Source organism: Macrobrachium nipponense, chromosome 3 (assembly GCF_015104395.2).
Source record: "Macrobrachium nipponense isolate FS-2020 chromosome 3, ASM1510439v2, whole genome shotgun sequence".
Lineage (NCBI taxonomy): Eukaryota > Metazoa > Arthropoda > Malacostraca > Decapoda > Palaemonidae > Macrobrachium > Macrobrachium nipponense.
Genome location: NC_087202.1, coordinates 13,692,381 through 13,836,559, shown reverse-complemented (window position 1 = coordinate 13,836,559; position 144,179 = coordinate 13,692,381). Strand labels below are relative to the sequence as shown.

The 144,179-nt window shown below is 39.8% G+C and overlaps 5 protein-coding genes across 17 annotated transcripts in view; 3 read left to right on the top strand and 2 right to left on the bottom strand.

The window, feature by feature from the left end:
- LOC135221632 (cytoskeleton-associated protein 5-like) overlaps positions 1 to 7,103 on the top strand; it is a 173,012-nt gene extending 165,909 nt beyond the window's left edge. For all 8 annotated transcript variants that reach the window (XM_064259301.1, XM_064259304.1, XM_064259300.1 and 5 more), the window contains 8 exons: positions 723 to 828; positions 1,213 to 1,437; positions 1,641 to 1,828; positions 1,950 to 2,112; positions 2,228 to 2,401; positions 3,064 to 3,237; positions 3,394 to 3,577; positions 5,379 to 7,103. In XM_064259301.1, coding sequence (XP_064115371.1) covers positions 723 to 828; positions 1,213 to 1,437; positions 1,641 to 1,828; positions 1,950 to 2,112; positions 2,228 to 2,401; positions 3,064 to 3,237; positions 3,394 to 3,577; positions 5,379 to 5,596 — 1,432 coding nt within the window. In that variant the 3' untranslated portion in view covers positions 5,597 to 7,103. The remainder of the gene's footprint in view (positions 1 to 722; positions 829 to 1,212; positions 1,438 to 1,640; positions 1,829 to 1,949; positions 2,113 to 2,227; positions 2,402 to 3,063; positions 3,238 to 3,393; positions 3,578 to 5,378) is intronic.
- Positions 7,104 to 14,701: 7,598 nt separating this feature from the next.
- On the bottom strand, positions 14,702 to 42,073 carry LOC135221631 (phenoloxidase-activating factor 1-like). The gene is made up of 8 exons (XM_064259298.1): positions 41,800 to 42,073; positions 40,503 to 40,569; positions 19,144 to 19,277; positions 18,266 to 18,407; positions 17,373 to 17,484; positions 16,675 to 16,874; positions 15,630 to 15,844; positions 14,702 to 15,019 (listed from the first exon to the last, which is right to left on the bottom strand). The coding sequence occupies exons 1-8, from the start codon at positions 41,809 to 41,811 to the stop codon at positions 14,813 to 14,815; spliced, it is 1,089 nt and encodes a 362-aa protein (XP_064115368.1). The 5' UTR covers positions 41,812 to 42,073; the 3' UTR covers positions 14,702 to 14,812.
- A 12,569-nt stretch (positions 42,074 to 54,642) lies between these two features.
- On the bottom strand, positions 54,643 to 71,413 carry LOC135221629 (phenoloxidase-activating factor 1-like). The gene is made up of 8 exons (XM_064259297.1): positions 71,256 to 71,413; positions 66,202 to 66,277; positions 64,079 to 64,236; positions 62,622 to 62,787; positions 61,968 to 62,079; positions 60,955 to 61,154; positions 55,701 to 55,900; positions 54,643 to 55,581 (listed from the first exon to the last, which is right to left on the bottom strand). The coding sequence occupies exons 1-8, from the start codon at positions 71,265 to 71,267 to the stop codon at positions 55,372 to 55,374; spliced, it is 1,134 nt and encodes a 377-aa protein (XP_064115367.1). The 5' UTR covers positions 71,268 to 71,413; the 3' UTR covers positions 54,643 to 55,371.
- An 89-nt stretch (positions 71,414 to 71,502) lies between these two features.
- LOC135221628 (glycerate kinase-like) lies at positions 71,503 to 122,554 on the top strand. Of its 2 annotated transcripts, none has more exons than XM_064259296.1 (4): positions 71,503 to 71,628; positions 111,569 to 112,820; positions 116,678 to 116,802; positions 117,075 to 122,535. In XM_064259296.1, exons 2-4 carry the CDS (start codon positions 111,594 to 111,596, stop codon positions 117,247 to 117,249), a joined length of 1,527 nt encoding a protein of 508 aa, XP_064115366.1. In that variant the 5' UTR covers positions 71,503 to 71,628; positions 111,569 to 111,593; the 3' UTR covers positions 117,250 to 122,535. The 2 variants fall into 2 exon arrangements, with proteins under 2 accessions (XP_064115366.1, XP_064115365.1); XM_064259295.1 differs by lacking the exon at positions 71,503 to 71,628 and adding an exon at positions 82,090 to 82,198 and having other exon boundaries at positions 117,075 to 122,554.
- An 8,835-nt stretch (positions 122,555 to 131,389) lies between these two features.
- Positions 131,390 to 142,223, top strand: LOC135221626 (glycerate kinase-like). 5 transcript variants are annotated; one of them, XM_064259291.1, is made up of 4 exons: positions 131,390 to 131,568; positions 135,183 to 136,448; positions 140,633 to 140,757; positions 141,007 to 142,223. In XM_064259291.1, exons 2-4 carry the CDS (start codon positions 135,216 to 135,218, stop codon positions 141,179 to 141,181), a joined length of 1,533 nt encoding a protein of 510 aa, XP_064115361.1. In that variant the 5' UTR covers positions 131,390 to 131,568; positions 135,183 to 135,215; the 3' UTR covers positions 141,182 to 142,223. The 5 variants fall into 5 exon arrangements, with proteins under 5 accessions (XP_064115361.1, XP_064115362.1, XP_064115359.1 ...); XM_064259292.1 differs by having other exon boundaries at positions 131,390 to 131,572; XM_064259289.1 differs by lacking the exon at positions 131,390 to 131,568 and adding an exon at positions 131,897 to 131,998.
- Positions 142,224 to 144,179: the final 1,956 nt, after the last annotated feature.

Here is a 144,179-nt window from a genome sequence, read left to right as displayed (position 1 = left end):
AGCTATGTGACTAAGCTCCATTCTATCCCTTTCATTAGGGATAGAAGCAGGTATTCGTCCCTTCCCTAACAAGGGGGTAAGTGGACAGCAGTAAGAGACAATCCCAATGCTATATACGTATTTGGCCTCTTACTTACGACTATAGTTCTTGTTTGCTATTTATAATAGATACGCATGCCTTTCTCTTATGAATTGGTCCAAAGGTCTGCCCATTGCTCTTGCAGTGATATCACTCCGATCATTTGGACAGAGGCAAGGACACCCCCCCCTGCACTTACGACCAGGGAGAGAACCTTGGTTGGGCAGACACCAGTCTGTTCACAGGACTCAGATTCCTCCCACCAATTAGTAAGTCTTCTTTATGTAAAGGATCGATGGTTTGTATAACGTGTAGGAACAAATCACAATTTTTAAAAGTAAATTGTATTTTTCCTGACTATACAAACCTGAGGTCCATTACATATATGCCCACCTCATGCCACCCTTCAATCTGTTCCTGGGCCTAAAGCAAAGTGGAATGTTTACGTCCAGACAAGCAGGTACTGCCTAAGTACCTTGTTATAGAATCTTACGACCAAGTTCCAGCTTGCGCTGAAAGTAATTCCTTATGTAAAGGACCTCAGGTTTGTAGAGTTAGGAAAAATACAATTTTCTTTCAAAAATTGTGATTTTGTTACAGCAGAGAAATATTTTGCTTTATCATTGTGAACTTTGTATTACAGAATATCTAGGCCAGGGTTTGGCTTTGGAGCGAGACCGACAGTTCCTTCTGCTACACAGCCAGATACTGAGGGAGCTGCTCAGGCCATTAACATGGTTATATCTCAGGTTGGTGTATTGGATAGAGTAATTTGTAAATATAGAAACAACTGTAACTTTATAATATCATTGTCAAGAAAGTTTTAAAACATGTAAGTGAAATAATTGAGCACACTAAGACAGGAAAGTGCAACATAGCACATACAGAGTTCATTATAAAAGTTAAATGTTCATTGAGATGTCTTCTAATAAGTCGTGAATACCTGGGAACCTGGAAAAGGACAAGGTTGTGGTTAAGAAGCTTAACTTTAGCTTACATATTTTGTTTATTAAAGCCATGACACTCTCTCTCTCTCTCTCTCTCTCTCTCTCTCTCTCTCTCTCTCTCTCTCTCTCTCTCTCTCTCTCTGGTAAAATGCTACTACTAATGCTAATGCTATGGGGTCATTACAGGTAGGTACTCCAGATGCAAACACTGTCATAACTGCACTATCACAGTTAGACGAGGTTTTACAGTCTGAGGAACGATCTGGTCAATTAGCGCCACACATTGACCAGTTGTTAATAGTCGCCACTATACAGTATCGTCTAGTCTTAAATACCAAGATGGCCACTCCTACTGTCAACAAGGAAGAGTGCATCAAGATATATCGGTCGTTAACCAATTGTGTGATGATGGTAAGATATCAAATGTTTTAAGTGGTTTCTTGTGAAGTGATGAAAATGAAGTACAGCACATACATATGTTGGACTATTGTGGATATATAAGTTCAATTTGCTGTCAGTTTTAGTGTGAAACCTCTTGCGTGAAAACAGAATGGATTACATATATGTACTGTTATTTTAATGTATGTAACAACTTTTTATTTCATAAATTTTAGATATTCAACAACAAGTCTCTGGGTACTCGTGCCACAAGGGATGTTCTTAAGGATGTAGTCCATGTTTTAATCAACATTCTGCTGGACCCTCGCCTTGCTCAGTTAGAAGATGGACCACAAATAATGCGTGCAATAAACGTCCTTGTTGTCCGTATTGTTGAGAAAGCCCAATTCACTAATGTTTTCAGGTAAAACATGGTTTAGTATACCATCAGTAGTGTTGTTAAACTACTACTTGTTAATAATGTGAATTCCAAACATTTTTGTTAAATGGATGAGAATCTAGTATATTTTTTCTCCTGTACCCAGTGCTCTGCTCAAATTGCTGCATGAAAGTGTGGGTAGCGGTGGTAATTGCAAGTTCACAGAATTGGTGATGAAGTGCAACTGGAAAGTGATTCGTATCCTCCCTTCACGTACCAGTGATCTGGACCTTGATCAGATTCTACTTGATGTTCATAATTTCCTAATGGTATGTATGGTTTTTTTTTTTTCTTTTTTTTATCATATGTTTTCAATTAAGGAACATTTGCATTGATGAATTGTGTGTATTGCAACATATTTCATTGTATATCTATGACCTACAGGCATACCCACTGAGCAGCTGGGCTGATCGACCTTCCGACACCCCGTTGCGAACCATCAAGACAGTCATTCACACACTTTGTAAGACGTATGGCACAACTATTTTGAGTCACTTCTCAAAAATCGAAAATGCACACGGTTCAGAACTCCACAAGTACCTTTCTAAAACATTAAAGGTTGGTTTCTTAATTATGTCTTTCCACATTGTTTTTGTATTTTTTGGAGTGTTTTTTGGTTAGTTTTTGTATTTTTTGGAGTGGTTTTTGGTTACTTTCTCTAGTATTTTCTGATCTTAACAATATTGGTTTTAACCCCTTGAGAGTCCAATAATGTGTAAATGTTATCCTTCAAGATTCTCATGACTTGTGGCTGGTGAGGGTGAATGGTTTAATCTCATGTGCAGAGAATTATGAGAATTTTTTTTTATTTTCTCCCTTTTCTCTTTAAATTTTTCAAATTTAGTTTTAATTTTCTGGAAGCAAAAGAATTTATTGATCATAATTACATTTTGTAAAGTATTTATGAAAAGTAAATTAATTTCTGTTCTCAGCCAACCTAATGAATTTTTAATTCTAGTAATTTGTTTTTCATTTCTAAACATAACTGTAAGCAGACACAATTATTCACCATAAAAATGAGACTAAAACCAGAATTACAGGATGAGAAATTTAATTTACAGCAATCATCAAAAGAAAAGCAGTACACAAATCTGAACAAGTTTATTTCAATATCGATTAGTCCTAGATATCTCATAATTTTACTGTTTACCTTCAAAAATCTTTATTATTGGTACGTAATGTTAACTTGAAATTGATGTGGAATGTTTTTTCCATCCAAGAAACCAAAGACAGATGATGATGGTGGTGCTGGTGATAGCAATCGTCTAGCCGCTGCACAGGGCACAACTGATTCCCAGGACAGTGTAAAGTCTCCGAAGAGATTAAGTAAAACTGCGCACAATACGCTATCAGAAATATTCCGTAAAATTGGGTCTAAAGAGAATACAAAAGAGGTAAGGCTGCGTTGTTTTTAAGCTTTTATTTCTTCTGTTCTTGTGATTGGGTCTTAGCAAGTAACAGTCCAACAAGTTACCAACCAGTTTTGATGACTTGCCAGTGACTGCTGATGTAAGGATGCAAATTTATGTGGTCTTTCCTTTTCTTTTTAGGGCTTAATTCAGCTTTATGATTTCAAGCAAAAGCATCCAGAAGCTGATATTGAACCCTTCCTCAAAAAGTCCTCTCAGTTCTTCCAAAATTACATTGAACGAGGATTGAAGAGAGTGGAAATGGACCGCCAGGCAGAAGGAAAGCTGGTGTCAATGTCTGCAACAGAAAATGGGTCAAATGCTGGTATGTTATGTTTAAGTGAAATGAATATTGGCATTTTTGTTTTTCTCAATAATTGGATGGGTGAATGCTGTTTGTATTAAAAAAAAAAAAAAATGGGAAAAGGGAGTCAGGCAGATATGTACAGTATTCTTAAAAGCTACCACATGGTCTTGTACTTAAAAACAAGATGAATAGATGATCCTTGAGATTTAAGCAGTCATAGTAGTTTATTTTATAAATTTTCATTCCCTCCTGTGCCCCCTTGACTTTTGAGATATTTTGATATCATCCTTATAGGTGTAATGAGCAGTAGTAGTCTATTGGAAGAGGAGGAACTGTAGCTGTTAACCTCGAATTAATTGTGAGACACAGTTTTCTTAAAATTGATAGAACCCCTAGTGTAAAGTGACTTTCACACGTCCTGAAGCCCCTTTATTTGAGCAGTAGATCTCTTAATGAAATTGAGAACATTTTTTCTTTTTTGTAATGTTCGTAAGAATACTGTGCTGTTTCTATGTTGGCAGCTTGGAGTGGTTAGTATAGGTTTAGAATGAAGAGCATATAATTTTTCATATTTAATGAGGCCATATAGTAGTACTAATACGGTTTTATCACAGATTTTTGTCTTAAGATGTGAAGGATTATTTTTTATGATACAGTATATTGGAGATGTAGATAAAATCAAAGCAATTATTAGGAATTTGCATGGTACAAAATTTTTTAATCTTGATTTTTTATTGAAAAAAGGGACTGTCTGCTTCTAGGTTTGCAGAAATTGTAATGATTGCATGATGAGCCATCAGAAGTAGATGAAAATTTATTTCCCTTTTTCATTCTGGAAATTTCATGCTTTGAAAGTTTGGAATGGACAGCCAGTTTGCTTTTTCAGTTGTCTGTGCTATTCTCAGATGTAGATCATTGTAGTTAATCTGTTACTTTCCTCTTGACTGTAGTTCAGACTTCCCCTTTATTGTGATGCTATAAAATTGTATGTAATTTCTTCACCAAAGGAGAGGTCTATGTTTGTGGTATTTGCCTTGCATGACGGGTGCAATTTTGCCTACAGCACTTTATATTTTGTATCCAAAAACTAGCTTTTGACAGATCTTACGCTTATTCATAAATAAATTTGCTGGTATAATTTTTCAATGCTGAATTTGACAACTTATTCGTTAAATTTTCAAAAGTTCTTAATTGTTATATGATCTTAATATAACATTTTTACAAGCGTTAAGTGGTGTAGATTTATTTTGTTGGTGTGAATGTATAAATTAATTGGCTGGATGAATTTTAGATTTATACATGGGGGCAAACCTTACACAGCTGTTCATAGAATTGTCAGTTCATTTTATTTCATCAAACTAAGAACAGTTTTGATGTTTTGCATCCATACAAAATTTAATTACAATTGCTTGTAACAGCTCTAAAGGTTCTAGAAATAGGAGAGTGGTTAGTTTTGAACAAACTTGAATGTTTGCTATATTTTTTGTTTTAGGTTATAATTTTGAAAGGGAAGTAGTTACAATATTGAATTTTTTTAATCACCTCTAAATAGCAGATGTGCCTATGTTTCCAAATACATACCAGAAATCTTGTGATAGTTTTGCTTTAAGGTAAGCTTTACACACAACAGGAAGGAGTGAAGTCTATTTCTCAAATTATTGGTTTATCATTAATGTGAGTCTTGAGTCCATTGGTATTTTTACTTAGAAGGTAGTGGGTTAACATACTTGGGATCCTTTGTTGAAATACATTATAAATTAATGAAATCATTCATAATTTTAATAGTAACTGTGGGTCTGTATCTATTTTTTTTCCACAGGACCTTTAGCATCCATCCAAGTTCAAGATACTGCTAATTTCAACATGAATGACGTCATAGACCAGTTCAAGTCTATTGCTGCACGTGCCGGTTTTGACAACACATATATTGACAGTGCTGTCAAGGATATATGTAGCACGGAAAAGAATGGATCAGGCGATTTGTCAGAATATATTAAGACCATGTCTTCGGAGTTGGTGGAACAAAACAAAGAATAGTTTTCCTCAAATCAGTGAACTGGCTCGAATGAGTGATTGCACAACGGGAAGTGGACATTTGACTTTAGTGGAAATACTGTCAAGAATAAGAAACTAGAAAAGGCAGGATGATGTGCCATATGACGTGTTGTCTGATGTACTGCATTAAAGATGAATGAGTACAATACGTATTGTACTCTGCATGTAGGCAAGGAGACACATCATGGCTTTTTGCGATGTATCCATCTTCCTTGGCAGTGTAAGCTGATCAGTGTTCAACCTTGGCTACCTGTAAGGAATGGCTGTGTGTGAATCTAACTAGAAATGTGCCTCAGACTTTTGTCATATTTTGGTAACATAAACATTTAAGCCTTGTTAAATTGACTTGGCCTTTGTGTATATCAGTTGAGGATTATGCTACATTATGTTGCCACTTTTAAATTGTATGATTGATTTGCCAGGAATTAGTAGTTTATTATATTCAGTACTGAAGTTTCAACATTCTAAAGGCTCTCTTGACCGTGAAAATTTTAAGTGCCGTTAATCCAGTACCACAATAGGTAATGACATTTCTAGCTTGTATAATGAATAATTGTATGGATGTGTTCTATCCAGTTAAGCAAAGTGCTGTACCAAGTGTTGGAGTATATTTAAACCGATAGGTTTAACTTGTATGTATATTGGTATTTATATCAAGTTATTCACATCTAGGTCTTCAGAACTTGCACAGCCTTTTTCATGTTAGTATTTTCCGTCACTAACTGGTTCCACAAAGTGAACGTGTGCAAGGTGGCTTATGTCCAAGACTTCATTTCTCTTCACTTTCCCTCTCTCTAGATATATATACACACATATACTCTATGTAAAAGTTACTTTAACTCTATGTAAAAGTTACTTTAGCCACAACTCCTCAGAGATAAAAGAAAAGCTAATTCCATTGAAAATTGGAAGATGTTGTCAGACCTTTTGTGGCTGTGTATACAACCATTTTTTTTTCTTCCATCAGATTCAAGGTTTTTATCTGCTCATTATTCAAGCATTGAGACTGACTTTGGTGCACCTTGGAATGCTGTGCTTTGAACTGCCTTTCGAATAAAAAATTTTATGTTTACTGATCATTCCAGACCGAATATACTGTATGCTTATTTGTATGAAAAAGGAGCTTACACTAATCACCCAAAAGTTCCCCTTCCCCCCATTTTTTTTATAATGTATTTCTTGTAGCTGCAGTTTTTGCAGATTGACTGTCTGTTCAGATTTTCCTGAACACATTTAGCCTTAGAATTCTCTTCTGAACTGTCAATCATAAAATTTCTTTTCTTCATTGACTTTCAGCTTCATCTCATCAAGGCCTTCCTTGGAGGAACCTATCCTTTTTATTACGTAGCTATTTTATATTTTGTTTAATCACTCCGTTCATTGATCAATGAATGTAAATACTCAGTTTTAGTTTCATTACATGTTAAATTATATATACTAATAAACCCATTGTGGATAGATATAGGTAATAAAGTATTAGATAAGAAAATAGTTTTATTTATGGAATATCAAAATTTTGTTTTTTACTATACAGTACTTTATGGAAATTATCTGTTACAGTGTGTTATACGTATGTAAAAACTATTTAGTATTATATCATTAGTGGGAACAGTCCCTTACGGGGTTAGTGTCATCAGTGCATCTCATATGATGCACTGTAGGCATTACTAGGGTTCTTTGCAGAATCCCTTCGACCCCTAGCTGCAATCCTTTTAGTTTCTTATACCGTACAGTGCCTCCATTCATATTCCATGTTACTTTTCACCCTCCTAAAAATTGTTTCATATTGCAACTGTAAAGTTTTCCACCTGTTACACCTTTCAGACCTTTTTACTCAAAATTTTCCTTTGTGCTGAAGGACCTCATAGGTCACAGCATTTGGCCTAAATTCTATATTCTAATTGGTGGGAAAAGGCATCAGAAAAATGGAATTAGAAATGGATTGTGATAGTTTTTTTTATAACCTCTTACCGATATCCTAGATGTAAATCAAAACTCAGCTGGGAAAAGTAGGCAAAAATGTTTATGATGATTATGTGCACTTGGTACTTGAATTCATGTTCGGTACAAGTCTGGAGCTATGCTTTTTCTCCATGATTTTATGGGTTTTCTTACTGGAGTTCATGTTATTTACATTGTGTGCCACAAAAAAAAAAAAAAAAAAAAAAACTGACCTTATCCTGCACAACTGTCATTAGTTGAGAAATTCCTACTACACCTAAATGAAAATGAAAATGGATGTGATAATGAAGTCTTGCAAAAGAAACATTCTCTGGTTGGATGAATAGGAGGAAGAACAGTAGACTATCATTCATATTTGCTGTCATTTTTTTTCTTTTAAGGCTTTTGATGTTGACTAATTGATTGATTTTTGCTAAGCGGTACAACGATATACCATGAAGTCTATACTATAGAGATTTGTTTGAATCATTTATTGATAGTTTCCATCTGTACCTTTGGCCTCTCCACTGATGATGCATTACCAGATGGTTAAATAAAGTTTCTTCCCACTTTACTGTTTTAACTTCATTGTGTTCCAGTTTGCACATTTCATGCAAGAAATCCTCCAGGTTAAGTGGTATAAATGCAACCTAGTTACCAGGTTAAACTAGCTCATAGTAAGAAAGTCTGATGACATTGAAATAAATGGATAACTTATTCAGATTAAGGTCAGTTAGAAACTAAGTATCAAGACTGTACACACTTAAACGGACAAAGGGGAATAAAGCAGTACTTCCTTGTTTAGGTTACTATACTAGTAGATTCACATCAACCGTGCATCTGATGTCTTGGCCTTTCCCTTACGTTGCTCCTAATTGGCTGTTGATAAGCCAATCACAGAGCTGGAAACTCACTCATGAGAGTTCACATAGGCAGGATGTATGTTCCATCTTTCCTGTGGGATACTTGAGGTGGAACATACATCCTGCCTATGTGAACTCGAGTGAGAGAGTTTCCAGCCTTGTGATTGGCTTATCAACAGCCAATCTGGAGTGTCGTCTAAGGGACTGGCCTAGACATCAGATGCACAGGTGATGTGAATGTACCATAACCACTAAAATATGGAGAATGCATCCTCATTTTTATGAATTACTTTCATCCTCAGGATTGAATTGTCTGAATTAAGTTTCCTTGGAAAAAAACAGTAGATAGTTCACTATGCAGTTTAGCAACCTCATGCACAAGGAAGACTCACTAGCGTAGTTGGCTGAAAGGTGGTATATCTGCAGTTCATTTTAATCAATATGTGCCGTCTGCACCTCATGTGGTGCAATGCTGGTATTACTCACGGTTCTGTGCTGCAGCCCACTTTCATTCCTTTAACTGTAACTCCATTCATATTCTCTTCCACCCTTTAGTAACAATTGATTCATAGTGCAAATGCGAAGTTTCCTCCTGTTACACCTTTCAAACCTTTTTAGGTTAATTTCCGTTTCAGGGATGAATGGCCTTAGCTTAGTTGCCCCAGTGCTTGGCATGTATGCCAAATGTCTATTAGTAAGGAAATGCTCTGAGAAAATGGGGATTTATTCTTCCCATTAAGCGAAAGAAACCTGAGAACTACGACAACATAAGATTTCCAGAATGACAATCTCGCACAACTGGCAATTTATACTGGTTTCGTTACTGAGTAATCTGTTCAAGTTTTTCAGTTTGCTGAAATGTCGATTTCAGAGTAGATTATTAAAAATTCTATTCGGTGAACTTAAGATATAAACGAAATTAAAACTACAATAATGTCTGCTGTATCAGTCGAAGTCACGGCACTTCAATGCACTGAAGTGAATATTCATGGCTTGATAACCATGACAGGGCCACCATGATCGTACTACGTTGGATCCAAACAATGTTGCCAACTCGAGATATGTTTTTCTATTACCGTAAAAAAGAGAAAAAAATGACCACCTTGATAAGGTAGGTGAGTCTAGATTGTTTTTAGGTTTATTTTTTTTCCCAAAAATTTTTCTAGACCCAAAGTAGGGTCCGAATGTGACAGCATTTTCTCGGGAAGCTTATTTTACTGGAGAGAAATCATTTAGATCCTTGGAATGTGGGAAAACTTTTCATCAGAAAAATAATCTCGTCTGCTATGCGGATTGAAAAATCTACGGGGCAGCTATTCAAGTTTGTATGCCGATGTGGATTCCACATCTGCATTTTCAGCAGCAATTTCTTCATGGCGCATTCATGTAAATTTATCATATGCTAATTGCAATATTTTTTTTTACTTTTAAACAACTTTTCATTTAAATACAATATTATAAAAGATAAGACATCAGAATATGACGGTGATATGATTAATGTACTTAAATCTGTTAATATATTATAAAATTATTTCCTATATGATTTAATGATTTATATACTGATACATAAATGCTGTTATGCTTATTACAAACTTATCTGTAAATATATCTCGGACAAATAAGAAAGGAAAAAATAATACTTCTCATATGTATGTTATATTTAATATATATATATATATATATAATATATATATATATATATATTAATATATATATATAGATATATATATATATAATATATATATAATATATATATATAATATATATGAATATATATATAATATATATAAAATATATATATATATATTTATATATATATATATATCATATATAATATATATACATATACTAGGTATATGTCTATGTATGTATGTATATATATACAGTGCATGTATATAAATTATGTAAATATAATGTATATAAATATGTATATATAGATATATATATGTATGAATATATATATGTATGTATGAATATATATATATATATATATATATATATATATATATATATATATATATATATATATATATATATGTTAAACGCAGATATTAATCTTGTTTTTATTTGGTAAACGTGGAACCCCAAGCAGTAGGCAAACTGATACACACACAATCTCATCTCTCTCTCTCTCTCTCTCTCTCTCTAAGCAACCTCTTGACTCTTCTCGGCAACTCTCTCTCTCGACTCTCTCGGCTAATCTCTCTCTCTCTCTCTCTCTCCATTCTGACAGGTAATCAAAATGAGAGTCAACGTTATATAAAAAATAAAGTATATATATATTATGTATATAATATATATGTATATATAGATATATATATGTATGAATATATATATATTATATATGTATAATATATATATATATATATATCTATATATATATATATTTATATTTATATATATATATATATATGTGTGTGTTAAACGCAGATATTAATCTTGTTTTTATTTGGTAAATGTGGAACCCCAAGCAGTAGGCAAACTGATACACACACAATCTCATCTCTCTCTCTCTCTCTCTCTCTCTCTCTCTCTCTCTCTCTAAGCAACCTCTTGACACTCTCGGCAACCCCTCTCTCTCTCTCGACTCTCTCGGCAACCCCTCTCTCTCTCTCGACTCTCTCGGTAACCCCTCTCTCTCTCTCTCTCTCTCTCCATTCTGACAGGTAATCAAAATGAGAGTCAAAGTTATATAAAAAATAAATGTTTATTCAACAATGGAAAGATAATAATCCAAGTCTCACAGACTAACTTAACTCAGTTAACCCCCCAACGTTAAAATGTCTAAAACAGTAATTTGTCACACCAATTGTCTATTCTCCCATACGGTACCCTCTGTCCCCCCTTGCCAGAACACTCAGTTCCCTCGCCAGAATCGTCTGTTACAAAGACAGGAGAAACACACTCGTCAGCACACATAAGTTTAAAGACAAAGTTAAAGATTAAACATTCGTATAATATGTAACAAGCCATCCCCTTTGGCTAAAGTAAAGGTACACTTACCCATTGCCAACCAGGAATATCACTCACAGATAAAAAAAAACTCTTTGGTCTCTGCCTTCCTCCCTCGGATCTCTGTGCAAGTCTTCCCATAGATTTGGCTAAAGACGCCATTATCAAAGGAAGAGGCACACACGCACATATGAATGCACACTTAGTTAACGCCCCTTGTTACTGGTCACAGCCAGTTCCCCAAAGGCACTTTGAACAAGGGCCCATGAACTCGTGAACATTGACCCGCCTAACTATGCACTTTCCGAATCACGCCATCACAGAAATCATTTATGAGGTAGAGAGGGGAGGGGTGGTTGGGGTCAGTCGTCTCCCTACTTAGCCAGGTGGTGATTTTACGGGTGTTCTGGTTGCTTGTGACCGTCTTTCTTATTTTTTTTTATATAGCGAGTCTGTTTCCCAGGTGCAAGGACAGTTCCAGGTGTCGGTCCTGAAGGTTCTATCTTTGTCTAAATAACAGACAGTGGCCCTGCATTGTAAGCCTTGCAATGCCCAGAACTAAGCCTAGCCACCTGAAGGTAGCAGCAGCAGTTAAAGCCTTTCTCAAAGATGATGTTTTATGCTCGGTCCTAGAAGCTAGAATCAGAACTACCAACCACGCCCAACTTCTCTATTGAATGTAGGTGCATTCATGGTTGATTATGTTTGATGTCGCAGAGATTTTCCCTTTATATTCTATTGATACTTGCATGGTTTTATGCATCTTCGCTAAAATAATTGATAATACACTATGATATTAAATATTTGTTTTCACATTGCTCGAAATATACATTGGTAATGTTGGTAATCTTGTATTGAACGAGAATATCAAATTGTTTTGTTTCTATGGTTTGAAGTAATTACTATACTTTAAAATGATTACTATTACCATAATTTTTTCTTATGATTGTTATAAATATCGTAGATTTGATATTTGTGCATCATATGTTTGCTTTATTTTGCTTGATAGAGCCTTCACTGTAGAAAAAAAATAAGTTTTTCAGCTACGAGTTGTAGTTGCCAGTTAGTGAATTTCGAACGAAATCCTCTGAAATTTGTCGCTTCACTTCTGGAACTTACTGTACAAGGGGAATTGTAGCTCATAAACGAGATATATCAGCTCGTTATGTATATTAGCTCAAGCAATATTCGTGCTCCAGCTTATAATAATATTGTTTATCCTAGTAAAATGGATTTCCAGTTTCATGAGAGATTTGGCGCTGCGTTTTAAAGGAACTTCCAGTGATTACTTCGAGTCAGGCGTCGCAAAAAGTATATGGAATTAAAAAGAGATCCTTTTCTTGGTCTATTTTTTTTCATAATTTCCCGGTAGATTACTCGAAGTATAATTTAATTCAAATGTCAATTTACATACTTGAGCAATGTTTCTTTGCACATCGTATTTTTATAAGTAGGTACGTGTGGGATCTCGTCCATTACATTACATGTATTGAATTGAATTTAATAAAGAATTTAAACCAAAGGCCAAGCACTGGGACCTAGGAGGTCATTCAGTGCTGAAACGGAGATTGACAGTAAGAGGCTTGAAAGGTATAACAGGAGTAAAACCTCGTCATTGCACTATGAATCAAGTGCTAGGAGAGGCTAGAAAGTAAGTTGGAAGAAAGGGAATAATATAAAAGGAGTACAGTAAAAGGAACGAAAGTGGTTGCAGCTAGTGGCCGAGGGCACGCTGCAAAGAACCTTAAGTAATACCTACAGTGCACCACATGACGTGCATTGACGGAGCACATTACATGTATAACAGAAAATGTAGTTTTTTTTTTTTACTAATAATAGCAATAGTACCCGTATGTGTGTGTGTTATTTTGTAAAACAGTGCTTTGAATCTTGTTTTTATCAAGTTAAGAGAAGTCAGTGAGTCTGCAAATATTACTTATTTCCTTTCCGAATATGCAGTTGCCTCCTATCTATTCTAGTACCTCATGAATAACACAGAATTCGTCATTCAGAACAGATGTGGATATGCTTAATCTAACTCTAAAGTAAGCGTCCATTCATATAACCTCCCAGTTTCTATATGACGTTCTGATGTGTCAGCGTTAACAAAAGGGGTTTTATCATCAATTAATTTAGCAATTCTTACTGGTTCAGCACTATTGAACAGAGTAACACTCTGGACTGAGCCCCGAGGCGCTGACCTGATCACTTTTATCTGGTGCAAAAATATTTATTTTCAGCATTCACGAGGAATTTATATCCTTAAAAACTATCTTTTCAGATTACTAATCTTCAAGTAGCATGTATAAAACTACTACGTGCTTAATTAAGTATTTAAAGTAAGTAAATTTCCTTACAATATATAGTATTAGAAAAGCTCTACCAGCTGGTCTCTTATGATTCTTGTTTTCCTGAATCCAATCTGACTGTGCCCCATCACTCTTGTTTGTTTGTTTGTATGGTGTTTTTACGTTGCATGGAACCAGTGGCTATTCAGCAACGGGACCAAGGGCTTTACGTGACTTCCGAACCACGTCGAGAGTGAAGTTCTATCACCAGAAATAGACATCTCTCGCTCCTCAATGGAATGGCCAAGAATCGAACTCGCGAGCACCGAGGTGGGACGCCAGCACCATACCAACCATGCCACGTAGGCGCTACCCATCACTCTTGTGTCCTGTCTGTCTAGGACCTTGGTCTAGTCCAGTGATTCTTAAACTGGGGGGCGCTAGAAGCTTCCAAGGGGGCCGGAAGCAGGGTTGCCGAATATTTTTTCTAATTTGTGACGTTAATAGCAAAATTGCCAAAAACATTATGACTGCTTCCTTATGTGATTTTGTCTAATATTTTCTATCAATGTAATTTGTATAATGCTGAAACTGTTTGAATAAGGATTAAGACAGAATTGGATTCCATCAAATGTTTGTTTTGTCAGTTTTATGAACATTGTCTATTCCATTGAAATTATCAGTGCTGACTTTGCACACATCTTTCGATCTTTGTTAATTTTTCTCCTATCAGACCAACCAAAATATTTTAGTCATGCTGGTCTGGTATACCAGCGACAGGGTAACAAGAGAGAACAAAAGTAAAGCAGCTGGCGAAAGCGAATGTCAGGGACTGAATAACAAAAAAAACATACAATTCAAAGATATAATTTACTCAATAAATATAAAAACCTTTGGCAACACTGACGCGACTGTACTAGTACACAGTTCGTTTACTTAACTAAAATCAAAATACCAGGTTCGACCTGGAAGGAGGGAGACCTTCAGGATAACAATTATTTTCCTCCCATCTAGTCCCGAGGAGGAGGAGGAGGATTGAGAGCGATGGAGAGAGAGAGAGAGAGAGAGAGAGAGAGAGAGAGAGAGAGAGAGAGAGAGAGAGCACTCAAACTCAAGCTTCCCATTCTTGGAGATAATGATCAGAAGAGAGTCACTCAAGGCTGTAGCGTTGCTTCTATCCAGTCTCTGTAGAAAGTGACGTCGGTGTAAATTCCTGGTATTCTCTTCTGGCCACAGTCGGTGGGACCGTAAGAGACGACACCAATCTGCAGGTAAGGGGGCCCTCTGGGTCCTCCTAGAACCAGGGGCCCACCTGAGTCTCCAGCGCAGGAGTCTTTTCCGATCTCTCCTCCCATGCAGATCTGGAATGAGGAACACGAATATAGAATATGGACACATCAAACATTTAGTCTCATGATGGAGATTCACACTAGATGGCTGAGAGAGAGAGAGAGAGAGAGAGAGAGAGAGAGAAGATAACTTTTAGTTCCTCGTCCAAGTCACAGACACGCATTGGATGACAAATTTAATTACAAGAGAGAAAGAATGAGTGAGCGAAAGAAGGAAAGGAACTTAAATAAAGAGGTTTTACATTTTTAGATGGAAATACTGTGCAGTACAGTATACCTAGAGTCTCGGAGACATTACAAAATAAGAAACAGAAACGTCTCAGAAGTGTTTGAATTATTGATCCTCAGAGTCGTTAAAGGCAGATACTGGGAGATTGTTTTACTTTCATTTTGGAACTTCTCAAGACACTGGAGCTATCAAGGAACAAATATTCAAGTAATTTTGATTGTGGATTACCTGCTTTTATAGACAGGTTCTTTCGTCGATTGTAAATTGCTAACAGGACTTTGCAAGGGCCAAGAAGGATTATAGCAAGGTGCGAAGAAAGAAGAAAGGACCTTGGATTAATCTACTACAAGGAGCAGGAAATCATCCTCACTGCGTGACTGAGGGGGAACTCACCTGTTCGCCTAAAATGTTTCCTCTGTAAGTCGAATTGCAATCGCTCTTCTCGATGTAAGGAACAGTGACCCTCAGGAGACGGTCGCTGCCGATGCCAGTCTCTGTGATTCCCCATCCCGTCACGATGGCCTCTGGTCTGCGGAGGTCGGGCCTGGACATGGCACTGCGGGCCGAGAGGCCCTGGTGGGGCAGGCACACCGGGTGGATGTAGACACCTGTGGGAATGGAGTGGAATATAGGATTTAGGCTAATGGTCAATTGCTAGGACCTATGAGGTCATTCAGTGCTGAAACTGAAATTGAGAGTAGTAAGGTTTGAAAGGCCTAACAGGAGGAAAACCTCGCGGTTAAATTTGTAAACTAAAATATCCTCAGACTATAGCGAAGAATGTCGTTGAATACTTCTATGAACAATTTATGATTTTAAATAATATGTGTGTACAAATGAAAAAAAGCTAGATTATTGAGGGCTCTCGCCTAGTTTCCAAGTCAAATCTGGCAGCGTCTTCAAAATTCACATACAAGAAATTAGGCAGATCAAACTGTGCAGCAAATTACGAAGCCAAAAACGTTATTCTTTCCTACTGGAACATTTGATTAAAAGAGCAAATGAATCCAAATATCAAGAGACAACCTTCGTGAACTTGAGGTAACCCAACCATATGACAAAGTCCTTCCTTCTCTCCTTTGATTTTTGCTCATTATTATTATTATTATAAGTATTTCAGTAGACGAAACCTATTCACATGACTTGAAATTCAAACTTCCAAAGAATTTTGGTTACAACCTCCCACCGCTAAAGACCCTCCTAACACTGCAGAAGTAACTGATCATGATACAGATCCATTGCTATTTCATCGCCTGGGGTAGATACAGACCGGCGACTTCAATTTCTAAGTAAGAAAACAGCATTTGATATTGATAGCGAGCTTCTTAATGTGGAGTCCTTAAGAAATGCATCGAAATACTCTCCTTGCTGTACATACTTTTTCCCTGATTGAACCACTAACCACTATACCAGCTGAAATGGTGGCAAATGACCTCACCCGAGATGTCAATCTTCCTGGACAATCTGACGAGGGCGATGTCGTCTGACTGATAGCCTCTCTTGTTGTAATTGGGGTGCATTATGATTTTCTCGTAGGTGACGTTGACGGCTGGATCTGCGCAGCTCTCACCCGAGAAGGTCCCCTGGCAGTCTCTGCCAGGCTGCTTGAGGTCCCAGTCGCCCAGTTGAATCACTTCCCTGTTAAGTGGGGTAATAGTGAATTTGATGAATCTCGTCATTCCAAAAATCATATATGTTTAAGTGTACACTGATGTAGGGTTCTGCTTCCGCGGGGAATTCCCGACGTAAGAAATAATAATTATTAGGAAAATAATGGCCCCAAGAAGTTATCATACTAAGAAAAAAATTCCCGTGATACTGACGAGTGAAAATGTGATTTCAAAATAAAGGCTGTTACAGCATCTGCTGAATTACAAATTCTGTACAAAGTTGAAAGGATGAGTCAGAGTGATTTCAGATGGACGATAGGTTAGTGATGATGTGTATAATTCTGAAGGGTTAGAAGGAGGATGAGGAAAACCGATACAATTCTGGAGAAGTAACGTATGATTTTTGGAAGGCGAAGTCCCTGTTTGATGTTCAAGGGGGCACAAGTGTGTGTGTGTGTGTGTATGTGTGTGTGTGTGTATGTGTGTGTGTGTTTGTGCTAACACGCGCACGTGAAAGAATACTTACAATGATTTCACAGCCAAAAGCTCCGGAGTGACACAGTGAGCTGCGGTGAGGACGTATCGTTCGTTGATCACAGATCCGCCGCAGAGGTACTTGATGCCGTCGAAGCCGATCTCTGTTTCCAAGAAAAAGAGAGGTTGAAAAGACGAGAATTAGTTTGTGTGCATGCTGTAAGCTTTATACTTAAAAATATAGTCTGTTAATTGAGAAAATGACTTCTAATGGGCTTCAAATTCGATAGAAAGTGAAGGAGACAAGACAGTTATGATACAGATTGTTCAGAGCTATACATCTTCGTTTGAAAGCTGAATTGGACGCTGCTAGAGATTGTATATATATATATATATATATATATATATTATATATATATATATATATATATATATATATATATATTATATATATATACATATAAGTACACTGCTGCTGTCTCTCTCAGGTAAGTAATGAGTGAGAAAAGCTACAGAAAAGGCGGTATGTATACCATCCACAGGTCACAGAAAAGGCAGTATTTTTATTTTTTTACCAGAGATCCATCCACAGGTAAGCCGTTTTACTAAGTCACCCCCACTGATAATTTCTCTTTAATCTTCTTAAGCGTTGGTTGAAGAAGATTTGATCTATGATATCTGAATCCTAGGCGCCCTTTGAGATGCTCATCACCTGTCTTTGTTTATTCAAGGTTGACTCTATCATCTGGTATTATGTTGTAACATTTTACCAGTCATATATATATCTATATATCTATATATATATATATATATATAGATATATATATATATTATATATATATATATATATATATATATATATATATAAAACCTGGAGGTATTATTAAAGGACAGTTGAACCAACCAACCATTCGAAAAATGATTCCACGTCGAGGTCTCTCTCACCTTTATATCCGAAGACGGCCATCCACGGGTAGTCCCCAGGACTCGTACTTATGCCTCCTACGATCCTGCGAATGCTAGGGCCTTGCCCGCAGTTTCTGGGCAGCAAGGATGCCTTCAATGCCTTGGGTTGCGGGCAGCATACCTGATGACATTACAAAAAAGGGAGGTAGAATGTTGAATGATAAAATACTTTCCACAAGATGTCAGTGAATTCTTTAAGTATATATTTTGCTAAGTCTACCGGATGTACTCTGACAAGACACTACCTATATATATATATATATATATATATATATATATATATATATATATATATATATATATATATATATATATATATATATAATGTATTTGCGTGCTGTGTGTGTGCGTATATGCGCGGGTGTTTGTGTATTTCACTATACAATTTTTTTATCTGCTTCCCCTACTTCCCAGTGGATCGTCCAAATGCACACATTCGTCAATTTTCTACTTCGTATCTCTACATTTCTTTCTCCAAGTAGGCTACAATGCAAAAATCTAAACAGGTTCTAACTTTTTTTTTCTTCAGTTTTCTGTAAAAGAAAACTATTGAGACAGGTTATAACTTTCTTCAGTTTTCTGTAAAAGAAAACTATTGAGACAGGTTATAACTTTCTTCAGTTTTCTGTAAAAGAAAACTATCTTGATGACTGTGTGTGTCCGTCCGCGCTGTTTTCTGTCCGCCCTCGAATCTTAAAAACTACTGCGGCCAGAGGGCTGCAGATTGGTATGTTGATCATCCACCCTCCAATCATCAAACATACCAAATTGCAGCCGTCTATCCTCAGTAGTTTTTATTCTATTTAAGGTTAAACTTAGTCATGATCGTGCGTCTGGCAACTTAGTGTTCACTATACCTTGGGAACGGTACCGTCGATGAAGCAAGTCGCCTCCTGCAGCGTTTTGATGCTGGCTAACGTAGGGTCTCGCAGGAGCTTGGCCAGTTCCGGACAGTCCTGCAGGCTGACGCATTCCTGAGGGCAGGGATTCGCTGAAAGGATAACAAAAGGAGCCATTAATCTCTCCAAACGGTGGCGAGGTAGTTTATCTTTGCGATGCATCATCCATGAATATTTTACGAACGTAAGTATTAGTGTTAGGTTAGTTTTGATAACATGAAAAGAGAACATAGAACAGAATATATAGAGGTTAGGCCTAAGGCCAGCTGGGGACTATGAAAGAGTAATAAATAGATATGTATATAATTTCTCTTATACATATACACACAGATCCTATCTCGGCTTCCAAAGAAGGAAATCCCCCACAGTAGAGGAAAAGACCCCATATAGACTCCACTTTTCTAGCCCCGCCCCCCGCCCCCCACCCCCCCAACCCCCCCCGGGGCGTGGCTACCCCCCCCCCCCTCCTCCTATTGGCTCATGTACGTACGTGAGGCCTAAAAAGGGGCGACACCCCCCAAAACCCCCAAAAGGGGTGTGGCCACCCTGACCCCCATATAGACTCATTGTCTGGGGGGTGTGGCACCCTGACCCCATATAGACTCCACTATTCTGGGGGGCGTGGCCACCCCTAACCCGATTGACTCCATTTGTATTATAAGCTCATGTACGTACATGAGCTCATAATTGACTCCATATGTATGATAAGTTCATGTACGTACATGAGCTCATAATTGACTCCATTTGTCTTACAAGCTCATGTACGTACATGAGCTCATATTAGGGGGGCGTGGCCTCCCCTAACCCAAATCGACTCCACTTTTCTACCCCTGTGACGTCACATAACTAATGGGAATAAAACCATCTTTTCAACCCTCCACTATTCTGGGGGGGCGTGGCCACCCCTGACCCCAAATTGACTCCATTTGTATTATAAGTCATGTACGACATGAGTATAATTGACTCCATATGTATGATAAGTTCATGTACGTACATGAGCTCATAATTGACTCCATTGTCTTACAAGCTCATGTAACGTACATGAGCATATTAGGGGGGTGTGGCCTCCCTAACCCCAAATGACTCCACTTTTCTAACCCCTGTGAGTCACATAACTATAAGGGAATAAAACCATCTTTTCAACCCTCCACTATTCTGGGGGCGTGGCCACCCCTGACCCCAAATGACTCCATTTGTATTATAAGCTCATGTACGTACATGAGCTCATAATTGACTCCATATGTATGATAAGTTCATGTACGGTACATGAGCTCATAATTGACTCCATTTTGTCTTACAAGCTCATGTACGTACATGAGCTCATATTAGGGGGGGGGGGGCGTGGCCTCCCCTAACCCCAAATTGACTCCACTTTCTACCCCTGTGACGTCACATAAACTATAAGGGAATAAAAACCATCCTTTCAACCCTCCATATTCGGGGGGCGGCCACCCCTGACCATTGACTCCATTTGTCTTACAAGCTCAGTACGTACCCCATGACTCATATTAGGGGGGCGTGGCCTCCCCTACCCCAAATCGACTCCACTTTTCCTTACCCCTGTGACGTCACTAATAAGTGGGAATAAAAACCAACATTTTCAAGCCCTCACCCCAAATTGAACTCCACTATTCTACCCTGTGACGTCACGTAACTCTCTGGGAATAAAACCATTCTTTCAACCCCGACCCCAAATTGACTCCACCTTTCCTACCCCCTGTGACGTCACGTAACTCTCTGGGAATAAAACCATTCTTTTCAACCCCTGACCCCAAATTGACTCCAACCTTTCCTACCCCCTGTGACGTCACGTAACTCTCCGGTAATAAAAACCAACATTTCAACCCCTCACCCCAAATTGACTCCACTATTCTACCACTGTGACGTCACGTAACTCTCTGGGAATAAAACCATTCTTTCAACCCCCGACCCCAAATTGACTCCACCTTTCCTACCCCCTGTGACGTCACGTAACTCTCCGGTAATAAAAACCAACATTTCAACCCCTCACCCCAAACCCAAATTGACTCCACTATTCTACCCCTGTGACGTCACATAACTCTCTGGGAATAAAACCATTCTTTCAACCCCTGACCCCAAATTGACTCCACCTTTCCTACCCCCTGTGTCGGTCACATAACTCTCAGGGAATAAAAACCAACATTTAACAACCCCCACAAATTGACTCCACTTTTCTACCCCTGTGATGTCACGTAACTCTACGGGAATAAAACTTGACCCCACCCTGACCCCAAATAGACTCAGTTCACTGTTTTTTTGCGACTCATGTCCCCTTTAATTGTTTTCAAAGTAACCGGGACGTTTACCTCATCCTCCTCCTATAAAATCTCTAAATTTATATATGCATATTGCGAATATACTCTCTCTCCCTCCCTCCCTCCCATCCTTCCTCCCTCCCTCTCCCTCTCTCTCTCTCAGCCGTTACATTTTGTTTTATATATACACACAGCTGCTTAGATATTCAGAGTATCATGATAAAAGGATATTTGGCGACTGACTTCATCCACATGTGATATCTCCCCCAATAACCATATCAGAGTCAATGTTATTGATGATGAATCACCGAACACACACACACATATGAAGAAACGAGACCTTATCGCCATATGCCCAGCTGACTTCACGCCAACGTGAAATTTTATTTTTTGTTTCATAGAATTTGGAGTCATAATCTAGGTGGCGAACACAAGGACAAAGGTACACATTTCAATTTTGTTTATTTATTATGCAGAGTTTGAAAGAGGTTGAAAAATCAAATTACAGACGGAATTGTTATTTTATTTTATTTTAACCAATCCTAATACAGGGGAATGAACTTAATATTGCCAATACAAATACATACATTAGAAAAAAAAAACTGTACAAACACGAACGCGATAATATGCGCATTCGCTTTTCAAAAACAATACTTCAACGAAACATACTACGGCTACTATATATTTTCTAACCTGTTCCTTGACATCACACCCCTTAGTATATACCACAAACATCTTCTCCAGCACTTTCCCGACCGTGTATCGAAGACGACGACGTTTCATCTAACCCCTCAAAGCTTTTAAATTTAGCTAACAAGTTTTTCATATATAAATCTTCCACACACCTCTCCTCCAACAGGGATAAATTCTTTTTCATTATAGCCACGCAGCATATTTTACCAATTTTGCTCATTTCATCACTGAATGTAGCTAACACAGGTAAATATTGATTCAACCAAGTCGTATTAACCAGTCCGCTCTGACCGATGCCAGCGGGAAAGATAACATATTTGGCATAGTCATACGATGATTTAAATAATTCTTCCTTCAATTTCTTGACCGAAGAAAAAAAGTGATTGAACCTCATCTGTTTGGTATCTCTGCCCAAACGATCGGCGTGATCTTCATCTTTGGAATAAGCCACGCTCTTTTGCGCGTATTCATTATCTTCAATGGGGGCACCAATGCCGTATGTGTTAATAAGGTAGCTATGGTGGGTAGATCAACTTCTTCGTCGCAAAATTCCCAAAAGATGTGATATTTTCAGGTCTTTTCACAATGGCGGACCCTTCAAATACCCCTATCACGAAGACAGGCATATGATGCACCAGTGCGAGAATACGAAAAACCTGCCAATTCGCATATGGATAAGCTCGAATGACGTCCGCCACAACACCGTAATTCCTGCAGTCACACAGTTAGTGGCCACTACTAGACACATTATTCCTCTTCCTGAACTTATTTTCGGACAGTTCCCGAAAACTAACCTTACAAGAGGAGGCTGATGAAGCCCTGGCGAGAGTTTCACGTCTTGATGTGACAATCCTTCAAGAGATAATGAACTACGAAAGCCCCGCTACCCAAGACCCCTTTAATCACAATCACTGATTACAAACCTGTTGTGACGAAGCATCAAGCTCTCCCAGCAATGATTCAGACTAACATGAATAAACAAGTCCTATCATTCCCTCACCCCAAAGGTCATCCACACATGACTCATTTTATCAAAATCAGTATCACTCCAGACATGTTTCTCGCAGACACGAATAAACAAGCCTTATCATTTCCTCACAACAAAGGCCGTCCACACACACACACACACACACACACACACACACACACACACACACATATGACTCATATATAAAAACTTCCACACATCTTTCCTCCAATGGGGATAAATTCTATCGCTACAAGGCGTGAACTTCATCTTTGGAATACATACTCATCGAAACATCATATGTCACACCTGATTATTACTTCCCAACTGTACACCATAAATACAACCGACAAGGGAAAATTGATGTTATTCCTTACCCAAAGTGTATAGAGTAAGTGCAACACACCAACCCTCCGTCCCTACAAGTATTTCTCTTGACCGAAACGTCATTTCCCTCCGTCACTATTCAGTAAGTAGCATATAACCACTTCCATTTACTTGAACATAGAGTATAGTAAATATTAAAAACAGCAATAAGATTCATCTGTATATGGAATAGATATTCTTATAAAATAATGTACCCGTTGAAAGAAGCGGAATATATAACAGTCCATTATTCCTCCCTTTCAGATATGGGAAATAACTCTAGTAGTGAACTGTCAGCCGACGAAGTAGCCACTCAGTCAGACACCATTACTATTGGTGTTGGAGCCCAAACTCATTTATTAGGAAGGTGAAAACGGGTCATGACCATGAAGCAGGAGAAGAAGAAGAAGTAGCAGGAGATGCAAACATACCACTGGCAGCCCACAACAGTGCAACCCCGATCAACTTCGCCACCACCCACTACTGAAGGAAACGAGCAACCCGGTGAAGGTATGTAAAAACCGATGTGTTATATATTATTTAATAATAGTTCCTGATTCCATAGAAACACGCACTCTTTTTCTCCGTTTCCCTGTTTTTCCGTTCAAATGCATTATGGGCATAGTAAAAAAAAAACACCTATATAATTATTCATAAGGATTTATTGACCACATAAAGAGTTTACAAATTCAATACACTATCGCTGTCAGACCGTCTCAGCACGCATCCCAATATAACTTCCACGTGTATCCTTATTTTAACCTGAATATGCCGAAAAACGTTTAAGAGGAAACGACTAAGACGTCTTAGCAGATTAACACCGACGTTCATGGGCGAATGATCCTCACAGCTCATCCTGAAATAAGTAAAAAAAGTTATGTGATGAAGGTGTATGATACATATATAGAATATATCCTTAATAGAATGTAAATGGAGTAATATAAAAATCAAAGAAAAATATGCATTTACCTTAGTTGTTCAAGATGCGGAGACATTCCTTGTACGTAATAGCACGTTTGACCCCGACCTCCAATGTGAACTTTAAACTTTTTCAAATATTTAAAATAATATCCCGTTATCCATTTATCATTACCTCCCAAACGAGTGAATGAGAATACATTTTGTATTAAGGATAATACTGCTTTCACACCACGGTGACTCACGCAATGAACAAAAAAACTAACGTAAAGACCGCACTTGTACGATTTATCAGGTTGTATTTGTTTTATTAGGCGATAGAGGTTATATTCGGGATGCGCATATATAAATTTAGAGAAGTCATTCGAATAAACTTTTGGATTTATACCGTAACTATCAAAAAAGAAGATTATATTTCTAGGTGATTTTTCCACGTAAAAACATACCCAATGACCAACAATATTAATATCAGTAGACGAAGATAATGTATTAGATATAAAAACTAAAGGGTTTAATTCTACTTTCTGGCAATGTCAATAATCCTACTTCATCCGAAGCAAACACACCTAAATATTTAACCCGGTCACCGAGTGAACCTTTTAAAACTTATTTCAATTTCTTTTGTATCCATTCCATTTCCCCAACCCTTAACATCACACTGAATAAACCCTATCCGCATCCACCGTTAAAATACCCTTGGTATCCCCAAAAGTAAAATAATGCAAGGGCTAGGCGTAGCCGTACCCAGCCTGATCGATATTCGCAGGTTTGCCGAAATTTCCACTGGCATGGAATCTTCAACATCTTCCACCACAAAATTAAAGCAGTAAATAGCTCTACCATTTTTAAAACTATCATAAGTGATCAGATTATCACCGCCACCCTCTATACTTTTCTGCGTCTCGTGATATAAATTGCATGATGGTATTAGGGAAACTACATTGAATATTATATACCGTATTCCCATTAACGGTAATATGTATATTATTTAATCGAAAGATTGAAAATATAGACTATTGGTCGCGTAATTACTGAAAATGTTTCCATATCAATCATGGCCAATGTGATTTTTTTCAGGTATACAACTGTTAAAAGGCTGATCAATTAAAATCGAATTTTCATTTTGCCCCAATAAGTAGTCTTGTATAAAGTCTTATCAAATATATATGTATAGGATTAACTGCTATCGCCTCATTTAAAGCCGACATTGCGTTATAATGTTGGGGTAACTCTATCGATCCATAATTTAGCCTTTTCTACATTGAACACATTTAAAATGTCCGTCTGTGTGGGGGGCGCCCATAAACCAGCTATTATTCGCTAATTATTCGAGCCTAAGTCTCAAAATCAACTGAATCCAGTAAATACATGTCTATAGTCGCTATATCCAAAAAGAAGTGGAAAATATGTATGCACGCCCCTCGTTTTTAATGTCACCCATAAAAAAACTTTCGTCTCCCACCTGCCGGTTTGACCGAAGGTACCGGCTGTAAATTGCGAGTTACCCCGTGTGTTACATGATAGTCATCGTATAAAAATCCCGCCCGACCGGTGGTAGGTAATGTCGAGGGTTTTATCATTTTCAACATTTTTATATATGATTGATAGTTAAATACAGGACAGGATTCCACCAACTTTTCATTCAAGAAAACGGAAGTCGGATTTAAATAAGTGTATTACTAATACCATTAACGACGGCCACGTGAACATCATCCGCTAATTGCGCACCGTCCCCTATCAATTGAGATATATAATTCTAAAGCTATACTTGACAAATCTAAGAAAGAACCTGCACCCCCATTAATGCGAAATTCTATATATTTATCAGATAGAACTTGATTTTATGGAAATATTACAAGGTGTAAAATCCAGTCTTTCCTTTGAATTAATTGAAGTTTCAATAATTCTCCGTCTATTAACATTCGGGAACAATTCTGATATACCCGCAATATACGATGAAACAGGAACTTGATTACCAGTTCCGGGTATGTTAGGAACTACGCTAGCCATATTTTGTGTTTATATAATTTTAGATGAAGGTAGAACGAGTGCGTACCCGCCGAATGTCAATTGATGAATGAGTTACAAAAGATCGTACACGTCCCTTATTATATTTACTCCTAGATTTAACTCGTGTGCCCTTCCTCTTCCTCCGTTTTTCTTTCTCCACACATCGACCGTCTAACCTAAACGTTTCACTGTTTTCTTCCGTCTCGTTCTCCTTCTCCTTCCAGTACCGCTTAAAATTCGTTGTCCGGTAGTTTTGAGGGCCCTTATACCATTTCGTTTTATGGTTCTTTTAAAGGTAAACCACTGTTTACCATATCAGATAACACAGATCTACCGAATTCATTAACTGAAGGTTTCGCGGCGTTAAATAGAAAAGGAAGCACTTTCCGTGAATACCACTTATGGCCGAAAAAAACCGCTTCCCCTTCTGCGGCCGGGATAGAAAACGGAAATATCCTCAATCCCGCTCCTCTCCTTAATAAAGGGTCTGATAAAAATAGTTTTTTAAATTCCGCCTCTGAAGGAGGCGCGAATAACACTCTCATTTTACTGTTTATACTATTCCAAACAATTTAAGTTGAGCTTGATTCGCAAGTTCTAGTTGACTCGATGGTTTTACGATCACGAATAAGGAATGCAAGGGTGAACATCGAATTATATACTCACCTATTCATCTAATTTTTCCTCTAGGTTTTATACGGAGCAGGCAAGTAACACTCGAGTCTTTAGTGAAATGTAAAAGGTGACCATTTTGATCCGTGATAAGAATAGAATCTGATCCAAGATGTTCGTGTTCAACAATTTGTAGACTGTATTATGTATCCTTTTCCTCTACCACTTGCTAAAGTAAAACAGTCCAATATATTTTACTAGTCCTCCCGCCAAAATCGTCGGGTGGTTGAACTATATCCGTATACACATATATAATCTACCCCACATTATCAGGTAGAGAATCAAGGGAAACGTGTTCATTCAGTTCACGCCCGCCATATATTTCATAACCGGTATTAATATGAAAACCTAATAATTTCGCGGCTTTTCCGCTAAATTTGACGTATATACTTTAACGTCCCCCGTTCTCAATTTCTCTCTCTTGATACGTGGTATAGTAATTCTTCTTAAATCTTCATCCCAATGAAATATACCGTTACTATTGAAAATAATTTATGAAATTATCACCGTAATAAACTTTTTAAGTAATCATACACGTCCTTATTAAGAGCTCTCACGAGTCTCTTCATATCCCCCGCTAACATTGCTATTCTCGGTCTATACAAATATGTATGCCTATCACGTTTATGACGCTCTGTAATAAATTCGAGAGTGAATAAATCATCTTTGGATAATATAGCGTAATAACTCCCCTCCCGGGAACATGATCGAAGCTAAACCTACTTCATATTCAACCCCATTAGGTAATAATATAGGTGTAGGTAATCTATTGGCAAATTTCGAAGGTGTATTTTTGGTATACGTGTCTAAACAGCCGAGACTGCTCAAATATATAGTGTGTTCACCAGCCATGTCGGTTAAATACTACGACGGGTATATGTCACGTATGGTATTTATAAGAAAAGTTCGATAGCGTTTTATCTAGGTCTTATATGCAGACTGCACGATAGAACCCCATTTTCAGTAAACATTATTTCTTCACCGTTCTGATCTGAGACATCGATTAGTAATGTAATCCAATACGTCAATGGTATTTAAAGGTTTATAAATGGCATTATGCGGACCTTTACCACATGCACATCCTAACGTGAAGCAGTCTAAGAGATTAACCATTTTATCACCCAAGATGGTAGGTTGAACGATACCCGAATACAGGTAAAACGTATTCAAAACGCCCTGCTGGAATATATTTCTACTGTGATGAGGTCTCAACGCACCCGAACTGTATATTAAATACCTGACTTTTTCATTGAAACCAAACATATTAGCTGCTTTAGCACTGAGTTTAATCGTAATTGAATCAATCATATCAACTTTGGCTGCTCCTGCATCGATATGTGATGCTCATTCTCTTCGTGTCATCGTTCCATGAGAATAAACCGTCCCTGCTGGATAGCTCCGCGAATATGTTTCTCCGTAAAATTCAGATAATGTTTCAATAATTTCCGTATTAAAAACGCTCTAGTCATGACATTCATATCACCACCCAACAAACCCGAAATGGACTTATAATATACGTGTAAATGCGTTTCCCATCTGACTCATTATAGATCGCGTTGAAATTGAATAGTAAAATCACGTCTCCCTGTTTAATAGCGTATATATAATTTCGGGAGAATGACTCCCACTAGCCCCACTTCATATTCCACTCCTTTCGGTAATGATATAGGGACGGCTAACCTATTGGTAAATTTACACGCCCGATTTTCTGGAAATGTACCTATACAAGGTACTTGCTATTCACGTATATGATGTGATCGCCAACACATGTTGAATGTAGACTGTATGACTAACAATGGGCATCGGGTTTATAATATATGTACATAAAAACCTCCTCCACGTTCATGTTATGTCACACCTTATTCATGAATTTGTTATCACACAGATTGTCACGTCATCAAGAAAATGTCCAGCCTCTAACCGCCATGATGAATCATCCTCACCCCCACCCTCCGATCCAGGTAAAATATATTATTATTATTATTATTATTATTATTATTATTATTATTATTATTATTATTATTATTACTATTATTGCAGTTTTTGCAGTTATTATTATTATTATTATTATTATAATACACGTTCACAGGATCCGGTGCTTATTTAAATTATCTTTACAGATCCCTTCGCTAAAGACTTCCCATTAGATGAAGATTGATGGGGAGTAATAATATAATGAAGCATCGCGCGTTGGTGGAGGTGTAGGAACCAGGGGAATGGGGAATCTTCACTCACGAGAAAGAACGGAGGTATAGTAGTGAGTACCATTCATTATGCCGGCCGCAGTAGGGTCCACACATTGACGTGGCAATGAAGTTAAGTAGTAGCATAACCCGATTACGCGAAGATGTGCACAGTAACTTCCTCGAAAGAGGTATTCGATCGGCTATGCTATACTTGTGCGTTATTATCACCATCGTGAGGATGCTAGGCGACATGAATGAAAAAAGTGCTTCTATGTATGTACTCCACCCACCCTCACTACGATTGACTCGATCTATGACTCCCTGGAGGAGGCCATTGAGTTTATAGCTAATAACTTGGAAGAAAGACTCAACCGTACTGAGGGTTCGGGTTGGTGTATGACCTCGCTAGATAGGGTTGAACTTCATATCACGCGGCGGGTGAGTTAGTGAATATTAATAACTTCCAGGTGTATCCCAAGGGAGTCCGCGGTAGTGATCAGGTTATCAATATTCAGTCCGGGTATAACTGTGTCGTTACAGCGTTAGAAGCGTACGTTGTACTGCGAGATAACCTCCCACACGTATTAACAACCTCCCTCGTGTCTTAATGAGGAGGATGGGGAGGGACAATTTAATATCAAACACTCGCCAGATATGCCGTTGACCCATGACTCTTTCAAAACATTAGAAAAGGGGAATAACCTCAACATATATCTGTATAAATTATGTGAATTATTCATGGGGAACAGCGGAAAACATTGGACGGTACATCTAGCGAGGAAGGTGGGTAACCCCCAAAGTCCTCATTTGGTCACGTTGTTATTAATCACTGACGATCACGTCGCATTGATTAAAGATATGTTGGCATTCGTGAAGAAGTTCCGACACGGATTCAAGCAGGGGCGGGGGATTGAGCACGCGGGTGGTATGTGTTACAATTGTTTGACTTTGTTTAATAGTTCCACCATCCGTGAGGCGCACACACAGGCCTGTACTGCTCGAACCACTGTCGAATACCCAGAACCCGGCCATTTAAACAGTTTACTAAAGTTAAAGCTCTGCTGCCATCTCGCACATGGCTTTTCCTGGATTTTGAGGCGTATAATATTCAACCGAAGACCGGAGAAGACGATCCGAGAATAGTATCTCGACAGAAAGCTTTCGCTTACTGCTACGTGATCGTTGACGGTAGAACGGGGGAATATTGTACCCATAGACTAAGTCACGGAGAGAAATGCGTTGATGATTGTTTGCAGAACATGAACCGGGACTGGGCGTTATTGCGTGAACAAATGCGTGCGTATCCTTTACATACGAGTCCTGAATCCGCCCGTAAGTTTGAAGCGAGCACTCATTGCGGAGGATGTAACGTCGAATTCAAGGCTGGAGTCACGAAAATGCGACATCACGCTCATTTTGTGGCACGGGACAACTTTGTGTGTACACTGTGTCAACAGTGTAATTTGAATATGCAATTTAAGGAGCCAACTTTAACATGTTCGTACACAATTTGTCATATGACATCGCCCTGGTCTTGAAAGAGGCGGGGGCTCAGCATGATTTTGAAATTCTGAAACGCGAGATAGTAAATTTTACTCAGGCAGATCGGGCAATCTGAGATTCGTGGATAGCAACAACGTGATTAGGGGGTACCCTTTCTAGTCTCGCCTCGAGTCATATCAAACAGAAAGGTTCCTCGAAATCGCACGTCAGTTGTTGACCCAGTATTCTCGGGATTGTCTCGATTTAGTTTTGGGTACGGGTAAACAGTACTGCCCTTATGATTATGTGACGGGCTTCAATATCCTGCGAAAGCCCGGCATCCCTTCTCGAGAGTGTTTCGATTCGGAACTTACGGAGAAACCCTTTCCAGCGGGGGCTATGCACACGTGGTCAAGGTTTGGAACGCCGCTAATTGCACCAATCTTCTAGATTATACCGTTTGTATTTGTTATGGATGTGGGATTATTAGCGGACGTTTATTTAGCTTGGAGGAAGGCTGCCATGGTGCAATTCGGACTAGACCCTGCCCGTTACCTGACTTCTACTCTCTCTCTCACTCGATGCTTTCCTATATTCCTCTAAAATTCGTCTCCCCCTCATTTCGAATGGTGAACTCTATCAATTAATTTGTAAAAACATCCGCGGCGGTTTTTTGTAGTCTAGTTCGAAGGCAATGCGTAGCTAATAATCCAGAGTTAAATCCCAGTTTTAGGTGGGTGATCCTCAATCGTACATATTATACGTTGACTTCACCAGTTTTGTATCCCACAGTCATGAGTAAATACAAAATGCCCTTGGGTGAAATAACTGAACTTTCCCCCTGTCGAATTAGAAAGTTTTGTCGCCTAGCGATATTACCGCCATTGATTCACAGGGTGAATACGGTATTTTATACTGCTCGATACCAAACCAGTTAGACGGATGTTGCTCTACAGACGGACGATCTCCCTCTCGCCATTCATCACATGAATGTGACTCACCAGGATCTATCGCCCTATAGTAAAAAACCTAAAGAATAAGTTCAAGGTGAAGCTACCCAAGAAAAATGTTAAGTTGACGGGTACGCATTTACCCATGCGTAATCACTTGATCTGTCTTCCGTTATTACAAACGTTGATAAGGCTCGGTCTCGAAGTTGATGTAATAAGGAAAGTGTACAAATTCAAACAGGATTTTTATTTGAGGGAATATATTCTGGAGAATGCCGAAAGGCGTGCTAAAGAGACCGATCCGGACAAGAGGAACACCCATCAAAATCATAATGAAGTGGCTTTTCGGTGTCACTATTAAAAATTCATTGAATTATTCTACCCGAACTGTCGTCACCACCGGTGAAGCCTCTCTTCTCAGGAATGTGTCCAAACACACGTACAAGTCTTTGGAAAAAACTGGGTACGACAGGTACATTGTAAACCATTGCAAAGAGTCTGTTATGGCTGAATCCCCGATTTATATCGGTTTTCAGTATACTAGACATGGCGAAGGATATGATGTATCGGTTTCTATTACGACGTTCTTCGAGAGCAGTATGGACACCGAGTTCAGCTCCTTTATACCGACACTGACAGCTTGATCTTTTCCCTGGTGACTGATAACCTCAATCGGGAACTGAAGGGTGTGCTCAAACCCTACATGGATTTGAGTAATTTTCCCAAACTCACGAATTGTATGATGAGTCACGTAAGGGGTGGGAACTCGGGTTAGTGAAGGTTGAAACGGGGGCTGAACTCATGAGGGAATTTATCGGCGTTAAACCTAAAGTTTATTCGTATCTGACGGAAACTAGTCGTAGTAACACCTTGAAAGGTGTACAAAGATGCCGGCAAAAGACCATTCACATGACCAGTATCGAGCTGTAATCGAAAAGATGAGATTACTTATACTCGTGTGCACAATTTGCAAAGAGTAGGAGGCACGATGTGTCATACGAGCCAGCGAAAGGTATCTCTCTGTCCTTTAGAGGACAAGAGATATTATGTGACACCTTATAAATCGTTGGCGTATGGACATCCAGACATTGGGGTGGAAGAGGGTATAGCGGAGGAGGATGGGGGAGGGGGGAGGGGGGTGAGGGGGAGGAGGAGGAGGAGGATCTGAGAGGGTAGTGGTGGCGCCGGTAGTTGCGGCAATCTCTCCAATTTTAAATATTCCCGCTCCTAGCACCTCGAGAATTCCTACTCCTCCTATTCCTCCGACCCTACATCCATCACGTCATTTCCCACGGGTGAAAGGATGTTCAAAACGTCGAAGAGAGATAGTAAAATATACAATGTTAATTCTCTCTCTCTCGACGTCTTTGACTTCTCCTCGACGGGAAATGGTTTCACCCTCTCCTCCAGTTAAACGGGGGCGTATCACACCTTGACCGGGTGTCATAGTTTGTATATTTTACTATATATTTTATCTTATATTCATATATTTTAATATGTTATATTGTATATAATGTATTTTTATTATATAATCATATACACAGTTAGTTTTTTATATTTTGAATTATTATATTTAATTTTTTATTATAGTTTGCATTTTTACTTTACGTTCTATTTTTATATTGTAGGAAAAACCTGTATGTATTTCATTATGAAATTAAACAAATATTATTGCGTCAACTTCCATTCACCCTAATTATTATTAAGGCTTGTATATAGGAGGCGCGTAAAGTACACAACTATAGTCTTAAACGCGCTAACATCATGGCCGCGACAGGTCCCTTCCCTGGGGCAGTTGTTAGACCCGTTCGCTAATCCCGCTCGTATTATCATCGCGGGTTTAGTAACAGTGGCAAGTCAGTCCTATGTCAAAAAATCATTGAACTCTATGAAACGCATTTCCAATACAGTTTTATATTTGCGGGGTATCTGAAGCACCCCCTCGAAACGCATCCCTCAATAGGTTCCCAAATTTAAAGTATCCAAAGAAATTTTAAATCCCTTTGATTACACTGAAAAGGGCAGACGGGGTTAATAAAGGTCTATTATTCATACTCGATGATTGCTTCCTTGAGGCCAGTGATAATAAATTTGTCACCAACGCCTTCACAGCGGGACGTCATTCATCTATTTCAGTTATATTCATAACGCAGAATATGTTTCATTCGGGCAAGTTTAGTAGAAGTATAAGCTTGAATTGCTCACATTATATTCTAATGAAATCGTGATTTAGTCAAATTGAAACTTTAGGTCGGCAGTTATTCGGCCGTCAAACAAAAAGCTTCAGCCTTTTTCAGACATATATAAAAAGGCCCTATCACGTAACCGCTACGGTTATTTGTTAGTAGACTTCGCTCCGTCAACACCTGAACTGTTACAGCTCCGAACTAATATTCTGGGTGAAACGGAATATCAAATAGCTACCAATATGGATAAAGAACGGATAAAACTGCTAAAAACTTTGTACGGAGTATGCACGGGGTGTGGGTAGTTTCAGCGGGTGGACTCTTTATTCAGAGTAGCGAAAAATCTGAATAGCCAAATTACTCGTGAAAATGTTAAAGAATTCTTACGTGGGCAAAAGTCTTACACACTGCATAAAGTCACTCGAAAAAATTCCCCAGAAGAAAAAATCATATCACCCAAACCGAGAGTAATAGCGAGCACCGATTTAGCTGATATGTCCAAATTAGCTCGTATAATAATGGGTTTAAATATTTGCTAGTCTTTATTGACGTGTTTTCCAGATATTCTACAAATTGTTTCCCTTGAAAAAGAAGGATGGTGTTACTATGCGTCGCGCTTTGAAGAAGGTTATCGAATCTACCGAAGTTTTTGGGAATTTCACGTTTGAATAGCGATGAGGGTAGGGAATATTATAACAAACACGTCAGGGAATATCTAGATATAAAATATAAAATTATATAGCGTTTATTCGAGAGAAATAAAATCCTCTATAGCTGAAGAGTCATAAGGACTATTAAGGGTCGTATATATAGATATCTCACACATAAGATACCTTAAAATACATTAACGTCTTGCGCGACATTGTTCAGAGTTATAATCATACCCCCCATAGAAGTTTGTCGCACTCCCGCAAGAGGTTCACGCATTAACGGATAGAGATGACATTGAACGTCAATTCTCGAGCATGTATAAAAAGGCTGTTCTCGTTAATCCTCCCGCCATTTCGCTCTTGAATGTGGAGACGTTGTAGCGTATTGCCGATGAGCGTCGCAACGCAATTTAGGATGGGGATATACAATTCAAAATACTCTGGAAATTTTAAAATCCGAAAGTGGATACAAGGCAAAATCCGGTCGTATACTTCTTGGAAGATTTAGCGGGTGAAGAAATAAAGGGCGTATTTATCGTGAAGAATTAATTCGCACAAATCTACCAGAAACGTATGATATCACTATTCTGGGAAGAGGAGGAAAGATAATAAAACTCAATATTACGTTCATTGGAAAGTTATCGAGTCAATTCATTCCTGGGTTGATGAGTCTCAAATTGTACGGATATGAACCGTAAGCAACCTTTAATACGTAAAAATAAAAACTTATTTTATTCATCTCTGGTTTATCACCCAGTGAAAGAAGTAAAGTTATTCCCATCTTAAACGTGGTTTGGTGTCTACTCTCTTCTGGTGAAATTTTTAGAAATTTTCTTTGTGGTAATCTAACTCAAGATAAGAAGTTTATTAAACACTTAAGAAATTGTAGACGAGAAATTCATCTTGTGTCCTTGAAAACAACGTCCTATCTAAGAAGAAAATATACTGAAAAGTCGTAAAGGGGGGACTATTCTATCGGTTTTATTGCCCTATTGCTGCGAGTTTGGTAGGAGTCTTTTTAATTGAAAATGAAGGAGTTTTACGTTATCCCTGCCATTACCTATGAGAGGTTAATGAATAGAGGTTTGGTGAATGGTGATATTAATAACCTAGAGGTACTGGCAAGTTGGATACGGCAGCTGTTAGTAGTAGTGGACACGTCTCCCTTAATATCCAAAAACCACCTATGCCGGCTATATCGCTCACGGGACCGCGGTCCTCCTCCTCCTCCTCCTCCCCCTCCTATAGAAAATGTAGGTGCAGTGACTGGAGGGGAGGAGGTGGTAAACGCCCCCTCCATTACATTGAAAACAATTAAAGGGGACATGACTCGCAAAAGAGACAATCCCGATTTAACAGGTATTATTCCGATATTTTTTAAAGAACCCCAAAAGTCATACGTTATGGCTTTTGTTAAGCACTTACAAGATTCTAACACGGTTGAATGGAATGAAGAAGGAGATTTAACTCATCCGCTCGCAGGTTATAATATTTTTAGATATAGCTCGAGAATTTCAAGGGAATAAAAAACCCACGTTGATAATATTTCGAATTATCGCTACTTCATTGAAATGGCGGGGTTCGGGTTAAAGATTGGATGTTAATATAGCCATTAAAAAGCAATCGAAACGTGGCGAAATATGGGTAAAAAAGGGAGGAGGAGGGGTAAGAGAGGAGGAGGAGGAGGGGGTGGGAAGGTGAGGGCGGGACATGCGAAAAACAAGGATGGCGAGTGTGTGGGTGGCTTATTAACATTTTAGGAACAATATGATATCGGAGCTGTTTAGTCCCAGTGATACTGATTTTGATAAAATGAGTCATGCGTGATGACTTGAAGATTGTCACATCAAGACGTGAACTCTCGCCATGGCTTCATCAACCTCTTCGCACAAGTTAGTGAAAAACTTGTTAGCTAAATTTAAAAGCTTTGAGGTGTTGATGAAACGTCGTCGTCTTCGATACACGGTCGGGAAAGTGCTGGAGAAGATGTTTGTGGTATATACTAAGGGGTGTGATGTCAAGGAACAGGTTAGAAAATATATAGTAGCCGTAGTATGTTTTCGTTGAAGTATTGTTTTTGAAAAAGCGAATGCATATTATCGCGTTCGTGTTTGTACAGTTTTTTTCTAATGTATGTATTTGTATGGAATATTAATTCATTCCCCTGTATTTAGGATTGGTTATAAAATATAAAATAACAATTCCGTCTGTAATTTGATTTTTCAACCTCTTTCAAACTCTGTATAATAAATAAACAAAATTGAATGTGTACCTTTGTCTTGTGTTCGCCACCTAGATTATGACTCAAATTCTATGAAAATAAATTTCACGTTGGCGTGAAGTCAGCTGGGCAAATATGGCGATAAGGTCTCGTTTCTTCATATGTGTGTGTGTGTGCGTGATTCATCATCAGATAACATTGACTCTGATATGGTTATTGGGGAGATATCACATGTGGATGAAGTCAGTCGCCAATATCCTTTTATCATGATACTCTGAATATCTAAGCAGCTGTGTGTATATATATAAAACAAAATGTAACGGCTGAGAGAGAGAGAGGGAGAGGGTAGGGAGGGAGGGAGGGAGGGAGGGAGGGAGGGAGAGAGAGTATATTCGCAATATGCATATATAAATTTAGAGATTTTTATAGGAGGAGGATGAGGTAAACGTCCCGGTTACTTTGAAACAATTAAAGGGACATGAGTCGCAAAAACAGTGAACTGAGTCTATTGGGGTCAGGGTGGGGTCAAGTTTTATTCCCGTAGAGTTACGTGACATCACAGGGGTAGAAAAGTGGAGTCAATTTGGGGTGGGGGTTGAAATGTTGGTTTTTATTCCCTGAGTTTATGTGACGTCACAGTAGGAAAGGTGGAGTCAATTTGGGTCAGGGGTTGAAAAGAATGGTTTTATTCCCAGAGAGTTATGTGACGTCACAGGGGTGGAGGATGGGGATGGAGAATCATTGTGATCAATTGGGGTGAGGGTTGAAATGTTGGTTTTTATTACCTGGAGAGTACGTGACGTCACAGGGGGTAGGAAATTGGTGGAGTCAATTTGGGGTCGGGGGTTGAAAGAATGGTTTTATTCCCAGAGAGTTTACGTGACGTCACAGTGTAGAATAGTGGAGTCAATTTGGGGTGAGGGGTTGAAATGTTGGATTTTATTTTACCGGAGAGTTACGTGACGTCACAGGGGTAGGAAAGGTGGTTAGTCAATTTGGGGGTCAGGGGTTGAAAGAATGGTTTTTATTCCAGAGAGTTACGTGACGTCACAGGGGGTAGGAAAGGCGGAGTCATTTGGGGTCAGGGGTTTGGGGAAAGAAGGTTTTATTCCCAGAAGTTACGTGACGCACAGTAGAAATAGTGGAGTCAATTTTGGGGGAGGGCTTGAAATGAATTGTTTTTATTCCCTTATAGTATGTGACGTCACAGGGTAGAAAAGGGAGTCGATTTGGGGTAGGGAGGCCACGCCCCCCCCTAATATGGGGAGCTCAGTCGTACATGAGTTTGAAGACCAAATGGAGTCAATTTGGGGTCAGGGGTGGCCTTCGCCCCCCAGAATAGTTGGGAGGGTGAAAGGAGGTTTTATTCCCTTTAGTTATGTGACGTCACAGGGTAGAAAGTGGAGTCAATTTGGGGTTAGGGGAGGCCACGCCCCCCCCTAATCTGAGCTCATGTACGTACATGAGCTTGTAAGACAAATGGAGTCATTTGGGTCAGGGTGGCCACGCCCCCAGAATATTGGAGGGTTTTGAAAGGATGGTTTTTATTCCCTTATAGTTATGTGCGTCACAGGGGTAGAAAAAGTGAGTCAATTTGGGGTTAGGGGAGGCCACGCCCCCCTAATATGAGCTCATGTACGTACATGAGGCTTGTAAGAACAATGGAGTCAATTATGAGCTCATGTACGTACATGAACCTTATCATACATATGGAGTCAATTATGAGCTCATGTACGTACATAGCTTATAATACAAATAAGGGGTCAATTTGGGGTCAGGGGTGGCCACGCCCCCATAATGGGAGGGTTGAAAAGGGTGGTTTTATTCCCTTATGTTATGTGACGTCACAGGGGTAGAAAAGTGGAGTCGATTTGGGGTTGGGGTTGGGGAGGCCACACCCCCCTAATATGAGCTCATGTACGTACATGAGCTTGTAAGCAAATGGAGTCAATTATGAGCTCATGTACGACATGAACTTATCATACATTATGGAGTCAATTATGAGCTCATGTACGTCATTGAGCTTATAATACAAATGGAGTCAATTTGGGTCAGGGGTGGCCACGCCCCCCAGAATAGTGGAGGGTTGAAAAGATGGTTTTTATTCCCTTATAGTTATGTGACGTCACAGGGGTAGAAAAGTGGAGTCGATTTGGGGTTAGGGGAGGCCACGCCCCCCTAATATGAGCTCATGTACGTACATGAGCTTGTAAGACAAATGGAGTCAATTATGAGCTCATGTACGTACATGAACTTATCTACATATGGAGTCAATTATGAGCTCATGTACGTACATGAGCTTATAATACAAATGGAGTCAATTTGGGGTTAGGGGTGGCCACGCCCCCCAGAATAGTGGAGTCTATATGGGGTCAGGGTGGCCACACCCAGACAAGTGGAGTCTATATGGGGTCAGGGTGGCCACACCCCTTTTGGGGGTTTTGGGGGTTGTCCCGCCCTTTTTAGGCCTCACGTACGTACATGAGCAATCAGGAGGGGGGAGGGGGTAGCCACGCCCCTTGGGGGGGTGGGGGGTCGGGGGGCGGGGCTAGAAAAGTGGAGTCTATATGGGGTCTTTTCCTCTACTCCCCACTACTATAAAGGCGTACTCTCACGCCCACGAGTTGTTGAATATTCATGAGACTACCGCCCGTTTCCCTATGCAGGAAGTTGTGTGCCATTTCGATGGAATCTTTAACCAACGCGTAAATATCATACACACACGTTTTCTGGGATCTCTCTCTCTCTCTACCAACACACACACATATAAAAGTATAACAAATAAAATTCCACTTGATAAATCACCTGAGAGCGCTGACATTCCAATTTTGCAAAATATATTTGTACACTTCAACATCTGAATGAGAAAACGAACATGCATAAAAAATAGTTATTTGTAGGCGATCGGTCTAGCTTTTGTATGAAATTACACGGTGGTTTGTAGAAGCAGTGTAGGTACTACTGTTTTTTTTTTTATTTCATATACTAATTTATATCGTACGGGAAAGTTAAGTATAAAAAAAACTAAAGACTCGAGAACCACTTCGAATGCAACTCCGCTCGTTTTGATATTCTAGTAATCCACCTACAGACTCCCTGGCTCAAAAGAAAAAAAAAAATCGGTTGAAGAATTTCACTTATAACTTCAGTCAGCCATACTATATATATATATCTATGATATATATATATATATATATATATTATATATATATATATATATATATAATATCATACAACCATGGGCATTACTATGACAAACGGAAGTGACATACACAGTTAATTTTCAAGATTATTTTCTCGCTCAAGGATGATGTCAGAAGTGACTTAACTGTGTAGTACAGGACATGGCTCAAGAATGCTTTTTTAATAGTAATTTATTTCTCTTGATACACCAGAGGAGGCATTGCTTTCTGTTACACTGTTAACAATCAACGCCTTAATTTCATGGACGTTACAACAAGCAGGTAAATATTTATTTATATAATAGCAGCGCGCAAATAAACCAAATATGTACCAGCTTGGGTCTAACGCAAGGAGTCTATTGTAAAGAAACAATTATGCACCAGCATCGGTCTAATGTACGCATTCCATTGTCAAATCCTGATCCATAAGATCAAAACCTCTTTACCATCCTATACGTTATGTTTTTTATTACTCCTAATTCGTGAACTTATACTGGTTTTGTGCAAAAACTATGTGAACAAAGACGACATTCTCCTTGTGGTCTTTACGATACTTACATTGTGAAGTTACGCCCTCGATGAGCAACACTAGGCCTACAGCGCACAGGATCTTCCAGGAGACACACTGCGGAAAAGGACAGAATTATCGTGATTAACTTGGTCTTTATTATCCTCATAGCTGCAATTATTATTATTATTATTATTATTATTATTATTATTATTATAGAAAACACCATTGTCCTCTTAACTAGCACGTTTCGTAAAAGATAGAAAAATGAGAGAATAAATATAATTCATTGAACGTTAACGGAAATAAAACAATCAATTACTTCCACACTCAAGAGTGGAAGAAAACTCCGAATGGAGAGAGAGAGAGAGAGAGAGAGAGAGAGAGACTGTTTGTACATGATAATAAATCTACTGTAGTATAAGTCTTTAATCTATAATTTCGTTAATCTCAACCTTACCAGAGGGCAAACGCTCGTGTTGCCATAGAGCACTGAAATTCAGTTACTTAAAAAAAAGTTATTTACTGTATTAAATAGAGTAGCATATATATATATATATATATATATATATATATATATATATATATATATATATATCTTTTTCTATTATACAGGCAGGAGCAAGCCCCTAATCGAAAACACGAACGAACCGGTTCCTACAAACACAGTTAAAATTCGAAAACGCTAAACAGAAACTTTAAGAAATAGGTAAAGTAACAGATATAATTCTTCCCTAGGAGTCGAAGAACGTCTTTTGCTAAAGAAAACGGAAAGGAATTCGACTCCTTCGCCCGGTTCTATGTGGCCAAGAAAGTTGTCCGAAGTTATTTTGTGGCCTAGAGGACTAGGCCGATAGGTCAGCGTATATATAAGTGAAACCGTCGCACGGGGGGTGGCAGGCTCAATCAAGCCGCTGATTTATGATATTGTTCTTCGTTCTTGTTATTTTTCATGTTCATATGTCGAAAAAAAATGTTAAATTTGAAGGCGAGTAGCGCAGAAATATAACAGATAAGCAGAGATTCTTCAAGAAAATGTACGTTAAAAAAAAAAATCAGTATACCCGAGGACGCTTTGAATGGTGAAACAATCTCTCTTAAAGTAATTTATTTGACACAAATAAATTAATTAATACATTTAACATAATGCCATTTTAATGGTCTACAAATTGAAAAATTAAATTTATTTGGCGCAAATAAATTAATGAATAAATTAAATATAATGCCATCTTAAGGGTCTACAAATTGAAAAATTAAATTTATTTGGCAAAAAATAAATAAATGAATAAATTTAATATAATGCCATTTTAAGGGTCTACAAATAAAAAAAATCTAGATAATACTTACGGAATGTGTCATCTTCTTAACCTTGAATAGTATATACTCCAAGCACTACCAGTCGAAAAATGATCAAATATGTATATTAAAACTGTCAAAGTTCGAGTCTTGGTTGATGTTTATTCTGGAACTCTCAGATAACAACTGATAGTTCTATGCAGGTGAGAGCGGGTTTTTATTGACCATTGTGGCTCCGCCTCCTTTTCCTAGACGCCTTGCGATGACGTCATGGAATCGTCGAACGCACTGCAGGATGTGGTTGACGATGATGACACGAACGGACGGACAAGCGCAACCTTATCTTCCTAGGAAAGATATATATTTAGTACCACCTTTAGGAAGCCATTTTAGCGGAAGTTTTGGATTCAGTAAATACTGTGAATGAGGTTTTTGAGTTAATATACAAATCTAAAGGAGTTTCATTCATAGTAATGCGATAATGTTGGGTGACAATGAGATTATTGTATCAAATGTGTTGACTTTAACCACTGGAAGACCTATAGTAACAAGTCGCCTGTAGACGAGCCAGTCTCTCTCTCTGTATATATATATATATATATATATATATATATATATATATATATATATCTATATATATATATATATATATATATATATATATATATATATATATATATATATTATATAATGTGTGTGATAAACAGACATGGCCTCTATCACTTCACTCCTTAAATTCTGGATCCGTTGCGTTTAAAAGTAATACTAACTCGTAGCCCAGTATGACCTATCCTAGACTATCACGTACGACCTGACTAATAATAATAATAATTTCACCACCTTTTCCATCTTTAGCAATGGTAACGGAGTCTATGAATAAGTAGTTAAAGCCTGTTTAGCCGCCCACATCGGAACTTTTAATATGTTATGACTCAGACATCCGGCGGATGACATAGTCTACACGCAAGATGAGAGATTTAAGATTTAATCAATTTATTGCACCATTGGCGTCAGACATTTGAGTACATGGTAATACAGTAATATTGTTTACATCTACATTGTAATTAAGTTATGCCTAAAGAAAAAAGATAATAAAAAAATAAAGTATATACGACATTAAGTACATATCAAAACCAGTATTGTTTTTACATCTACAGCACATAATGAGGGTTACACAAAGGAATACAAAATAAAGTATAGACAGATATTTAGTACATATTAAAATAATATTGCTCATTCTATATATTAAAGGTTATACAAATGAATTCATATGGAATACAAATTAAATTTACTTTGATTTCGTAGGTAGGTTGTACCTATCTTTAATTAGTATTACGTAACAGGTGATTATTCAGTATCCACCAAAGTGAGGATGGCGCATGAGGATCTCATCGAGCAAATTATTATCTGTCAATAATTTTCTACATATATCAACTACTGTGAGTCTTTGGGGTAATATGTCACTAACAAGGGGACATTCCAGGCAATAGTGTTCCAGGGTGTTGGCGTTGGGTGCGTCACATAACCTAAAGAATAATTTACGATGATCAACATCATTATTTATATGGTTGTTATTCAAATTAGACAAACGATCTTGTTATTCAAAATAGACAAACGATCATACAAGACGATCCTAAAGGCCACAGAAGCGAAGATTGCCATTGCACGACTATACTCTGTTTTTTTCCATCTGTCCACCCGCCTGTGGTGTTTGCGTATGGTAACACTGCGTCCCGGGCTTTAGATAGTTACGCTATGTAAGTAGTTTTAGTAAATAAAAGGATATCTGGGTGTACATTTGCAACTTAAAAGTGTTTTAATAATTTACTGAATACGAATTATTAATATTCGAAACAGGATATTGTTATTATTGTTAAAATGTAAGCTAAATGTAACTATCTAAAGCCCGGGACGCAGTGTTACCATACGCAAACACCACAGGCAGGTGGACAGATGGAAAAACCAGAGTATAAGCAAGATACTTTAGCAAGATGTCAGAGGTTCTTATTTCATTGTTTTCTGTGACTCTAATTTGCACACTGTCTCTTCCATACAAAAATATAGTCCCTCTGAAGTGGCTACCCTTATGAGAAGAAGACTATGTTAAAGAAAGCTAGAGTTTACCCTTGGCCACTTGGAACTTCTTGTAAAAACATGGCCGAACTTGGCGTGTCCTTGCTCGTTTTATAAACATCATTGAAGCGTGTTTCTTAAAAAAACTGTTTTTTCCCTTAAATAGTCAAGATACCATAAAATTTAAAGCGAATTAAACATTACTCCGAAGGTCAAATTCTTAAAAAGACAAAATATTTACCGGTGTATTGATAAATAGCTCCTTGCGGAAATCAGAATGCACTACTAAACGCAGTTCCGTAGAAAATATATAATTTCCCAAGAAAGGCAAGATTGTAGTAAAAAGTTAAAGGCGTAATAACTCGACTGAAAAATGTCAATAACCCGTGATGCAAAATATTTCCGCATGAAAATGCAAATGTTTTATTGAGTGGGATTAAATTTAACATTTTATCGAATAAGAATTGCAGTTATTTCTAGGAAATGCAGTTCACCTAGATGCAAATATTTATTACAAAACTAAAAGAAAGAAGAAGAAGATTCTGTAACATTATTGATCTGAGTATATGTTTGTGTGCTATATGAATGTGTGTGTGTGTGTGAAAAAAAAAAACACGGCTTGAAGGCAGAATTAACAAAGCAATCACATGCACAACTGACGGAATTTCTTCAATGGCTGCAGTTTTTCAACTGCTTATTCCTCAGACAAATACAGAGACCTGGTTTTGATAAAAATAAATGTCATTCATGAGTAACCGTGTAGCTGAACTTTCAAATGCTAGCAGTCATGCAAGACGTAGGCATTTTGGCGGGGCTAGCTCCGGGCGTCGCAGGATGGGAGTGGTACTAAAAGTGCAGTAGTACTATACAAACTATAAAATTAGACATAAAGAAAATCAGAAATATCTTGTAGTTAGGTGAAACGCTGCATTGCATTAGTAATCTACATCTAAAATCTAGTTATCTTGCCTAAGCTATGCCCAAATAGGCTTTAAATGCCCGTGGCATAGTCCCATACGCGTGCCATGATTATCCCTCAGATAGTCATAGTTTAGATAACATTACACTCACTTCTTTATTTAATAATTTAGCCTTTTGGCGTCTGGAAAGTCGCTGTTCTTAACATTGGACAGTTCAAAACGAATTTATCTGATAAACAAAGACATTCTATGCCAGGAACACTGTAGCTACCTTAAATCAAGCAAACGAACAGAGAAATTTGGTGCTACAGTGCTACTTTGGCTTATTATCTAAGCGTCACGTACTCCGAGGTGCTAGCACTAAACAACGTATGATAAATGTACAGTAGACAACCTTACGAAGATATCTTTTATTAATATAATTTGTCAATCACATGATATAGAAATTTGTGTATATAATACTTTGAATCCGGAGGGGCTAGTGCTAAACACGGCGTCCCAAGGAGCTTCCGCTACTATATCTATGGCACTAGCACCACGGAGTAGGTGACGGGTAGATAGTCAAGATATAGTAACAGTGACTTTCAGTATATTAACAACAACAATAATAAAAACAAAAGACAAATAGGACATAGTCAACGGCCGAGAGTTAATTAATGTTTGTTTCGGTAGGGATCGTTTGGCTTCTCGTAGCGAAAAGGAAATGACGTCATCGTCAAGCAATTAAAATGATTTATAGACTGGTCGTCTACGGGATGTTTACATATATGAAAATACCCTCGTAATACCCAAAAGTAACCCTTTTGTCTGTAGGGGAATTTTCCCAAAATCAATAGCAGTGCGTAGGGAGTACGAAAGCAGATAATGAATGAGAGAATGGAGAAGAAACAAAGATAGAGTTTAACTGAGAGAGAGAGAGAGAGAGAGAGAGAGAGAGAGAGAGAGAGAGAGAGAGAGAGAGAGAATGAATTGGTTGTAGAATGTCTTCCGTACACGTAAAGAGATCATCAACAAAAACATAAAAAAAGACTACCTTGGTCTAGAAAGTATTGAAAGAGGGCGATAACTATATAGAAGGCATTAAGTGTGAATGAGTTTTCCTTCAGTATCCACTATATATATATATATATATATATATATATATATATATATATATATATATATATATATAAAGGTTTTTGCCACGAAGGAAAAAATGAAAAGCGAGATAGCCAAGAACTTTCGGTCTAGTGTGATCCTGTACTCAGTTGTGCCTGAGTAAAGGGTCGCACTGACCCGAAGGTGCTTGGTTATCTCGCCTTTCATTTTTCCTTCGTGGCAAAAAAAACCTTTTTTTATACATAGCATCACGTTTTATATACTTCGAGATCAAGTTATTCATATATATATATATATATATATATATATATATATATATATATATATATAATAGAATAAACTTGATTACGAAGTATATAAAACGTGATGCTATGTATAGATAAAGGTTTTTGCCACGAAGGAAAAAATGAAAAAGCGAGATAGTCGAGTACTTTATATATATATATATATATATATATATATATATATATATATTATACATATATATATATATATATATATATATTATATATATATACTATATATATATATATATACACACACACACACACACGTAACAGCGTAAAGGCCTAGATGTGAACCACATATATTTTACTCCCACTTCCCCTGAATTATTAGCATATATTTTTATTTTTATTTATTTATTTATTTATTTTTAACTTATTGACGATAAGGTTTATCGTAGCTAAACACCACTTGTACTTGCCTCCCAGTAGCTACTACAGAAGCTGAGTCACGTGATGGATTTGTTGTTATTTTCCATTCGTTAATAAGTATTGCGATTTGTACTACAGTTCTTACGAATTTCCTACAGTTGCGGACATCGTGGAGTTTTTATGTAAATACCTCAGCGTTACAGAATTTTACCCGCCATTTAGGGGATTCTTATTTGCTCTCTCTCTCTCTCTTTTATGCAGCCTACATTAAGAGGGTCTTACGTTTTAAACAATGTATTCACCGTCATTATTTTCGTTTTACGTAATACAAGTACAACCTCAAAGGGCTGGTACTAAAAACGGAGCCAATACTGCACGTAAACTTCTTCTTCTGTGTTCCGAGAATTAAATGAAGGCTTCGTGATGTAATACTTACGATTTCTCATGCAACTCTTAAAAGAGTCCCGATGCTGCTCAACGTTAGGCAATATCTATGACGCCATTGCTGAAGAATTGTCAAATGCCGAGGAAATGCACTTTTAATACTTGAGCGAATGTTGCTTTATAAGTAGCCATCATTTGGTAGCAGAATTAAAAATGGCATTAATAGTTTCAGTGTGATATCGGCCTAGCGATACCAATTTTTTAAGTGTTAGAGTACAGAGAGAGAGAGAGAGAGAGAGAGAGAGAGAGAGAGAGAGAGAGAGAGAGAGCAAAGAAAACATGAGATTATCCAGTTAAAGAATAGATGCTACGTTACTAACGGTACTATAGGCCTAGGAGTGAGATAGGGAGGAGAGGAAGGAAGGAGGATGAAAGATAAAGCAATAAAAATCCCAAAGTAGAATAATCGATATCAACGATAAAGTTATAGAGAGCGAGAGAGAGAGAAAATTATTTGTTAATGGGAGCTAAAACAGCTGCAGAGGTAGTAATAAAATAGGTGTAACAGTAGGAATGCTTAAACTTAGTGCGTTTGGCGAGTAGGCTCATAAGAAATGATTGTTACTTCTTACTTGATGTATCAACTGCGCTTCAGGACTTTGGTAGAGATATTGGCTGAGGTTAGGGCAAGGGAAGTCCTAGAGACCTATGAGAAGTCAGAATAATAAAGAGGAGAAGAAGAAATCTGACGTAGCATTAACAATGGTCAATTCATTCCTTAATAATAATAATAATATAATAATAATAATAATAATAATATAATAATAATACTAACAATAATAATAATAATAATAATAAATAGCGAACTCGTGAGGTTGGTAAACCTGCCATTTCTGTGCGACTGAGCTCACATTAACCTGTGAATGTAATATATATATATATATATATATATATATATATATATATATATATATATTATATATATATATATATCTGTGTGTGTGTATTATCAGACTACAGCTGTTTACGAATAGGTTATGCCAAACAGTACCTAGGCTGATTTTTCGTTTATTAAAGAAACATATCTTGAATAAATTATAAATTCGCATTCGTAATTCATATACATATATATTTAGACACAGGTATATACGTATATATATGCATATTATATATCTAAGTATATTTCTAGTATATATAAATATGTGTCGTAACCATGGAACTATAAACCGTAACTTACACACTCACGAGCAAGCGCACTAAGAATTGGAAATAAAGCTCATTGCATCAGAAACTACGTTCTTACGTTCAGGAATTCATGGCAAATTCTTTAGTAGTACAAGAAACTATCATTACGACAAGGAAGAACGACCCCCGGGTGCCTTTCCTAGACTCGCTGTGACGTCACAAACTAGTTTCGGATGACTCGAGCACAAAAGTGAAGCGCAGTAGTACTAGGTAGGATGTCTGGAAACCCTAGAACTTGAGTAGGCGAAATCTATATGAATAGGTTTCATCTTCTGAATATGATAATAATAATAACAATAATAATAATAATATCAGAACAGATAGCGTGATGCGTACCAATATACCAGACGTGACGATTGACAAAACCAAGAAGAAAGTATCACTCATCGATGTCCAGTACTGTGAAACACCAGCATAGATGAGAAATAAAGAGAAAAGTTTGATAAGTATCAAGACATGAAAATAGAAATAAGAAGTATATGGGATATTCCTGTGGAAATTGTGTACCCATAATCATAGGGGCATCTGGGAGGCACGATCCCAAGATCCCTGAAAAGGATTCTAGAAAAACTAGAGGCTGAAGTAGCTCCAGGACTCCTGCAAAAGATTGTGATCCTAGAAACGGCGCACGTCATAGTAAGAAAAGTGATGGACTCCTAAGGAGGCAGGGTGCAACCCGGAACCCCCCCCCCCCCACCCACCCACCCACACAATAAATACCACCCCAGTCGAATTGGAGGACTGTGATAGAGCAAAAAAAAAAAAAATAATAATAATACAATATTTATTAAAAATAGATTGATCGCTTTCATTATATTCAATTATGTTGTAGATCCATTCCAGATCACCGAAGTCAGAATATTTCCATCTTTCTAATAACTCAATTATCATTATTATTATTATTATTATTATTATTATTATTATTATTATTATTATTATTATTATTATTATTATTATTATTATTATTATTAAAATACAAGAAGAATAGCACTGGGGTAGTAATGCATTGCATCCAAGCTTGAACATCTGAATGTATTTACCAAAAGTGTTTCAGAAATCCTCAAGTTATATATGCATCCATTATATTTACACTAAGCACAAGCATGTCATCATACTTGTATATATATATATATATATATATATATATATATATATATATGTGCCTAAATTTATTGTACTCTAAAGAAGTAACATATGATCTCTTGTACTGATCTATTCGTTTTCCAAAAATATAAAATTTGTGGATGTCAGGTTAGCATAAATCGATGATTCTCTCTCTCTCTCTCTCTCTCTCTCTCTCTCTCTCTCTCTCTCTCTCTCGCGTGGCTTGTATTTCGCAACCATATCCGTTCCAGAAACAAAACGTTACTGGCGAGTTGGACATCTTTACGTAACCGGGTTGGAGGAAGTTCTGTATGCGTTAGATAATCAGAGAGAGAGAGAGAGAGAGAGAGAATATAAATCTATCGGTAAAGGTTCAGAAAAAGATAAACAGATAGGACGTAATCATATAGTAATTCAAAGAAGTATTTCCATTGCAATAACAACATTTTGTAAGCATTAGGCCTATCGCTTGGTGTGGAATTCGAACGCAAAGATGAAAGAGCCAAATCCGGGCCATCAAAGAAAGCCACATTCTTATGGAATAAGTAAAAATAAAACCTATTGGTATGCCCTGTAAACTTTACGAAATAGGCCAACAAAAGGACGTGATACTAAGTAAGATTATCAACAGATAAAAAGAAGGTAGCATTACATTCGAAACTGCGCCGGCCAGTGTCCGATTCACGGTCAGGAAGACCTTTCCGTCTTCCTCGCTTTTGGAGCCGAGGAAACGGAAGACATCCGGTAATAAAAGTGTGACGTCTCTGGGAAAATGGAAACGAACCCATAGACAATTGTATTAAAAAAAATAGATTTCATAGAAAACGGTCAAATATGAAATATCCCGTAGACGTTCAAGACCATGGTACTATAGGGATTGTTTGAGATAGGAAACCAACAATTTGTGTAACTTTTCCCGATAGGAAGCTGTCCCTGAATATTGTCCGTGTAGACGCACAAACACAAGAATTGAATAATGGATTGAAGAGATCTGATGCAGGTAATGTTATTACCTTCGTCATCTCAGTATTTCTATGAAGCGTTACTAGCCATAATTGGCCTAACACTCTGACGTCATCAAATACTGAGAATGATAAGAATAAGTCAAAAGTGTAGTACGACACCTAATCTTTGATCAAAATAATCAATTACTCTATATGTTCGTCAGGTTAGATAGTAGGATTGAATATACGTATAAGGGTTGTGCCTATGTATAGGAAGGCGACCCGTTGAATGTTATATCTTCCGACTGTTATACGCAAGCATAATGTTCCACTTCCCATTCTCGTCTGGGTGACATCAATGTAGAGATTTTAGTTTCCCATTTGGTTTCTTCTTCAGTATAGGGGAGATGACTCAAACTCCTTGAGTTAAACTTAACAGCTTTATTACAAACTCCATCACAGGAGTATAGGAAGAGTTAGTCAAATGACTGCTCTGTTTGAAGAGAAGTAGTGAACTGCTAATACGAAGTCTTTCACATCTATAGCTGACAATAGCTATCTCAGCATATATAATATACAGACACATGGACATATGACTCGGAAGTCACGTGTTTCCTCTGCAGGTGATAGGTCACCAGCATTTTCATAGGAAGGCGCTGTGACCTGTTTGTGAGATAGTGTCAACTGATTACACAGGCAAATGCAAACCAGGCCACTGAAAGCATAGCATGGCATGGTCTAGTTTACGTCCTGTTATTGAATACCTATCACGCTCCTATCTCGCCTGTGACCCCTTGGGTCATGGGCTTATTTACAGATATGGAAAATATCTGTTTAATAATGTATTCATTACATACGTACACTAACACGGGTTACATAGTTGATGTTTTATGTGGTAGATGATGCTGGTTTTTATAATCAAACAAAATCATTCTTGGCATACAAAGCTTGTTGGTCTTAACACTTCAGCACTACTTCTTGGAGCGGATAAATGACTTCTATATCTCGAGTTACAGCCAGAGATGGTCATTTCTATGATAATGGAGTAATCACACGATGTATTCGAAGCTTATACGTATGAACGTGAGGTATAGCACTGTAAAGTGTTTTTAGGGCGAAGCCTGTAACTAGGACACATTTCCTCTTAACACAGGGTGCACCTTCGAAGCTAATGGTTCTCTGTACCTCAATATTTCTGAGACAAGGCACAAGTAAATCAACAGGGATCTTAAATGTAAACAGAGAACGTAGAAAATACCTTAGCATGTTTTAAGCAAGGATGATATCAAACACCCTCTATTCAGGTCAAATATATATAGTATATATTTTCTTACAACCAAACTGTTCGTATATTTTTTGTTGCATTTCACGCTCACAAAAATGCAAACATAGTACAATACAGAATAGGTACATCTTATTTGGAATTTATTAGCAAGACATATCTATGCAATTGTTTCTCAGACATGTCATAATTTCAATAAACATTTTTTTTGTACTGACTGGCTTACGCTTCTACTGTGTTTAGTAGTGTTAGATGAAAGAGGGCTATAATTAATAATATATTTAATATGCCATTGTGATGTGCTGTGGCTTTTTTAGAATGCGCAGATTCATTGCTTTTAACTTCCCATAGAGACAGAGTCCGAAGCGATGACCGAGAAATAATAAATCATTTCTGGGATGGTGTGATACGATGATGCATATTTAAGCGGGTCAACGTTCGTTCTGTGGTTATGTGAGTTCACGAGGGCTTGTTCAAGGTGCCTTTGAAAACTGGCTATGACCAGTTTATTGAGGCGTTACCGAAGAGTGTGAGTTCGTGTGTATGTGTGCGCCTCTTCCGTTCATAATGGCCTCTTTAGCCAAATCTATGGGAGACTTACGGAGAGGTCTGTGCGAGAAAGGCAGAGCCACGATGGCGTGTGCCAAAGAGTTTCCTTGAACAGAGTGTGTGATTTTCCAGGCTGCAATGGGTGAGTTGTCATACTTTAGCCAAAGGAATGGCTTGTTGTCTGTTTGACATTTTGTAAAGATGTTCCATTTTATTTCTTGACTTTGTCTTTACAATTGTGTGTGTGCTCACTAGTGTGTTCTCCTGTCTTTTAAACAGGCGGTTCTAGTGAGGGGGGCCGAGTGTCCTAGGGACCGAGGGTCCCGTGTGGAGGGAACTGTAATGTTTTGGAGAAGAGATAATTGGTGTGACTAATTACTGATTGATACATTTAAATACTGGGGGGTTATCTGAGTGGTTTGTCTGTGAGACTTGAATTATTATCTTGCCATTATTGATCCTGTAAGAATTTGAATTATTCAACTAGTGCTTTACTTTGAATAAATATTATATTTTTTGTAACTCCGACTCTAATTTAGTGACCTGATGGAATGAGAGAGAAAGAGAGAGAGAGAGAGAGAGAGAGAGAGAGAGAGAGAGAGGAGAGAGAGGGCTTTTGCCAGTTATCACCGCTCAGGCTACATCATACTCATATTAAATATGGTACCGGTGGGGGGGGGGGGGGGGGGGGGGGGGGGTGGGGTGGGGGGGGGGGGGGGGGGGGGGGGGGGGGGGGGGGGGGGGGGGGGGGGGGGGGGGGGGGGCGATGTCCTTCGCAGGTAATAGTTGGTGTCATCGGATAGGTAACAGTTTTGGTGGCAGGCGGTTTAAGAGGCTTTTTATATATTTCATAAGCTGTAGGTACGCTAACGAAGAGACAGGTGACCAGTTAGACATAATATTTTTTTTTGGTAGGAAAAGGGGTTATGATCAAGTCACAGCACATCACAATGGCATACTAAATATATTATCAATTATAGCCCTCTTTCATCTAACAGTAGATTTAAAGTAATTTCTACAATAATTGCCTCAGTCAGACACTGTTTACATATTTTGTCAACAACAAAAAAAGTTGTCCCAGTCACACACACAAATATATATGATGTATTCACATATATTAAGGAACTAGTACCAATTAATATCGAATTCACTAAACACTGGGAATAACGTACACCCAATGGCCAATGGCGATTATAATCTGCCCTTGGTAGCCCATTTAAATGGTCAAGCCAACTATTTAGTACTACATCTGAACAAAAGGCCCAAGTTCGATTCCTGGCACGGGGCAGGTGCACTTATCAATAATAACAATTCTCTTTGGGTGTAAGTTATATTCAAGGTACAATAAATTCGATATTCAGATATTTGTGGCTGCATATATGGGAATATAAATGACAAGTCTTAAGAATGTAGGCCTATGGATATGTGAATAAAGCTAGATTAACTGAGACCTGTTGGTTTCAGATTTTTGCGGCCGAAACTCTTTCTTTTCGGCACAGTTTTCTGATCTGTTATGATCAAGATAATTTTCTAAGAACTTCTGTTTAAGATTCAATATATTTTTTACTCCAGGCCCAAGACGTTGTGATAGCTCCAGCGCTCTTGACTTACAAATGGTTTAGTAATGTTTACCACATTCTTGTCTTGCATAATGTATGCCAGATTTATTATTATTATTATTATTATTATTATTATTATTATTATTATTATTATTATTATTATTATTATTATTAGGGGATTAGAAGTCAGATTAAGGGAACACAGAAGGGCCTATGATCTTCATGCACAGGGCAGCGCTTTGGTGGCTCACAGTTTTAATTTAGACCACAGAATTAATTGGGATGGTGCACAAATTATTTTTAAAAGCGACGATTCTCACGTGAGAAGACTAGTTGAAGGCGCCGCTATAAACATGGGAATATCTTTTGAGGATAACAAGTCGTTTACCAATGAAGACCCTTTTATAAACAGTTTCATTGCCAGGCAATACTTAAAAGAATTTATTTTCAAAACCGACGTTGGCCATGTGAACCCTGATGCTCTGCTTCCTCTTCTCTCTCTCTCCGGATAGCCGACGTCCCAGCGGATGTTTCCGGCTATGGCACCAATGCAGTGCAAGCAGGAGCAACTTCGCAGGTTCGGAGATCGAGGAGGTTGGCGCAACTGCCTGTTGAGATGGGGATTACGTAAAACACGAACCAGCACTTCGACGATGGGCTGTTATTATTTTCTCGCCCGCCCACCTTTTTAGATGCTCTTCGGAGGGAAACTACCCTCTCATTACATTTTAACGTCACACTGATGAGGAACACCGTTCAAGTGTTCGAAAGTCTTTGTTTTATATTTTTACATAGAAATATATTTTTATATATAATTGTGGATAATTTTTAAACAATTTGTTTTCACGGAATTGTGAATTTCTTAACAAAATTATTATATTATTATTATTATTATTATTATTATTATTATTATTATTATTATTATTATTATTATTATTATTATTATTATTATTATTATTATTATTATTATATCTGGAATAATAAAAATCTTTAATACTTGATTCTGTGTACCATATTGCAAAATGTTTTGCAATACCTTTTAGTCTTTGTTTAGGAAATGCATTCAAAATCTCTCTCCTCTTATAACTTTTATTTTAACATCACATTATCTTATATTATTTCTGTCTTCTTAAGACTACATTAAATACTGATACATTAAATACAACCTGACTTTGAAATATAAATACTGCATTTTGGGATGAAGTTCTCAGCCCCGTAATCTCGCAGATGATTAGGGGTGCATGTGTCAAAGAGGTGTGTGTCAAAAAGGAGTGTGTCAAAGGGGCTTGTGTCAAAGGGGACTGTGTCGAAAGGGCGTGTGTCAAAGAGGCTTGTGTCAAGGGGCGTGTCTCAAAAGTGTATCAAAAGAGTATGTGTCAAAGGGGCGTAAGTCGAAGGGTCGTGTGTCAAAACGACATGTGTCAAAGGGGCGTATGTCAAGGGGTGTGAATCAAAAGGGGGTATGTGCAAAGGGGCAGGTCGAGGAGCCTGTGTCAAAAGGGGGTTGAGTCAAACGGGCCTGTGGCAAAGGGGCGTGTGTCAAGGGGCAAGAATCAAAAGGGTATGTGCCAAAGGGCATGAAACAAAGGTGAGTGAGTCAGAGGTGCCTGTGTCAAAGGGGCCTGTGTCAAAAGGGCCTGTGTCAATGGGGCATGTATCAAAAGGTTGCGTGTCATAGGAACGTATGTCAAATGAACATCTGTGTCAAAGGGGCGTGAGTCACAGGAGCCTTTGTCAAAGAGGTCTGTGTCAAAGGGACTTGCATCAAAAGGGTATGTGTCAAAAGGCCACGATTGTCAAAAACTCTTTTCAGGGTCGAACATTCTCGTCGATCCAGTCCCTGTAGTCGCTGACGGAGGTATAGACGCCGGGAACGGAGTCCAGCCCGCAGGTGGACGGTCCGTAGGACACGATTCCGATCTGGAGGAACGGGGGCTGGTCCCTTGGACCCCCTAGTACCAGCGGTCCGCCGGAGTCGCCGGCGCACGAGTCTTGGCCCACGTCCCCACCGAAGCACACCTGGAAAGAATGATTCCATTTAGTATTCTATATTCTAATATATGTGCAAAGTAATGAAGATATAAAACGAGTCAATTGACACGTACAACGTCCACAAAGAAACGGAGCAAAACACCCACCTGCCCCTTCACCATCTTCCCGCCGTAGGTGTTGTTGCAGAACCCGATGGTCTCCAGCGGGAGGAGCACGTGCAGAAGGCGTGAGCTGCCCTGCCCCGCCTCCGTCGTCCCCCATCCAGCAACAACGGCCTCCCTGTCACCCACCAGGCGCTGGACGTTCATCCCCTGCGGAGGGAGGCAGATCGGGTGCACCCACTTTGCTGAGAGAGAGAGGATAGCGAGAGAGGAAAGTCAGACGGAGATTTTTGGTTGGTTTGGATTAGGCCTACCTTGGGCCAACACATCATAATCCTTAGAGCCGACCCTTAGTTATGGTAATATTTTAAGCAAGGTCTATGATTTATTTCTTGCATATGAAATGAAAACAAACAGGCAAAACTAATAAAAAAAGTGCCATAGAATAATTCTTTTTAAGAACACAACACATTACAGAAGTGTTCATTTCTGTTGCTGTAATTACTTGAAGAACCAAATCAAACGCACGGAGATAAAACAGAGACAAAACTAATAGTACTACGTTTCATTTATTTATAAGAACTGCTTCCAGAATGAAAAAAAAAAAATCTATTATGAAGTTAAAGCAAAGATTCCTTAGCCTTACTTTCATTTGTGGAACTGAATTACATGTAAAGACAGGACTGGTTCTTTTCATAGATCATTGCTTAAAAAAATGATAATAATCAAACAGAACAAACTACAAAAATGATACTCAAATGTGTGAAGAACCATCCTATATGATGAAATTTAATTATACTAAAGCTGTTTGTAAAGCAATGGCAAATTCGACCAAACGCTTTTACTGAGAAACCCTCCACTACAAACCAGTAGGTTTGGTCTACTCTAGAGGTCCACATCGAGCTATTATTCCTCCTCACAACCAATGTCATTACTACCTATAGACCTATATATCTATATTTATGATCTATATCTATAATACTTGTTCTCTGTTGCGGGTCAAACGTGATTCTTAAAAAATATCCCTAAACTCAGTAAGTAACGTCAGCGTGGATAGAAAACACTTGCTAACATTTTACAAGTGTTTCTGCAGCTGATGTAGTAAGTAGTTAGGTATAGGCTTAATTAATGAGTGTAAATTTAGCATAAATGATGCAAATATGAATTAAAATTCTCTCATATTCCAATTAATCTTGTTGTTGTCAGCATGGCCGTTGGTTAATGCTTAACTGTAAGCACTGATTTTGGTCAGTTCGCATTGTATAGACCCCTTAAATGTATAAAGATCTTGGAATACGCAAATTCCATTCGACTTCACGTCTCCAAGATTAGTAAGGTAGATGTATTCCAGAAAACAGTCTTTCTTCTTCTTCTTCTTTTTTATACCCAACAGACCAACAGCTTACCCAAATCACTAGTACGAGTACTAAAACAATTCACAGAACATTTCTGTGGTTACTTTAAGAGTGTATATATAAAGGGTATCTTATTATGTAATATATATATATATATATATATATATATATATATATATATATATATATATATATATATATATGATATAAACCTAGCCACCTGGGGGGACAACCAAGTCCTTATGGGTGCCGGTCCAAGCCGGATAAATAGGGAGGGTTGGTGTCAGGAAGGGCATCCGGCTGTAAAAATCTGTGCCAAAACCAAAAATGGAATGAGCCGAAATATGGAAAGAGGTAATGCTAGGGCGTACTCCGTAAACGACGCACAGAGACATCGCCCTAACTCTGTGGTAAGGCGGGTGCAGCTAAAGAAGCGAGCTCACATTGGGTTCAGAGTATGTCAGCTAAATGTTGGGTCCATGACTGGGAGAGGTAGAGAATTGGCTGACTTGATGAGAGAAAAGAAAGTAGATGTTGTGTGTGTGCAAGAAACGCGGTGGAAAGGAAATAAAGCTAAAGAGTTGGGAGATGGATATAAGCTATATATAGTGGAGCAAATAAACAAGGTAGAAATGGAGTTGGCATAGTACTGTCTAGTGAACTAAAGAACTCGGTAATAGAAGTGCATAGAAAGAATGACCGTATCATCAGATTGAAGATATGTTATGGAGGAGAGATTCTGAATATTCTAAGCGCATATGCACCACAAGTTGGTTGCACAGAAGAAGAGAAGGGAAATTTCTGGAGAGACATGGATGGAATAATGCAAGAACTGGAAGAGCATGAGAGGGTGATAGTTGGGGCAGATTTGAATGGCCATGTCGGAAGTGAAAATGAGGCGATTGGGCGGGTGCATGGGGGCCATGGAATTGGGGAGAGAAACCAAGAAGGAGAGAGTGTAGTGGACTTTGCTGTGTCATTCGACATGGCAATAGTAAACACATTCTTTGAGAAGAAAAGGGAACACCTAATAACATATAGGAGTGGGGGAAGATTCTCCCAGATAGATTATTTCTTGTATAAAAAGGATAAATCTGGTGGAGGTCAAGAAACTGCAAAGTTATTCCAGGCGACCATGTAGCCCCCAACACAGGCTGCTATGTATGGACTTGAAGTTGAAAAGGGAAAGAAAAACCAAAGCTAAAGGGATAAGGAAAATTAAATAAGGTACGAATTACAGAAGGAAGGGGATAAGAAGAGAGAGTTTAAGAGGAGGGTTTTGGAGGGCGGGTTTTGAGGATATTGATATAGGGATTGAAGATGTTCAAGAATGGTGGGCACGAAATGCAGCAGTAATAAGAAGGCATGGAAAGGAGCTTCTAGGAGAGACATCTGGTATCATATGGGAAGAAAAGGAGAGTTGGTGGTGGGATGAAGACATTGAGAAAGTAGTAAAAGATAAGAAGGAGGCAAGAAAAGATGGGAAGAGTCACAGTCAGTGGAAGACAGAAATAGGTACAGAGAGAAAAACAAGGTGGTGAAAAAGGTGGTAGCCCAAGCTAAAGCAAAGTCTTATGATGATGTGTATAATGAGCTGGGGACAAAGGAAGGATTAAAGAAGATGATCAAGCTATCAAAGGCTAGAAATAAGAGCACAAAAGATATAACACATATCAAACAAATAAAGGATCAAGAGGGTGTAGTGCTTAGAAAGGAGGAAGACATTGTGAAGAGATGGAAAGAATATTTCGAACAGTTGTTAAATGAAGAAAATAATAGACTAATAAGAGAGGATGGGCAAGTGAACATTGGCATGGTAATGAGGTTTTCTAGGCAAGAGGTACTAAATGCACTGAAGAAGATGAAGATGGAAGGCAACCGGACCAGACATGATCCCGGTGGAGGCATGGAAAGCATTAGGAGATGAAGGAGTGGATATACTGTACGATCTTATGATAAAGATCCTTGAACAGGAAAAGATACCAAATGAGTGGCGTGGGAGTATATTGATCCCAATTTTTAAAGGGAAAGGCGATGTCCAAGAGTGTGGTAATTATAGGGGCATTAAATTGATGTCCCACACTTTGAAGATACTGGAAAGGATGATAGATGCTAGACTGAGAGAAATACAAATAGGTAAAGAGCAGATGGGATTTATGAAGGGAAGGGGAAACAACAGATGGTATATTTTGTCTGAGGGAAATAATGGAGAAATTCGGGGAAAAGGGAGACAAAGGGACCTACATATGGTATTCATTGGCCTTGAAAAGGCTTATGACCGAGTCCCGAGACAAGAGGTATGGAGGAGCCTGAGGGAGAAGATGGTGCCAGAGAAGTATGTGCGTGCGATTGATACAAGAGATGTACCGGAATGTATTTACCAGAGTGAGGAGCAGTGTTGGGGAGACAGAAGGTTTTGAGGTGAGAGTAGGATTACACCAGGGGTCGGCTCTGAACCCATTTATCGTTAACATAGTGATGGATGTTATAATAGAGGAAGTAAGGGAGACAGTACCATGGAACATATTGTATGCGGATGATATTGTTCTGTGTGCAGAGAGCAGGGAAGATCTGGAAGTGAAATTGGAAAGATGGAGACAAGTACTGGAGGACAGAGGAATGAGAATAAGTAGATCCAAGACAGAATATATGTGTACCGCCACTGAGGGGGATGATAGAGAAAGTATTGAGCTTGGTGGAGAGCAAATAAGGAGAGTTGATAAGTTTAAGTATTTGGGATCTTTTGTTAACGCTGGAGGAAGTATGGAAGAAGAAGTAAAACATCGGGTACAGGCAGGCTGGAACAACTGGAGAGCGGCCTCGGGAGTTCTTTGTGACAAAAGAGTGCCGCTTAGGTTAAAAGGAAAATTTCACAAGACGGTGGTAAGAACAGCAATGCTGTATGGTACGGAAACAGCAAGCATGAGAAAAGCAGAGCAGAAGAAGATGGATGTGGCAGAAATGAGAATGCTTAGGTGGATGTCTGGGGTAACAAGAGTGGATAGGATCAGAAATGACTACATAAGGGGGTCAACTAAGGTGGTGGAAGTATCAAAGAAAGTGCAGGAGGGGAGGCTGAGATGGTATGGACACCTGTTGAGGAGAGATGAGGACCACGCTGGGAGACATACTATGGGGGTGGAGGTGCATGGAAGAAGAAAAAGAGGGAGACCAAGAAAGAGATGGAAGGACTGTGTGAGAGGAGACTTACATGAGAAGGGAATTGATGAGGCAGAAGCACAAGATAGAAATAGATGGAAACGGCTCATCTGAAACGGCGACCCCATATAAAAATGGGAACAAGCTGGGAAGAAGAAGATATATATATGATATATATGTGTGTGTATGTTTGTGTTATATATGTATATATATATATATATATATATATATATTATGTGTGTGTGTGTGTGGGTGTGTGTGTGTGTGTGTTTTACAGGCAGATAGCGAAACCAGGCATCTCGCAAACTTCCTGAAATTTCAGGCATATAGCAAAATATGTTTAGGGACATTTGATTCTCCAGGGGCTAGTGCTAAACGCAGCGAAATACATTTAATCCCCCAGGGCTAGTACTAAACACAGCGAGATACATTTGACCAACCAGGGGTTAGTACAAGGCGAAATGCATTTGACCAATTAGGGGCTAGTACTAAACACGGCGAAATACATTTGATCCCCCCAGGGCTAGTACTAAACACGGCAAAATACTTTTGATCCCCCAGCGTCTAGTACTAAACAAGATGAAACAGTGTAGGTGAGTAACTGTTTAGCCTTTTCGAGTACTAGCCCCCCAAGTGCATTTCGCTATTTGAAGTTTCAGGCAATTCGCTACATGCCTGGTTTCGCTACATGCCTGTAATATATATATATATATATATATATATATATATATATATATATATATATATATATATATATATATATATATAGTATACAGTAAACTCACTTGAAAGATCAATACGCGAAGACAGCCTGATGAGAGCAATGTCATCAGAGTACGGCGCCCGGGTGTCGTACTTGGGATGTATGATAATTTGCTCGTAGGTGTAATTCAGGGCCGGAGGAGCGCAGAGTTCTAGCCCCGTGGAGGTCCTCTGGCAGTCCTGGCTGGTGGACAAGTCCCAATCTCCGATGGTTATGATTTCCCTGGAATATTCAGTAACGCAGATGCTGGTAATTTGTATCTTTACACTTTTATATACTTGTTCCAAGCCAAGATAAAACGACTAGGGACATTGAATGGTTTGTTAGATAAGTGCGTATAACATTTTAACTCTAATCTATGCAGTTATATATATATATAAGGAAATGAAATATTATTTACAATGTTCGCTTCATAAAAGATAGAATCAATTTAGAACTTTAATATAGAATTTGAATCTTAATCATATCGATTCGTTTTCCAAAGTATTGCTGTATACTAAGCAAAGTTATTTCTTTCAGACTGAACACTTATGTGAGGCCCTGGGATATAATATTTTTTAGCAAACAAAATCATTGCTGGCAAAAAATGTGAATCAAAACACTACACAGTACAATTAGATGATAGATATATATTTTATAAGTGAAACAAATCCTATAAAGGCAAAGAACCCATTTGATAACCCATCCTTGTAAAAGATTAGTTATATCAACTCATTGATAATGGCATTAAGCCAGGTAAGACTAAAGTGTAAAATAAGAGAGAGACATAAAGATTGATAAACTTTGCAGAATTTTTGCCAAATTAAGGTAGAGAATCATTGCGCTGTGCTAATCCAAGATACTGGTACCTATTTTTTTTAAGGTACCATCAGTGAACGTGTTAGAAATAATTTCCCCTAAGGTCAATCATGCTTACTGCTACCACTCTGTGGCACCTAGTACTACTATACTACCATTTCTTTGCATTCACACACTGACCGAGACTTACTTAAAACATAAAAGGACAATGGCAAATTTTTATATAGGCCTACTTACAATTTCTTCAGGTTCAGCACCGCGGGAGACACGCAGTGAGCCGCTGTCAATATATACCTTTCGTTGATAATGGATCCCGCGCAGTGATACTGGATGTATCCGAATCCAAGTTCTGTCAAATATTAATTATCATATTAATAACCGTTATCAACACAAAAACATTAATGGTAATGATATAAGCAAACATTTTACAGCTGTTTTTTTGTTCTTCCGGTGTAATTACTATATATATACATACACACATACATATATATATTAATATAAATATAATTTATATATATGTATATATATATATATATATATATATTTTTATATTTATATAATAAATTATATATTTTTTTTTTTGGGGGGGGGGGGGTCGCATATTATTATTTTATATATATATATTTTTTTTTTTTTTTGGGGGGGGGGCGACTGAGAAGGTGAAAGTGCTGAATGGGATCATACTATGAAAAGCCTAGACGATGCAGTGAATCATATATATACTGGGCTATGCTAAATCTTATATAATATATGAATCCCATTGTCAATGAGACGTGATTGTAGACTTGGCATTATGAACACCCATCCTTTCCCTTACAACAAAAGGATACAACGTAAAATATCCTATTCTAAGCATGTCTGTATAGCGCTCTCCCGTTTAAAGAAACCAACCTGAATATCCCATAGCTGCTATCCAAGGGTATCCGTCAATGGGGGCTTCTTGGCCTCCGAAAATCCTCAACAAACCATTGGTGGTTCCTTGGCCGCAGGTTCCGGGCTTACTGGGGAGGAGTTTGTTACCTGGGGGCTTCACTGCCCTCGTGGTATGACAGCATACCTGTTGGTACGAAAAGAACATTCAATTTTCTTATGCACACACACTTATATATTATGATAACAATATAAAAATAATGGATCAAATCCTGTACATTAAATCATTAAAAAAAATCAAGTAAAAAACACAAATATAATCAAATAAAACAGAGGAGACCTAACAGATTATTTAGGGAAATGGATAATGGAATGTTTGTTTGTATGGTGTTTTTACGTTGCATTGAACCAGTGGTTATTCAGCAACGGGGCCAACGGCTTTACGTGACTTCCGAACCACGTCGAGAGTGAACTTCTATAATAATATATATATATATATATATATATATATATATATATATATATATATAACATCTATCACTCCACAATGGAATGGCCGAGAATCGAACTCGCGACCACCGAGGTGGGACGCCAACACCATACCAACCACGCCACTGAGGCGCAATAATGGAATGAGAAATGAAATAGCAGACCTAGATTATCACAAGAATAAAAGAATATGCCTACATTCCAGATAAAGGAATGTAGAATATAGAAAACTGAATGTACGAAGTAAACGAAACATATTAGGAGAGAATAGATGGAAAAACACCTTATTCTGTGGGTGAATAATTCAGTTATTGTATATAGAATCTAGGCCTAAGGCCGAGCGCTGGGACCTGTGAGGTCATTTAGCGCTGAAATGGAAATTTAAAGTAAAAGATTTGAAAGGCGTAACGGGAGGAAAACCTCAAAGCAGTTGCACTATGAATCAGCTGTTAGGAGAGGGTTAAAGAAGTAAGGTGGAAGAAGGAAAATATGAAAGGAGGTAAGGTAAAAGGGGGTTGCGCCCAGGGGGACGAAGGGACGCTGCAAAGAACCTGAAGTAGTAATGCCTATGGTCACATCATGAGGTGCACTGACGTCGCTATATGTTCCTCCCGACAGTACGTCTATGGGAGCTAGACTCACAATCAGCTCATAGGCGTTTAGGCTCAAGTGCGTTTATAATGCTTCTACTTTTAATAATTATACTAATACTAATGATATGCTCTGTGCTTTTATAATTCTTTGTCTTTTAATAATAATAATAATAACTTACCATAGGTATCGAACGCTCGATGAAGCTACTCAGTCTATGGGAGCTATAGACTCACAAGCTCATAGGCGTTTAGGCTTAGTGCGTTTATAATGCTTTAACTTTTAATAATAATAATAATAATAATAATAATGATAATAATAATAATAATAATAATAATAATAATATGCGTAGTGCATTAATAATTCTTTTACTTTTGATAATAATAATAGCAACTGACCATTGGAATCGAACGCTCGATGAAACAGGTAGCCGCCTGGACCTTCCGAATGCTCTCGCTCGTGGGCGTCCTCAGGAGCTGCACCAGATGCGGGCACTTTTGCAGAGGGATGCATTCCTTTGCGTCACAGCCGTTGTTATTGTCGGGTGGAGGAAGATCTGAAATCGAATAATAATAAGAATAGAGAAATAAATCCACATGAAATCATGTATACGAAAATATATTTCAAGACGAATCTGTATACAGAGAGCTTTAGGGATTCCTTATTTATCTTCAAATGTATGTAACAAATATATAACTGTGGCTTCGTCTCTCTATTCCAAGACTCGTGCTAATATGAGTATTTTTAATATTTGATTCGCAACTAGCATACAAAACTCAAAGGACGCCAGGCAGACAGCCGTACGTCCTTAGAGGAGACGCTCCATCAGTGATTTGTAATCCTCTGTGGTTCGGTTCACGCTACTTTTGGGAACGTTTTCTGTATGATTAGCGTTGCTTTACTCGTAATGCACTCACAAACTTGCGTTGCTTAACTATACTCTGTTTTACATCTGTCCATCCGCCTGCGGTGTTTGCCATGGTAACACTGCGTCCCGGACTTTAAATAATATCCTATTTCAAATATTAACGGTGTAATTCGCATACAGTAAATTATTAGAACACTTTTCAGTTTCAAATGTACACCCAGATATCCTTTTATTTACCTAAAACTTACACATAGCGTAACTATTTAAAGCCCGGGACGCAGTGTTACCATACGAAAACACCACGGGCAGATGGACAGATGTAAAAAAAATAGAGTATAGTAAATGCACTCACAAATATATATTTCAGTTCTGTACCTTCTCAGTATTTAGACCAATGGCTCTTAGGGTGACGTCAGCAATTTTCAGGGCAAACGAGATCCCTACGGAAATATTAAAAATTCTCTCGTTATATTCGTTATTCTCTTAACAAGTGAGGAACTGATATTCAGAAGTTTATGAAAAAAAAAAAATGCAAAAGAATTCGCTCATCACGTTCCTTTCCTATAGTCTAGGCCTACTACTCTAGACTCGTAGGGCCTAGCATGTTTCGTAATTATATTTTTTTTTTTATGAAACCCCTTCTCTTATTCATTTTCCCTTAAATCTGGGAGCGAATTCTATTCATAGATGCATGGATTGAAGGACCAACTCCCAGAGGGGTCGTGGTAATAATAATAAAAAAAAAAAAAAGTTAAGAACCACTGATTTAGACAATGAAAGCCAACAGTCAATCTCCATAACGTTTAGACAGTGGGAGACATCTCTTCAAGCGACGCAAGGCCTGTTTACGAGACTTCTGGAATTGAGCTGTTGCGGAATCTACACTTCGACAAAGGCAATTATCATGAAGATGCTTTGGAGGTTCGGAAGGAAATGGCCCAATCGAGTGACGTCATTTCACATTTTTCTCAAGTTTAGTTTTTTTTTCTGCGAATATTAAACAATCGGTTCTCAAAGACAGGTGGGTGGGTAGTCGTCCAGTCTCTTTCTTTCTGGTCGTCTCCCGCTCTTTCAAAATGTCTTCTGCATTTCTTAGACTTAATAACATATTTTCTGTTAAACTTATATAGATACGTCTCCAGTATAAAAGGCCCATTAAAACACTCTGGTTTAAAGCCAACGACTATATATTTCGGTGGATTAATTTCCATTCTTATCAAGCAGGAATTCACTGCTTGATAAGGGTGGAAGTTAGTCCATCGAAATATATAATCCTTAGCTTTAAACCAGAGTGTTTTAATGGGCCTTTTATACTGGAGACGTATCCTGTTTTAACAGAATTGAGATATATATCTATATATATATATATATATATATATATAGAGAGAGAGGAGAGAGAGAGGCGAGAGAGAGAGAGGAGAGAGAGAGAGAGAGAGACTCTCGTGTGAGCATGTGTACGCATATATGCAATGGCATTTATGTGTGTTGGAGAGAGAGAGAGAGAGAGAGAGAGAGAGAGAGAGAGAGAGAACATGCGTACGCATATATGCAATGGCGTTTATGTGTGCTGGAGAGAGAGAGAGAGAGAAGACCGAACCAGGACCGCCCCCCCCCTCCCCCTTCCCCCCAAAAAAAGTCTCACTTAAAACTTACTCATACAAGACACCGGAGCCAGCGTTGACGCCACCAGAAACGAGCCCAAGATGTAGTACCACGCGATGTTCGTGACCTGAAAAAATTAGACGCACAATAGAGATTTCACGCGGATATAAATGGACGAAGGGAATCTTTACCATCACGAGGCCATTGCATCATGATTTAAGGTTCGTCCCAAACTCGGAAAACGCAGCATCAGCCTTAACGACAGCAAGAGAGTTTGCTATGCGAATGTATAGGCCTACTCATGGCGGTACCAAACCAGCCCATGAAACTCTCAGCCGGGCTGTGGTGGCCTGCGTTGTTGCATTGGTAGAAGCACCATTATGGCTAACGTTCATCTTAAATAAAAAAAGAAAGAAAAAAACTACTGAGGCTAGAGGGCTGCAGTTAGGTATGTTTGATGATTGGTGGGTGGATGATCAACATAGTACCACTTTGCAGCCCCCTAGACTCTGTAGCTTTTGAGATCTGAGGTGGACAGACAAACAGCCATTTCAATAGTATTCTTTAACAGGAAACTATAATGTCTGAAACATGTAGTATATATAAGGATATATAAAGAGCAGCAGTGAATTGTACTAATACCCGAAAGACTCCGGAGCGTCAGTGGGTAAACCTTCAGAAGGGATATTCATGTCTTTATCACCAATAAAGAGGAGACAGGATGTCTCAGAATTGTCTCTAGCGGATATCTAATCAAATTCTCAATGGTCAGTCGAGTTTCTCCTCCACTTCTCTCTCTCTCTCTCTCTCAACCATTTCTGCTTTAAAATGTTTGTCCAGAATGTTTATTCTCATTCTTACCTTTTTTGTGAGAATCGTCATTCTTAAAAAGCTGAAAAGAGAGAGGAGAGAGAGAGAGACGAGATGGAGCGAAGGGATGCGGTGGCGAAACTGGTGAGACTGAGGACTGAAGGGCGGAGCGGACAGGGCAGGGGGAGGGAGGATCGGGACGGGCGGGGGGAGGCTGGCATGCGAAGAGGAAAAGTAAAGAAGTAGAAAATAGAAATAAAATTCGGTAAAAGGAAAGTGGAATCAGCCAAGGGAATATGGCTGAAAGTAGCATTAAACGCTGGTAGCCATAGAGAGAGAGAGAGAGAGAGAGAGAGAGAGAGAGAGAATCGAATTATTTAGAGACAGCTTTAACTCGTCTATTGATACCTTTACAATAAGTCGGTTATATACTATTCGCGTTCATGTTGGTTCAGAATTGCTTCCCATAAACGAAAATTATTTCTGTCTTTAGATCTTACTGGGTTTAGACATATTTTGGGTCTATGGGTCCTAGAGCTGTTGGGTATCGTATAAACGAGAGCACAGTCTCGCATTCGACCACATTTATATGAATGCCCACTGAGTGCGCATTAAATGTTCCCTAATAAATAAAAAAAAAGGAGGGGGCTGAGGGAGGGGGGGGGGGGTTGTTGTGGCCACCAGTGGGGCGATGGATTAGGTGAAACCTTCAATTATAGGTTAGAGTTACACAAAATTACTCGCTAGTACCACTGCGTCCGAAAAAAATGGATGTAAAGGTATTTTCACTTTGTAAAATACTCCAGAAAAATTATTTTGAAAGAAAATTACAATATACTAAATAAAATACAATTACAATTACCATTTCTATATACAAGACCGGCCACAAAGTCAATCTTGTATTAAGAGAGTCAGTTATATATGTCATCTCTCACGCAAACAGCTCAGATATGTCAAATCCCGTCTTAAGAAGTATAAAGTTCATCTGACAAGACTGTGAGATATAAAACTATAGTTGTTCAAAGTTCTATTTCTCGATTATTTCTTGTGTTTTTCTCTTTTGAATACAATAATCTTCGGTAGACAGTCAATTTATGTAAGATGACAGCGACCAATGGGTTTATTTTCAACAATTATCCATATTAATGAACACGCCATGAAGTGTATATATATGTATATATATATGTGTGTGTGTACTAATACTTATATATATATATATGTATATATATATATATCATATATATATATAATATATATATATATTATAATATATATATATAAATATATATAGATATATATATATAACTATATATATATATATATATATATAAATATATATAAATATATATATTATAAATATATAATATAATATATATTATATACGTATATCCTTAAATCCACGGTAGAAAGTAAGCGAAACAGGGACTTAGAACAAGTAGTACTCTCGTAGTCTATTCTACACTTACAAGTTCACACTGAATATAAAAGAAGTTGGCAGGCCTTTATTTACAAAATTCAGTGTGAACTTGAAAATGTAGAATAGACTACGAAAGTACTACTTGTTCTAAGTCCCTGTTTCCGCTTACCTTTCTACTACCGTGGATTTAAGGATATTCTCAAGTATGTGTTCCTTCGTGCTATATATATATATATATATATATATATATATATATATATATATATATGTATATATACATATATATATATATATATCTATATATATATTTTCTGATATTATGTTCCTTTAGATACATACATCCATATTTATCAAAAACATTTAACACATGAAAGTACGTAATCTATATACAGCACATTAAACCTGATCATCTGTAATTCCTCACCAAAAAATTAAGCGTAGATATATATGTAGACACATCTATGTCTACTCACTAATATGCAAGAGTGTTATCTGACTTTATTAGGCTTCCCAAAGGAAGCCTTTTATCCTAACTGGGGCATCAGCTTCCTCCGACCGATAAGAGTGCCCTAGGGCACGCTTGCGGGAAACACCCGAGATGCAGATCTCTCTCTCTCTCTCTCTCTCTCTCTCTCTCTCTTCTCTCTCTATATATATATATATATATATATTATAAGGTATATATTATATATATTATATATATATATATATATATAGATATATATAAATATATAGTAATATATATATAGAGAGAAAGGAGAGAGAGGAGGATCGAGAGAGAGAGAGAGAGAGAGAGAGAGAGCCTTCTTGTATTATTTCAGCTATCTTATAGTTACACACGCACATGCATATATAAACATATATCTATACATATATACACACACACACACACACATATATATATATATATATATATATATATATATATGTATATATATGATTATTATATATATATATATATATATATATATATATTATAATGTATATATAACATATACATGTATATATATATATATATATATATATATATATATATATATATATATATATATATATATGGTAATCATACATTTAAATAAAAAGGAACCATTTTCATAATATAATCAAACTATCAGACAGTCCAAATAAACCAAAGCAATATATGGTTCGCACCAAAACCTTTCTGTCTCTGTTGTCAGTTCAATGCAAACAATAGCTTTTAAAAACAGCAATAGTAATAATTCATAGCAGAAGTAACAGCTATGTATATAGATGTCATGTCTTGCAAAGAAAGAAAGAAAAAAAAACGAAAGAAAACTTAAATCGACCATAATCAGCGCCACTTCCCGTCAAATGACTCCCCTGTCAACAGCATCTGATATTTCGCAATGTCTTATACTTCTGTAATATGAGAGGATAGATGTGCCCGCGCGCGCGCGAGATCTGGCGCTATTTCCCGCGTTAAACCTCCTCCTAATTCTGATTACGCAGCCATCGTCGGGAAATGACAAGGCTTTGGTCACCACTGAACTTTCATCGGTGGGAAATCCACACTTCGGTTTACCGATTGGGAGTGACTGGTATACCCGTCTCAGTTTTGGTCAGGATCCACAAAACTGTTCTCTGGATCTTGGTACTATTGGGCTTACCCAGTTTTGCTTATTCCGAACACCGAGAGACTGACTATGGCGAGGTAGCAAATCTGGTGCTGTTTGGTTGCCTTCGCTGGTCGCCTATATTCACGTAGTACTAGTACGACCATAAACCAAAGTTGCTTAGCTTGGCTGATCAGAAGACTTCTAAAATATCAAAGTAAATAATATATAATACATATATACATATAAGTATGTGTATTGTATGTATGTGTGTATGTATACACACACACACACACACACACACACATTGTTTTAGTTTACAAAGCTCACAACGTGCTCTAGATATTCTGATGGCAACGCAACCAATATATTGATGTTTTTGCTAAGATTTTTTTTTTGGGGGGAGGGGGTGAGCATATTCATTGTTTCTGCAATTAAATATAAAAGTTTTACGCCATAACTGTTTGTTTCTTATCCATCTGCAATGATCTGACGTTCTGAGATGGCCAGAACTGATTAAAAACCAATTAAACGTCTGGGGAAATATGTCTACAATTAAAGTCCTTAGCATAACGTATTATACAGGGTGTCCATAAAGTCCCAATACCATTACAAGCAATAAATATATGTAATGGTACTAGGACTTTATGGACACCCTATACATAAAGAGTACCGAAATTCGGCTGGAGAATCTAGTACAATGTATGATATACAAGGCCGCCAAATAAAAGTTACATAGAATTCATACTTTGCAAACGACAGACACAGGCATCAATGAAACAAAATGAAACGAGAAACGCATTACAGGAAACACAACCATTCAACCCAATGAATCACAAAGCCGTAGCCACACAGGAAACGGTCCCACCAAAACAGGGGGATTTTTAGTAGGCCACGGTGATGAAGGAGAATTATGTGAATCTGGGATGATGGGGACAGGTATCGAGGCCATGATTGTTATAAGCGAGGCATAATAACCTGATGCTGGACGGGGCTATAACACAATAGAAATTGTTGTAGTACTATAAGGGAATTGGTTTCCATAGAGCTACTATTATCAGCTATATGGAAGTTGCTCTGAGGGTCACGTCCAGGGGAGCCAATGCAAAAGGAAAAGTTACTCATTTCTGAAGTAATTATATCACCGAATCTATAATACAAAATAAAAAAAAATCAGGTAAATGGCTACTTGCGTAGCGTGGTCACTGTCAGCTCTCAGAAGCCTGCTTAGACCTAGTACACATAAGTAGCTCTAAAACAAAACTATTTAGAACAAAAATAACAAAACCTCTGTGGTAACTCACCCTGAAACCCATATCCGTTCGAACGCGAAGTATATTAATAAGGAGAACCAGGTATAAACAATTAAAATACTCGATGCGATCACACTTGGTCGCTAAAATCCGTGACACTAGACCGAGCGATCTGCTGGGAATGCCGGCGTCTGCTACCACTGTCGAACACCAAGTACCTAAGGATGCTCCCCAAACGGGGTCCTTTATGGGTCCTTAGCAGCTTCCTATGACGTAGAGAGAGTCCAGAGAAACGGGAGAGAGAGAGAGCGGATACGAGGAATCGCCCTCATATATGTGCGTGTTTATTTGTCTCGAGGTTCATTACCCCTTATCAAGTTTAAAAGCGTCAGCGAGGAAGACCGCTGGCGCCATCTTGCATAAGGTAACGGAAAGGTTTTTCCAACCTCGTCTTAATCAGTTTATACATAATTTTATTCTTTTTAATATTACGAGATCTTTGCGACGGCGTCAAAGGGATTATAATCGCATGAGTTCTCGTAGTATGGTGGTTTTGATGAAAAGTGTCTCAATATTGGGTAAACGGCATTGGTATTACACACACACACACACACACACACACACACACACACACACACACACTACCGAAGGGTGCAATGCAATAGTCACGCATTGCTAATTTGCACTCTGCAAGGTCTTGATTTAATTGTAATTTAGTGTAACTGACTTTTGTGGACTTGCCCACTCGTGATTTGCTGCTCGTATAATTAGTATAAGTGAAACCAGGAAATGGACAAGGTTGTATCATCAAAAGTTCACATATATATATTTATGAAATAATACTTGTGAATAAAATACTATTACGAGTAGTTATATTCACTGTAATAAAGATTAAATTACAGTCATAAACTACAGACAGCAATGTAAATATGAAAATTATTTTTAGTATATGATAATCTGATAATCCCAGAAGGATATTGCTAAGAAAAATAAAGTTAATTGTTCCGGTTACTTAACGATAGAGTCACGCCACCACAGATTATGCTAATTTCGGTTCTCCGAATTTGATATCAAGGTTTTGTCTGGTTTGTCAAGTTAACGTTTAAACTTACTTCATAAAGTCAGATCAAGAAACGAGTGGACATTAGGCCTACAAAGTAAATATCGATCCGGAACTATGGCGTTCAGTAGGCTAACTTTAACGTACTGCTAGAGCCAGAAAGAAAGTTCATAGAGCTTTCGTAGGGTACAGTACAAAACCCTGCACCATCAAAGGAAATGTATATTGAATCTACGGGAAAATATAGTATATTAAAAACACGAAAGCTTGGCACTAGTAACTCTCATTATTTTCTTTGTTTCTTGCAGTAGTGCTACATTTGGTCAAGTGATCCGTTGTACGGTATAGCATTACAGAAATATAAAGAAAAAAAAGTTGAAGCTCTTATTCATCAATGCGAAAAACGAAAGTCTGTTGGAATTATAATTAATATGACGGTCACTACCTATTGGTCTACTTTCCAACTATCTTCATTTTTATCGTTAGGCCATTGTTTACATGTTTATAGCTTTTTCAAACAAAGAGCATCGTATGTTGCGGAGGCTTTCGCACAATAATGTTACAACCCCGGGAATATTTGCAGTTAAAAGAAGACAAGACATATCAACAGAACCTCGAGCAGCTCTGCAGTTACATCAGAATCTTCTGAGAAGAGCCGGGAACGCGGGAAACCCGCCCGTCTCTCCAGCTGACATCACTGTCAGCCTTGGCCAAGACCTAGACCCACATATTTCATGAGCATTTTTGTATGAATAAATGAAGGAATCCTAAGGCAATTTCCTCCCTTTGGTAACAGTAGTACTTCCTCGATTGTTTGTGAATGTAACTGGGAAGTTGAATTTCTAATCGCCTGAAGATCTAATTGGTTTGTCGTAATTTGTTGCAACGCTTTCTTCTCGTTTTTTTTCTTCTCCAGTGCGGTGGCTATAACTCTACGATTACATCGCTCTTTTATTCGGGGTTGGAACCTCCTTGATAAGCGTATTAAGCGTAATGCGTATAGTATAGACTTCCTTGACAGTATAAATACAGTTAGAAGCTCAAATATATGTATGCATTCACAACTTACAAGAACATAATCAAATGCAAATTGCCACTAGTAAAGTATGAAAGAGATTGCTCCTGACTGATTTCGTCTCGCTAGAGTTTCAAAAGGCCTGGTATATAGCACAAGAATTTTAGATTACGTATGTTAGGGAGTGAGCATTAAAGTACAGAAGGCTGAAAAGGCCGTTTTTGATACCTGTAGGTAGATGCTTTCTGGCAGAAAATAAGTGCGCTATTCATAAATATAGTTTTTGCCGGACACTTGTCCTGGAGCATAAATCAGTGGATGAATTTAGACCGAACTTATTTGGATTCCGTACATCTTACACATTTTACAAGGTTAATTACACATAACTAAGCTCAGAGTCAAAATATACAGGATCTGCTCACGAGGTGGTACTAAAACCTATCCCCGCCCGTTGTGAAACGTCATCAGTTACAAAAGGACCATATCTTTATGAAACTATATTTACGATAACATTTTCATATAACTATTTTTGCGATGGCGTATTTTTATATAAATTTTCCTATTATTGCATGTTGCCGTATACTACGTTAAAGTACAAAGAATGCTCTTTCAAATGATATATAGCAAATTACAATTACGATTACTTTCAAACCCACAAGCGCGCACAGAAAAAAATATATACGCACACAAAAATGTGGAATTACTTCATCCGTCAACCTACATACATTCACGTTTCGTATCGTAACTGACTAAGGGATGATGATAGAAAGAATCTGAAAAGTGGATTAGAAAGCTGATAGAATTTACTATATAATGTATAAATAACATTGATAGGTGTTCGAAAAAATGTTCGAGGAATTCTAGGTCAAAGACGGAGCAAAATGTTTAAATTTTATGAAAAAATTTACCACATTTTTCTTACATAACTTTTCATCTTATTACATTTTGCCATATACCATGTAAACGTACAAAGGATGCCCTTTCAATTGGTATAGGACACATTACAATTACAATGATTTTCAAACCCATAATCGCGCACAGAAAATATTATCTCCGCACGCAAAATTATTATTTAGAGAGTGTGGGAGATCTGAAATCTAGCCCCGCCCCTTGTGAAACGTCATCAGATACATCCAGCCAGACTGACGAATAACTTTTTTCGAAAATATTATAATCGTTTGAGGCATGCATAATTAATACCTTTATGTATACAGTTTGTGTTATATGTATACTTATGTGTTCGGAAGTATATTTATGTGATATGAAGTGCTAATGAGAAATTTGCTGGAAATGTGTTCCCTGTATCATTTTCCTCATCATTTATTCCTTTGATACCTTATATCGTGTATGATGTAATTCTTATACTTTTGATATTGTTTTCTTTTTTGTGGCCAAGTCGTGCAAATGCAACTGCCATTTTTTACACTGCCTGTATCCACATTTTCTTTGTATTTATTGCATAACAATAAGTATTCACAATAAGAACACAGTGACAGAACTAAATACATTTCTTAAGAATTATTTAAAGTCTTGATGATATTACTACCTGAAAGAGAGAGAGAGAGAGAGAGAGAGAGAGGAGAGAGAGAGAGAGAGAGAGAGAGATGCGAGTGTTCAAAATTTAAAAGAAATGGACTTGAAGAGAATACAGCAAACCAGTATATAGGTAAGTAAATAAATAAGTAAAGAATAAACATATGAAGAAAGCTGGAGTAGCTATGTGTGTTCAAACTGGTATATTTTGTGCAATAAAACAGGGTTTGGTGACTAAATGAGAGAATTGGTATTAAAAAAATCAAACATGTGACCTCTACAGATTTTATCATCAAGATTTTATGAAAAACACCACGCGATATGGTTAAATGTATAAAAACTAAGGGTTCTTTAAGTAATTCAGTGGAGAAACACGGGAGTGTTACTCTTGTGACGTCACAGTATTAATTCCGCATCCACTGCCGAGTTGAGCAGACCCTATATACTTTGAATGGTTATTAAAAAACATCAAGCATGTGACCTCTTTACAGGTTTTATCAATATTTTATCAAAAAAACCATGCGATATGGATTAAATGTATAAAAACTAAAGCTTCTTTAAGTAATTCAAGGGAGACGCATGGGTAGTGTTACTCTTCTGACGTCACAGTATTAGCTCCGCCCCGACTGCCGAGTTGAGCAGACCATATTACTTTGACTCTGCCTAGGCTGAAAATCACATCTACGTCGAAGCATTATTATTATTATTATTATTATCTTTATTATTATTATTATTGAACTAAGGAACCTCCGTAACGAGGCTATAATATTGTACAATGGTAAAAAAAATATACAAGGAGAGACTTTCGGATACTGCTCCGTATCCCTCTTCAGTCCTACTGACGGTCAAACAATGGAGGGAGCGTTACAACAGTGAAAAAAAAAATATATATATATATAACAACTGGTTCAAGGCGGATGGATCTAACAGACATATGAGACCCCTGATGTTGCTCCCACCTCTCTTTTATCCCAGATGACTGAGGTTACTACAGCTTCAAGTCATGGCACCGATGGAGTGTCTGCTCAGCTGGAATCACCTGAACGACCACTTCGCCGTTCCAGCCGTCTCGCCAACAGAAACAACCGAACGGGGATTACCTGACCAACACTTAGATCCATCCGCCTTGAACCAGTTGTTATATATTTTTTTTTCACTGTTGTAACGCTCCCTCCTTTGTTTGACCGTCAGTAGGACTGAAGAGGGATACGGAGCAGTATCCGAAAGTCTCCTCCTTGTATATTTTTTTACCATTGACAATAGTATATTTTAACACTACTGTGGCTTTTGATTGTCATTATTATTATTATTATTATTATTATTATTATTATTATTATTATTATTATTATTATTATTATTATTATTATTATTATTATTATTATTATTATTATTATTATTATTATTATTTTAGTCTCCATGACATTTTTATTTCTAACATTATAACAGAACGTTCTTTAGCACGTATCCAATTAGCAGTATGACAATTACCTTTAACTTGAGCAAAGTTGTACACACTGCGTTCCGATATACCTCATACCGGATACAACTTTTCGCTAGATAATAAGAACTACGTATATTTGGACTGTATTAAAAGCAAAAACTTACTTTTGGACTTAGTAAAATGGAAAAATTACGTCCTTAGGCGCATAATGAGAGCCTCTGCAACACACTCAGTAAGTTCTTGATTCCAGCTTAATAGAAACTGCACCAAACTTTTTTCTGACTTCTAGTACTATTTCCTCACTCGTTCTGATTGCTCGTTTTCAATTAAAATTACTGCGTAGTATTAATGATCTTTCTTCTTCAAACTACTCAAGAATGTGTTTACGAATATGATGAAAATGAGCATGATTTATTCCAAAGTTGACAGGTTTCAAATACCTATCCAACATTTCCCGTTGGGGTGTTGGTCATTAGCTACAATCCCCAAACATGTCTTTTCTTTTTATAATAATTTTTCAGCTAAAAGCCCTTCGGACTGAGTCAACAGACTATATAGAACCAATACGTTCCCAGAGGGAAATCAGCTTGCAGAAAGTGGAAGGAATTTATAGGAAAAGGTAATAAATATATAAATATGAGGGCCGTGAAAATAAAACCGGTATTTCTCCTGAGATCAGGAGTAGCAAACAGGAATGAAGCATTGGGAAGTTATTTACAATCGACATTTAAGTTATAGCCAAGTTAAATCTCCTAGCAAACTGAGTAAACTGTTAGCTGTAGTCTACATAAATAAACAGATGTGTCAGGTAAGAATTGGCGAAATAAACATGACCGATGACAACTCGTGAGGAATTCCTCTCACGACGATTTTTTTTATTCTAATGTTTTCGTGTATTCTCTTGTTTCAGTGCTATCTATATATCTTACTTTAGTTATTAGTACTATCTGTCTCATAAGAAATGATTGATTGATTTTTCACAGACAGGAACTACTATATGTTACTGTATTTGCATTCGTGTGAAACCAAATATATATTGGCATGCCTATAAGTATTTTGTAAAAATATGTAGTACTACGTCTCTATTGCATATCATAATAAGGGTGAAAGAACCACTTCTACTCGCTATGTTCTAGCATGTATGTAGTAGTACCTGGTGCATGAGGTGCGGTTAGCACCGAAAGATGGTTTCACACAAAGACGAAGTTCTTTCGATTTAGACGTCAGTAGATGTTTTAAGTAACGAAGTATAATTACTGTTTTAGTTATGATAATTCAATTATACATACATATATATATATTATATATTATATATATATGATATATATAGATATATATATTTATAATATGATAATATATTAATTTATAATGCTGAAATTGCTCTTGGTAAACGTATTGCGCATATCACGTACGTCTTGTTTGTAACTCTCGCCGGAGAACCCATTAGGAGATCAGGGGAAAAGGAATTAAGCGTATATAGTTGTTCGCTCCTCTGTGTGCCTCTCTATGGGCGTGTATGCGTATGTGCGTACGCTGTATGTGCGTGACATCGCCCAAAACTGTATTGTCACACACCACCAATTAATTCACTCCATTGAACAACTATGCTGAAATTCCACATTGTTATATTTGGAATTTATTTTCGACAACGAACTTGGTAATCATTATTGATTTTTCTTATGCTCATGAAAATTTATAATTCCCACTGAGTGGTTACCTTCATTTGTCTCTTATGTTATTGCTCCTTGATATATTTATAGCCTTTATAGTTATTGTTAAATTAATTTTAACTCTAAACTCAACAAATGCGTTTCAATATCCCTCAATTTTATTTCATTTTTCCTGTGTTGCAATTAGTATTATGGATGATGAATTGATCTAATAAACTTTGATTGTGTTCCTACTTTAGTTATGCAAGTAACTTGTAGAGAGAGAGAGACCTTACAGACCTTACAGACCTTACATCTTGTTCGGGTTGCCCCAGGTCCCTCAGTGTGAGGCACCTCTAATGTCTACCAGAGAGTTGCTAGTACATCTTCCGGTATATTTTGCATCTTCCAATCTTGGATGGTCTGGGATGCAGTTTAGATATTTGTCGAGCTTATTCTTAAACACATCTACGCTCACTCCTGATATATTCCTCAGATGAGCTGGCAACGCATTGAATAGACGCTGCATTATCGATGCTGGTGCGTAGTGGATTAATGTCCTGTATACTTTCCTTATTTTTCCTGGTATAGTTTTGGGCACTATTAATCTACCTCTGCTTGTTCTTTCTGATATTTTTAGCTCCATGATGTTTTCGGCTATTCCTTCTATCTGTTTCCATGCCTGAATTATCATGTAGCGTTCTCTTCTCCTTTCTAGACTATATAATTTTAAGGATTGTAGTCTTTCCCAGTAGTCAAGGTCCTTAACTTCTATTCTAGCTGTAAAGGACCTTTGAACACTCTCTATTTGTGCAATATCCTTTTGATGGTGTGGGTACCATATCATATTGCAATATTCAAGTGGACTACGAACATATGTTTTATAAAGCATAATCATGTGTTCAGCTTTTCTTGTTTTGAAGTGCCGTAACAACATTCCCATTTTTGTTTTACATTTTGCCAATAGAATTGCTATTTGATCGTTGCATAAAATGTTCCTATTCATCATCACACCAAGGTCTTTAACTGCTTCCTTATTTGTGATTGTCTCATTATTAGGTCCCCTATATGCATATAGCTTTCCTTCTCTGTCTCCATAGTTTATTGATTCAAATTTATCAGAGTTAAATACCATCCTATTTACCTCTGCCCAATCATATACTTTGTTAAGGTCTCTTTGTAGCGCGTTCCTATCTTCATCATAAGCAATTTCTCTACTTATTCTTGTGTCATTGGCGAAACTACTCACTCCGAGTCCTTAACATTACTGTCTATGTCTGCAATCATAATAACAAACAGTAATGCAGCTAACACCGTACCTTGTGGCACACCGGAAATTACCTTAGCTTCATCCGATTTCTCATCGTTTGCAATAACTATCTGTTTTCTGTTGTGTAAAAATTCTTTTAACCATCTTCCTACTTTATCCACTATATTATGTTTTCTAATTTTCTTCGCTAATATATTATGGTCTACCTTGTCAAAAGCTTTTGCAAAGTCTAGATAAACCACATCTGTTTCATTTCCGCTTTTCATATTTTTGTATATGTTCTCACGGTGGACTAACAGTTGGGTTTGTGTACTTTTTCCGGGTACGAAACCATGTTGTCCTATATTAAACAAATTATTTTTTATTAAATGTTTCATAATATTTTTCTTCATTACCCTTTCATACACTTTCATAATATGTGATGTTAGACTCACAGGCCTATAATTACTCTCTAGTCTTGATCCACTTTTGAATGTAGGGGTAATATATGCTAATTTGTGCTCATCATAAATCATGCCTGTATCTACACTTTGTCTTAATAATATTGCAAGTGGCTTTGCGATAGAATGAACTACTTTCTTTAACAAAATAGCAGGAACACCATCAGGCCCTGCTGCAGCTTCATTTTTAATTTCATTAATAGCCTGCACAATATCAGCTTCATTAATATCTATGTCAGCTAAATATTCACTATTTTCATCCCTTACTTCTATATCGTTATCTTCATGATCTATTCTAGGGGTGAATTCTCCCTTATATCGTTCTGCCAATATGTTGCAAATTTCCTTTTTTTCAGTCGTTAATCTCCCTTCAGTTCTTAGAGGGCCTATTTCTATTCTTCTTTAATTCATCTTTTTTGCGTATGAGTATAATAGTTTGGGGTTTTGCTTGATATTTACTAGGGTTTTTTCTTCCAAGTCCCGTTTTTCATTTTCTTTTGATTGTATAATCTTTTGTTCTGCATTTTCTAACTTACTATTTAGTTCTATAACTTTCCATGCATTTTTTTCTTTTGCAAGACCTTTCTTCCACTTTCTGATTTTCTGGAACAAGATCCTTCTGTCTCTTGGTATGCATGACTGATGTTTACTTTTCTTCTTCGGTATATATTTAATCACTATTTTCTCTAATATTTTATATAATATCTCCGTATTTACCCTTATGTCATCACTTACGAAAATGTTATCCCAATCCTTGTTTAATTCTTCATTTATTTCTGACCATTTTATATTTTTACTGTAGAAGTTGTATTTTCCATATCCTTCCCACTTTTTCATTTCTTGCTTATCTCTGTTTTCACTTGCTTTGGAATGGACTGTTAATTCTATGACATTATGGTCTGAAATACTCACATTATGAACTATTATTTCTTTAACATAATTCATCTCGTTCACAAATACTAGGTCTAAAGTATTTTCCTTTCTTGTTGGCAGGTGATTTATTTGTTGAATGTTGTATTATAGTAGCATATCTAATAGCTTTTCGAATTGCCTCTTATCTCCTGCACTACTATTACTCTCTTTTTTATATGTATAAGTACAACCACAATCTCCTATTCGTTCTTTCCAGTCTACGAAAGGAAAGTTGAAGTCTCCAGATAGGAGAATAGTCCATTCCTTGTGATTTCTACATATATCATCTAATTTTTCTATTATTAAGTCAAACTCTTTAGTATTAAGGGGTCTATATATTACTATGTTCATTAATTTTTCAGATTCAAATTCTACCGCTATTAGTTCACATTCTGAGTTACTATATTTCTCATATATTTTTCCTTGTTTTTTGTCTTTTCCATATATTGCGGTTCCCCCTTGATTCCTATTTTTTCTATAAGTTTGGAACCCTTTTATTAGATCATCATTCCCAGTCTCTTGGGAATACCAGGTTTCACTTATATTCATTATATCTATTTTCTTTTCAATTTGGGTTAGTTCTTCTAAGTACTCAATCTTTCTTTTTGAGTTACTCGTAACTAAACCCTGCGCATTCATCAATATGATGGTTTGCGTGTTTTCTCCTTCATTTAATATGGGTAATAATAAGGATTTTCCCATGTCTCTTTCCTGTTCTGGTATGTTGTTCTTTTTTCCATTTTCAGAAATTCTGACGTTTAAAAATCCAACTTTTCCATAATATTTGATCTTCCTTCATCATAATTATTCATTTTGTGTCTGAATCTGCAATTTTCTCCGTATCTGAGAGAGAGAGAGAGAGAGAGAGAACTTAGTGGATTTTGACCAAGTAACAACATTAAGTATAGGTAGCTACAGTCCACTATAAGTCCACCCAATTACCCTTTTTCGCCACATAACTCATCCAAGTGTTTGAGGTGAGTTAGCACCGGGAGACCACAACTGCGTAACGTCACTCCGAACGAAGAAGAAGAAAAGCAACATTTTGGTAATAATTAGTTGAAAAACTTCTCTAAAGTTTTGGGGATCAGGCAAAGGGTAGGTAATGGTTAAGGGTTAAATCAAACAATCTGATGTAGTACTTTCTGTTAAATAAAGTAAAACCAAAGACATTTATAGTAAAAAATAAATAGTATGGATGAGGACGTGAATATTGTCATGTAGCTATGCTTGACCTTAAGCAACGAGCGCGGAAAAACTTACCTATAGTTCTTCAGACGCGTTCAGTGCAGAGCTATTGCACAATGTTGCGTAATATGTAAATGTTGTCAGTATAATAAATTATTATTATGTAATTAGTATCGAGTCAGACACGCCGGCTTCGATCCTGTAAATTCAACCTTATGTATGTAAGGATATTATTCCTTATCGTGAATAGAGCACCAATGTTCATGTGTTTCTTGTGACTGTCTTCTATGGTTTTTTTTTTTTTTTTTTTTTTTTTTTTCTGTATTTAGCATATTCTACCACACCTCGACCCTCGCTCTCGGTCGGCAGTAGCCCCTGTGAAGCTTAGCCAGGTAAACGCAAGTCAGGAGACAGTCCATTATTATCGCCCTTCATCCACGAACCTCGACGACAAAACTAAAATATCATCTTTCCGTCTTCCTACAGGTAAGAGTGAAGTATTGCAGTATGGGTCCTACAACTAAAGCAGACCAAAAACAGAAAAGTAAAACTGTATCAATTAAAGTTTTTAAAACTCCGCGCGACCCCGCGCCTTTTGTATACAGCGGGCGCGCAACTGTGTTTGTGGGGTGACCACTTGGAAGAGTTCGCAACCATTTCCTAGAAACTATACATTTTCTTCAGCTGTGCGATAATTAATTTGTGGGTATGTATTTCTCACGATGTAGGTATGTGTTCCTTGTTGTAAATTATCTGAACGTGGAAAATCGCTCTAGTATGCATCTTTAACCTCCAATTTTACCCTGTCCACACAACTGCCGACCTTTACAATTCCCACAAAATATACCTAATTTACTTTTGGTAAAAGAGAGAATAGCGACGGTCGTCCATCAAATTGTACGCAAGGATGTACAGAAAATTAATTTCCGTAAAAATGGTGGTCATTTATGGAGAAGGAAAACGTCGGGTAGTCCCAGGGACGACAACTTTTTACTATAACTACTATAAGTCTGTGATAGGACTTCTTACGTCTGGCAGCGTCGTGTTCTTTGTTGGCCGCGACCCACGTCACGTAGGTCGGTTAATTGATTCAAATTTACAAGGATGATTTTAATAAAATGGAGCAGATATTAAATACCCAGTCTATTAGCTTAATTACCTCAAATATGATGAAGTAGGAATATGCTGTACTATGTGTACTAAAAAGTTTTGGGTTTGGTTGCGACTGCGGTATGATATCACTTTACTACTAGTTTTTTCTCCGAATTAACTATAAAACCTAACATTTACCCCAGAGTCAAGGTCAGCTCACGACGCGGTGCTAAAATCTATCCCCGCCCCTTGTGAAACGTCATCAGGTACAAAAGGACCATATCTTTATGAAACTATATTTACGATAAAATTTGTGCGATGGCGTTTTTTTTATATAAATTTTCCTCTTATTACATGTTGCCGTATACTATGTTAAAGTACAAAGAATGCTCTTTCAAGTGATATAAGGCGCATTGCAATTACGATTAGTTTCAAACCCACAAGCGCGCACAGAAAAAATTATCCACGCACACAAAAATGTGGAATTACTTCATCCGTCAACCTACATACATTCACGTTTCGTATTGTATATGACTAAGGGATGATGATAGAAAGAAACTGAAAAATGGATTAGAAAGCTGATAAAATTTACTGTATAATGCATAAATAAAATTGATAGGTATTCAATGAAATTTTCGAGGAATTCTAGGTCAAAGACGGACCAAAATTATTTTAATTTTATGAAAATATTTACCACATTTTTCTTACATAATTTTTCATCTTATTACAGTTTGCCATATATTATGTACAAGTACAAAGAATGCCCTTTCAATTGGTATATGACACATTACAATTACAATTACTTTCAATTCCATAATCGCACACACAAAAAATTATCTACGCACGCAAAAATAATAAAAAAATTAAGAGTTCGTGGGAGATCTGAGATCTACCCCTCCCCCTGGGAAACATCATCAGTTACATCCAGAAAGACTGATGCAAGGTATATAGATGTCGGATGTTTTTTAGGATGAGAGCTCTGAATGGCCAAATTTTATCAAGTAGGCAAAAAAAGAAAAAGATGCATAAATTAACTAAATAATGCCATGAAAATGTTAAAAATTGTTGTTTTTTTTACTTTTACTAAGTATTTTTCGTTTCCATTATGAAGCCAGGTACTGTTATGTGTTATCTATATCTATCTATGTTAGTTTATTAAATAATGTATCGTAAAATTATACATAAGCCTTTGTAAATAAATGCCAGGTCAAATGCTAATTGAATATTTTTTTAAGTCCTGTCAAGCATATTAATTTAAGGTTTCTATTATATATTAGAGAGCCAAACATTATCAATCCAGGATTTTGTATGTGTAGTACAGTGACCTATATGAATTCAAAAGAACACCAAACGTATACAAGATAACAGAGTGAAAAGGACATCTTACAGGCCTAATCTCTTCGACCCAAGGTACTTAAGTTTCCCAAGGTAGTACTTGCCTTGACCGCTCCCACCCTGGCCTCCAGGCCTGTCACGGAAATACCCCACAACTACCCCCGCGACCAAAGTGACTGTACCTCTCTCCCTTATTCTATATACCTTGGACTGATGAATACCTTTTTGTATTTTTGTCCGAAAATATTATAATCGTTTGAGGCATGCATAATTATCACATTTATGTATATAGTCCGTGTTATATGTAAATTTACGTGTTCGGAAGTATATTCATGTGATATGAAGTGCTAATGAGAAATTTGCTGGAAGTGTTCCCTGTACCATTTTCTTCATCATTTATTCCTTTAATACCTTATATCGTGTATGATGTAATTCTTATACTTTTGATATTATTTTCTTTTTTGTGGTCAAGTCGTGCAAATGCAACTGCCATTTTTTACACTGCCTGCATCCACATTTTCTTTGTATTTATTGCATAACAATTAGTATTCATAATAAGATTTGGAAAATATAATTAATCAAGCATTCTAACCTTTATCATAAATAAAAAAAAAGTTGCTTTTCGAAGTGAGGTATGAACACAGTGACAGAACTAAATACATTTCTTAAGAATTATTTATAATCTTGATAATATTACTACCTGAGAGAGAGGAGAGAGAGAGAGAGAGAGAGAGAGAGAGAGAGAGTTGTCATGCTATAAAAAATGGACTTGAAGAGAATACAGCAAACCATTATATAGGTAAGTAAATGAATAAGTAAAGAATAAACATGTGAAGAAAGCTGGAGTAGCCATGTGTGTTGAAGCTGGTATATTTTATGTGAAATAAAACAAGACTTGGTGACTAAATGAGTGAATGGGTATTAAAAAACATCAAATATGTGACCTCTTAACAGATTTTATGAATATTTTATGAAAAACACCATGTGATATGGATTAAATATATAAAAACTAAATGTTCTTTAAGTAATTCAATGGAGAAGCATGCGAAGTGTTACTCTTGTGACGTCACAGTATTAGCTCCGCCCCCACTGTCGAGTTGAGCAGACCCTATACACTTTGACTCTGATTTACCCTATCTTAGCAAGAACACCGAGATAGAAGGCCTGTTCGATGTTTTGTGACGTAAGCAAGGATGGTCTGGGCTGCTAGCCCTGAGTACGCTGCCAGACGAAAGAAATGTAAACAAACCCTCGCCAAAATCTATCATTTTTGGTCTGCCAGTTATTAATTTACTTATTTTTTCTTGTCTACACTAATTAGTGTACACCAAATAATAATTACTCGAAACACAAGTTATAAGATTAATATAAAATGCTGAACCGAAACAATTTGTTTAGTTACAATAGTGTCTACCAAAGAACAAACAACAGTGCATAAGGTTTACATCACAAAAAAACATTTGTTAATTTTTCTATGTTTTCCTGTACTATAACCTTCATTACATATTGAACAGCTTATCTATTATTTACCCTTTGACGTTCAAACGTTTAAATTCATGATTGTTGACCAAATGTAAAATTTTGACATTTGCATCCTGAATAAAAAGGGAGTGATTTTTTCCAGTAGTTAGTAAAGTTTGAACGATATACTCATTGTATATTTGTAAAACTATATGAACATTTTGTTTCTCAAAGGTGTAGGGAGATAATGCTTTTAATGAGAGTTTTTAAGAATGTTCATAGAGTAAACATCTATATCATGAAGTTTTTCAAAGGGCTGAATGGTGCATAATGAATATCGTTTTCCAAGTTATAGATATCAAAGGAGAACTGAGGTAACTTCATTGTTTTATTTATAACTTTCTGGCCAAGCCAATTATTCCAGGTATATTTTAACAATTTTACTGAAACGTACACGAAAAAAGGCGTTTGTTACTCTGAAATGGGTGAGGATACACTATAGACAGCTGTGGAATGCTGGGAAAATAGGACATTGCTTTCCCAATGATAGCATTATGATGTTACAATGCAAAACACGGTAAAAAAAATGATTTTTTCTAGGCCTATAATTACTTTCTTCAGTGTGCAGTGCAGAACATCAGCTCTTATATATGCTTTAATTGGAAATTTATGCAACTTACTTGAATTTAGACTTTACCTGTTCAACATAAAGTAAAATGCACCTGTTGCAGCTTCAGTATTGCCAAAGGCTGAACCAACAATATTTTTGCCTTTATAATGAAAATATGCTATTAAGTGAGTTTCATCCACCATCAGTATACTATATTGTCATTGGGTAGTAATGCTTTAACATTTACTCTTAATGTACATCAGAAAATTTTAGACCTTTTGTTATGATGATGGCCGCTGGGCAGGCCTGTTTGAAAAAACACTCTCCTGATGGTACAGTAACTCGAAGCCCTAAAAATCAAAACCTCTCCCGTATGCCAGGGCTGGTTTGGAGTGAGCTGGGAAGCGGAAAAAATAATTTTTTCAAAATATCACAGCGCGCTTAGTTTTGAAGATTAAGAGTTCATTTTTGGCTCCTTTTTTTGTCATTGCCTGAAGTTTAGTATGCAACCATCAGAAATGAAAAAAGAATATCATTATCATATGTAAATAATGCGATATATGGTAGCGAAAAAAAATTCATACATAATTGTATTCAAATCGCGCTGTGCGAAAAGCGGATAAAGCTAACGAGATACTATTGTTTTCGTTGTATTGTACACTAAATTGCGATCATTTACATATATAATACATTGTAAAACAATAAAAGCAACACCGGAAAAATATTATCCCAAAATGATGCACGAATTCGTAACGCACGGACGTAAAAAAATGTTTTTTTCAAAAATTTACCGTAAATCTAAATATTGTTCTAGAGACTTCCAATTTGTTTCAAAATAAAGACAAATGTTTGAATATTACAATACTGTAAGAGTTTTAGATTAGAATTACAGATTTTGACCATTTCGAACGAGTTAAAGTTGACCGAATGTCGAAATTTTTATATATATATTTGTTTATATGAAAATATTTCGAGAATGAGAAAAGCCACAACCTTCAATTATTTTATGTTGTATTTTTCATGAATTTGCGCACATTTTTATATATAAAACTCTATAAAACGGCTAACATGAAAAGGAGCAAATATTAGGATAATGCGACGTACGCATTTCGGAGACTTGCGGCCACGAATAGGCGCGCGGAGGGAAGGAAAATATTTTTTTCAAAAATTCACCATAACTCGAAATATTATTCTAGAGACTTTAAATTTGTTTCAAAATAAAGATAAATGGATAAATATTACTAGGTTGTAAGAGTTTTAGCTTACAATTACGTTTTTTGACCATTTCGGTTGCGTCAAAGTTGACCATACAAAGTTTTTTTCCCAATTATCATGATTTGTATGCAAATATTTCAAAAATTATAAAAGCTACCACCTTTGATTATTTTTTTTTGTATTCATCATGAATTTGCGCACATTTTGTTATATGAAACTCTATAAAACAGCTAATATGAAAAGGAGCAAATATTAGGATAATGCGGCGTAAGCATTTCAGAGATTTTCGGCCGCGAATCGGCGCGTGGAGGGAAGGAAAATATTTTTTTCAAAAATTCACCATAAATCAAAATATTGTTCTAGAGATAGAATTTGTTTCAAATTGAAGATAAATGACTGAATATTACTAGGCCGTAAGACTTTTAGCTTAAAATTACGTTTTTCGACCATTTTGGTTGCTTCAAAGTTGACTGTATGTAGTTTTTTTCCCAATTATCGTAATTTGTATGCAAATATTTCAAAAATAAGAAAAGCTAACACCTTTAATTATTTTTTGTTGTATTCTTCATGAATTTGCACACATTTTGATATATGAAACTCTATAAAACGGCTAATATGAAAAGGAGCAAATATTAGGATAATGCGACGTACGCATTTCCGAGATTTTCGGCCGCGAAGCGGCGCGCGGAGGGAAGGAAAATATTTTTTTCAAAAATTCACCATAAATCAAAATGTTGTTCTAGAGACTTCGAGTTTGTTTCAAAATAAAGATAAATAAATTAATATTACTAGATCGTAAGAGTTTTAGCTTACAATTACGTTTTTCGACCATTTCGGTTGCGTCAAAGTTAACCGTACGTAGTTTTTTTTCCCAATTATCGTGATTTGTATGCAAAAAATTCGGAAATGAGAAAAGCTACAACCTTTAATTATTTTTTGTTGTATTCTTCATGAATTTGCTCACATTTTGATATATGAAACTCTATAAAACGGCTAATATGAAAAGGAGCAAATATTAGGAATATGCGACGTATGCATTTCGGAGATTTTCGACCGCGAAGCGGCGCGCGGAGGGAACGAAAATATTTTTTTTCAAAAATTCACCATAAATCAAAATATTGTTCTAGAGATAGAATTTGTTTCAAAATAAAGATAAATGACTGAATATTACTAGGCCGTAAGACTTTTAGCTTACAATTACGTTTATTGACCATTTCGGTTGCGTTAAAGTTGACCGTACGTGGTTTTTTCCCAATTATCGTGATTTGTATGCAAATATTTCAAAAATTAGAAAAGCTAACACCTTTAATTATTTTTTGTTGTATTTATAATGAATTTTCGCACATTTTGATATATGAAACTCTATAAAACGGCTAATATGAAAAGGAGCAAATATTAGGATAATGCGACGTACGCATTTCGGAGATTTTCGGCCGCGAAGCGGCGCGAGGAGGGAAGGAAAATATTTTTTTCAGAAATTCACCATAAATCAAAATATTATTCTAGGGACTTCAAATTTATTTCAAAATTAAGATAAATAACTGAATAATACTAGACCGTAAGAGTTTTAGCTTACAATTAGGTTTTTTTACCATTTCGGTTGTGTCAAATTTGACCATATGTGGTTTTTTTCCCAATTATCGTGATTTGTATGCAAATATTTCAAAAATGATAAAAGCTACAACCTTCAATTATTTTTTGTTGTATTTATAATGAATTTGCACACATTTTGATATATTAAACTCAATAAAACGACTAATATGAAAAGGAGCAAATATTAGGATAATGCGACGTACGCATTTCAGAGATTTTCGGCTGCGAATCGGCGCGCGGAGGGAAGGAATTTTTTTTTTCAAAATTTCCCCATAAATCGAAATATTGTTCTAGAGGCTTCGAATTTGTTTCAAAATGAAGAGAAATGACTGAAGATTACTAGACTGTATGTATTTGCTTACCCAAAAATACCAACATAAAGAAATATATAATATATATATTAATATATATTATATATATTATATATATATATATATATATATATATATATATATATATATTATATATATAGTTTTTTTTTTTTTTTTTTTTTTTTTATATATATATATATATTATATAATATATATATATATATATATATATATATATAGATATATATATATATATATATATATATATATAATATATATATTAGTATATATATATTAGTATATATTAATATCTATATATATATATATATATATATATATATATATATATATATATATATATTGTATGTTGTATCTTTATTTTATTATTTTCAGATTCTGGTACAAATACATAAATAAAAGGAATGCAGGTGGACACTTTTCTTTTTGCATACAATGAAATATCGTATTCATGCATAGATACGGAGATATAAAGACTTGAAATAATAAATAAAAAAATAAATATAAAACAAATGCAATTTACTCACTCGTAATCCTTACTCTTCGTTCTATTCTTGTTTTCTCCCTCCTCCATTGAAGAGTCTTGCATTTTTTTCCTCTCGACATGACGAGGTACAGGTGGAGGAGGGAGACGCGCGCCCTTATGGCCGCTGGGATAGGGCGCGGTCCCGTGCGTCCTCCCCTGACCGCCGCTGAGTCGCACTCCAATAGAAGACCGCACTGTGGTATTTGCAGTCACACTCACCGAACCTGCATAGAGCTATCTTGCAGGTGCGACAGAAGAACCGGGTGTCTCTCCTTCTGCCATTCATATGGCACATCCGGCACCGTTTCTGCCTGCGCCCTTCTAGGAGCTTCAGTGTGTGATCCCCTGGCATCAGCCGACACGGAGGGTCCACTACCCGATGAGAAGGGGAGTGTGGGAGGGGGCGGCAGCAGGGCGGCGGCAGCAGGGGCGGGCGGCAGCAGGGGCGGCGGCCCACACCATCACACCAGCACGCCCATAGCAGGGGGCGTCGGCGGCGGCAGCAGGGGGCGGCTGGCAGCCAGGGCGGCGGGCAGCAGGAGGCGGCCGGGCAGCAGGGTGGTGGCAGCGGGGCTCAGCAGGGGCGTCAGCAGCAGGGGTGTCGGCAGCAGGGGCGGCGGCAGCAGGGGCATCAACAGCAGGGGCGTCGGCAGCAGGATGACTGAAGTAGGCCCTCCTAAGGTCTGCTCTTTCCTCTACGGGCAGATCTACAGCTCGGGGCAGGGGGCCAGACATGGAAGGCCACTCATCGGGATCAAAGTTGATGAGGGCATCCCCGGCTGCCTCAAGGAACTGTAAGTGGGTCATCCTCCGTAGATCGAAACCGTAGTACCCACAGTAGAGTATGTAAGCATTTTGGAGGGCCAACTGCAGAATGTATTTGAGGAGCTTCTGGGTCCATCTCCTGGTTCTCCTGGCGAAGGGATAATACTGGATGAGTTGATCAAAGAAATCAACTCCTCCCATGTGCCTATTGTAGTGCCCAATGACGGTAGGGCGCTCTACACGAAACTGCTCATACACAACTCGGCCCTGTCGACGTGTCTTCTTCCGCTGTACGATCTCCTCTTGGACAGGTTCATGGCTCATCGTAATCATGGGGATGAGTCGTACACCCTTCCAACAGATGACGAAGACAGCTCCCTTCCGCTGCCAGTGTGTATCTCCTCTTGCCAGATGTTGCGGATGGCTAGCAAACCTCTTGAGGACATTCGGGGTCCCACGCACCAACCGAAGGGTACCACTGACGTGAACACCTGCTTCATACAGTTCCTGGGCCAGGGATACCGAGTTATAATAATTATCCATAAACAGGTGGTGTCCCTGGTTACGGAAACGATCCACAAGCCTGAAAACAGTTTCAAGCATCATGGAGAAGACCCTGGAATACACTAAGAAGTCCACGACGTAGCCAGTGTTGGCCTCGGTAATAAAAAAAAAATTTCACTCCATATTTCTTCGGCTTCTTGGGGTTATACACTTTGATGCTTAGACGTCCTTTGTAAGGCATCATCCACTCATCCAAAGAAAGGTTCTTTCCAGGAATCACGAGAGTTTTACAACATTCACGAATATATTCCAACACTGGGCGCACTAAAATGAGGTGATCAGAGTTATTCCGGGGTATGGCCCTTCAGTTGAAGGCGTTGAAATATCTGTCCAACGCCAGGAAAGTATCACGGGGCCTAACGCCGGGCACATTGGGCGTACCTAAGAAAAAATTACACCTCCAATATTGCCTGACGTCGGCAGCAGGCATCAATCCAAAAAAAACGTGGAGCCCCACAAAATGCGCCATGTCAGTGAGGTTGCAGCCTCGCCAGCGATACAATAATGTCGTGCGCAGTTCATCACGGCAGTATCTGGCGTAGTCCGCCGTCTCTGCTACCAGGTACTCCAGCAATTCCCGCATAAGGAAAAGCTGAACGAAACCCATAGGGGTCAGGGGAACAGGTACGGTGAGCCCAGGATTTGCTGTGAATGGATGCATGTTAGGTGGTGTGGGGTCCTCTGTCCACCCATCGTCGCTCTCGGTCGACCGACCTTCACCTTGGCTGGCGCAACTATCCGACCTTCTTCGTGCCCATGCACGCGCATGCACACGAGTGCGGGCACGATTTCGCACACGAACCCCCCTCACTGGCCCATCTCCCTCACTCAAGCCTTCGCTTTCTGTATCATCATCGGCAACAAAACTAGAACCCAAATCCACATCCTCCCCCTCAGATTCCCCCTCATAAGCACTAAAACTACTGAATTCTAATTCACTTTCGGGATGTGAGCCTCGAATGGACATTGGGGGCAAATATTCGTCGTCATCACTATCATCGGGAGTTATGTCCTCATCACTAGATGACCAACCGCCATCAAAATGAGGACTTGCCACATACTCTCGATCGAGCTCCAATAAATATTCGTCAATGTCCCTTGGTTGGAGCCCTCCCAAATTCCTACGAATGCCCCTAAGGATGGCTCGATGCTTCCTAGGGGTTACTAACGGCACATGAGACACTCTAAAAGCACTTTCATCCACACATGGTCGCACAGAACGGCGTTGAGGAGCGAGGTCAGGTTGGGTGCTTGGTCCTTCCCCAGCATCCGTGTCCAAAACTCTCCTAACACGATCCCTTCCAACGGGTAAAACGCGCCTTTCGCGTTCCACACAACATTGAGTCATCTTTACGAACGTCCTGTAGCAACACAAATGTTCAAAGTCTCGCACAAGTTCAGTCAAACACGATTGCACCAAAAGATCGCTGTCGGATGATGCGCCAATGATGCTGGCTGAAGCGAGAAGGAAGGATTTCGCGCATGCTCACTTGGGTCGCGCTTGTAAACAAAACAACACCTCGATCCGTGAACTTCCAGCATCCCCTGAGCCGCGTGATTCAAAAGTTTTCAGCTGGTAGGCCTATAAGTATTTTTCTGCGATTTTTAAAAAAAAGTTTTATGAGTCAACGTATAATAAGTCCAATCGGCATATAGGAGACATTTTGACTCGACGTTTAATATGTCCAATTGGCGTAAGAGGGTTAAATTTCTTCTGGGGTTTCTATGCACTTGCAATTCGTAAGTTTACCCTTCTTAGGTTTACTAGTTTGATGTGTTTGCCCTTTCTTTGCTTGTTGGTAACTTTTAATATGCTGCTTGCCTTACCTGACTACTGCTACCATTATTAGTCTTGCCTATTATGACATTAATTTTTTTTCCAAAGCTTTACAAGTCCTGAACTGGGAGTTGTTTGGGCTACACTGGGTGTTGTTGGACACAGGCTACACTGGGTGTTGTTGGACACAGGTTACACTGGGTATTGGTTGGCATAGGCTACACTGGGTGTTGTTTGGTAGCCTATAGGTTACACTGGGTGTTGTTTGGTAGCCTATAGGTTACACTGGGAGTTTTTTGACTTAGGCTAGCCTATACCTGTTCAACTCTGTCAAGCATTGGTTGACATGAATTCCTACTAAAATTCAATGTAAGCTAAACCAGTCTTTCTTTATATTGCACCTGACCTTGTTGCTCACAACTTCTACCTAGAATACAGACTGTATTTATATTGCAGTAGAAAGTCATCCAGAGATAAAAGTCCAATAGGTAATACCTGTTGCAGTGAACTTATTGCTGAGTTTATCTACTTACCACAGTAATTTCGTCCAATAAAGGACACTAGCTGTATCCGTGGCTCGCTACCTCATGATGCCATATAAGTTTTATGTTCCAGTTCATAATTAAAACACTGGAACCACGAAAACACCTCGTGCCCAAGCGATGTAAGGGAAGGAAGATTGAGAATCGAGTGAGTCGCCACTCGCCAGTCTCAGAGAGTCGGACCACCACGGTCGACGTCATGACGTCACATCGAACAAGCCTTCTATCTCGGTGGTCTTTATCTTAGGCACCCCCATGATAACAGCACTTTAATCATAATGGTTGAGGTTGGGTTTACCTAGTAGCTATTACTTACTAGTGGGACTGTGATGTTATTTTACTTTAATACCACAACTTCGAAAGTCTTTTCCTCTTTTCTTTCTTTTTTGCTCAGATTTTATTAAGAGTTTTAATGCTGTGCTCTTATATCTTACTGAAGATTGAAAAAGAAACCCACAAATTTACTGAGTATAACTTGTTTACTTGTAAGTATTTACATATTATTTTACTCAACAGTCGAGTAATTCACTTTCAGGCCCTATCTGTGGTGCCCTATTCTCAAGAGATGTGTAGGTAGTCAGACTGCTGGGCCTTGACCCAGTCTGACTTCCTACACATCTCTTGAGAAAGGGGCACCACAGATAGGACCTAAAAGTATAAAGTACGTACTCGAGCGTTGAGTAAAATAATATGTATAAATACTTACAAGTAAACAAGTTATAGGTACTACTTAAAATTTTGTGGGTTTCTTTTTCAGGAGTTTTAATGCTATGCTCTTAGGTCATCTGAATAAAAATGTTTAAGCTTAATATGCATACCTCACAAGAAAATCTCGGTGAAATTATCACCCTATTTACTGTTACCTGACCTACACCATTTTTTTTTCTATTTTATTCCTTCATTAAACCTAACCTTTCTTATGACCATCTCTCAGATTTCAGAATTTACTTTCATTTGAAATGAACAATCCATGCAATTATTTTGAACCTGTGGCAGCTGGGCTTTTTACCCCTAATTCTCCTTGTGCTGCCTTGATAGAATTGTTTGACATTAGTGTGAAGGAAATAGGCGGATGATAGCCTTTATGCCAGTTTTAGATTAAACCTGTTATTAGGTACAGATCAAAAATTATATAAAGTTTTTTCAGATCAGATCTTTTGTTATTTAAGCTATGTTGCCATGTTATTATGGAGAGTTCAAAGCTTGTGCGCATGCATTCAGTGTAGTCATATGGAGGAGTAATGATGGTAGTTCATATTTGATGTCTCCAAGGGTTGCGTGAGAGAGAGAGAGAGTGAGAGAGAGAGAGAGAGAGAGAGAGAGAGAGATATTGGTGGAAGAATAAATGGGAGTGGTTGAATGGCGGTCGTAATCGTGTCTGTTGTGGTGCTCTGTTGTGTTTATCAGTGGCAGGAGTCTGTTACGTGTAGTCGAAATCAGTAAGGCGTTTGGTGGTTTTGCCAGTAATTATCCGTTAGTGGTCATTTGATGTTGTGTTATTTGATTGATTTTGGCGTTGTAAAGTTGTTGTGCGTGTGTCTGCCTGGTTGTGGTGCAGTGGAAGAGGTTGGTTGTGCATTTTGGTGTGTGTGATTGTTGGTTGGGCCAGTGTTGGTGTTGGCTGGTTGTTGTGAAGGGTTGAGTTCGGTTGTTGTCATGTTGTTTTGAGCTGTTGGTGTTCTCTGCCCAGTGATTTGTCAGGTTGTTAAGTTGTTGTGGGGTTGTGGTTCTCGGTTGGTTGTTAGGTGTTGTGATTATCGGCGGTGGGTGTGTCTCGGCTAGCCTATATCCACTGGACAGCACAGCCTAGCCCTGAGTATCTGGAGCCAGAGGTGAGTACATGTTTGTTCCGATACGCAATACAAACCATCGGTCCTTTACAATAGGAAGGTAACTAGCGGCAGTTGGAACGGTCGTAAGCTTCGAACAAGGGAGTTCCGTAGTTAACTGCTTGTCCGACAGTGCGTATGCCGCGCGACTGGGAGGTGAAGAATCACTTTTGCTTTCGGCCGTGTTGGTGGAGGATGTGTTCGTCATTGCTCTCTGCCCGCTTCATCGTCGTCTGCTTTGGTTGTGTTTATCTTCAACTTGGTTTGTCAGTGTAGTGAAAGATTATTGTAAGTATGTGTGACTTTCTTATTACTTTCATTACTATGGAATCTCGTGAAATGGAGCTGTCCCCTCGGCCCCCATCAGCCGCAGAGTTTGCCCTGGTGTGGAGGGCCGTAAGTGTGGGGTCTTTCGCTCCTTTTCCCGAGGTAGATCCTCATGTGTATTGTGCTCGGCGGCGGGGGCGTGAATGCTCTTGGGCCGAGCCCTGTAATGTATGCATAAATTGGTCGGAGGTGCAGTGGGTGCTGTACGAGGGTAGGAGGAAGAAGCGTAAGCCTGCCAAGGAGTTGTCGGAAAGCTCTCCAGCGACTCCTTTGGTTACAGACACGTCATCTTCCTTCCTGCCCTCGGCTCAGCTCTCACGTATGGCGCCTTTCCCTTCGGGGCGGGGGGGGGGGGGGGGGGGGGATGTTTCTCGGTCATTTTCTTCGCCCGATCTGTCGTGCGTAGAGGAGGGGACGAGATACCCTGACGTTCAATTGTATTCGGGGTCTTCCGTTTGCTCGGGGTTGGGCTCGCCCCCTCCCCCCGTGTGAGGGGGAACCCCTCCTAATAACCCGACTGTTGCTTCCTCAAGTGCTCCTGCTGCAGGCGATGACCTCGGCCAGGTGTGGGTGTCGCTGGGTCTCCAGGGCAAACCGAGCGTCCAGGGGCTGGTCCATCATCTGGCTGGTGCTGTTCCGGTCACCCATGGAGCGGTGACCACTACCACCACCACCACTGTCTCAACCCCAGGGTACGCCGCCCCTCCTCACCTGGTCTACACACCGCACGTGGTGACAGTGACTCTGACGGCCGCTGTGCAGGCCTCGATCACTGCCGTGCCGAGGAGAGGCGTGCCTCCCCCTCCCGGGTTCTTCGCGCTGCCAGCCCCTGACTTCTGATGCCCGAAGAGCTCGCCCCTGGACCTGCTGCCGGTACCCAGGATGTCGCTGGCTGCTGCCCCGTCTCCTGCTGTACTTGACCTGCCTGCCACTCCTGCTGTTCCTGCCCCTGCCGACGTCGTTCCAGCCTGTGGTGTTGCTGCCCCAGTCACAGGTCCTTCCGGACAGGTGCAGCCGGAGCAACAGCCCCAGCTCCATCCTGGATGGAGGACCTGACGTCTGTCCTGAGGGAGCTGACGAAGAAGAAGGAGAAGCTGTCTTCGTTGCCTGCTGCCACCTCTTCCCCTTCGACTTCCAAGCCGAAGAAGAAGAAGGCTGCCTCCTCTCCCCCTAAGAAGTCTCCCTCGGGAACTTCTAAGGGCCCATCTCACTCCGGTGGGACGGGGGGTTCTTCCGCTGGTCCTCCTGCTCCTTCGGGAGCAGGGCCCGTCTCTCCTTCCGCAAGGAAGAAGACGGGGAGCAGAGGGGTACTGGCTAACACCGGTACTTCCTCGCCTGGTGCTAGGGGCTCTGCCGCTACACCAGGTTCCGGCTCGGCCTCTCGTTCGCGAGAGGTACTGAGTGTACGGTCTCCTGCGGGAGACCATGCAGCCAAGGTTCAGGCGTCAGGACCGAGGCACGGAGCGGAAGGCTGGCGAGAGCCACTCAGGGGACTCTCGCCAGGCCAGCGATTGCTCTCGTAGCGACTAGCTGGCTACCAGGGTTGACGTGCTGGTCTCTGACTGGTCATGTGCTGAGGCTGGGAAGATGTCCCCTCGATCGCAGGAACCAGCTCCGGCTGGTCCCCGCGGTTCGACGCGCCGTGAGGACAGGCACCGGTCCCACCGTGACAGTGGTCTCTGCAGGTCCCCTGACCACCGCTTCCACCGGGACCGGACAAATAGGGGAACCAGCAGCAGCTCCCCAGACGCACGGGACCAGGGCCGCTGTTCTCGGTCCAGCCGCTCTCCCCAGGAGAGCTGCGCTACCAGGCCTGTAGCTCGATCGCCACCGCGGGTTGGTCTCCTGTTCCTTCAACTTCCTCGGGCTATACCGGGAAGGGGAAGGCGACAAGGAGTGATCGTGAGGGGCACGCTCCCGCCACGATGCCCTACGAGCCAGGCACGGTCCTCGGACCGACCAGGTCGTATGCGCAAGTGGCAGGAGGAGACCGGGAGGGGTCTGTTGCTGTTCCTCCTTCTGAAGTAGGAGGGTCTCGGGAGTCATTCTTGCTGGAGGAGCTTGATGGTCCTGCTCCTCAAGATGCGGTCACTCCTGAGATCCAGAGGAATTTTGCAGAGGTTATTGCGCTGATTCGTCAGCACAACGACCTCGGGGAAGGATCACCGTTCCCACCTTCTGAGCCCACGTCCCGGCTCGAGTCGTTCTGGGGGCCTAAGAAGGAACCCAGAGCAACGGTGGGTCTGCCGCGATCGGAGCTGGCCGACTCAGTGCTGGGTCAGGTGGACTCGCTCGTCTCCGTACAAGAGGGTTCGCTAAGGTCTGGCAGGTCGTCTAAGCTACTTCCCCCTCCTCTACTACGACAGAGGAAATTCTATGTGCCTACCGAGGATCCGATGCCGCTCAAACAGGTTAAGCCGGAGCTAGCCAGGCTAACTCTGGGGGTGTCTCTGCAGCAGCTCCTGTCGGGGAACCTGTGGTTCTCGCAGCAGGAGGCACTTGCCCTGGAATCCACCGCCATGGTGGCTTTCCAGGCAGTCTCCTGGCTGGACCTGTAGTCCCTCACAGTGTCCCAGGTCGCGGCCTCCTCTGGGAATATCACTCCTGAAGGGGACCCGGCTTTCGGGAGACTTTGCCAGTCTGGGGGTAGGGCCATCCCCTACTTCGCCCACCAGACGGTAAACCTGTGGGCCAACCTGGTACTTAGGTGTAGGGACGCAGTCCTTACCCAAGTGTCCAGGGTGGCTGGGCGTGAGGCGGCATTGGGCCTTCGCAACGGACCAGTGCGGAGTTCCTCCTCTCTCTTCCCAGGAGAGATGGTGGACGCTGTGATGGAAAGACATCGCACTGATGACAGTGACCGTCTGGTACACCAGGCAGTATTGAAGGCTTCTGGGCAGCCTCGATCAACTGCGGCCAAACCCGAGAGCTTGATTAGTGCTTTCTCGGCTGCTAAGACGGTTGCCTTGTCTAAGCCCCAAGGAAAGACTCTGCCTTCAATTTCTGCCAGGGGAGGTCGCTATCAGCCCCCCTCCCAGCCCTCCTTTCCACGAGGAGGGGCAGGCTAGGGACGGCGTTCCCCTCACCTGCTGCCAGAAGTGGGGGTTGCGTGGCGAGCCATTGGGCAACATGGCAGCACTACGGTGCCAAGACCTGGATAGTAGACGTCCTTCAGGAGGGATATCTACTACCCTTCAAATCTCGGCCACCCCTCACCTCCAACCCGGTCCATCTTCAGACCTACGTTCCGGGATCATCAAAGGACGTAGCCCTTCGACAGGAAGTCAAGACCATGCTGAGCAAGGGAGCTGGAGATCGTCAGGGATCGGTCACCGGGCTTCTACAGCCGCCTTTTCCTGGTAGAGAAGTCTTCGGGGGGCTGGCGCCCGGTGATAGACCTCTCTCCCCTGAACTGATTTGTTCGCCAGTCTTGGTTCACGATGGAGACGGCACGTTCTGTGCTCAACTTTATCAGGGAGAACGATTTCATGCTTTCAGTGGATTTGAAGGACGCGTATTTCCAGATACCTGTCCATCAATCCTCCAGGAAGTACTTCTGCTTCATCCTCGACGGGACGGTGTACCAATTCAGGGCACTTTGCTTCGGTCTCTCAACCGCCCCACAGGTGTTCACGCGACTGTTCACGCTGGTGTCTGCTTGGGCCCACTCTTCTGAGGTATCTCGACGACTGGTTAGTCCTGGCGGTTGCTACAGGACAGGGATCGACTTCTCGAGTTCTGCCGCAATCTGGGGATCGTGGTGAACTTCGAGAAGTCCGATCTCGAACCCAAGCAGAGGATGAAGTACTGGGTTTGCTGATCGACACGGTAGCAGGGCGAGTCTTCGCCGCAGACTCGCGGATCAGCAGATTCAGGGAGGCAGCCGACCGGTTCCTGTCTCGGCAGGAACAGTCAGCTCAGCAGTGGCAGGTTGTGATCGGCCACCTGTCGTCACTCGAGAAGTTAGTCCCTCACGGGCGTCTTCACCTGTGGTCTCTTCAGTGGAGACTAAAGGAGAGTTGGTCACAGGCAGAGGACCCACCGTACTTCCCCATGTCCCTCACGGAGGAGGTGAGGCAGGACCTAGCCTGGTGACTGGACGACAGGAACCTCTTAAGAGGAGTGCCTCTCTGCACTCGCCCCCCCCCCCCCCCCTGAGATGTTGCTGTTCTCAGATGCGTCCACCGAGGGAAGGGATGAGGCGCACACCTGGAGGAGTTGCTGACTGCAGGAGTGTGGGACCATCACGACAAGCACCTGCACATCAATGTCCTGGAGCTCAAGGCAGCGTTCCTCGCTCTTTAAGAGTTCCGGGACCGCTTGATGGGACACTCTGTGGTGTTGATGTGCGACAACACCACGGTAGTGGCATACGTCAACAAACGGGGGCCTAGTGTCCCTCCCGTTGCACCAGTTAACGCTGCAGGTGCATGAGTGGGCCGTGGCTCACTCGGTAGAGCTGTCAGCCCACTACATTCCAGGCAAGAGGATTGTAGTAGCAGACAAGCTCAGCCGTCGGGATCAGGTAATAGGGACCAAATGGTCCTTACACTCAGACGTGGCAGAAAGGCTCTTCAACCTGTGGGGGCATCCAGTAGTGGATCTGTTCGCCACCCGGCACAACAGGAAACTTCAGGTTTTCTTTTCAGCCGTGCCGGACTTGTGGGTAGCTGCAGATGATGCTCTTCAACACCCATTGGATAACCTCTTTGCTTACGCCTTTCCCCCGTTCTGCCTGATTCGCAAGGTGATCAGCCGAGCACTGGCCACTGCTGGCTCTGCTTGCAGAAGCACCGAGAGAGATTCCCCCTTGGCACAAACTTCTCGTCCAGCCACACGTAGAACGGTACCACCAGACAGTCCTGTCTCTACATCTTCTTGGCTGGCTGTTATCTACCATCTCTTGCGAGCGAGAGGCTTTTCTCGCGGAGTAGCAACAGAGATGGCTGGACACGTCAGACAGTCCTCTGCAGCTGTGTACCAGGGAAAGTGGGCTGTCTTCTGTGGTTGGTGTCTAGACAGGGTCTATCTCCTCTCAGAGCCACTCTTCAGCAGGTAGCGGATTTCCTTGTTTTTCTTCGCCGAGACAAGCTCCTCTCCGTCCCCATAGTCAAAGGATATAGAGCCGCCCTGGCCCTGGTCCTGAAACTGAGGGGAGTGGATAGCTCGGACTCGTTTGAGATCTCCTTGCCTACGAGGACCTTTGAGAGGTCTTGCCCAACCAGGGATCTCAGGCTCCCGGGGTAGGATGTGACTCTCGTCCATAGGAGCCTGACTCGAAGACCCTTCGAGCCACTCCGAGAGTCGTCAGACAGGGATCTGACCCTCAAGACCCTCTTCTTGCTGGCCCTGGCATCGGCAAGAGAGTAGGGAACTTCATGGTCTTTCCTTCGACGTAAAACATACCAGGGGATGGGGATCTGTGACGCTCGATTTTGTCCTGAACTTCGTAGCTAAGACTCAGAATCCGTCGGTCCCTGACGATCGGTTCGAGTCTTTCACAATCCCCTCCCTATTGGATTTCACCGACAACTATATGGATGAGATGCTGCTTTGTCCTGTGAGGGTGCTACGGCGCTATCTGAAGAGAACTCAACACCTCAGGCCTGAGTGTCGACGCCTCTTCGTTAGCACCAGGGTGACCAAGAAAGAAGTATCCAAGAACACTCTTTCTTTCTGGCTATGTGAGGTAATCAGGAGGGCGTACGAAGCTGATGGTAGCGACGACATCCGTACCCTTCGTCCGAGAGCCCACGAAGTCAGAGGTATTGGTCCTTCCCTTGCATTCCGCAAGAACTTTTCTGTGGCGCAGGTCCTGAAGGCAGGGGTCTGGTCTAACCAGACCACCTTCATCTCCTTCTACCTTCGGAATATTGCCCACAGGTCCTTGGACACTTTTTCCTTGGGACCCGTGGTGGCTGCTCAACACGTTGTGTAGCTTTCCCAGCACCCAAGTGGACAGAACAGCATTGAATCCTGGTGTGACTGCATGAATGGATGAGTGAATGAGAGTGTGACTGGCTTCTCTTCCCCATCTTTTTCTCCCCCTCTACCTGTGGGTAGAGGGACGCGGTCGTCACTTCGCTGGAGCAGGATGAGATGCAGGTAAGCTACTCGACCGAGCTCCCCATCCTATCCCTTTCATTAGGGATAGGAGCGAATATCCACCACTTCCCCCAACAAGGGGGGGAAGTGGAAGCCAACAAGAGACAAACCCATGACTTTATATTGCCTCTTGCAATAGGAACAAGTTCTTGCTTGCTAGTTTTAAGAGGTATGCTTGCCTCCCTCTTATTACTCTGGTCCAGAGGTCTGACCATTGATCCTGCGGTACATACCCCGATCAATTGGGCAGAGGCTAGGATCCCTCCCTCTGCTTTTACGACCAGGGAGGGAATCCAAGGTTGGGCGAACACCAGTCTGTTCGTAAGACTCAGATTCCTCCCACTAAGAAGTGAGCCTTCCTATTGTAAAGGACCGATGGTTTGTATTACGTATCAGAACAAATGGCAATTTGTCGAAAATTGCATTTTTCCTAACTATACAAACCTGAGGTCCTTTACACATGGTCCCACCTCGTGCCACCCCTCACTCTGCGTTTTTCCTGGGCCTAAAGCAAAAGTGATTCTTCACCTCCCAGTCGCGTGGCGCGTGCACTGTCAGACAAGCAGTTAACTACCGAACTCCCTTGTTCGAAGCCTATGACCATTCCAGCTGCCGCTAGTTACCTTCCTATTGTAAAGAACCTCAGGTTTGTATAGTTAGGAAAAATGCAATTTTGGACAAATTGCCATTTTTGTTCTGTGTGCAGGTATGGGTCAATTGTCCTGCTGTATTCTGTAGTGTAAAGAGGAAATTGTGATTGAGGGTGAGTTTGGTAGCCAGATAGATTAAGTTTATGTGGGGGGGATTTGCCCTTGCTTTTCAGCTTATTCCGCCACAGTCAGACTTGGCTTACTAGGTTAGGTTAGGATGTATTTCGGTAATCGTGCTTGTTTGATTATAAAGTACTGATTATGGGCATTTCCTTGCTGTACAATACATTTGGCTTATTTCTGGTATGTCTACAGAAGTAGTCCGCACAGACTGTAAGGAACGTAACCGCGGATACGACATCCACTAGGGATTGGGGGCTGTCTAATGTATTTCGCCGTGTTTAGTACTGGCCCCTGGGGGGTTAATTACAGTCGTCCAAATAAATATTACTTAAAATTCTTGTTCAGTAGGTAAAACTGCATAGAAAAACCGCAACTGCCATAGTCTAGGCCGCCGCAGATAAGTACCCTAGATCTACCTTATTTCTGAAAGGCATCAGATTCACTTGATTTTCATCCAGAAACAGAATTGTATGTTAAATGCCAGTTCAGGTCGATCTGTTGTAAGTATGAACAAGAAAGATTGAAGAGGCACTTAGGCTAAATACAGTATGTACATTTAAATATTCTCTGTGATAAATATACTACTGCCATATGCAAATGGAGGGAAGTTAAGATGTCTGCACTATACCAATATCTTGGTAACTGTACATTTCCAATGGAAGTCATATGTACAGTGCAAGGAATTTTGTTGCAAATTATAAAAGAATAAATATTAGGGAAATGAATCAATGGGCAACTTGTAAGTAAACAGTTTTTAGTTTTCATTATGTTGTTCCTAAGATTGCTAGCTGCTTGTTTTATGCTTTATGTTTGTGGGTTTTTTTTCACCATCATTTGTTTTCCATACCATTACAGCTGACCAGTGTTTTTGGGTAGAGGATAAAAAAATTATTGAGTATCATCACAGCAATAGTAAATTATTGTGGTCAAGATGAGAGAGATAATTTGAAAAAAAATTTACCATGATTCCTGTATGTTAGTAATAAGAATCACAAGGAGGAAGATCTAAGGTTGGAAAAATCTGGGAATGTTGATTACAGAGGTCTGAAAGACATTGTAAACGGTAGGAAAGGGAAAATAGTACTCTTATACCTAATTTATGAACCTACACTTATGAAACCATATAGAAGGTCATGTTTGTCTTAATCCATGTAGTTTAAGTACAAGTTTGGAAGAAATAACATTTACTCCAGAATGATAAAGGGGTATTTTGATAGCAAGTCTTTTTCATGTTGAAGTGAGATAGTTCAATAGTTGAATTGGATAGCTATTCTTAAACATTATCAGCTGTTCTTCATTCACTTTTCTATTTGTATTGAGCACCTTAGAGGGGTCTTTGATGATTGGTAAGTGTAAGAAGATTTAACATTTTTTTTTTTTTCACCTTTGGTTAAATGTAGCTTATATCTCTGTACCAATAGGCTAGGCAATATAAGCTATCTTTAACTGTAGGTAAGTAGTAACCAAAAGATCAATTTTATTATGAAAATTATGTCTAGGACACAGGAAAATATATTTGCCCCATTTTTAGTATTTCCCAAGAAAGACCTGCTACACTGTATGTTAGTCTAGTATTTTTCTGTATATGTACAAGATTGTATTTATGACAGCGTATCTTTCCTCCATCAAATAATCAGTGCTTTCAGATAAATGTAGGGAATTTTGCAAAGGACTTTTGCAAATTCTTTTAATATTGTGAAAAGAGCACATATAGCATTGTGTTTTCTCATTATTAAAGAAATTTTACTAATTTGAAATGACAATTTGTCCAAAATTGCATTTTTCCTAACTATAAAACCACCCTGAGGCTCCTTTTACAAATAGGAAGGTACTAGCGGCAGCTGGATAGGTCGTAAGCTTTCGAACAATGGGGTTCGGTAGTTAACTGCTTGTCCGACAGGCGCGCTCGCGACTGGGAGGTAAACAAATCACTTTTGCTTTTGGCCCAAGCAAAAACTGCAGAGTGAGGGGTGGCATGAGGTGGGGCTATGTGTAAAAGGACCTCAGGTTTGTATAGTTAGGAAAAATGCAATTTTGGACAAATTGTCATTTGTTCCGACACGGCATACAAACCTTCGGTCCTTTACAATAGGAAGCACTCACTTCTTGGTGGGTGGAATCTGAAGTCTTTTGTGAACAGACTGGTGTTCGCCCAACCTTGGAAGCCTCCCTGGCGTCGTAAGAGCGAGGGAGGGATCCAAGCCTCTGTCCGATTGATCGGGGTGTGCACCGCAGGATCAATGGTCAGACCTCTGGACCGAGTACTAAGAGAGAGGGAAGCGTATCCTCTTCGTACCAGCAATGTAAGAACTTGTTCCTGTAAACAGGAGCAAAGATAAAGTCATGGTTTTGACTCTTGTAGGCATCCACTTCCCCCCCTTGTAGAAGGAAGTGGTGGATATTCTGCTCCTATCCCTAGTGAAAGGGATAGGATGGGGCTCTGTCATATAGCTCACCGGCATCTCGTCCTTATCCAGCAGGGTGATGACCGTATCCCTCTACCCACAGGTAGAGGGGTAGAAAAAGATATAAAGAGAAGCCAGTCACTTTCTCATTTACTATCTATTCATACAGTCACACCAGGACTCGATGCTGTTCAGACCTGCTAGGGTCTGGGTTAGCTAGACGACGTGTTGAGCAGCCACCACGGGTCCTAAGGAAACCGATCCAAGGACCTTGTGGGCAATATCCAAAAGGTATAAGGAAGGTGCCGGTGGTCTGGTTGTACCAGACCCCCTGCCTTCCATACCTGGCGCCACGGAGAAGTTCTTACGAAACGCCAACGAGGGGCCAATACTTCTGACTTCGTGAGCTCTCGGACGGGACGTACGATGTCGTCACTACCATCAGCCTCATACGCCCTCCTGATGACCTCACGCAGCCAGGACGAAAGAGTGTTCTTTGATACTTCTTTCTTGGTGACCCCAGTGCTAACGAAGAGGCGTCGACACTCAGGCCCGAGGTGTCGAGTTCTCTTCAGATAGCGCCGTAGCGTCCTCCCAGGACAAAGCAGCATCTCATCCGCATCATTATCGGCATGAAGTTCCCGTACTCTCTTCGCCGATGCCAGGTCCAGCAAGAAGAGGGTCTTGTGAGTTCCCTGGGTGGGCAAGACCTTTCGAAGCTCCTCCTAAGTAAGGAGATCTCGAACGAGTTCGAGATGTCCAATCCCGTCAGTTTCAGGACGAGCGTCCAAGGCGGCTCTGTATCCATTTGACTGTGGGAACTGAGAGGGAGCTTCTCTCGGCGAAGAAAACGAGGAATCCGCTACCTGCTGAAGAGTGGCTCTGAGAGGAGATAGGCCCCGTCTACGACACCAACCACAGAAGACGGCCGACTTCCCCTGGTACACACTGCAGAGGACTGACGGACGTTTCCAGCCATCTCTGTTGCTGCGCTAACGAAAAAGCCTCTCGTTCGCAAGAGATGGTGGTAGTAACAGCCAGCCGTTGGAACGACGTAGGGGACTGGACTGCTCGGTGGTACCGCTCGACGTGTGGCTGGGCGAGAAGGTTGTGCCAAGGGGGAATCTCTCTCGGTTCTCTTGCGAGAAGAGCCAGCAGGTCCGGATACCAAATGGCCTGTGGCCATTTGGGAGCCATCAGGATCATCCTGAGATTCGGGTGACCAGTGCTCAACCGATCACCTTGCGAATCAGGGTGACGGGGGAAAGGCATAGGCGAAAAGGTTGTCCCACGGGTGTTGAGAGCCTCCTCTGCAGCTGCCCATGGTCCGGCACGGCCGAGAAGAACACCTGGAGCTTCCTGTTGTGCCGGATGGCGAACAGATCCTCGACTGGTCGCCCCCACAAGTCGAAGAGCCTTTCCGCCACGTCCTGGTGTAGAGGACCATTCGGTCCCTATCCCTTGATCCCGACGGCTGAGCGTGTCTGCTACTACATTCCTTCCTGGAATGTAGCGTGCCGACAGCCTATGAGTGCCTCGGCCCACTCGTGCACCTGCCGAGTCAACTGGTACAACGGGAGAGACACTAGGCCCCCCTGTTTGTTGACGTAAGCCACCACCGTGGTGTTTCTGTCCGCCACATGCAACAACCACTGAGTGTCCCATCAAGCGGTTCCTGGAACTCTTGGAGAGCGAGGAACGCTGGCCTTGAGTTTCAGTACATTGATGTGAAGGTGCTTGTCGTTCTCGTACCACACTCCTGAAGTCAGCAACTCCTCCAGGTGTGCGCCCCATCCCTCGGTCGATGCGTCTGAGAGCAGTTGCATGTCCGGGGGGAGAGTGCGCAGAGGCACTCCTCTAAGAGGTTCCTGTCGTCCAGCCACCAGGCTAGGTCCTGCCTCACCTCCTGTGTCAGAGACAATGGAAAGCTTGGGGATCCGTCGCCTGTGACCAACTCTCCTTTAGTCTCCCTGAAGAGACCGCAGGTGAAGACGCCCGTTAGGGACTGCCTTCCCGAGTGACGACAGGTGTCCGATCACGACTTGCCATCGCTGAGGCTACCCGTTCCTGCCGAGACAGGAACTGGGTTGGCTGCCTCCCTGAATTTGCTAATACCGCGAGTCTGCGGGGAAGACTCGCCCTGCTAACCGTGTCGATCAGCATACCCAGGTACTTCATCCTCTGCTTGGGCTCGAGATCGGACTTTTCGAAGTTCACAACGATCCCCAGATCGCGACAGAACTCGAGCAGTCGATCCCTGTCCTGTAGCAACTGCGAGCGGGAGCTCGCCAGGACTAACCAATCGTCGAGATACCCCATCAGACGTATCCCGTGCGAATGGGCCCAAGCAGACACCAGAGTGAACACTCGCGTAGTGAACACCTGTGGGGCGGTTGAGAGACCGAAGCAAAGTGGCCTGAACTGGTACACCGTCCCGTCGAGGATGAAGCGGAGGTACTTTCTGGAGGACTGATGAATGGGTATTTGGAAATACAGCATCCCTCAAGTCCACTGAAAGCATGAAATCGTTCTCCCTGATAGAGTCGAGCACTGAGCGTGCCGTCTCCATCGTGAACCGGGTCTGCGAACCAACCGGTTCAGGGGAGTAGAGATCTATCACCGGGCGCCAGCCTCCCGTAGACTTTTCCACCAGAAGAGTCGACTGTAAAAGCCCGGTGCTTTATCCGTGACGATTTCTACAGCTCTCCTTGCTCAGCATGGTCTTGATCTCCTGTCTCAATGCTACGTCCTTCGATGCCCCTGGAAACGTACGCCTGCTGTTGGACCGGGTTGAGGTGAGGGGTGACGAGATTCGAAGGGTAATAGATCTCCCTCCCGAAGGACATCTACAATCCAGGTCTCGGCGCCGTAGCGCTGCCAAGTTGCCCAATGGCTAGCCAGGCACCCCCCCCCACTTCCGGCAGCAGGTGAGGGGGAACGCCGTCCCTAGCGTTTCCCCCCTTTCTTTCTTCGACTTCCTCCCAGAGCCTCCACGGGAGGAGGAGGGCTGGGAGGAGGGCTGGTTTACTGGCTCCCCTTGCTAGAAGTCGAAGACGACAGAGTCATTCCCCGGGGCTTCGACGCAGCTACCGTCTTAGCCACCGAGGAAGCGCTAGCCGAGCCGTTAGACTTGGCCGCAGTCCAAGGCTGCCCAGACGCCTTCGAGGGACTGCCTGGTGAACCAGACGGTCACTGTCGTCAGTGCGCCGTCTGTCCACCGCAGCGTCCACCATCTCTCCTGGGAAGAGAGACTGTGGAACTCCGTAAAGGTCCGTTGCGAAGTCCCAACGCCGCTTCACTCCCGGGCCGCCCTGGAAACCCGAGTAAGGACAGCGTCCCTTCGTCGAGAACCAGGTTGGCCCACAGGTTCACCGTCTGGTGGGCAAGGAAGGAGATGGCTCCTCCCCCAGACTGGCAAAAGTCTCCTGAAAGGGCCGAGTCATCTTCGGGAGAAATTTCCCCGGAGTTGGCTGCGACCTTAGATACTGTGAGGACCACCAGATCTAGCCAGGAGACGGCCTGGAAAGCTGCCATGGCGGTAGATTCCAGGCCGAATGTCTCTTGCTGCGAGAACCACAGTTTCTCGGACAGGAGTTGCTGCTGAGACACACCCGAAGTCAGCCTGGCTAACTCCGGGTTCACCTGTTTGGGCGGCATCGGGTCTTCAGATGGCACGTAAAAAACGCCGCTGTCGCAGCAGAGGAGGTGGAAGCAGCTTGCTCGACCTGCCAGACTTGAGCGAACCGTCTTGTCCGGGGACAAGCGATTCAACCTGGTCCAGCACTGAGTCCCGGCAGCTCAGAACGCGGGCAAACCCACCATCGGTCTGGGTTCCCCCCTCTTCGGGCCCCAGAACGACTCGAGCCATGACGTGGGCTCGGAATGGTGGGATCCGCAGCGATCCTTTCCGTGAGGTCGTTGTGCTGACGTAATCAGCGCAATAACCTCCGCAAAAGTTCCTCTGGATCTCAGGAGTGACTGCTTCCTGCGGAGTCGGACCGTCCAGTCCCTCAACAGGGGCAACTCCCGAGACCCTCCTCCCTCAAGGAGAGGAACAGCGACAGACCCCTCTCGGTCTGCTCCAACCACCTGTGCGTACGACCTGGCTGGTCCGAGAACCGTGCCTGGTACGTACGACGCCGTGGTGGGATCCTGAGGGGCGCACCCCTCACGATCACTCCTCAATAACTCGCCCCTCCCGGTGTAATCCGAGGAGGTTGAAGGTATGGAAGAGGCAGACCTGACGCTCCCTCCTCGCTCGCTGGCAGAACCAGCGGCTTGGAAGACTGCAGGCGATCGCCAACCCGCGGTGGCGATCGAGCTGCAGACCTAGTCGAGCCGTCTCGCTGTGGAGAACGGCTGGACCGAGAACAGCGGCTCCGGTCTCGTGTGTCAGAGGAGCTGGTGCTGGTCGCCGTACCCGATCGCTCTCTGTGAGAGTGACGGTCAGGCGACCGGCGAGCTCCACTGTCACGGTGAGATCGGTGCGTATCCTCACGGTGCGTCAGTTCGCTGGTACCAGCCGTGGCTGGTGCCGGCGAACGGGGGGACCTCTTCCCCGCCTCAGCCCAGTGGCCGGTCATGGACCGTCACATCCGCCCGGTAGCCAGCTGCTCGCCGCGAGAGCGAGAGCTGGTCTGGTGAGAGTCGCGTGAGCAGCTGTCCACCAGTCTTCCGCTCCGTGCCGTGAACCTGACGCTGAGCGAACTCAGAGGTCTGGTTCCTGGCTGCACGGTCGCTGTAAGCGACCGTACACTCGGTACCTCTCGCGAACGAGAGGCCGAGACGGACCCTGCTGCTGTGGCCGAACCACTGACAGCAGGTGAGGAAGTGCCGGTGTTAGCCGGCACTCCTCTGGTCCCGCCCCGTAGTCTTCTTCCTTGCGGAAGAAAGAGACGGGGTCCTGCCCCCGAAGGAGCTGGGTGACCAGCGGAAGAACCCCCCGTCTCACCAGAGCGAGACGGGCCCTTAGAAGTTCCCGAAGGAGACTTTCTTAGGGGGGGGAGGCGACCTTCTTCTTCTTCGGCAGGGGAGCCTTAGAAGACGAAGGGGAAGAGGCGGCAGACGACGGACGAAGACGAGAAGACGATGAAGACGACGACGACACCTTCCTCCTCTCTTCTTCTTCTTTCGTCAACCTTCTCAGGACCGACGTCAGATCTGTCATCCAGAGCGGAGCCGGGGCTGCTGTTGCCGAAGCAACAGGGCCCGGACGCACCTGTCCGAACAGATCAGCATCGGGAGCAGCGGCGCCAGGACAGGAACAACATCAGCAGGTGCAGGCATCACAGGAACGGCAGAAAACCGCAGGAGCATGTTACAGGAACCGGCCAGCAGTGGTCCACCGTCACGTCCGTGGACAGCAGCTGGGCAGGTACGGCAGGTACGGCAGACTGTGTAGGCGGTCTAGATGGCGGACCAGCGGCACAGACATCTAGGTACCGGTGGGAGGTCCAGGGGCGAGCTCTTCGGGCACACGAAGTCCGGTCGCGGCAGCACGGCAAACACAGGCGGCGGCATCACACTCCCCCGAGTTACGGCGACTGGCCCCTGCACCGATGTAGTGGGTGTCACAGAGACCGCGTGCTGGGTGTACACCAGGTGAGGAGGTGAAGCGTAGCCGGGTGTTGTAATGGTCGTGGTGGTGGTCGTGACCGTTGCATGGGTGACCTCCACGGAGCCAGCGAGATGGTAGCGAGACGCCCTGGACACTCGGCACGCCCTGCAGCCCCAACGATGCCCACACCTGTCCGAGGTCATCCTTCGCGGCAACCGCACCTGAGGAGGCAAAAGTCGGGTGATTAGGGGGATCCTCTACCCGTTCGCGCGAAGACGACGGATAGAGGACCCAGAGTACAACTCGACGTCAGGGTATCCAGCGCCCTTCCTCCACACTCGACAAGTCAGGAGAGGAGAAGGACCTAGAACCCCCCCCCCCCCGAAGGGGAAGGCGCGAGACGTGGAAGTTGAGCGGGTGGCGGCAGGAAAGAAGACGAAGTGTCCGTCACCAAAGGAGTCGCGGGAGAGCTTTCCGACGACTCCTTTGCAGGCCTTCGCTTCCTCCTGCCCTCATACAAAATCCACTGCGCCTCCGACCAATTAATAAAACACATTACAAGGCTCGGCTCGGAGCATTCGCGCGCCCCCGACACCGAGCACACAAATATGAGGGTCTATCTCCGGAAAGAGCGGAACTTCCCGCATTTACGCCCTTCGGTACCCGGGTATAGTCTCCGTGGGGTAGCGAGGCGAGGAGATTCCATCATTAATTAATTGCAGTTCAATTAATATGAAAAGAGAGAAATGATTGTACTTACAATGAATTCTTTCATACACAAACACAACCATATACTCAAGAAAGCAAACGACGAGAAGCGGGCAGAGAGCGTCGAACACACAACGTCCACTCGCTGTGAGGCCGAAAGCAAAAGTGATTTGTTTACCTCCCAGTCGCGCGCGCGCGCCTGTCGGACAAGCCAGTTTAACTACCGAACCCCTTGTTCGAAAGCTTACGACCTATCCAGCTGCCGCTAGTACCTTCCTATTGTAAAAGGACCGAAGGTTTGTATGCCGTGTCGGAACAACTGTTTTTTTTTTCTTTTTAACAGTTAGCAAGAGTTTAGTGAAGTGACCATGGATGCTAAACATTTTGAGATCAACTTGTGTGAGAATTTTGCAAGATTGAGAACAGCATTTTCAGAAGGAATAAATTCTGTGCAACCTTGGGAGTTGATAAAAAAGTTTGTGAGAAGAGAAAATGGAACATTGGTGGTTAACAACAAAAAGCATGAGCTTGATCACAATGTGTACATTGTGGGATTTGGTAAAGCTGTAATTGGAATGGTTCGTCCACTGGAGGATTTACTGAAAGATTCAGACTCGTCCTCACATTTAAAGGGAGGAATCTTAAGTGTGCCTTTTGGGATACAAAATGCCTTTTCAAGCAGATCTCATGTATTACCAAGAAGTGACTCAGTCATTGAAGTTTTGGAAGGTGCTAAAAACAATATTCCAGATGAAAGTGCATTTGCATCGGCCAGAAAAATTTGCTCTTTAGTGCAAACCCTTAGTGAGAAAGACCTGCTAATTGTTCTCATAACGGGTGGGGGCTCAGCTTTATTGCCATATCCCTTGGCACCAACAACAATTGCAGAAAAACAAGACATTGTGAAATCACTTAGCAGAGCAGGAGCTGACATAGTTGAACTAAACACTGTTAGAAAAGCTTTGTCTGCCACAAAGGGTGGGAAACTAGCTGCAATGACAAAAGCACAGACTGTATCTCTGATTTTGTCTGATGTTATTAACAACCCACTTGATGTAATAGCAAGTGGACCAACCATTGTTAATGAAGACCCACTTGGAGCTGCTTTGAATGTTCTCAGTAAGTACAGCGTGTCAATTCCCTATCACACAAAAGCTCTTTTGGAGAAGGCTACTGCTTTCAGTCAAGAGCTTCCTCATGTTACTAATGTCTTGGTTGGTAGTAATGAGCCAGCACTAACTGCTGTTGCTACTTCATTTTTGCAAGATGGCACGGACTGCTCAATGATTCTTTCGTCGTGTCTTCAGGGCAAAGCTTCTGACATTGGCAAAAAAATGTCAGAGCTTGCGGCAGTAATAACAAGTATATTGTGTGGTAGTGGTGATACTGACATGTTGAGAGAAACACTATTTACTGACTTGTACATTGGTAGCAGAGAGAGAGTTAGATTTATAAATTTACTGGAAAAAGTATCCAAAGATCAATGCCCTATTTGTTTGATCTTTGGTGGTGAAACAACAGTTCATGTCAAAGGAACAGGACTCGGAGGAAGAAACCAAGAGATGGTGCTGTCTTACAGTATTCATATGGAAAAGGTAAGTGATGATTCTTACAATACAGTATGTATATGCATTTACAAAGGGCGGAGTAAGGAATTTAATTGCATGTTTTAAGCGTATGTTATTTTATTGAAATTGGATACATTTGTTTGAGATTTACTATGGATGAAAAATGTGGAATTGCCATTTGTCTGCGAGTGATGGATAGTAGTAATGCTTCCTTATTTCAAATTCTTCTAACTTTAATTATATGTAGTGACCATCCACATGATATGTTTACATATTTGTTTATTGAGCAGTTTATGAGGAAATCAATGTAGGGGACACAGTTTGAGAATGACATTGTTACTAGTGGAAAATTTTCTGTAGAGAAAATGTCAACTCAATTTTTTCAAAATAGAATAGAACCCAGTGTTTAGGTAGATTTCAGCGGCCAATACAGACATTCTTTGCTTATTTTAGAGAGATCATGGGACTTGGAGTGCTAAGTTACACTTTTCTTTTATCTCCAAGTTGTAAATTTTTTTTCTGGCGTTTGTTTCCGTTGAGTCCTGCAACCTATCGCTTTTAGGAAGTGAATCGGTTGCTTCCCTCAGGTTTAGGGCCAATCTGTATCTTCCCCTCATTTTCACCTTTTTTATTTGGTTTCAAATTGGTAAAGGCATGAAATAGTCTTCTTGTTAATTCTAACATATTAAAAATTACTCTCGAACACTTCTTACTTCTCATTAGGACTCTTGATACTTAATAACTGTTCAAAGGGCCTCGTGTATCCAATGTCAGCTAAATGTACTGTACAGTTTGACATTTAATTAAATTTCTTAAATTTTTTTTGTACATATAGAAATACAAACCATTGCCCTTACATAATAGCATCCTTCAGCATGATTTGGGAGATGGGCATTTGACTTCGTAACAGTCTTTGGCTGCCTTACAGAGTGGACGTTCACCACACTCTCTACTGTTGTTGAAGTGTTTGTTTTGGATAATGAGTACTATTTTTATTTATTTGGGATGAATCTTACCTACTGTAAAAAGTTAGCTCATATCTCCACACCGATAGGCGAGTCGGCATTTGAAACAAAAGAAAAAACGATCGCTTGGCTGACCCGGAAGACTGTCTAGTTTCATCTGTTCTCCACCAGGTGTGTTCAAATATTTTAGCTCTAGACAGAATTCTCCTTGCCGCCATTGGGTATAGGCGTATGTTGGTATTTGGTGAATCTTGGCTGTTTTTCTTCAATCATGGTACTGTAAATTTAATCATCCTAGGATGTCTTCCACTGGAAGCAAGTCAACCAATATCAGGTCATGTAGGAATGATTATTGTGTAACAAGAATGCCTAAATTTGAGAGAGATCAACATAATGTTTGTACCAGCTGCAGGGGTACAGAGTGTGATTTAGAGATTAGGTGTGACGAATGCAAGGATTGGCCTATGGATATTATGCTCAAAAGTATATTAGAAATAGGAAAAGAAGGGAAGCAGATAGACTGTGGAAGCAGTTAATTAGGTCAGGGCATAAAGATACCTTTTCTCCCATTCCTGTTGAGCTTTTGTCTGCTATTACCCCTACTCAAACTACGGTTTTTCCTATACTAGGCCTAATACTGATAATGATAGTTCTAGCGTTTCCTCTGTAGCTCCGACTTGAGCTCCCCTTTCAGTTCAGGAAAAGTGTATCGAGAAACTTGAACAGGATGTAAGTCTTATTTTAGATTTCGTTAAATGCTTAACTGAATTTATGATGACAAACCGTTCCGAGTCCCTCCATAGTGAACGTTCTTTTTCGCGTTCCCCTTGTAGAGGTAAGGTGTCGGTGCCCTCGCCCGTATGTAGCCCGAGCCTAGGACTGCCCAGAAGTCTAGTAGTTGCAACGTCCTGTATGTCCAACAAGCTAGAGGTGCAGGATTCCTTTCTCACCTCTTCCAAATAAGGAAGGTATTCCTGGGTGCATAGAACCAACCCAGTCGGTTCATAGATTTATTCACTCAACCCTCCAATGGGTAAGTCTCTTTGTGAAGACTGAAGATTTATGTTTTTGTGGGAACAAATTGCAAATCTTTTAAGCAATCTGTATATTTTCTGAAATACAAACCTGTAGGTCTTTACATTTACAGGCTACCTCAGCCATCCCTCATTTGGATACTTGGGGCCAAAAGGAAAAGTGGAGTGCAGACTGACAAGTGGGAGAGGTGTCCCCCTACTTTCGATAGTTTATGACCTTGTCTGAAAGGTAGTCAGGCACTCCAGCTCACATCCAAAAACTAAATCTTTTGTAAAGACCTTCAGGTTTATTTGATAAGAAACATACAATGTACTTTAAAAATGCTATTTTTTAGTTAAGCTTTTGGAGAGAAATTGGCCAGTGGTCATTTCTTGGTCAGGCTGCAATGCGAACAGGGAAGAACAGTGCCCCTTCTGTCTATGGCTATTCGGGTCCATTAGAGAGGGAGGGTAGTGCAACCCAGTCTTGTGGCTCAAGCACAATTGACGAGTCTGATCTTCAGATCTGGTTGCTCAGTAGTGTTGGGTGTCGAGAAGTTTTCCATCGCATCTTACTTTTCTCGTTTGATACTTTTGTGTGGAGGAAGCAAGACGCTATTATGCCTGGCTCTTCCTGCAGGAAGTCTTGCGAAGATTGAGGATACTGGTTTGGTCAAGACTCTTGACAGTTTGTTTGGGACCCCTCTGCCACAACCCGTGCTCGATGCTTGGGTTCAACAGCTACATAAGTTGACTGGTCCAGTGAAAGCTCTTAGTCAAAAAGCTCTTTAGTCAACTGATCTGGGATCCCCTGCCACCACCCATGCTCCATGCACAGATGCAACCATTACCCAAGGTTCCCTGGAACTCAGAGGTGCTGGTCTGGCCTAGCTAGCCAGGGTACCCATGCAAATGGTCAGGATCCTTGGCTTGCAGGGGTGCAGGAAATTGACAGGTCCTCTGTGGTCCTGTCACTTAGACTTTGTAGGAGGTGATTCCCCTTCCTCTGTTTCTTTCCCGCCGAACTTTCTCTTCTAAGAAGGACTTGGCATAATCGTGGATAGCCCTTACCCATGATTTAGCAGGTGGGTATGCTCTCCACAACCCTTGGGTTTACGATTTTCAACTTTGTTTGACAACAGTTCACTACCTTGTTCACCTACCTGGGGCAAGGGTGCCAAGGTCATTCTCCTTTTTTCTTGGAGTTCCCAACAAAGGAACTGGAAAACCACCAGGGCTAAACGGACCAGGAAAGTAATACCTCAGGTTGGGTGAACCTATCTGCTGGTTGAGAGAGTACCCAGATTCCTCCCAACTATGGATAAGTGTCCTATAGAAAGAATGAAGGTGGATATTTGTGTAGGAACAAATAGCAGATTTTAAAAGTAATGTGTATTTTTCTAACACAAATCTGAGGTACTATACATGTTAATGACCACATCAGCCACCTCTCACTCTGGCAGCTGGGTCAGAAGGCAAAGTGAAGTGCAGACTGACAGGTGGGCAGGGCTTCCCTATGCCTGTCGGTAGTTTACTACCTTGTCAGTAAGTTTAAATAAACATTCTGGTTCTCATTCACAAGGTATATGTAAACCAGAGCTTTTAATTGCAGTTCCTTGCTCAACCATCCCACTTGTCCCTGAGGCCAAAGAAACAAGTTCAACAACTGTCTCCCAGCTCGTGCTGAAGTACATTCCTATTTAAAAGACTGGTTTTTTATACATACTTTGGAAAGTACCTTAAAAGCTTGATATATTTTTTCTGAGGAACTACGTTGTTGAATGGTCAGTGAAAGATGCTAGTTGAATATAAAAGGGGGTTAAGTGATAAAAATGGAATTAATTTGTTTGTTTGATATTAATAAGGTAAAGATTGATATACAGTACATATTCTGATTGTATTTCAGGCAATGGAAGAGTCTGCATTTTCTGGAGAAGTGTTGTTTCTTTCTGGTGGCACAGATGGTATTGATGGCCCAACTGATGCAGCAGGTGCTATCACCTATTGGAGCTCTACATCTCCAGGGTTCAGGTATCCATACTTTTATATTTATGATTTCTGACTGACAACTGTAACCGTTAGTAGTATTCATGGAAGTATGGGAGTTTATCCATTTTGAAGTTCTTTGTCATGCAGATTCCTTTGTCTGGTTAAGAAAGGTGTACTGCAGAATACAAATAGAAGGCTGAGTTACAGTATAATATATTCAAATTTATCATATATTAAATAGACTCCACGAAGTTGTTTATTTTAATACAGCATTGGTATGGACTTTCTATAGGAGATTATTTTCAATTTTACAGGTCCCAGTTACAGGAGGCTAAACAGCAAGGCTTGAATCCAGAGGCTTACCTGCAGAATAATGATTCCTACACATACTTTAGCCTCTTAAGTAATGGCTACTATTCATTGAGGCCAGGACATACAGGAACAAATGTTATGGATATCCAGATCCTCATGATTTATCCTAGATTCTGATATATTGCTAATAATTCTCATACAGAACTGATGTTAGAATATTAGTGTTAATCTTTTCACTAATTTTGTGGGCTTTCGTACAAGTCTGTCCTCCTCATTAATTTTGTGGGCTTTTTTAAGTCTGTCCTGCTACTCTTCTGCTTTTCTAACCAAATGTTCCTTGTCTCTTAACATCAAATGTCCAATCCATCTCTATTTGCCAGCCTCTGGGTTTGGCATTTTGCCATCGGTTTCTCTTCTCAGAAATAAATAACGGAATATTTCTTTGCTTCAAAGTAACTTACAATACTCAGTTTTACAAGTGCGTACTGTCTTGATTTATTGCTTTGAAGGGGTGTAGGAGAATCGCTGCTCCCAGGCTGCATGCTCAAAGCCATCTCTTCCCCTCTGTGAATATTAGGAGCTTTTTAATTATTTAAGCTCTGTTTTTTTTTTTCCTCTTCACTGACAACAAGCTTTGGCAAGGTCTTCCCTGGTTCATACTCCCTCCCAACATTCCCCCAACTTGTTCGTAAGTCTGTCCGTTATGTTCTCAAAGTTTTATTCTCTTTTGTCTTCTACCAGTATTTTTTTCTTCAGTCTTCAGGCCAGGAGTGTATAAGGACACTGACTTACCTATCTCTGTACAGCAGTTGTCATAAAAACAAAAAACTGCAAAATTGTGGTGTCAAGAAATATTGCTAATAAGGAATGCATACTTACGAGATAGTTAGAAAATATATAGGTAGCCATGAAATATGACAAATTTTTAATCAATTTGTATTTTTCATCGCTAACATATCTTTGGTCTAGAAGCTAGGATAATCTTATAGTGCCAGCTGGAAACCGGTTAAAAAACAATCAGAGATTGTAAAGCAAGGAATCTGCAGCATCTGACAACTCATGCGTATACAATTTACAAGTTGGTCACCAACTGGGCTTGAAACCTTGTGACACATCAGTTTTTCTTTAACTGCCTTGGAGAGTTGACTTTTCCTTTGCTCTCCCCCTCCAAAGCTCATGGTTTGTTTCATATTTATCTAGCCCAGAAGTCCCGTGAGTGTCAACGTTTTTAGACGGCTTTCCAGGATTCCTGTGTTCTTGTTCCTCTGGGACAGATGCATAATGCAGTAGACGTCCTTCACGCCTTTTCCTCTGCTTCGTCATTGGCTGTTTTATGTGTAATCCTGGTCTGTCTTTCAAGGTGATATTGCCCTTTCAGGATGAAGACCCATGCAAGTGGGAAGACATCAGAGTATGAAAAAAAAAGTGATCAAGATCGTGTAGTTGTAGTGACGGTTGACTCGTCCCTCTCTTCTGTAGTTGGAGACATCAGTGGAGTATCTCTCCACTCCGAGGAACTCTTCATCAGGTAACTGATTGTCTTGTCCTTTTTGCTGAGAGAAGCATCTCTCTGCCTTGGCCTTAGGGGCTACAGGTCTGCCATTGACCAAGTTATTTAGTTAACGCAGTAGATCTCTCTTCCTTATGGGAGATCACCATATTCCTCAAAAGCTTGGAACAGTCTTGCCTCCCCTAAGAACTCAGACCCCCCTTGTGGGATGTCTCTCATCCTTAGGAGCCTTACTGGTAGTCCATATGTATAGAAACTGTAAATACGTTTTGTTAAGTGTAGTCTATGTTCTTATCCCTTTTCTCCTTAGTAATTCAAGTTTGTTTTTTTTAGTGTTCAAATTTCCCTCCATACGTTTTCCCTCCAATATTAACACGTGAAGTAAGTTACTGCTTGCTAGAGGCGGGTGAACAAAGGAAGCTTCTTAGACATGGAGGCCAGAATACGTACATTAGAGGATTTTGTTCCAGAAATAGTTGCTTTCGGAGAGAAAAATGTGCTGAGAACTCCCTCTGATTAAATGCAAGAGACAGAGTTACGAGCCTAATAAAAGTTAAGTGAATCTATAAAAAGGATTCTTCAAGCATCACCAAAATCTTGAAATACATACAAGAGTGCATGCTGCATGTTAAGGTAAGCGGGTAGCGTATGCTTCACGTGTTATTTCAGAGATTGGGTGTTGCTGAATTCATTGGGACAACCCCGATATATGAACCTGAGAGTCACCAGACAGGGACCTTACCCTCAAGACTACTGTGTTCCTTCTTGTCCGGTCTTTGGCAAAGAGGGTAGGCAAGCTTCAAGGCTTCTTTTGATGTCAAACTTTTGAGGGGGATGGCTATCCATATCGCTTGAGTTTATCCTGGAATTTGTAGCAGACACTGAATCCACCAGTCCTTGACATCGGGTTCAATTCCTTCGGGATTTTGTTGGTAGCTTCTTATGACGTAGAGTGAGTCCAGAGAAACGGGAGGGAGAGAGAGCGGATACGAGGAATCGCCCTCATTACCCCTTAACAAGTTTACAAGCGTCGGTGAGGAAGAGCGTTGGCCGTTAGCGCCATCTTGCATAAGGTAGCAGAAAGGTTTTTCCAACCTCGTCTTAATCAGTTTATGCATAATTTTATTCTTATTACGAGATCTTTGCGACGACGTCAAAGGTATTACAATCGCATGAGATCTCTTAGTCTGGTGGTCATAATGAAAATTGTCTCTCAACGGTGTGAGAGAGAGAATTAGATTCTAGGCCAAAGCACAACCATAATATCCACAAGTTAACGGCCGAAAACCGGTAAAAGGTGACATTGAGACAGCAATTAATAGAAGTGAAACCAGTAAATAGACAAGGTGTTATCATACAATTCACAATTTTTCGTGTTATGCGTACTGACATTTATAAAATAATATTGGTGAATAAAATACTATTACTAGTAGTTATATTCAGTGTAATAAAGATTAAATTACAGTCATAACTACAGACAGAAGTGTAAATATGAGAATAATTTTTAGCATATGATAATCTGATAATCCCAGGACGATATTGCTAAGTAATATAAAGAATAATTGTTCTGTTTACTTAACGATGAAGTCACGCCACCACAGATTATGCTAATTTCGCTTCTCCGAATTTGATATCAAGGTTTTGTCTGGTTTGTCAACGTTAAAATTTAAACTTACTTCATAAAGTCAGATCAAGAAAAGAGTCGACATTAGGCCTACTAAGTAAATATCGATCCGAAATTCCGAAACTGGCGTTCAGTAGACTAACTTTAATGTACTGCTAGAGCCAGAAAAAAAAAAGTGCAAAGCGCTTTCGTAGGGTACAGTACAAAGCACGGCACCATAAAAGGAAATGTAAGTTTAATATACAAAAAAGTGTATTATTATAAACACGAAAAGTAGGCACTAATACCTCTCGTTATTTCCTTTTGTTTCTTGCAGTAGTACTACATGTCACGTGATCGATATGACGGTATAGTATTACAAACATGAAAAAACAAAAATATGAAAAAAAGTTAAGGCTTTATACATCAATGAGAAAAAGAGAAGTCTGTTGGGATTGTAATAAATGTGGCATTCATTGCTTTACCATCTATAGGTACTACTTGTCTACTTGCTCAACTATCTTCATCCTTAAATTTAGGTGGGTACACACGTGAGAGCCGAACCTTGTATGTGTAACTGAGTTACGCATATACGGTTACAAGGTGTCAAAATTTTGAGGACGAGCCGTAACCACGTTAAGCACGTAACTTTATTTCAATCCACTGTGAACATCAGTCTGTCTCTGTCCGGGTTGTTTACCGACGATGGCCACCATGCAAGTAGCAGCTGCCGCGTATATTTATATACATTATTTAACGAAGATGAAGCGAAATAAAAGATGGTGGCAATCAAGGTTATTTACTAGAAGGGTAGAATACAGTGGTCGGGAAATTACTCGCTGACATAAGATTCCAAGAAGTTTCTGGCCACAATAAAGTCTTTTCTTCGTAATAACTAATAAATTGAAGGACCTCTTCCTCACTCCAATCACCCATGGTAGACATATACCTACTGACAAACTGACCAAAACAAGGGACTCTACTTTGGACGGCCTTGTTCATAGTCGGTGTAAACAAGTTCAGCAACCTCTGTTGATACGCGTGTAATACAGGTCCCGTCCACACATGGCGTAACGTACAAAGAGACCTCCCTTTGATTCGGGGCCCAAAAACCGACAATTGCCGGGACGGAGGGCGAACGGAGCCTCGAACCTCGCTGGTTCGGGGTTCGGGTTCGAGGAACCGTCCACACTTGCGTTTTTGTTACAAGAATCGGTTACAATACAAGGTTCGGTTCGCACGTGTGTACCCACCTTAAATTAGGTGTTGTTTACATGTTTGCCGCTTTTTCAAACGAGAGCATCTTATGTTGAGGAGCTTGCGTACATCAATGTTATAACCACGGGAATCCTCAACAACACAAGTATCGCCGCAGTGGACTCATGGTTCGTCAAAATCAAGGTCTAAAGAATACCTTGGTCAAAATAACATTGTTTGTGCGCGTCTTCGGCTGGGTTGGCGACCAGTTTGGCAGGTGGCTGAGCAAGATGGAGTTCCTCACTTCTCCTCCTGTAGGTTATGTGACGCACCCAACGCCAACACCCTGGAACACTATTGCCTGGAATGTCCACTTGTTAGTGACATATTACCCCCAAAGACTCACAGTAGTTGATATATGTAAAAAATTATTGACAGATAATAATTTGCTCGATGAGATCCTCATGCGCCATCCTCACTTTGGTGGATACTGAATAATCAGCTGTTATGTAATACTAATTAAAGATAGGTACAACCTACCTACGAAATCAAACTAAATTTAATTTGCATTCCATATGAATTCATTTGTATAACCTTTAATATATAGATATGATCAATATTATTTTAATATGTACTAAATATGTCTATACTTTATTTTGTATTCCTTTGTGTAACCCTCATTATGTGCTGTAGATGTAAACAATACTATTTTGATATGTGCTTAAATATCTGTATATACTTTATTTTTTTATTATTATTTTTTCTTTAGGCATAACTTAACAGTGAAGATGTAAACAATATTACTGTATTACCATGTACTCAAATGTCTGACGCCAATGGGCGCAATAAATTGATTAAAACAATAAAACAACCACGGGAATAATTGCAGTTAGAGGAAGACAACGCATGTCAACAGGATCTCAGCTCTGCAGTTACAGCAGCGTCTTTTGGGAAGAGACTGAAACTGTCAGCTTTGGCCAAGACCTAGACGCACATATTTCATGAGCATTTTTGTGTGAATAAATGAAGGAATCCTAAGGCAATTTCCTCTCTTTGACAACAAAAATACTTCTTCGTTTTGTGAATGTAACTGGGAAGTTGAATTTCTAATCCCCCGAAGACTTAAGTGTAATTTGTAGCAACGCTTTCCTCTCGTATTTTTTTCTTCAGTGCGGTGGCTATAGCTACTATTGCCCTGCTCTTTTATTGGGGTTTGGAACCTCCATGAAAAGCATATATAGACTTCCATAACAGTATTAATACAGTTAGAAGCTCAAAATTGTTTTATACATGGATTTTCCTTGCGTAAGTGAGATCGATCTGGTTAGAGCATTGGAATCTAACTAAGCAACTATGGTGCGTGTGTGAGAGAGAGAGAGAGAGACTACTATATGGACATTGGAATGATCAAATAATAGTTGTCGAATTTGGTTATTGCTTACGCTGTTCTATATGAACTATATAATGTAGCTACACGTGAATTTGCTACGGATAGGCGCTATGAGACGCCATAGTATAGTTCCATCGATCTTTTGATGGCAGCAGTGTGGTAATGTGTCTGGCCTCTTTGTTCGTTTCCTGAAAAGCAAATAATTGCATCTTAGAAAGGTAAGTTAACTCCCAAGGTAAAGTGAACATGTGAAGTTCAAATGCAAAATGCCTGGTATATAGCACAAGAAATGTAGATGATGTACGTTATGATGGAAGTGCAGTGTACAGAAGGCTGAAAAGGCCGTTGACACCTGTAAGCAATAGGTATTGGTGGCTTCTGACAGAAAATGGGTGTGCTATCCATAAATATAATTTTCGCGAGACACTTGTCCTGGAGCATAAATCAGTGGATGACTTTAAACCGAGCTTATTCGCATTCCGTACATCTTAGGCCCCGTCCACACGGTCAAGCTTTGGTCGACGAACTTTGTCCGATGTGACGTCAGAAGCTGAGAAACAGCGGGAAAAGTCAGAACTTTACCGCAGTTTCTCCGCTTCTGACGTAACATCGAGCAAAGCTCGGCTGTGTGGACGGGGCCTCATACCTAGGCTGATAATCACATCCTCGTCGAAACCTTTATGCTATTATTACTATTATTATCTAAGTCTCCATGACATTAGATAATAAGAATTACGTATATTTGGACTTGGTAAAACGGAAAAGTCGCTTCCTTAGGAGCATAATGAGGGTCTCTGCAACGTGTCCAGTAAGTTATTGATTCCAGCTTAATAAAAACTGCACCAAGCTTTTTTTTCTGACTTCTAGTACTATTTCCTCACTAGTTCTGATTGCTCGTTTTCAATTAAAATTACTACGTAGTATTAATGAATATTTTCTCCAAACTACTCCTCAAGAATGTGTTTACGAATATGATGAAAATGAGCATGATTTACTCCTAAAGTTGACAGGTTTCAAGTACCTATTCAACATTTCCCGTTGGGGTGTTGGTCATTAGCTACAATCCCCAAACGTGTCTTTTCTCTTTTAAAATCCCTTCTGACTGAGGCAACAGACTATACCCAATACGGTTCTAAATGTAACCAGCTTGCAGAGAGGGTTAGGAATTCATAGGAAAAGGTAATAAATATAAATATAAGGGTAGCGAAAATAAAACCGGTATGTAGCCTACTCCTGGCATCAGGAGACGTCACTAGCAAAACAGGAATGAATTTGTTCCTCTTGAGTCTTGAGACATTAGGATATTTTAAACGCAAATGATTCACAATCCATATTTTAGTTGTGGCCAAGATAAATCTTCCAGCAAACAGTAAACTGGTGGGAAGAGCATTTCCTATAATTTACTGTTTTAGCCTATATAAATTAACAGACGAGTCGGGTAAAGGTGAGTGAAGAGGATTTTTTTTCCTATACTACATTTCAAGTAACAAACAAGCTGTCATTTCTCAAGATTCAGAATTGGCGAAATAAACTTGACTGATGACAAAACTTAAACAAGTTTTTGAGGTGAGTTAGCACCGGAAGACCACCCTGCACAACGTCACTCCCCCCCCCAAAAAAAAAAAGAAGCAATATTTGGTAATAATAGACATTATAGTAAAAAAAACGAAGGTGGGGTTGAATTCAATACCCAAGCAAGTAAAAACCTGTATCTAAGTTCAAAAGCTCTGCACCTCAGGCTCACGCGACGCGAATAGTATTAGTGTGCCCGCAACTGTGTTCTTGGAAACACTGCTTGTGATAGACCGGCAGCCCGGACCATAGAGATACAACTATCGAGATACCGACTGTAACTCCTACTGTTATTTAGGAGTAGACTTGTAAACTCTGAAACTGACCATCTGCCGAAAATATATGGGTTGCTTACTTAACAAGCACCACTTATTGCTTGTTAGATTTTGGGTGTAGATCCAATATATGAGATACCAGATGAAACTAATATATAATAAATCTGCTGACTCTACTGATTACAGAATGACCAGTGACAGACATTTTGGAAGGTGGGTTCCCCCTGACAGACGCACTGAAAAGGGGGGTTAATTGGATCTAGATCCAACTTAGGAGATACCGAGTAAAATTTACACTACAATAGCGCTGCACATCCTAGAATACTGTGGTGGTAATGACAGACATTTTGGTGGGTGGTTACCCCCTGACAGACGCCCCACAACGAGTGGGGAGAGGGAGACAGGAACTGCACACAACATTGGAGATACCAAGTAAAATTTATACTACAATAGCACTGCTCATCCTAGAGTACTATAGTGGAAATGACAGACATTTTAGTGTGTGGTTACCCCCTGACAGACACCCCACAACGAAAGGGGGGGAGACAGGAACTGCATCCAACACTGGAGATACCAAGTAAAATTTGTACTACAATAGCACTGCCCATCCTAGAGTACTATAGTGGTAATGACAGACATTTTAGTGTGTGGTTACCCACTGACAAGACACCCCACAACGAGTGGGGAGGGGGAGACAGGATCTGCATCCAACATCGGAGATACCAAATAAGATTTGTACTACAATAGCACTGCAAATCCTAGAGTACTGTGGTAATGACAGACCTTTTAGTGGGTGGTTACCCCTTCACAAACATAACCCACGATTAGAAGGGAGAGATGGGAAATCTTGAAATGATTCAAAATCTATCGTAGACAATACTGACATTATAAGTATGGTAATTATCTGAAAATCGTGAGCCTGATAAAATGTAAAAGGTAAAAATTTCAAGAAATATTGTAATGTTTCAGGATAAGAATTACTGTCGGAGTTATTTTTTTAAATTTCTATTGAAAAATGGAATATTTCACTTTATTAATTCCATCCCATCTATATAAAAAACTATGTATGAGATTCACTAGGCCTGGTCTACTTTCTAAAGTTTCACACACACAAACATATATATATATATATGTATATATTATATATATAATATATATATTATATATTATATATATAATAATACTATATATATATTATATCTATATATATAGATATATATATATATATATAATATTATATCTATATATATCATAATATACAATATATATATATATATATATATATATATATATTATATATATATATATATATTTTATACATATATATAATGAATGGCATTGTCGCTTTTAGAAAGTCGGATCTTTAATAAAAAGAGTATGGCCAGCAGAAACTTCAGCATTTTTCGTTAAAACTTTATTTTTATCCAACGCCTACGTTTCGGGATACAAATCCCATCTTCAGGGCTAAAAACAGGGAAAAAATTAAAATTCTGTACATTAAATCAGACTAAACTGGGGCACAGTAATAAATTATGCCTTTTTAAAAGAATTATATAGATTAATTAAAAATATATTAGTGAAATTCGAATTTTATATAAAAGTAAGACGGTAACTAATTAAATAAGAGATCAACAGTAAAAAGCAAAGCTACTAAGTACAATGACACTTTCAAAATAAATAAACAAACAAAACACTTAAAAACACAAACCACACGTGAACAACTAAGAAAATTACATTATTACTAAAGATAGGAGACAAATATTGAATCCTAACAGGCAAAAAATGTCTGTATATGATTACAAAAGAAAAAATTAAGCATTAATATATATATATATATATATATATATATATATATATATATATATATATATATATATATAAAGGCGGACACAAAGCAAAAAATAGCGAAACGAGAACTCACCGTTACAGAAGTATAGATAAGACTGAATAAGTATTATTTATTTTTGACAAAAGGGGAGAGGCAAATACAAAGGCGAGAAGGTAGAAAGGGCGAATGGTCTATTAAGTAATGTTCAGTTGTACAGCAGTTGAGGGTTGGTGACAATTGTTTAATGAAGAGGGACTGTTTTCATTAAACAATTGTCAGTCTTATCTATACTTCTGTACCGGTGAGTTCTCGTTTCGCTAATTTTTGCTTTGTGTCCGCCTTTATATATATATATATATATATATATTATATGATATATATATATATATATATATATATATATGTTTAATTATTCTTCTTCTTTTGTAATCATATACAGACATTTTTTGCCTGTTAGGATTCAATATTTTTCTCCTATCTTTAGTAATAATGTAATTTTCCCTCTTCATTAAACAATTGTCACCAACCCTCAACAACCATTCAACTGCTGTACAACTGAACATTACTTAATAGACCATTCGCCCTTTCTACCTTCTCGCCTTTGTATTTGCCTCTCCCTTTTGTCAAAAATAAATAATACTTATTCAGTCTTATCTATACTTCTGTAACGGTGAGTTCTCGTTTCGCTATTTTTTGCTTTGTGTCCGCCTATATATATATATATATATATATATATATATATATATATATTATACACATATATATATATATATATATATATATATATATATATATATATATATATATGTTTAATTTTTTCTTCTTCTTTTGTAATCATATTCAGACATTTTTTGCCTGTTAGGATTCAATATTTGTCTCCTATCTTTAGTAATAATATAATTTTCTTAGTTGTTCACGCGTGGTTTGTGTTTTTAAGTGTTTTGTTTGTTTACTTATTTTGAAAGTGTCATTGTACTTAGTAGCTTTGCTTTTTACTGTTGATCTCTTATTCAATTAGTTACCGTCTTACTTTTATATAAAATTCGAATTTCACTAATATATTTTTAATTAATTTATATAATTCTTTTAAAAAGGCATAATTTATTACTGTGCCCCATTTTAGTCTGATTTAATGTACAGAATTTTAATTTTTTCCCTGGTTTTAGCCCTGAAGATGGGATTTGTATCCCGAAACGTAGGCGTTGGATAAAAATAAAGTTTTAACGAAAAATGCTGAAGATTCTGCTGGCCATACTCTTTTTATTATAGATATATATTATATATATATATATATATATATATATATATATATATATATATATATATATATATATGTGTGTGTGTGTGTGTGTGTGTGGTGTGTGTGTTTGTATATAATATAAGCACTGCCCTTTGGTGTGGAGTTATTACTTCACACAAGTAGTATTTTGTTTGAATGGGAGGGCGTCACAAGTGGCAACAGTTACAAGTATGTGTGCCGAGCCATTTTTGAATAATTAAACCAGTCATATGATGCCACTCTCATTTTCTCAAGATAAGTATTCTCGTTTTAATAGCGTCTTTGGTCATTTTCTTTTCTTGCCTATAGTTAGGGCACTGCAGCCATGTCGAGGTTCGTAGACCAATGTGTCTTACCATAACTGAATTGTTCTTTAGTTGCTGGGTTCGTGTGGATGAAATGAAATTTTTATCGGATATGGAAGTTCGATTGATATTCACAAGTGGATGATGTATCATAACACAAATAATTACTGGAAACGGAAATGTGAATGAATTGTTCAGGATAGGCTAACTATAAACATTAAAACATTTTCATCCATTCTATTCCCCCTCCCGAAGTTGACGATCATACAACTTGGAGCTCCTGACTCCCAAATTAAGTTGGCCTATAATATCATGTCAATTATCTAGTAGCCCACTTATTTTCGGCTGCCTCACTCAAATTGATCTGTACGCTATCACCAAGAATCAGGTATCATTTATATTCAGGGAAGAAAATTTAAACTCTTATAAAAATGATACTCACGCACTTTGATGTTAAATTTAAAACCAGCTGAATGTGTTTGTCTCTTAACTTCCCGCCGGCACGCACCAAAGGCAGCCTATGTAATGTGTTTCAATACATTCTATCGATGCTGACTCTGACGACCATTATTCGGCTAATTTTCTCCAATATTTTTACTTTAATTGCTCATTATATTCAGTAGGCAGGAACTAACATCATATTATATCCTCACGTCTGTTCAATGTATTTACCATTGCTAATATGATTTATAATGCGACTCCAACACAGTTATAAAAATCGGAAAACCGAATGTGCAAATATGTCAGCTGTATGCAAGGCATAGGGCGTCAATCACTGAGGTAGCGATCTCCTTACCGAGAGTGACTTCGGAAGGCCATATTGAAAGGTTTATTACTATTATTTTTTTCCATCTTTATTATTATTGTTATTATTAGTATTTTTATTGGACCCAATTTCACAGAGAAAAATTACCTTACGGAAACAGGCCTAAGCACTCCAACCATTGTGGTCAAGGCCTAAGCATCTGCTCTTGGATCTAAGCAGTGTCAAGCATAAATGGTTCCTGTGTAAGTACAGGACTTTCTTTGCATACAGTAGCTAAGCACTACCTAAACATAATGTAATACAATCACTAAACACTAACACTCACAATGCACTTACTCAGTAAGCACTCACACTTGCATACATTCACTATACACACACACACTTAACATACACTCACACACACACTCACTTAACATACACTCACACTCAATAACACAAAACACTCTCGAATACCCAACACTCACCAGGCACTCACGATACACTAAATGCTAACTAAACACTTAACACTAAATACTCATTATACCCCAAACACTCGGTAAACATTCACTAAACAGTCACTTAATCCTAAACATTAATTAAACACTAAACACTGATCATCCACTCATTAAAAACTCAATAAACACTTACACAATAAACACTTGCTAAACACTAACATTCACAAGACATTCACTAAACGCTCACTTCACATTCGCAAAACATTTACTAAAACCCTAAACACTCACAGTATACTGACACACGGAATATTCACTAAACACTATCATTCACAAGACATTCACTAAACGCTCACTTAACATTCACAAAACATTCACTAAAACCTTAAAGACAAAACATTCACCGAATACTTACATAATAAACATTCAATAACATTCAAACATTCACTAAACCCTAAAGACTTAGTAAACATTCACTAAACCCTAAACTTTCATTAAACACTTACTCATAAACATTCACTAAACGCTTACTCACTAAACCCTAACAATTCGCCAAACACTTACTCATTAAACATTAACGATAGCAAAAATTCACAATCGCACTAATTTTTCATTTCTATTGTTTTCTTTATATTAATGCTAGGTGATTATTTCTTTGGTCTTATATTTATTCATAATCTTCTTGAGAGAATGAAAATGTTCGAAATAACTTGGTGTGTGGAGAGATTGTTTAAAAAACAGAGATCCTCTGTGTCCTTTCTCAGCCAGGTGTATTATATCTGCTGAATTTTACACCACCCGAAAAAAATCGACTATAGTAGCAACAATATTCATTCATAAAACTGATAATACAAAAATGTATCCATGATTTCATTAGTATGAAAGTCAGTTGAAACCAAAAAAAAAAAAAAAAGGTAGTCCTGCTTCGATAAAACAAACCGAGAAGGCTATAGCGCAATTATTATGATCTGTACCCTGACTATAGCGTATATATTACATATGTATTACCATCTATTTAATGGGTGCGTATTGCTCTATTTAACAAACGTTATGTACATAGACATTTTACAGCAATAACTCTAATAATGATATGAACTTACATGCTACTTTACAGTGCCAGTCCTCCAGCCACTGCTACATTAATTTTCATCTCGTAAACAAAGCTAAAGCGAGTACTATAATTGGACTCAGTTGCTTGCTTGACAAAATAATATGACCGAATTATTAGCGGCCTAAAGATGACTTATTTTTTATATGAAACAAATAAATAATTTCTGTGTTAAATAAATACAAAAGATATAGAAAGGATAAAAATATCTATTAAATATATCACGATAATGTATAATGCGGGTCAATAGTAGCCTACTATACTAGTCTAGACATTAATTATCAGGGCTTGCCCTTCCCCCTGCCCACCTGTTAGGGTGTGTCTGTCATGGGCAAACCACCATAGCATTCTATAGGATATGAAGTGCTCTTGTAGTACAAATTTTACTTGGTATCTACAATGTTGGATGCAGATCCTGTCTACCCTTTCCCTTCCCCTCTCCCCCACCCGTTGTGGGGTGTCTGCCAGGGGGTAACTACCCACTAAAATGTCTGTTATTACCATCACAGCATTCTAGGATATGAAGTGCTCTTGTAGTACAAATTTTACTTGGTATCTACAATGTTGGATGCAGTTCCTGTCTCCCCCCCCCCTCCCCATTCGTTGTGGGGTGTCTGTGAGGAGGTAAACACCCATTAAAAGGTCTGGTATTACCATTACAGCATTCTAGGATGTGCAGTGCAATTATAGTACAAATTTTACTTGGTATCGCCAATGTTGGATGCAGATCGATCCTGTCTCCCTCTCCCCACTCATTGTGGGGCGTCTGTCAGGGGGTAACCACCCACTAAAATGTGTGTCATAACCACCACAATATTCTAGGATGTGCAGCGCTATTGTAGTGTAAATTTTACTCGGTATCTCCTAAGTTGGATCTAGATCCAATTAACCCCCCCTTTTCAGTGCGTCTGTCAGGGGGAACCCACCCTCCAAAATGTCTGTCACTGGTCATTCTGTAACCAGTAGAGTCTGCAGATATATTATATATTAGTTTCATCTGGTATCTCAAAATCTAACAAGCAATTATTGGTGCTTGTTACGTAAGCAACCCATATATTTTCGGCAGACGGTCAGTTTCACAGTTTACAAGTCTACTCCTAAATACCATGGGGTTACAGTCGGTATCTCTTTCGTTCTCAAGACTCAATGGTCCGGGCTGCCGGTCTATGAAGTTCGCAAACATTTACTCGGAAACAAGCATTTGGTTCTTCAGCCAAGCTAAAAGTTAATTTGTGAGTATGTATTTCTCATGGTGTAGGTATGTGTTACTTTTTATTAATTATGCAAATATGGTAAATCGCTTTATCTATCCGTAACTTTCCCACGACCCTGACCTTTACAATTCCCACCGAATAGGCTTAATTTACTCTCGGTACATGAAAGAATAGCGACGGACATCTATCAAATCTGTAAAAATGTATGTAAAAAATTGAATTTTTGTACAAATGGATATTTATGGAGAAGGAAAACGCCTGACAGGCCTATAAACTGCAACTTTTTATAACTTTTTGAAGCTGTGACATGACTTCTTACGTCTGGCAGCATCGCGCTTTTGTTTACAAACATTGCTGTCCTCGACCCACGTTTCCTTGTACGACGTTGTCGTACTGTCGTCCTTGTCTCTTATGCCGGTTAAGTGATGTAAATTTACATATTTACGAGGTTGGTGCAATATATTGGAGTAGATATGAAATACCCAGTAACTAGAAGGCTACGAGATCACTTTACTACCTAGGCCTACCTATAGCTAGTAGGTATTACCTACCTAGTAGGCTAGTACCATCTTTTGTTTGTTTTAACATTCCTTCGTGAAGCCTAACCTTTCTTATGACCATCTCTAGATTTCTGAAATCACTTTCATTGGAAATGAATGATCCATGTGATTGTTTTGAACCTGTGGCAGCTCGGCTTATTACCTACATGGGGAAATACACGAGTGGACTACCTGGGCCAGTCTTGCCCGCTCGTTGACCCACCCTCCAGAAAAAGTACTTAAACACTTCCTGACACCGGAGATGGACACCAGTCCATCGGTCGTGGAAGCAACACCTTGAGACCTCTACTTTCCTCTCGAAATAAGAGTTTTCTCCCTAAGCACAAAATAATGTCAAATTCAAGATTAAACAGAAATGAATGACAGTCCAGCCATGCACATTGCAAACTTACCTCCATGACGCTTTCAAAATTTTTACTTAAAACACCTTGCGTGTAGAAGATTGACGCCATCTCGATGTTTGCGAATACACTTGTATCAATAAACTTTCCATTTCATGTGCTAAATCCGCACGCCACTCATACCCATAGACTCTGGGACACTTTCTTCACAACAACCTTAAACGATGACGTTTGCCCTCTAGGTAGTTCAAGGAAACTCGCGACTTGGTAATTCTATAGTATAGTTCCGCACGGACTGCAAGGAACGTAACCGCGGATACGACATCCACTAGGGATTGGGGCATCCAATGTATTTTTCCGTGTTTAGTACTGGCCCCCAGGGTTTAATTACAGTCGTCCGAATAAATATTACTTAAAATTCTTGTTCAGGAGGTAAAACTGCATAGAAAACCACAACTGCCATAGTTAGGCCGCCGCGGAATAGTACTGTAGATCTACCCTTGATTTTTCTGGAGGAAAGAAGAAGAAGAAGAGTGCGCTAGATAATTTTTAAATACTAGGCTATATCTATAACCCTCCTTGCGCAGCCTTGACGGAATTGATTGACATTAGTGTGAGGGAAATAGGCAGATGATAGCCTTTATATGCTTATTTTAGATTAAGCTTGTACAGCAGTCCCCCCATATTTGTGGGGGTTGAGTAACAGAGACCCCTGCGAATAGCTAGAACACACAAATACTAGTTGGAGCCCCTTATAACGACGCTTATTTCGTTAGTTAAAACTGAAGAAAACCCCACTTACAATGTTTATACCTGGTTTTTCTAATACGTAGTTTTATCACACAAAGTGCATTTTTTTTTATGAAATCGATAAAATAGACCAGGAATTTGTGGATATTTCTCACAGAAAAATACTACAAATATGTGAATTTCCCATGAATAAAGGTGGTGTATGTTCCAGAGAGAAATCCTTGAATGAGTGAGTCAACGAATGCCGAGAACTCGAATACGCGGGTCCACTGTAGTTAGGTGCAGATCAAATGTATAGTTTTTCAGTCACTTTTAAGGAATGTTTCTTCTCGGCAGAAGTCCTTGCTAATGCACCATTATTAAGTAGTCTATTTTTTAGGGTTCAGAAATTATAGCCTTTCTTTTGTTATTTAAGCTATGTTGCCATGTTATTATGGAGAGTTCAATAGCTTCTGTGCATGCAATCAGTGTGGTCAGACTTGGTTTACTAGGTTAGGTTAGGATGTATTTCAGTAATCGTGCTTGTCGATTATAAAGTATATACTGATTATGGGCATTTCCATGCAGTACATTACAACTGGCTTATTTCTGAAAGACATCAGATTCACTTTAATTCTCATCCAGAAACATAATTGTTTGTTAAATGCCAGTTCAGGTCGATCTGTCATAAGTATGAACAAGAAAGAGCTCGATGGGGCACTTAGGCTAAATACAGTACGTACATTTAGATATTCTCTGTGATAAATATACTACTGCCATATGCAAATGGAGAGAAGTTAAGATGTCTGCACCATACCAACATCTTGGTAACTGTACATTTCCAATGGAAATCAAATGTACAGTGCAAGGAATTTTGTTGCAAATGATACAAGAATAAATATTAGGGAAATTAATTATTGGGCAACCTGTAAGTAAACAGTTTTCAGTTTTCATTATGTTGTTGCCAAACGTGAGATTTTTGCCACCTGCTTGTTTTATGCTTGATGTAATTTTTTTTCACAATCATTTGTTTTTCATACCATTATAGCTGACCAGTTTGGAGGGACCTCAATGGTAGACAATGGTAGACCAGTGTTTTTGGGTAGGGGATAAAAAAATGATTAAGAATCATCATAGCAATAGTAAATTGTGGTCAAGATGAGAGAGATAATTTGAAAAAATATACCATGATTCCTTTGTTATCAATAAGAATCATAAGGAGAAATGATCCATCAGATATAAGGTGGGAAAATCTGGGAGTGTTGATTACAGAGGTCTGAGAGACTGTAAACGGTAGGAAAGGTAAAACAGTACTCGTATACCTAATTTATGAACCTACTTATGAAACCATATGGAGGGTCATGTTTGTCTTGGAGGGTCATGTTTGTCTTAATTCATGTGGTTTAAGTAAAAGTTAGGAAGGAATAACATTTACTCCAGAATGATAAAGTGGTATTTTGATAGCAATTCTTTATCATGCTGAAGTGAGATTGTTCAATAGTTGAATTGGATAGCTATTCTTAAACATTATCAGCTGTTCTTCATTCATTTTTCTATTTATATTGAGCACCTTAGAGGGGTCTTTGATGATTGTTAAGTTTAAGAAGATCTAAAAAAATTTGTTTATTTTACCTATGGTTAAAGGTAGCTTATATCTTTGTGCCAATTGGCGAGGTGATAGAAGCTATCTTTAACAGTAGGTAAGTAGTATCCAAGCGATAAATTTTTTAATGAAAATTTATAGTCTATGAAACAAAAATATTTTTGTCCTTTTTTAATATTTCCTGTTAAGTATTTTTACCGTACAAGTTGTATGTATCACTGTATATTTTCTTAATCAAATAATCAGTGCTTTTAAATAAAGGTAGGGACTTTTACAAATGTTTTGCATGATGGTTTTTCAACTTTTAATATTGTGAAAAGAGTGTATAACATTGTATTCTCTCTTTACTATTAAAGAAATTTTACTAATATGAACTTTTTTTTTTTTTCTTTGTAACAGTTAACAGTTAGCAAGTAGTTTAGTGAAGTGACCATGGCTGCTAAACTTTTGGGGACTAACTTGTGTGAGGGTTTTGCAAGAATAAGAACAGCATTTTCAGAAGGAATAAATTCTGTGCAACCTTGGGAGTTGATAAAAAAGTTTGTGAGAAGAGAAAATGGAACATTGGTGGTTAACAACAAAAAGCATGAGCTTCATCACAATGTGTACATTGTGGGATTTGGTAAAGCTGTAATTGGAATGGTTCGTCCACTGGAGGATTTACTGAAAGATTCAGACTCGTCCTCACATTTAAAGGGAGGAATCTTAAGTGTGCCTTTTGGGATACAGGATACCTTTTCTGGTAGATCTCGTTTATTACCAACCAGTGACTCAGTCATTGAAATTTTGGAAGGTGCTAAAAACAATATTCCAGATGAAAGTGCCTTTACATCAGCCAGAAAAATTTGTTCTTTGGTGCAATCCCTTAGTGAGAAAGACCTGCTAATTGTTCTCATATCGGGTGGGGGCTCAGCTTTATTGCCATATCCCTTGGCACCAACAACGCTTGAAGAAAAACAAGACATTGTGAAAACACTTAGCAGAGCAGGAGCTGACATAATTGAACTAAACACTGTTAGAAAAGCTTTGTCTGCCACAAAGGGTGGGAAACTAGCTGCAATGACAAAAGCGCAGACTGTATCTCTGATTTTGTCTGATGTTATTAACAGCCCACTTGATATGATAGCAAGTGGACCAACCGTTGTGAATAGAGATTCAGTTGGAGCTGCTTTGAATATTCTCAGTAAGTACAGTGTGTCAATTCCCTATCACACAAAAGCTGTTTTGGAGAATGCTGCTGCTTTCAGTCAAGAGCTTCCTCATGTTACCAATGTTTTGGTTGGTAGTAATGAGGCAGCACTAACTGCTGTTGCTACTTCATTTTTGCAAAAAGCCAGAGGCACTGACTGCTCAATGATTCTTTCGTCGTGTCTTCAGGGCGAAGCTTCTGATATTGGCAAAAAAATGTCAGAGTTTGTGGCAGTAATAACAAGTATATTGTGTGGTAGTGGTGATACTGACATGTTGAGAGAAACACTATTTACTGACTTGTGCATTGGGAGCAGAGAGAGAGTTAGATTTATAGATTTACTGGAAAAAGTATCCAAAGATCAATGCCCTATTTGTTTGATCTTTGGTGGTGAAACAACAGTTCATGTCAAAGGAACAGGACTCGGAGGAAGAAACCAAGAGATGGTGCTGTCTTACAGTATTCATATGGAAAAGGTAAGTAATGATTCTTACAATACAGTATGTATATGCATTTACAAAGGGTGGAGTAAGGAATTTAATTGCATGTTCTAAGTGTATGTTATTTTATTGAAATTGGATACATTTGTTTGAGATTTATAAATGAGTGCCTGGTATTTACCATGGATGAAAAATGTGGAATTGCCATTTGTCTGCGAGTGATGGGTAGTAGTAATGCTTCCTTATTTCAAATTCTTCTCAACTTGAATTCTTCATTGTATAGTGACCATCTGCAAAATATACTTATACGTACTATTTGTTTATTGAGCAGTTTATGAGGAAATCAATGTAGGACACACAACGTTTGAGAAGGACATTGTTACCAGTGGAAATTTTTCTGGAGAGAAGGCATGATGACTCAGTTTTTTCAAATTATAATAGAACCCAGTGTTTAGGTAGATTTCAGCTGCCAATACAGACATTCTTTGCTTATTTTAGAGTGATCATGGGACTTGGAGTGCTAAGTTACACTTTCCTTTTACCTCCAAGCTGTAAAATTTTTTTCTGGCTTTTGTTTTTTTGAGTTCTGTAACCTATCGCTTTTAGGAAGTGGATCGGTTGCTTCCCTCAGGTTTAGGGCCAATCTGTATCTTCCTCATTCTTCTTGTTAGTTTTAACACATTGAAAATTACTCTTGAACACTTCTCATTAGGACACTTGACACTTAATAACTGTTCAAGGAGCCTCATATATCTGATGTCAGCTAAATGTAGAGTACAGTGTGATATTTGATCAAATTTCTTTAATTTAATTTTTTTTTGTACATATGGAAATACAAACCGTTGCTCTTACATAATAGCATCCTTCAGCATGAGTTGGGAGATGGTCATTTGACTTCGTAACAAAGTCTTTGGCTGTCTTGCAGAGTGGACATTCACCACACTCTCTACTGTTGTTGAACTGCTTGTTTTGGATGATGAGTATTTTTATTTATTTTGTGTTCACTATTTTTTTTTTCTGTGGAGAGAAAACAAGACAGATGTTGCACAAGGGTGCTTCATGTCCATGTCTTTATTACCCTTTATAATTATTGTTCCTTTTGCAAGGGGGAGATCATGCAGCATATTTTTCTCTGCAGGTAGTGTGCTGGTTGGTTTTCTTTCTGTGGAAGAAGTATGGTAGAAAATTGGAGGAAGGTTAGGAAGCATTTGTTGACTTTATTGATGGGAAGCTCACCAGGTTGATATTACCAAATCTAACCATTTCCTACCTCCCTTTCCCTTCTGTACTTATCCCTTGCCTTCTGCGAGTACTACTCCCTCTCAGTCTGGGGCCTACTCACAGTAGGAAGGATACCAACTGCTTCCTTTGATCAGATGATGGTTCCGGTACTCTGGCTGGTGTCTACACAAGTAAAGCCCAAACCTAAGCACCCTGTTTGCCATTCACCATTCCTGCTAATAACTGATGTTCCAGGTAAGCAGTCATTGTCCATAGAATGCCTATGAAGTTCTGTAGGACTTCAAACCAAAAGCGCTTTCTAGTCAGTAGGGAATGGTATCTCTCAAGCACCTAGTGGTGGTCGTCTAGCTTCTGGCCAGGCTGTCATGGGCCGCATTGAGTGTATTCCATACCACTTCCAACCTAGTTTGCCATGAGGACTGCTTGCAGCTTCTCATGTTTCTCCAGGAAAACTTGTGGTCGAGCCTGTGCAGCCTATTGCTATAGTATTTATGGCAGCTATGTGTCACTGCCTTCCAATTGTTACTACTAATTTTACCTGTGGATTGGTTGTTAGTGTCTATTCCATTCTGGTTGTTGAAGATCCTGGATGTAGAATAATAAAAATGTAATTGTTATACATTCAACTTCCCTGGCAGATATATACTTAGCTATAGACTCCGTCGTCCCCGACAGAAATTCGAATTTCGCGGCACACGCTACAGGTAGGTCAGGTGATCTACCGCCCTGCCGCTGAGTGGCAGGAATAGGAACCATTCCCATTTTCTATCAGATTTTCTCTGTCGCCGGTGACCACAACATCGTTGTTGGTACCTCCTGACTATTCCATTCTGGTTGTTGAAGATCCTGGATGTAGAATAATAAAAATGTAATTTTTTGGGGGTGTTAATTGGGTTGAGTACATCATAGCGAGAGACAGAGAGAGAGAGATACTAAGTTCAAGCGTATAAATGATACAGTAGAAAATATATCGGCATCAAAGCTAAGCCTACAATAAGGAATCATATCCTACTACATGATGTAGGACTTACAGAATCATAGTCTGTGAGGTAGTTCATGTAGTGCTACATAACTTGAGAACAACATTGCAGTACTTATACATTAGTACAATATACTGGGAAATACCAATGAACAACACATTCACTACATACAAAAATTTCACTGTTAGTTACATAAGATATCTTGCATTGTAGCATTACATAACATATCGTGCACTTAAAAATGCGACATACATGACAGTCTGCTTGTTATTGCTGATCCCTGCAAGGGGTACTTCCATCAGCGCACCTCATGCTCTGCACTGTAGGCATTACTTAAGGTTCTTTGCAGAGTCCCTTTGGCCCATAGCTGTAACCACTTTCATACCCTTTACTGTACCTGTGTTCGCATTCTCTTTCTTCCATCTTCCTTTCCACCTTCTCCTAACAATTGATTCATAGTGCAACTGTGAGGTTTTCTTCCTGTTAAACCTTTCAGACCTTTTACTGTCAATTTCAATTTCAGCACTGAATGGTCTCATAGGTCCCAACGCTTGACCTTTGGCCTAAATTCTATACTATTATACTATGTTCTTTGGTAATGCTGATGGCAATAACACAACCATAGTGGCATATGTCAACAAGCACTGAGGGACAATCTCTTCCAAGCTGGTGGAATGTTCTGGCAGGCAAATAGCTCAGTTGCTGAGGTCAGGGTGTAAGGACAGAATGTTTCCTACATCATCAATTAGCAGAGGGGTTCTTTGTTTGCCACAACCTGTGCACAATGCATGGGTTCAACTGCTACCCAGGTTGACTGGTTCATTGAAAGCTCTTAGTCAACCGGTCCGGGACCCCCTGCCACCACCCATGCTCCATGCACAGATGCAACCACTACCCAAGGTTCCCTGGAATCCAGAGGTGCTGGTCAGGCCCAGCTAGCCAGGGTATCCATACTAATGGTCAGGATCCTGGCTTGCAGGGGTGCAAGAAATTGACAGGACTTCTGTGGTCCTGGCACCTAGACTTTGTAAGAGGTGATTTCCCTTCCCTCCTTTCTTTCCTGTAGAACTTTCTTCTTCTGTGAAGGATTTGGCATGATCATAGATAGCCCTGACCCATGATTTAGCAGGTGAGTATGCTTTCCATGACCCTTGGGTTTGCTATTTTCAACTTGGTTTGACAACCGTTCACTGCCAGTGACCATTCTCCTCTTTTCCCCTTTTTCTTTGGAGTTCCCATGAGAAAGGAGCTGGAAAACCATCAGGGCTAGGATAGGAAGCTTTCATGATATCTCCCAAGATTTCTTACAAAGGAAGTATGTAGTACTCCTATCAGTATATAGATGTCATAGAACCAAATGGATTACGAGTATATGCCCAGTTGTGGAACAATCATTGGGGGGGTTTTGATGCGCCTTCCCCTACAGGAGGGGTGCCACAGAATTTTCAGAGCCTGGAATGGGTGGGGCTTCCCTGTGCCTGTCGGTAGTTTACTACCTTGTCAGTAAGTTTGAATGGCCATTCCAGCTCTCATTCACAAGCTAAATCCCTAAGTAAAGAACTTCAGGTTTTTGCATTAGGAAAAGTACAAATGTTCATATTCTCTGTTTTTTATTGGTATACAAACCATAGCTTTGTTCCCTGCTCAACACTTGTCCATGATGCCAAAGAAACAAGTGCCTGGAGATGGTAGGTGAGTGAGAGGTATTTCCCCACTCACCCCCTTCAACCATTAGTTCAACAACTCTCTCCCAGCTTGTGCTGAAGTACATTCCTTTATAAAAGACTGGTTTATAGTACATGTACTTTTGAAAGTATAAATTGCTGTACTTTAAATGCTTAATGTATATATTCTGAGGAACTACTTTGTCGAATGGTCAGTGAAAGATACTAGTTGAATGTAAAAGGTGGTTTAGCAATTAAAATGGAATTAATTTGTTTGTTTGATATTGATAAGGTAAATGATTGATATACAGTACATATTCTGATTGTATTTCAGGTGATGGAAGAGTCCGCATTTTCTGGAGAAGTGTTGTTTCTTTCTGGTGGCACAGATGGTATTGATGGCCCAACAGATGCAGCAGGTGCTATCACCTATTGGAGCTCTATATCTCCAGGGTTCAGGTATACTTTTATATTTATGATTTCTGTAGAGTGACAAAGGTAACCATTATTAGTATTCATGGAATTATGGGAGTTTATCCATTTTGAAGTTCTTTGTCATGCAGATTCCTTTGTCTGGTTAAGAAAGGTGTACTGCAGAATACAAATAGAAGGCTGAGTTACAGTATAATATATTCAAATTTATCATATATTAAATAGACTCCACAAAGTTGTTTATTTTAATACAGGAGATTATTTTCAATTTTACAGGTCCCAGTTACAGGAGGCTGAACAGCAAGACTTGAATCCAGAGGCTTACCTGCAGAATAATGATTCCTACACATACTTTAGCCTCTTAAGTAATGGCTACTATTTATTGAAACCAGGACATACAGGAACAAATGTTATGGATATCCAGATCCTTATGATTTATCCCTGGATCTGATATATTGCTAATAATTCTCATATAGAACTGATGTTAGAGTATTAGTGTTTTAACATCATGGAGAAATCCCATGTGATTTAAAGTCGGTGACCTTACACTATATTCAGTATGGCTCTGGTGTATGGAAAAGAGTACTGTGCATGGGGAAGAGCGTCATGTGTAGCATAGGCAGTATCAATTTTAGCATAGGGTACATCAGGGTTTCTGCCGAAGGCTGAATGAAATTTAGTGTGTTCAATCTTTTCATTAATTTTGTGGGCTTTCATACAAGTCTGTCCTCCTCATTAATTTTGTGTTTTATTGTAGTGTCTTACCGAACAATTATAGAGCCGTGATTTCCACGAGCGGCAGGATACTAAATTCAAATTTAGCGCGTCGGCGTCGCCAACACTGGTGGTGATGACGTCATCTCCCTCCACTCGCGGGAGAACCAGGTACAACTGCCCAGGTGAATCCAATTCTTTTCCTGCCGGCGTCCGGTGAACATCGGTGGTCGGTGCGGTTGGATGACTTTGCTTCGCTTTTTTTTTTTCTTGTGGATTTGATCTTCGGAATTGGTGAAGTACTCTTTTTTGGCGTTGTTATTATTTTGCTTTTTATTTAGGCGTTGCCATGTCGGATTCTAGTCCGTCGGGAGTTAGGTTTTGCATCTCAGGATGTAAAACTAGATTATCCAAGTTAGAGTATGATTCTCACACTAAATGTGTTAAGTGTAGGGGACAGGTTTGTTCAGCAGATCGAACATGTAACGAGTGTAGTGATTGGACTGATTCTCAATGGAAGTTTTTTAGTTCATACTCGGAGAAATTAGCTAAAGACAGAATTAGAAAAGCAGCGCTTAGGGAAAGTAGACTTAGCTCTGCTTCGTCTTGCGATGCATCTGTTCCTTCTGTTTCTCCTCAAATTGTTATGTCTCCTTTAACTACACCTCCTATTCCTCCTACTAATCCCACTTCTCCGGCTTCCCGTGTAGTTTCTTCCGACACCATTGCCAGTCTGGAATCGAGGTTAGATCAGAAATTTTCGGTACTAGCGAATACGGTTTTGCAACTTGGTAATTCAGTTAAGACGTTTTTGGAGAAAGCGGCTTCAGGTAAGAGTGTAGTTGAGGGTGCGTCTGTCTGTCCTGACACGTCTTCTCTAGACAAAGGTCACTGTCCAGCTCCCCCGCACCGGGGAGAAGACATACCGGAAGTCCAAGGGAGTCGATCGGGATTTGCCCACAGACAGGCGCCTCTCTTGTTGAGCCTGTTGCGCCTCAACAGGGCTCGGTTAAGCGTTGGAAAGGTGTTGCGGTCAGACGCCTTTCGAATGATTCAAGCGATTCGTCTCCGGTCGCGCGGCGCTCTTGGCGAGATTCGCCCGTTTCGCGTCCCTTAAAGAGGCGTTCAGGCGCCGATTCTTCGCCTCCTCCAGTCAAGCGGTATAAGGAGCCTGAGAGTAGGGTTGCGCCGCGGCCGTTAGCGGCTCGTTCGTCGCCTCAATCTGTGCCTTTTTCGGCTCCATCTACTAGTAGAGATTGTGGTTTTAGCGCTGTAGCTAGCAGTTCTAAGGGTGTTTCTTTAGGCGCTTTTTCGTCTGTTACGCCTGATGCGCCTGTTTCGCCTTCGAATTCTCGGCGCCTCCGAGCGAGGCGCAAGTAGTTTTTCCGCCTCCTGCTGAACATTTAGGCTCTTCCAAGCCTACGTTAACTGTTTTTGATTCGTCTCTTGGCGCCTTTGCGCAAGCAGTTAGAGATGTTAACCAACTGGATGAATGAGTCCAAGGGTGGTTCGAAACCTTCAGATCAGGTTGTAGTTCCGTCTACTTCTTCGGCGGTATCGGAGAATGAAGAAGAAGTAGAGGAGGAGGATTCACATCACCTCTCGTGTTATTTACGTCTCCTTAGATTTCTTCTGGTATCTTATCCAGATTATTTTGAGAAAGCGGCTCCGCGCTCTCCAACTTCGACTTTTTTGATGAGGAGGAAAACTTTCAGACCCTCTCCTCCCAAAAACTTGTTCTTAATCTAAAGCGGTTAGACATTCGTTGAAAGAGACTGAGAAATGGATGTCTATGAAAAGAGACTTGGGGAAGGCTCTTTTTGCTTACCCTCCCTCTAAGTTGCTTCGTAAGAGGTATAGGTTTTATGTAACTGGGGAAGCTCCTTTCTGGAGTTCTGCTCTCCCAGGGAGACTTCTCCAGTTTAATCGACTCCTCTAGAAGATCTGCTTTCGCCGCAGCGAAAGTTTTCTTTACAGCGCCGGAGTTGGACCACGTTGTAAAGAATCAATTTAAACTTTTGGAAGTCTTTAGCTTCCTTGATTGGACTATTGGCGCTTTAGCGGCCAAGATCGAAGACTGTCCTTCTCTTTCTCAGGAGTTAGCGGAGGATTGGATTGGTGTTCTGTCCTGTGCGGACAAATCCATTAGGGATGGATGTTGATGAGTTAGCTTCGCTCATCGCCTTTGGTACCCTTAAGAAAAGGCAACTTTGGTGCTCCTTTGCTTCTAAAAGGGTTACTTCCCAACAGAAGTCTGCTCTCTTGTTCGCTCCTTTTGTGAAAGATAACCTCTTTCCAGACGATGTGTGTTGTCAATTCGTCTGCGCTAGATAAGAAATCTACTTCGGATTTAACTGGCACAGTCTACTAAGAGACCTAAAAGCTCCTGTGGAGACTGTTCCTTTGGTTTCTCCTCTGGCCCAAGTGCCTTTTCGAGGGAGAAAACCCAAGCGCTTCTTTCGGCCGAAGTCGAATTTGCGACCTCAGTCTAAGGCCTCAGCCAGGTTAACAAACCTTCCAAATGAAAGCTCGGTTCTTCATGCACCAGTGGGAGCCAGGCTGGCTCTGTTTTGGGAGGAATGGGAAACAGAGGAGCAGAAGCCTGGGTAGTGCAAGTACTCAAGTTTGGCTATCGTATTCCTCTCGTTTCACCTCCCTCGCTCTCACCTGTGCAAATTCATTCCAGGCATACTCTCCGGGCTCAGACAAATTTCTGGCGCTAGCCGCAGAAGTGG

Bases quoted from the DNA above. Each gene is read 5' to 3' on its own strand.
- LOC135221631 (XM_064259298.1), bottom strand. The intron at 19,278-40,502 runs GTAAGTATCGTA...TTATCCTTTCAG, and splicing joins CGAGGGCGTAACTTCACAAT to CGAATCCCTGCCCTCAGGAA. The intron at 16,875-17,372 runs GTAAGTATTCTT...CCCACTTAACAG, and splicing joins CTTTTGGCTGTGAAATCATT to GGAAGTGATTCAACTGGGCG.
- LOC135221629 (XM_064259297.1), bottom strand. The intron at 64,237-66,201 runs GTAAGTTTTAAG...ATTCGATTTCAG, and splicing joins GGCTCCGGTGTCTTGTATGA to ATCTTCCTCCACCCGACAAT. The intron at 62,080-62,621 runs GTTGGTTTCTTT...AATATTTGACAG, and splicing joins AGCAGCTATGGGATATTCAG to AACTTGGATTCGGATACATC.
- LOC135221628 (XM_064259295.1), top strand. From the start codon at position 111,594: ATGGATGCTAAACATTTTGAGATCAACTTGTGTGAGAATTTTGCAAGA. The intron at 112,821-116,677 runs GTAAGTGATGAT...ATTGTATTTCAG, and splicing joins ACAGTATTCATATGGAAAAG to GCAATGGAAGAGTCTGCATT. The intron at 116,803-117,074 runs GTATCCATACTT...TCAATTTTACAG, and splicing joins TCTACATCTCCAGGGTTCAG to GTCCCAGTTACAGGAGGCTA.
- LOC135221626 (XM_064259291.1), top strand. From the start codon at position 135,216: ATGGCTGCTAAACTTTTGGGGACTAACTTGTGTGAGGGTTTTGCAAGA. The intron at 136,449-140,632 runs GTAAGTAATGAT...ATTGTATTTCAG, and splicing joins ACAGTATTCATATGGAAAAG to GTGATGGAAGAGTCCGCATT. The intron at 140,758-141,006 runs GTATACTTTTAT...TCAATTTTACAG, and splicing joins TCTATATCTCCAGGGTTCAG to GTCCCAGTTACAGGAGGCTG.